We start from the raw sequence: 144,179 nt of genomic DNA, 5'->3' as shown, positions 1-144,179 counted from the left end.
TAAAAATAAAAAAGTAATAAAAAAAAGAAAGAAAGAATAGTGCAACCAAACCTAAAAACAAATCCACCAATGATAAGGAGTGCTAAAAACTTTACAAAAAAAAAATACAGACAGAATCCTCGGACAAATGGTAAAAGCAAAGCTATACAGACAAAATCACACAAAGAAGCATATACATACACACTCACAAAAAGAAAAAGGAAAAAAAATATATATATATATAAAAGGAAGAGCGCAACCAAATCAATAAACAAATCTACCAATGATAATAAACTCTAAATACTAAGCTAAGATAAACATAAAACCAGAAACAAGTGAGATGCATAAATCAAACCCCAAGTCTACATTTTCTCCCAACATCCACTGCCTGAATTTTGGGATGATTCGCTGTCTTTTCAGGTATTCCACAGATGCAGGTACATCAAGTTGATTGTGGAGATTTAATCCACTCCTCCTGAGGCTGCTGGGAGAGATTTCCTTTCTCTTCTTTGTTCGCACAGCTCCTGGGGTTCAGCTTTGGAGTTGGCCCCGCCTCTGCGTGTAGGTCGCCTGAGGGTGTCTGTTCCTGCCCAGACAGGACGGGGTTAAAGGAGCAGCTGATTAGGGCTCTCTGGCTCACTCAGGCAGAGGGGAGGGAGGGGTACGGATGCAGGGCGAGCCTGTGGCGGCAGAGGCCGTCATGATCTTGCACCAGTCTGTGATGCGCCGTGCGTTGTCCCGGGGAAGTTGTCCCTGGATCATGGGAACCTGGCAGTGGCGGGCTGCACAGGCTCCCAGGAGGGGCGGTGTGGAGAGTGACCTGTGCCCGCACACAGGCTTCTTGGTGGCGGCAGCAGCAGCCTTAGCGTCTCATGCCCGTCTCTGGTGTCTGCACTTTTAGCCGTGGCTCACGCCTGTCTCTGGAGCTCGTTTAGTCCGCGCTCTTAATCCCCTCTCCTTGCGCACCCCGAAACAATGGTCTCTTGCCTCTTCGGCAGCTCCAGACCTTTTCCCAGACTACCTCCCGGCTAGCTGTGGCGCGCTAGCCCCCTTCAGGATGTGTTCATGCAGCCAACCCCAGTCCTCTCCCTGGAATCTGACCTCCGAAGCCCGAGCCTCAGCTCCCAGCCCCTGCCCGCCCCGGCGGGTGAGCAGATAAGCCCCTCGGGCTGGTGAGTGCTGGTCGGCACCGATCTTCTGTATGGGAATCTCTCCGCTTTGCCCTCTGCACCCCTGTTGCTGCTCTCTCCTCCGTGGCTCCGAAGCTTCCCCCCTCCGCCACCCGCAGTCTCCGCCCATGAAGGGGCTTCCTAGTGTGTGGAAACCTTTCCTCCTTCACGGCTCCCTCCCACTGGTGCAGGTCCCATCCCTATTCTTTTGTCTCTGTTTTTTCTTTTTTCTTTTGCCCTATCCAGGTACGTGGGGAGTTTCTTGCCTTCTGGGAAGTCTGAGGTCTTCTGCCAGCATTCAGTAGGTGTTTTGTAAGAGTTGTTCCACATGTAGATGTATTTCTGTTGTATTTGTGGGGAGGAAGGTGATCTCCACATCTTATTCCTCAGCCATCTTGAAGGTCCCTCTCTCTATATTATTCTTTATCTTTCGGACTCTCTTCACTTCAATGTAGATAGTGTGTTCTATGCACACTGTTTTAGGTACATGTTATTCATCAAAAAACAATACAGAATAAAATTTTCTGTCTTCATTGGTTTTATAGTTTTATAGGGAGAATCAGATAAGAAAAAATGAGTGCAGTAAGTAAATTGTCTAAATAAAATAAAGTGATAAGCATTATGGAAAAAGTGAAAAAGTAATTCTGGAATGGAAGGGGGTATCAGTTTAAACAGGCATGGTCTGAGCAAACACACTGAAAAGGTAATGTTTAAGAATTGAAGGAGATTAGAAAGTTTACTATGGTTCTCCAGGGAAAGAGTAATTGGCCAGTGCAAAGACTAGGAGGCCGATGTATGCCTGGCAAGATCAAAGAAAAAGCAAGGAAACCAGTGTGGCTGTCTCAAAGTGAGTTAGAGCTATATTAGTGGGAACTGAGGTCATTGAGTTAATGAGGGACAGATTATGTGGGGTTCCAGCCCATTATAAGGTCTTTGGGAAGCCATTGCATCGTCTTGAAGAATCAGGTTTATGTTTCGTAGGATCCTACTGGCTGGGGTAAGAAGTGAATCAGGGAGATTAATTAGGAGGATATTGTACAAGTACACATTACATATGATTATAGTGTGAACCAGATGGTTCCAATGGAGGTAGACAAATAAGGTCAAGTGCTGCATATTTTAAAAGTAGAGCCAACAAAATATACGAATAGATTGGTATGTTTACAAAAGAAAAGGGTGAGTAAGAGTGAGTCTGGGTTGGGTTTTGGGGGGGATAATTAGAAATCTAATACTATTGAGTTTGAGTTGTTCATTGGGCTTCCAACTGGAAATACTGAAAAAACGCAGAGATGTGAGTCTGTAGTTCCAAAGAGATGTCTAAATTTCAAATACAAATTCTCTTCAATTTTTCATTCTCTGAGGCACATCTACACGTTCTTAAGTACCTGGCTTTATAAGTATAGTAAGACTAGATATGTGAAAAGGCAGTCCTCCCATGCTATTCTTCTTCTCTAAGAATGTCTTAACTATTCTTTGTCCTTTGCACTTTCATAAAAATTGTGAAATAAGTTTATCAAGTTTTATTAAAAAGCAAAAGCAAAAATAAGCAAAAACTACTAATACTTTCAATGTAATTTCTTTGAATCTATAACATATTTTTGGAGAAATTAAGAACTTAATAGTTATGAGACTTCCAATGTGAATATGGTTTATATATCAATTTATATAGATCTTAATTTCTCTTAATGATGTTTTATAATTTTTTTCTATAGAAGTCTTGCACATATTACTTTAAAAATTTTGCTGCTATTGTAAAAGTTGTAGTTATTGCCCCTTTAGCATTTGCTGATATGCAGAAATACAGTGGATTTTTGCTTATTAATTTCTTTTCCAGCAAACTTACTAAAATTAATAATTTCTAATTGTAGATTTAATATTTAAATAATTCTAAGATCTAATATTTAAATATTAGATTTAATATTTAAATAATTTAATATTTAAATATTATTTAATATTATTAATATAATATTTATATATTTTATATATTTATAATATTTATAATATATTTATAATATGATATATTATAATATAATCATATATAATTATATATATATAATTATATATATATTTATATATATATAAAATTATTTATATAATATATATTATAATATATAAATAATATTTATAATATATATAAATATTTTAATAATGTTTATATATAATTATTAATATAATATTTGATATTATTTAATATTTAATAATTTAATATTTAAACATTATTATTTAATAATAATATTTAAATATAAGATTTAATATTTAAATAATTCTAAGATCTAAGTAAATTATAATTTACTAATATTAGCAATAATTCCTCTGTGGATTTTGTTACACATTTTTGCTCTTTTTCCTTTTTCTTTGTTTTTCCTTTTTGCTTGGAGGAGGCAAGGAACTATTGCACTAGGTGAGACCTATATAAAATATTGAACTGAAATGGTGGCATTACACATCTTTATTTTGCTTTTCGTCCCCAAAATGAACACTGCCAGTGTTTTACCAGTAGGTATGATGTCAGTTGTAAGGTTTTTGTAGATATGCTTTATAGGAAGTAGTTACTTTCAATTATTTGTTTGCTATGAGGTTCTGGCTTTTGGTTTCACAATGGATGGATTTTGAATTTTATCAGAAACTTCTGTATATATTGAGATAATTTATTGATTTTTACTTTAAACATTCCATGATAAATGTATCTACTAATATTCTGATATGAAAAAAATTTTACATTCCTGGGGTAAACCTGGCTTGGTCATGGTATATTATCCTTTTTTTCACTCTGTTTTTAAGTCTGCTTTCCTTTCATTTGCTTTTTTGCCTCTATTGTCATGAATGACATGAAATTGTAATTTCCTTTCCCTTATGCCCTTCTTGCATTTTACTTTCTAGGTTTATGTTAGCCTCAGAAAATGAGCCACCAACTATTTCCTCTTTATCTTTTCTCTAGCCTGTGTTAGATTTTATTCACTTCTGCTTTCATTGTTCATAAAAACTCTCTGATGAAGTCGTCTAGACCTAGAGTTTTTTCTGAGGGAAGGTTTTTGCTTTTTTTTTTTTTTTAAATATTTATTTATTTATTTAGGCTGCACCAGGTCTTAGTTGAGGCATGAAGGATCTAGTGCCCCGACCAGGGATTAAACCCGGGCCCCCTGCGTCAGGAGCGCGCAGTCTTACCCACTGGACCACCAGGGACATCCCTGAGGGAAGGTTTTTGAATAATGAGTCAAACTTCTTAATGATTTTTGGACTAATCAGGTTTTCTGTTTTTTCTTAGGTCAATTTTGCTAAGTTGTGTGTGTGTGTGTGTGTGTTTTTTTAAAGAACATTTTCATTTCATTGAAATTGTAAAATGTTGGCATAAAGCTTTTTATGGTGTCTTTTCATTACCTCTTCAGTGCCTTCAATATTTGTTGAGTGTTCCTTCATAAATTTCTGAAATAGGCTATTTTGCCTGCACTTGTCTTCCTTGAATAATATTGTTAGAGGTATTTCAATTTTATCAGCCTTTTCAAAACACCATCTTTTTACTTTGTTGATTTTACCGATTAATTGTACAAATTCTAGTTTATTGCTTTCTGTCCTTACCTTTGATATTCCCTTTCCTCTCCTTTCATCAAGTTTATTTTGCTTTTCTTTCTATTCTTCTTCTAATTTCTTGAGATACATGTTTCTTTAGTTTTTCATTATATTTTCTTTTCATATATGCACTACCAAGCCCATAATTTTGGTTGCAACCCATAAATTTAGATATGCATTTTATTTATTGTTCAGTTCAAAATATTGTCATTTCTATTATTGGGATCAATAAGTTTTTTAGAACTCTGTTTCTTAATCTTCAATCATGTGGGAAGTTTTCTAGTTTTTGTAATTGATTTTCATCTTAATGAAATTGTATTCTTAGACTATAGAATATGTCCTATATTATTTCAATTTGAAATTTCTTGAGAGTTGATTTATGTTCCAAGAAATGGTCAGTTTTTATAATTCTGCGACGTATGTTCAAAAAGAATGTTCTTGGATGAAGAATTCTGTTCCATACTGTGTTTAGGCAATGTTTGTTAATTGTGGTCTCCAAATTTCTTTTACTAATGTTTGTTCTCAAAACTGCTGATGGAAATATGCTAAAATCTTTTAGTTTGGTTGTTTTATTTTATATCAGTTTTTTATTTATACATTTTGATGCTCTGTTTTGAGGTACATTAGATTTTATCTTTAATAAGTTCCTCATTTTATTTCTAAAAATATTTATTTGTGTTTTGTTTAAAGTCTGTTTTGTCTTCTATTAATAAAAGTTCACCAGATTTTTATGGTTATTATTTTAGTGCTGCTATTTCCTTTAATATCCTTTCTTTTTCAGTGTTTGTGTTTCATTATGTTTTAAATAAGACAGAAGATGGTGGAATCTTTAAAAAAAAAGCCCTAACTAATAATGTTTGTCCTTTACCTAGAGGATTGGATCTGGTGATATTTGCTATTATTGATACAATTGGTTTAATTCATCATTTTTGTGCTTTCTATTTATCAGAGCTGTTCAATTTTCCTTTCCTCTCTTTTAATGTTTCTTTTAGAATTAGCTGTTTTCAATCATTCTACTTTTTAAAAATTAGTATCTGTAAATTTGACTCTGTTTTTTATATATTACTACAACCTTTATTATTAAAATTTAATTTTAATACTTTCACCATCCTCCAAAACCAACACATGAATTTTAGAACACTTTAAACCTTTTAATCTCTTCTCAACATTCTTTTATGTTTGTCATTTATTTTACTTCTGTCTTGTTTGCTCTTATAATCTCACAGACCTTTACCATTATTGGTATGGCCAGTACTTTAGATTTACCCACATATTTGCCAGTTTCTTTCTCTGTATTCATTACAGGGTCTGAGACTTTTCATCTGGGAGCCTTTCTCTTCTGCAAGAAATACAGACTTTAGACATTTCTTGGGCTTGTTGCAATTAGTTAGTCCCTGAGACCCCTTTGATAGAGGGTGAGATTTTAGGTTCCCCCTGTACTGAGGGTGGATCCTGGGTGAGCCAGCACAGCATTACAACAGTCTCCTTTGTGACTCCCCACTTAGACAGACTCTCTACTTCATTTCTGTTTGTCTTACCATTAAAACTGTTAGTACAAGTTTTTCTTGGTAAACAGATGCCCTCAGGGAAAATCAGCTTCAGTGTTCCCTGCTTTCTCCCCTGAATTCCCCTTTCCCTTAGATTTTAAAAACATGGGGAGAAATGGCTCATTAGCAGAGAACATTTCATCTCTTAAAAGGATAATCTCCTCCAACTACAACCTTGTCTATATCCCTCCTGTCTCAGAGGAATAACTGTTTCTATTTTTATCCAATAAGAGATCCTCTTCTGAGGCTCCAGCTGTCACCTCTTCTTACTTCTTTGCTCTATTAATTATCCCATATTTCTCCTCTGAAGAAACTCCCAGTTTCTTTTCCCATCATTCTCAAATATCTTAAAGTCTCCTCCATTTATTAAAAACAAACAAAAGAACCTCTTAGACTTACTTCTACAATAAGCTATTGTCCAATCTCATTATCTATAAAAGTTATCATTTTTTTCAAGAGTCTATATTTGTTGCTCCTGGTTTCTCCTTCTTAACCCACTTAAATGAGGCAAAAGAAAAGAAAAAGAAGAAAAGAAAGAAAGGAAATTACCTCGATCACATTTGGAGAATCTCTCTCTTCTTCTATCTACAGATGGTAAAATATCTCTACTTCTTTTGAGTCTTTTATAATAGAGACATTATCACGAAATAAAAGCTGAATGAATACTCCTGTCACATAAGGCCTACCTTCATTCAGTAATAACAACATGGAAATGACTCGTTCTTGAGGCTGGGACAAACTGGCTCTTATTTAGAAGGGTGAATCTTAACCAGCTCTTGACTGGTAGTACTCAGAACTGTCACTGGTACTGTCAGAACTCAGTAAGTACTTGCTAAAAAATAACTAAAATCTTATGGCAATTTCCAAGGAAAATCATTCTGAACATCAGTGGTTTTTAACACATATTGTACTATGTGGAAAACCTTCAAGGATTACCTCTTATATTATTAATAAATATATTTTTATATTATCCTAAAGAATGTAAGTTTTACACATATAGATCATAATGTTTCTCCTTTGTAAAAATGAAAAGATATCTGAATTTAATAAGGTAAAGAAATTTACAGTGTGTCCTGTGCTACCTGTGTGATTCAGATTAAATGTTACTATATATAAAGTTAGTGAGTAGCTCTGGAAGCATTTATCATTCTGATTTAATAAGAAAATGAACAAGTCTTTGATCATAGGCCTTATATAAAGAGTTACAGAAGGGATTTGTGCCTTTTCTTATTTTATAGCACTGTATTTAATGCTTTACACCCTCTTTTTAATATTGTATCTCGGCACCAGCAGTTCCTAGCTGTGTGATCTTGGTCAAGTTACTTAACCTCTCTGTGCTCTATAAAATAGCAAATGATAATAATTATTCCTACTTCATAGGAAGGAACAACACATCAAAAATAATGGCTATAGGGGCTTCCCTGGTGGTGCAGTGGTTGAGAGTCCGCCTGCCGATGCAGGGGACGTGGGTTCGTGCCCCGGTCCGGGAAGATCCCACATGCCGCGGAGCGGCTGGGCCCGTGAGCCATAGCCGCTGAGCCTGCGCGTCCGGAGCTTGTGCTCCGCAACGGGAGAGGCTACAACAGTGAGAGGCCCAAGTACAGCAAAAAAAAAAAAAAATGGCTATATATGCAAGCACTTGATTAATTACAAATAGTTAATTAATACAAATGCATTTTAAAAATGTTATTTGTGTGGTACTTCACTGAAATATATATATGAATATTATAGCTCCAAACTAAACATCACACATTGATTTGCAATGGAGAACACTTAATGACTCCATATATAAATGCTTATTACATTTATAATACTTTTTTGGTGGAAAGTTTTTATTTAATAAAATCCCTTTTTATTAATTATATATACATATATCACATATATATATTTGTGGGTCTTAAATTTACATTTCTGAAATATTCTCTTTAATGCTTAAATCAATCATTCATGATCCAGATTCTTCAGTAAGGCTGAAATAATAACAAAAATAACCAGATATTTTTTAAAGTATTCAGTAATATTTAGTACGCATAGTATGAGTTTCAAATGTCCTTTATATTCTGTTTCTGAGAAATCATAGCCTGTATTTTACATAGAATTCCTTTTATTGTGTCATATAAACAATATGTTTTAAAGAATAGCTTTTCCCCTGTATGATCCATCATCATATATTATACAATGGAAATGAGAGATTAACTTGCCCTGGACAAAAATAATATGGTAATATTGATGACAAAACATAGAAATGATAATACTGACAGATTTATTATATATGTGTGTGTGTGGTGTTTGTGTGTGTATATGTATATTTTGTTAAATGTAAAACATATCTTGTTAAAGAACCCGTTTTTGTTTCTAAATTCAAAATTTCCCTCTTGTTTTTAATGTGGCATCAAAACATGCCACAAGGGTTAGCAACTAGAGAGAAACATTACAAAGGTGTGATGAAAGTGTTTCTTATTAATTCATGAATTCATGAATTCATATGAATCTCTGATGTTGCAGATACTTGTAAATTTTCACCCTCATTTCTTTAGATTGATATAATTGACATTATTGTGCTTTAGTATGTTAGTCCTTTCTTTGGCATCAGAATGCGTCATAGCTTTGGACATGTTGGATAATAGTATTTTTTTCTTTTATGGAAATAGATGATCATACACAGAACTCTTGTAAATGATTTCTGAGAAAGGAATAGTAAGATAAATATTGAAGGACAAGTGGATTCAAAGATTGAATTCATTTGTTTTTTCTAATAACAAAGCATTAAATTTTAATGTTGCATTTGTTCATGACACTTAAAAGCTGTTGAGTGGAATGCAGAGCAGGGCTAGTTTGTTTCGTTGGTTTATTTTGTAGAATTAAATCAAGCTTCAGGCTTCCCAAGTGTGACTTGAAATTATGCTTCCATGTTTGTCGTGTGGTTCTTTGTGTGATCCTCTGGTCTGAGGCAGATTCTTTCATGCCTTCCCATCCACTTTCCCATTAAGAGGTAGGGTCTGTTTCTCTGCCTGTCCCCACCCTCACCCCAGGGCTGGCCTGGGACAGCTTTGACCATTAGAGCATGGCAGAAGTAACACTGTGACAGTTCTGGGCTTTAAGAAGATTGGCCTCTTTTGCCTTGGAATTTTGGAGCCCTGAACCACCTTGTAAATGTTTACTGCCCTGCTGGAGAGACCCATGGCAAGGCCCTAAGAATACATGAAGGGATCCAGCACATCCATGCTTCCAGATGCTTCTGGAAGCAGGCATGTGCACAGAAACCTCTTGAGCTCTCCAGATGAGTCTGGCCACCCAGTGACTCAAGGTGGTGCCACCTGAGAGGGAAGAATCAACAGGTAAGACCTGATTGAATTCCTGACACACAACATTGTGAGGTTTAATAAAATGGTGGTAATTTTTAACCCCTTGTTTTTAGGTAGTTGGGCAACAATAGATAACCAGAACAAAATTACCAAGGAAATGGTTAGTGTCACCAAAGCAGCCAAAAATAATATTAATGATATTAATTTTCAAAAACAATAAAAGCTAAAATTTAAATCCTGAGTTTCTAGTTCTGTACATATGCCTTCACAATGTCTTGGTGACCCCAAAACCAATACAATCAAAATTTAAAATAAATAAATAAATAAAATATATAGTTTATTCTTTATCAGTGGTTTCTACACAAAGAAATTTTGTTATTGACAATATTTTCGCTTTTCATCCATATTGTAGGTCAGAGGAAGGTGTGTTTAATAATCTGTGGCCTTAAGAATTATAGTATTTTAAAAGTGTTTTGAGTAGAAGAAACAAATTAATAAAAGAAGAGAATGCATGAACTTGTGGGAAGTGATGGTCCAAGTTGCCAGATGAGATGCAGGGCAACTGATGGAGAAAGTGTGGCTCATAAACCCGGTCGCTCAGCTAGACCTCCCACCACTTCTTTGTCTCTTTATTGCCTTGGGGGCTTCTGCTTGGAGCCCCTTCATTCTTCTCCTTGGTTGATCCTTCTCATGTAGCTTCATGACTTGTTTAATGTCACTCAGTCAATGACATTTTCCTTTTGAGCATTATAGATAAGTGTGTCCCCCAAATTCATATTTGAATTTACCTTGGAGGAAATCCCAATCTCCAAGGTAATGGTATTAGGAGGTGGGGCCTTTGGTAGATGATTAGGTGATGAGGGTGGAGCCCCCATAAATGGGATTCGTGCCCTTATAAAAGAGGGCTGGGGAAGCTTCCTTGCCCCTCCACCATGTGAGGACACAGCAAAAAGATGGCAGTCTGTGAACCAGGAAGTGGGTTCTCACCAGACACCAAACCTGCTGGCACTTTGATCTTGGACTCCCAGCCTCCAGAACTGTGAGAAATAAATGTTTGTTGTTTATAAGCCACCTAGTCTATGATGTTCTGTTGTAACAGCCTGAATGGACTAAGACATCAGCCAATGACAGATGTTTAATTCCTTCATCTTTGCAGCCCCATAGACCTGGGGAAGAGCTAAATGAGTCTCTGGATGTGCATTTTTACATAGAGAACCTGTCCATTGTAAGCCTGGTGGTTGTCCAAGGCAGCTGTGCTTCAGTGAGCGATACAGAGGTCCAGGCTTTTCCAATCCATGGTTCCATTGTCACAATGCAGGCGTTTTATAGTGCAGGGAAAGAATAGGCTTCTTACCACCTCAAACTATGTGTAAGAGGGCTGGAAGGGCTAGTCCCCCATGTGTGCAGGAGGGATAGGATAACCAGACATAGGGGGGCAATGTCTACACCATACTTAACCTGTAAGATATCAGACAAAGCCAGGAAGTGAAGAAGGTGCTATGAGCAATTCAGTTCCTTTATAGACATTACCCTATTAACCTTTATAAATTGTCTTTATTGGAGGTAAAGCCATTTCAGTAGATAAGCCCATGTTCACAATGCAGGAGAAGTGAGCACCCCAGATTCATCAAGCTCTAGAAATTGAGAGACTGTGTTATTCAAACTCCTAATGTGGTATGTAACCAAGGGGACACATCCAGTGAGTGGCCAAGATGGCAGGGGGGATCTCTGTCTTTGAGCTACAGTGGTAACACAGTTTCAATCACATTGTAGATGATAAAGAAACTGGAGAGAAGGGAGCTTTGGAATTGAAAGTATTTCACCATCTTCCCTTGGTTCCCACTTTCTCCACCTTCTTTCTGGCCCGATGTTTCTCGTTGAAAAGTGGACCAAATCCTGGCCTTTGTGTTTGGAAACACACAAACGCATCAAACACACACTGTGGATTTATTTACAAGGGTTGAAAGCATGAACTCTGACTTTAAAGGTGTTTTGTTGTTGTTATTTTTTACTAAGTAGAGCATGGGATTTGTTCTTGCTTGCCAAACAGTTCAAATAAATAGTTTGCTTAATGAAAAGAGGCTTGAGAAAGAGTCTTACTTTGAAAAAGAGATTATGATTAAAATTCTTAGAATTGCAGCCCATAGGAACAAATATTTTATGGACAAGGTGATTTGAAGAAATAATTCATTTTAAAAATCAACTCTACTAATTAAGTTTCCAAATGCATGCATGCAGAGTTGGCTTAATTAGTAATTCCATATGTATGCAGTAGATGCAATAATATGGAATGTATGTATGCAGTAGAATGAACAGCTTCCTTAGCACCTGAGGTATGAGTCATTTTTGCCCAAAGCAAGCAGGATAGTGAGCTATACTACAGGATAATGAAGATTTAAGGGGGGAAGAAAGAGTTCTGGCATAATTTTAAAAGGATATTTTAGCTATTGAAGTAGGTATCTGTCAACTAATGCTTTTTAAGTACGTTTTTTAAATAGGTAAGAAATGAGTTTTATGTTGCTCAATTTCTTGAATTAAAATAGATTAAAACTACAGATTAAATAAAATCTTTATTCCCAGAGCTACTCCTGGGTACGATGTTAGGCACTTAAGCAGCTCTTAAATTCTTTGGGTCCATTAGAATTCCATTTATTCTGTCATTATTTCAGCTGAAAAAGCTGCTTTCATTTGTGGATACATAATTTACAGTTATAAATATTTAAAGTGGGTTTTTCATCTTCTCTCTCTCTTTTTTTTTTTTTTACCATCTCTTTTCCCCAGACTTCTCTCTTCTGCCCCAGGATCACAGTACATGTGACATTGTTTCTGTCTTGGTTCCTACTCCAAGTTTCTGTTTTACTAAATTGCTTATTCCTCTGCAACCCTTGAGCTTTTATTAGTGTCCCTCCCTGAAGACCAGAGCTTTTTTGTAAGTTTCAGGAAAGAACTGAGTTTGGCTACTTTTAAATTGATCTCTTTATTTTTGTTATCAGCTTTTTTTGTTCCATTTACTATTTGAGTTCTCTATGTTTCCTTTTTTACCCAAGTCATGACTAGAAGTTGGCTTATCCTTTAGTTATTTTGTTTCACACACCCAAATTCACCGCTAAGGTGAGCAAGTTGCATCTTCCATTGCTTGTTTTACTGCAAAGGGTCTTAGTTCCTCTGTCTACCTCTCTGCTGGCCACGCCTCATGGAGCCCCCTGAAGCACGACTGTCACCAAATTACCTTTGCCCTGAAAACAACAAACATGGTTCCATTATTATTTTGATATTTAGAATATCACAAGTGTCAATATCAATTCCTGTATTTAATCCATTACCCAAATCAAAAGGAAACTGGGATGCAAGGAGAAGTTAAAAGGAAACAACGCAAGTGTATCAGCTATGTAAATGTATGTATGAAAGCATTTCAATCTCCATTCAGGGATTTTGCTTCACAGAATACAGCCTTAGCTTACTCAGTTTCTACTCCCTCTTCCCACACATATTGGCTGTGAGAGACCAGAACCCATCCTTCTGATCCATCCTTCATGTGAGCACTAATACCACACAGTATAAGAATTCTATCAGAAAATAAAATTGTGTAATGTATTATATGTAGAAACGAAATGCTAACTGTCTGATCAGCTGTCTCTTATCAGTCTCACGCTAGTTACTGCACAGTGTCTACGCTCTCACTGGTGTGCACGCTCCCATGGCCCACCTGGGCTCTCCCTTCCTGAAGCCTCACCTCCAATATTTTCAGAGCCCATGGACTTCTGTCATTTTACCATTTAATTTGAATTCTCTATGTTAATTTCATCTTGTCATGTGTCGTGGAATTTACATTGTGCTTGTTCACCATTGTATCCTCAATTACTTAGTCTCAGTTGCAGATTTTAATGCATTAAATGTTTACTACCAATCCTGTAGCTACAGTTTTCTCCATTCAATTATGCATTTTGATTTGTCTCTTTCTAAGATGGACACTACATTTTATCATTTCTTTCACAGTTGGAATTATCTGCTTATTTTTCTTGGTGCTTGAATGAGCTAGTAGACAGTGATGTTCCTGGATATAACTTTATTCCCCCAGAGATTTATGAATATTTCTTTGTGTTATTTATATCATTTTCTTATCAATTTTTGCTGGTATATGTTATTTTCCTTCTACCTACAAGTTTAATACATTTATATTTCAGAAAATATTGCTGTACTGTCTTCTAGAACATATTCTCTTCATTATATTGAGCTGTCTATTCCAAGGAACTTTTCCTTTTATTGAATTTTCGTCATGTATTCTCAATATTTTTCATCTTCTCACTAATTCCTTCCACCTTGTATCCTGGCAGCATTTATCACTGCTCTACAAGCCTTGCATCCATGCCAGAATTTTCACTTTGCACATGGTGTATTCTTTTCCTTTACCTTTTAACTGATTTATTTGATTTTCGATGGCATCACTTGACCCGCAATTTATGTTCTTATGTCTGCAGTCTCTCTGGATAGCCTTATAATCCAGTCTTTGAGATATGCTTAATAATTATCCCATAATATAGAATATTTCTAGAGAATCTGCGTCTATTCCTTCAAAAAACAAATCTGTATCTTGCAGAATGGGTTCTTCATTTTTCTTTTATTCTGCTATGTTCCTTTTTTGTTTGAGGAGGTGAGGATGGGAAGACTACACTCTTATTGGCATGGTTACCATGCCATTCATTTCATCTTGCTTATGTTAAGGTAACATATCTGTTCAGATTTTCTATTTACAGTAGCAAATTGTGAGTGAATACTCCTGGGCAATTTGTTTACCCTCCTTGAAGATTTAGTTTTAGAATTTCATGTAACTTCTGTTTGTTAACTTTGTGTCTTGAGCATATGCTATTGGACTATTTTTTTATATACTAATTTGTGGAAGTGAGAAAGAAAAAGCGCGTGGTTGGGTTGAAGGCAGACCTTGCTAGGGAGTCTAAGTTGTCTATAGAGATCTCTTCACTTGCCCTTGCCAAGGGAATATCACACTCCAGTGATCTTTGGCTTGTTCTCCAGTTACCACCATATCCTGGAGCTCTGAATATGGCCAATCGGCAGTCAACATCCATCTCTGACTCTTCTTACGTGCCTTATGGTATTGTAGAAGCTGAAAAACTAACACCCATTTCCCAGATTCCTTTGTAAGTGGGTTTAAGTAGGCAAATTGGATGTATTCATGCTACATCTGGATTCATCTTTGAGGTGAAATCTATCATTCTGCTGCTATTTCTTCTGGCAGGCAAGATCCCAGGGATGTGAACATTAAGGTGAACTGTGGGGACCAGCCTCAGTGATCCGCCTCCTGTTCACCGGCACCGTGAGGAGGTTCCAGGTGGTCTGGGGAGTGGATGTACTAGTGGTAGTGACTTCCAGATCCTTAGATCGCAGCTATGGCAGTGACTGCTAAACAAAATAGACCCACTCTTACTCCCAGCTCCTATTATATTAGTCCTTACAAGAATATTCTATTCCTTGTATTAAATCCCTCTCTGCTTAAAATACCCAAGTCGATGTGTTGCACTGAACGTCTGATATGCCTAGAATATGGCAAGACCTGACATGCCTTCCTGCTAATGCTGTAGCCATCAGGTGACAGGTAGGATTTCTTACTCTTTAGGGTTTATCCTTGATTTTACCCAAGCTGCCCACTTAGTACTTAAGTTTGTTTGTTTGATACAGGTTTTGTTTTCTCCAGGTGGTGGTGGTTTATTTTACTAGGTTTGGAGGGAGACAGAGTTTGAAATCCTGCTTTACACTATCATCTTTCCGTCATAGTGAAGAGAATCATTTAAAAACTCATCAAGAAAAAATGTATATTGTGTTTTCTTTGACAAATTTAATTTAAGTCTTCCCCAGAGGCCTTATAAATTCAGAGTGAAAATACAATTAATTGTATTTTCAATTAATTTGTGTAAGGTCTATTTTATAATACCGTATTTATGTTATACATTTACTTGATGATACAAGGTCAGTTTTTCACAAACATATTTTGACCATTTTAAACAATTGCTCTTTGGATCACTGACTATTTATTGCCTGTCTCTTATGCACCAAGCACTTTCTAGGCCCTAGGGAAAAAAGATAAGTAAGACAAATTCTTAGCTTTGTGTCTCCAGTGAATATTACTGTTTCAGAAACTACCATTCTATGTCTCTAAAATGGCAATGCCCTAAAGTAGAGTAACTTATCTTTCATATACTTTATAGTAACTGAAATAAAAGAATGAAGACATGTATTGGTTCTGCTACTTACCTTGTTCATTAATCTTCATATAAATCTACATAAGCAAATATCATAAACTTTTACATATGGGGAAACAAAGATCAGAAATAGGAAATGACTTGAAAATCATATTTCAGGTCATTGAATAGTGGTGTTGAATTTTAAAATCCATATTCTTTTCTCTTCCTTGTGCATTTTCTCAAGAGATACAGTGATAAAAAGGTAATTTTTTGAAAAATTTGATACCCATGCTATTTTACACCTAAATGCTGTTAACCTTCTCAAACCAATTTTTAGGTTCATTATTTAATTTAGTAGCTAAACATTACCAGGATCTTGGCAGGAGTGGAATTGTCCCCATTTTATAAATGTGGGCAATGGAGGTACCACATCTAAGTTTTTACATTTTACTAACTACATCAAGTTATTTTGTTAATTTCCAGACATCACGGGATTGCTGGATGAAACATCCAAAACTTTAAAAAGGACAACTGCTTTTACTCACCTAAATTTTGCCCAGTAAATACATTGAACAAAATTTAAAAAAATGATCAGGGAAACTCATACCCTCTGATAAGATTTCTGAGTAATATTCATTTCCATTTTACCTAATTGGTAATATTTTAAAATTTGCCTTAAAAATGAATATCAGGAAAGATTACATGAATGCATCCATAAAATTTTAAAATGAATTTTACTACAGAATGGAACCAACCTGTAAATTAGGACTATTATAGAAACGTAATGCTGTTTTGGCTCAAAAACAGACATGTTTTCTCATGCCCCTATACCTTTGCTTTGGCTTTATCAACCTCAGAATCTTTTCAAACATCTAACTATGGACTAGCGAGCAAATCAAGCAACACGTCAGCTCTACAGGGGCATCATTTCCTCCATAGTGGAGCCATGTCAGACAAAGAAAAGAGCCAAGGAGGTAGATGGAGGGTGTGTCTTACAGCCATGGCCTTCAAAATGTATGTTGTGCCGTTGAAAGAAGAAAATCGGAGTGATCAAACAGGAAGGTTTAAAGAGACGTTGGAAATCAATGCCACTGTTCCTTTTACCAGGCAAAATGATAGAAAACCACCTGGGATTGTTTCAAACTAAGCTATTTGTCTTTGGTTGTTTTTCTGTTTTACACTAGTCAGAATTTGTTCATTTTTAATCTCAAAGTTATTTTATACTTCAACTATTGTTTAGAACTGTCAAAAGTCTTGTATATTGAGTTGTATAATATACCTTGTCCCCATTCAATCCTTTGCGCCCCTCAAATGTACATATTTCGATTGTCCCTTATATTACCGTGATAAATTGATGATTACCTCCTTAAATGTCATGTGCAATGTGAACGTATGACGGATTGCAGATTGTTGTTCAGACACCTTTCGCGTTAATTTTAAGATAGCTTCTTAAAGATGACAGGCAAAGGGGGAAATAAAAGAACAATCCCATGGATCTCATAAGAGCTATTCAGAACATAAATTCTTTTCAAACTATGGTCGCTAAAAATTCAACTGAGATAACAGAGAACTCCCTTCTTAAAAAGACACAGAAGCAATTCAGAGCTTACTATTTTCACACAAAGAATATCAGAATCTAATTCCTAACAATGTAAAATGTTGCCAAGGCTCCCAGCTATAACTCGTCAAAGCTTTCAGGGATTTCCAATTTGCGCTTTCATCTTCCTGCCAACCCTGTGTATATACATAGTGACTTGAACAGCTCCATGTTGTTCTCCTTCCAAAGACACATTTTAATAACATAGGTGCTGCTAATTTTAGGATTTAGGGGTGGGGGTGGGACGTTTAACTACTGGCAAACATGTTGGTGTCATACTTTGGAAATCATTAGCCATTAACGTACAGTGAATTTTGTAACACACAGAGAACTTCAAGTAACAGACCCTGCCATCGTAATGCTACTAGAATTAGAAATCATTTCTATAAACAGCAGAATGAAGTCCTGATGAAGAGGGCCATGAGTAGGATGAACATGTTGAAATACAAAACATTTGTATGTATGGCCGAAATAGGAGGTGGCGAGACGCACGTACCACACACATTTACTGAGAGACGGCTTTCCTATTCAGGCTGGGCTTGGACAATCTGCAGAGGTCAACTGCCATTGCAAACAGAGAGGGCACTAACTAAGCAGCTGCATTATCTATCAGTAAGACAGGATCTGAATGACTGGCTGATATTTAAAAAAATGATCCTCAATATTTTCATATTTTAAAAGGAGTATTAAAGTGACATCAGCAAGATGGCAGAGTACAAAGACCCAGACCATCCTCCACCCCACGAATTAATCAACAGTTCATGGACAAGTTTCGTTTCAGAGAAATCCAGAAACCAAATGAAAGACTCCTGCACTCCAGGTAACCATGAAACCAGACCCACATAAGCAGGTAAGGAGAGGTGGAATAGCCTCCCACAGGAATGCCTGACCCGAGCACAGTGTCGTGCAATCAAATTCCTGGCTTTTACCATGGAAAGGACGGGTTGGTTTGCACATCCAGTGAACCGACTTTCCCAAGGGGGCTCACCAGAGAACTGACCTCAGTTCTGCCAGTCTTGGAGCTCAGATGGGTCCACCTCAGTCTAGTAGCCTGGAGCAGAATGGAGACAGAAGTTTGTGATCACAGATGCCATACCTCCCCTCCTTTCCAGTACAGAGCGAGGAGGTGAAAAAGCCCAGCTCTCAGCTTCCCCCAGGGAAAGAAACAGGAGAGCTTACACACTGTACACCACCTTCCTCAAGGGTGTCCCCAGAGGACTGACCTAAGTTCTGCTAGTCTTGAATTTCAAATGGGTCCCCCATAGTGAAGTAGCCTGGAGGAGAAGAGATGGAAGCTTGGGCTGCTGGATGCCATAGCTCACCCTCCTGGGTCACCACAGGGTGTCCTGACCAAAAACACAGTTGCTTGATTGTCCCTGGGGAGGAAAGAAGTGATAAAGCACCCAGACTAGGACTAATGTGCGGACATCAATGCAGATAGTCAAGGAAAATGAAGAAATAAGCAACCGTGTTCCAAAAAAGATACAATCTACTAGTAGGGGGTTAAGGTTTTATTATGATTGCAATAGTCACTGAGCCAAGACACCCAGTTATTACAATTATCTGTTATTTTCTAGTATTTCTTTTCTAATTTTCCCGCCCTACCATGTTTAAGACCCTAATCAACTGTGCCATGGAACTGTCTTGTTGCCAAGGGCATCCTGTCTCTGCAGTCTACTGGGAAGCTTTCAGAGTACATGATTTACCACATAATTAAAACATGATGGTCTGCTTTGACATCTATTTGTAAATTGCCTCAATTTGGAAGAGAAACCAAATGGCTTCAACCCTCAACTGTAGGGCCTCTGTTTTCTAACCTGGAATATGTTCACAATTTGTTTTTTACATTAAGGAATATTACATAGACTACAAGCAAAAAATATAATGAGAAATTCTATATTTAGACATAAATATTTCTATATTTTATGTTTCTATATTTATATTTAGATATAGTAGCATGGTCTTGAATTAATTTATTAACAATGGTATTTGTGCAAACGTAAAGTGGATAGCTAGTGGGAAGCAGCTGCATAGCACAGGGAGATCAGCTCGGTGCTTTGTGACTGCCTGGAGGGGTGGGATTGGGGAGGGTGGGAGGGAGGGAGACGCAAGAGGGAAGAGATATGGGAACTTCCATATGTGTAGGTATAGCTGATTCACTTTGTTATAAAGCAGAAACTAACACACCATTGTAAAGCAATTATACTCCAATAAAGATGTAAAAGAAAAAGTAAAATAAAAAAATATATATACTTGTTAGTAGTAAAGTATTTTGAAAAAGAAAGAAAGAAATAAAGTCTGTTTTGTCTGAAAAAAATGGTATTTGTGATGGTACATTTTAGTACAGCAACAATTGTTTTTCTTTGTAGCAATGACATATATCTGCTGGAAAAGAAATAAGACTCGCATCTTGACTGATTCATTTGGGAAGAAAAAAGGAATTCATAAGCCAAAGATTAGTTTGACCCAACACAACCCATTCATCAATTTTTAATGTGTTTTATGCCAACACATTTTGAGAAATGGATCTTTAACTTTGTGTTCTTCTCAGAAATGTCCGTTGACCTACAGCTGGCACTCTATGAGATGCATGTGCCAGAGACTGCAACAGTGGGAAGATCATGTGACTTCAGCCAAGGTCACAAACCGATGCATGAACCTGTTGGGAAATATAGTTTTATCACTCCATCTGCATGAGTCAGTCAAGATGAGAACGGCAATTTTAGCAGATGTATGTTTTCTATTTTTGTAATATGATATGAATGTGAATGATGATTTTCACAAATGAATCTCATTGTCAGTCTAATCTGAGCTTCCTTAATGCTGAAAATATTTTACTGCCTGCAGAATTGACATTGCTTACGAGATGACTGCCTCTCACTGTTGTGGCCTCTCCCGTTGCGGAGCACAGGCTCCGGACGCGCAGGCTCAGCGGCCATGGCTCACGGGCCCAGCCGCTCCGCGGTATGTGGGATCCTCCCGGACCGGGGCACGGACCCGTGTCCCCTGTATCGGCAGGCGGACTCTCAACCACTGCGCCACGAGGGAAGCCCCGAGATGACTTTTATAGCATCCAAGATCAGAGTGAAGTAGGCCATTTTGGTAAGTTGAATAACTTACGGTAAATTAGTAAATTATATTAAATGATTATTAAGGTGTTTTATATTTTAAAATTCTTTACAAATCAATGTAGTAAAGAAATCATGTTAATAGTAAACATTTTCTCTTTACATTATTATAAATTCTAAAATTAAAAATATTAAATAGGGAGGGATAAAAAGATCTAGGAATGGAGAGTGAGATACAAAAGAGTTTTATGTGAAACAACTAGAGATCATATAGATCGATACAAATAAATCATCATTCAGGATCAGAAAAAGATCATGTGGTCTGCAGACCACCTGAGAAACCTTCCTGGAGAAGTTAAATCTTGATCAGGTTTTGAAAAACATAAGAATTTGAATAAAACCGAAGTAATAAGTAAAGTGATGTTGAACAAATAGATTTTGCTGTATGAGAAGGTGATGTAAGAAAATAGGAAGGCATAATGCTTTTGTAAGGGAGGGTCTCCTGACATTTAAGAGGACTTTAAGGAGATTAATTTAGCACCAGTGACCAGGCTGGTTTGGAAGAGGAGGCTGGAAAACTTGAGAGATTCATTGGAAAGCTCTGTCAAGAATCCAAATGTGAGGAGAACAGCTTAAGTAGAGAGAAAATATTGAATCCAAGCAGACTTCGTAAGAAGTATCAGCAGAATATCATGTATTGATTGTCTGTAATAGTTTGAAGAGGAAATAGTCAATAGGCAATTCTCAAGTCAGTTTAGTGGACGGCATAGGGAATGGAGATTTTAGTGAATATAGGGAAATGACCAGTTACTTTTTGATACAAGCTGCTTTTGAGGAGAAAGTTGCTTATTAAAGTAAGTATATCATGTATCTGGTCTTTGTAACCCTCCTTGAAAGTGTAAGCTCCTAGAAGCCAAAGCATATGTTTTATGGTTCTTCTCTAACTTCCACAATTATAGCATATGTTCAGTAAATATTTAATGATGTTGTATGAGCTGGAAATATTGGAGGAAAACTGAAAGTTCAAGAACGAAAATGTAAACTGTTTATCATAATAATTGAAGAGATAGATAAAGGCGTAAAACTGGATCTTCAAAAGGAGAGTGTGTCTAGGGAAGACAGAAAAGGATTGAGGCCATAACTTTGGAAGAATAGGCTGTAGGGAATGCAGCTGAGGTGGAAAGAGAAGGCTCAGTCTTCAAGGTGGGAGGGAAGAGGGGAAATAAAGAATCACTGATGCCAAGAGACTTTTGAAAGGGCTGCATATAGAGGTTCAAAAAGATCTTTGACGTTGATGAATGACAGACGACTATTCATTTTGGCCAGATTAAGTGAGGGCAAGTCATAGTTTTGAGAAGTTCGACCAGAGACAGATCAAGAATTGTCTATGGAAGGTACAGGCGGGTCTTAGACTGCACTGGTTGAACTGCATTAGTTCTAAGCTGGCCTTTCACTTAGAATTTTCACCACCAAGACAAGTCAATGGACCTAATTGCAGGGTTTGCATAAAACGTGTGTCAGCTGCTCAGAGCTTTTGCTATTTTGAGATTAAAGCCAGAATGGAGACCAAATATTAACGGTTGAGCTAGGATTCCAGCAAGGGGCTTGCAGCATAAAAACTCTCTCCTCTCGCTTCTGGAAAATAAAAGGCACACTTGAATTTACGACTATGCCAACCCTTCTTCCCTGCTTTTAGTTCTTGTCACTTAAAAACAACTTGATATTAAATAAAATAATTCACTTAAAGAAATAAATTATAAAGTGCCGTACAATGTTTGGATAGTATCAGTGGTGATGAAAACGTTAGTGGTGGCAGCAGTCATAGGAGTCATGTGAGTAGTAGTGCGTTGTGGTATTAACAGCGTCCGCATTTCTGCTTCTTCCATGTGGTTCGGAGCATTCTTCATGTCAATCCACACCCAGAGAACTCCTTAACATAATGTGACTGACTTTCGGTTTTCCAACTTTTTGTAAATTGTATTTACCCTTACACAGAAATACTGACTGGATAATATTTCTTCCTATTACTGAATGATGCTGACATACGTATCTTACCTCCTGCTGACAGTGGAGAGTGAGAAGAGGTGGTGAATGCAAATATCAGAATGTCCATTTCGTAAAGACATCTCTGTCTAGAAAGGTCAATATTTATTTGGGTTAACAAATTCTTCTTGAAGATTACAGAATCCTATAGGATTAACCTGCCTGTAATCACACCTTAATGTCATAGGAGATTGATAGCTTCTTTGACTCCAAATTTGGATTTGATGGGGAGAAAGAAGTAGGAAGAGAGGGGAAGAGCACAAAAAGAAAAGTCTAGAAGGTAATGAACTGCTAATGAAGGTCTGACCTGATTTCCCTGATGCCACCACCAAAAGCTCACTTTTAATCTTAGGAACTTCCAGGAAAGTGTTTTACAATGAACTTTTTTGATATGCATAACAAACTCAAATACCCAGGATTTTGTGCAATTTCCCTTTGAGTGGGAGGGGAGATCAGTCATACTCCTTTCCAATCAAATTCTCACCAGCCCAAGTGACTTTTTATAACTTTACATTTTATGAAAGTAACAGGTTGAGGAAAAATTTATGAACGTCTAAATTTGGGGGGATGGCTTTTCTAGTTAGATGAAACTGGAAAAAAAGTAAAGAGAAATATAACCTGGCAGAATTAAGGTGATAATGGTAGACAAGGGGAAACATCTGGAAAATGTATGCTGGGCAATCCCAGGCCCACCCCTTCTGAGAACTGGGCTTGACTCTTTCTTGCTACTGAGATTTACAGTCTTGAAGCAGTACAAGTTCAACATCTGCTCATGTATTCCCAAGTGGTGTGTATATATGTAAGAGCAGTGCTTATGGCACTGATTTCCCTACAAACTAGGTATTCCTTAGAATATACGTATATTTGATGCCTGGTGGAACTGCTCATGAAGTTGTCTTATGTGGGAACCTCCAAGTCCGTTTGAGAACTATACTTATGCCAACAGCCAATCTGGTTACATGTAGAAGCTTCACCCACTAAAAGATTAAATAAAAGGGGTAGAATTATCAAAAAATTTCCTTTGTGTCTATGTTTTTGTGGTTATTGAAAAAAATCTTTAGAATGATCATGCTTGAATCCATTCTCTAGGAAGTTAAGATACTTTAATAAAGGTAATATTGTACAACAGTATAAAATTTGTATGTTATGTGAAATACTAGTTCTTGAGACTTTATTTCCGTATTACACATATTCAATTTTTTAAACATATATTAAGAAAAATACCTCGCTAGTCAGTTGATAATTGGGCAGAAATTTCCGTGTACATTTACTCTAATTTTTTAAATTTAATGCATATAAACTATAAAAAGATGGCTATCATCAACTCTCATTTTCTTAATGCAACATAAACTATGTAGGATTGTTGGCACTTCGTTAAGCTTACCTGTCCATCTGCTTCTTTTATATGATATTTAGTGGCCAAATGTGATAGATTTAAGTTTAAAAATTACTTGGGGCAGAATGATAAATCGACTAGAGTACACTTGCCTGTTGTTCCTTCCAGCTGTTAAGTGTGATCAGTAACTGACTCATGTAAATTGTTTGGAGAGAGTTCATTTTGCCTAACTGACCTTATCTGATCATGAGATGTGCTCTCTGGTCACTTTTAGATCTGACAAGGGTCAAAGTTAGCTAACTGTATATCTCTCTGTATATACTATGTTGGAAATCTTAATTCTGTATTCCTCTATCTTTCGGAAATGGACCAACTGCTCTAGGAGTTGTGTTTGTAGAAAAATATTCTTTTTAAATTTAAAGTTTAAAGTGCTGGAAAATACTCTCTTCTTATTCTTGACTAAGTCTGGGATGGCAGTGACTCATTAGGATATATATATATATACATATATATATATATATACACACATATATATATATGTATATGTATATGTATATATATATATGTATATATATTGCCAAACAGTTAAATTAAATGTTAAATTGAGTTTGGTCACAATTCAAGGCAACAGATGCATGATCTTAAACTGAGTTGTTTCACCTAAAATAATAATCATCTTTATTTTATTTCTTCTTACGTAGTAACCCATTGAGATCCTATATTTTTACTTTATGAAATAGGCTAATTTATACTATGTTAACAAAGTAACCCCCAAATCTCAGTGACCTATTAACAAAATTTCTTATCCATTCAACAAAAATGTGTGCAGATCAAAGAGCTCTCCGGAGTGGCCGCCTTCCAAGCAGTGGTCCAATCTGTTTCCATCTTGAGAGTCCACAACAGCAACCCAATCACCTTGGCAGAGGTTAAAAGAGAGAAAGACGACCCATGTTTCAAATTCAAAGTTATATCAATCACTTCTGTCCAATTGGCCAGAACTATCACCTGGCCCAAAAATAACTGCAAGGAAGGTTGGGAAAGAATGACTTTCTGTCTGACCAGAAAGAGGAAAATGAAATGAGATTTAGAGAATCAGCAAAAATCCTCAACAAAACCCTAGCAAATCAGGTCCAGCAACATATAAAAGGATAATACATAATTCCAAGTAGGGCTTATCCAGGAATGAAAGACCGGTTCAACATTAAAAATTTAATGTAATTCACCTTGTCAACCTAGCGAATAAGAAAAAATGTATGAAAAATTCAGAGATGCAGAAAAAAATTTTGACAAAGTTCAGCATGATAAAAACTCTCAACAAACTAGGAATAGAAGGATACTTCTTCAACTGGAGAAAAGGAATCTACAAAAAACCTGTAGCTAACATCATACTTAATGGTGAAAGACTGAATTCTTTCCCCTTAAGACTGGGAAAAAAACAAAGCTGTCTACTCTTATTACTCCCATTAACATCATATTGTAGGTCCAAGACAGCACAATAAAGAAAGAATATAATGATAATAAAATGAATATGGAAGGAAGAAAGAAAGAAAACTGTCTATTTGCACATGATATAATTATCCCCTTGGAACATTCTGAAGTATTTACAAGCAAGCTATGAAAAGTAATGTCTGAGGTTACAAGCTCACAGGATACGGGGTCAATATGCAAATCTCAATCATATTTATGTATACTAGCAATGAACAATTGAAAATTGAAATTTTTAAAGTACCCCAAATATGAAACTCAGGTATAAATCTAACAAATTATGTTGAAGGACATATATGGTGACAAAATAAAACACTGATGAAAGAAATCAATAAAGACCCTCCCCCCCAAAGAGAGAGAGATACAATGTTTATAGTTGGAAAAACTCAAAATTGCTGAGATGCCAGTTGCTTCTAAGCTGATTTATAAATTCAACACAATTCCAGTCAAAATTCCAATAGGATATGTCGTAGAAATTGACCAGCTGTTTCCAAAATGTATGCGGAAAGGCAAATAGTCAAGCAATTTTTAAAATAAAGTTGAAGTAGAGGATTCACTCTACCTAATTTCAAGACTTACTACGAAGCTATGTTAATCAAGTCAGCATTATATCAGCATAAAAATAGCCGCGCAGATAAATGGAATAGAATACAGTCCCCAGGACAAATTTAGGCCTCATCTGTTCTGCAGCATATGTTGAAGTAATATGAAGTAATATGACATCAAAGCACTGCATGGAGTCTTTTGGGTACAGATGTGGCCGCAAGGATGTTATATCCCCCAAGGATACTGCAGTCTAGTTGAAGAGGTGAATGTGAGCACAGATCACAAATCACTAGTGTACCCAAAAATGAAAGTGCAGTAAGAGAAGTGAAATCTAAATGCTGGAGGATTTGGAAGAGAAAGATAAGGAAAAAAGATATTTTCTTTGCAAGATTGTATAAGTTTGTGTCAAAATGGTCTAGATAAACAAAATAAGAGGAAAAAGAAAATTGTGATTAAGGACAGCAAATTGCTGGAGAAATTCTCCTGAACCAGTTGGAGCTGGACTCAGTTTAAAAGAGATTAAACTATTACAGCTAGTTTAGAAAAAAGGAGGACAAAATTGTGAATAATTTGCAGTAGAAAAGAACTTATTGAACAAGAAAGAGCACTCGGAAATGTGGTATGTTGCTATGTCTCTGTGGTATCCTGTGGTTACAGGATATTTTACCACATTTTTGCTTCCATTGTTTTGAAAACAGAAGGGCTCAAAAGCAATTTAAAGGATGTTCTGACTCTCCTCCCGGCACCAGAATTCTAGAAGCATCTGCTTCAGAATAGTGTCGGGGTCCCTGTGTTGCTCGTCACTGCGTCTTGTGCAATAGTTTCTCACATGCTTTTCTTGCAAGTAATTCAGTATTTCTTCCCACTGATGCATGCAGCTCCCTTTGGCTCACTGAGCTGAGGCCACAAGGCCAGACGCAAACAGCTTCCATACCGCCTGACATTCTGGTCACCTCCCACACTGTCTCAGAGGCGCCTTGTCCAGTGAGCAGAAAACAGATTGGAATCTGCATCATTCCAGAAAGTATGCCTAGCCCACAGAGCAGGGAATTCTAATACTAAACACAGTTGACTGGGGCGGGGTGGGGGGCTCTGGGGGACAGCTGTGCAATGGGACATCTATGTATTTAAAAGGACGTCCTGTGTGGACTTGCACGTGGGAACAACTGTTAGTTGGCTACTGAAAGTAGAAATAGAATTGGGCTTATACATTGCAGCTAAAGAGATGTGAATGCAAATACAAAAGCATTTGTGCTCTCAGAGGAGCAGGTTGTTTTTATTCTTAGGATGAGGATGATTTTATTTTTGGTTTCACTCTCCAGCAAAGGAGGTGTGGGGATTTGGGCAAATGATTTCACTTCTCTGGGCCCCTTGAATACAACAGAAGAATTGTGTTGGACTGCAGTTACGTTTCTTCCTAGCTCCGGGTTTCCCGAGTCTGGACGCTCCAGGGCAGGGAGATCACGAGACTTGGTGTAACAATCTGGGCCCTTCTCAGGTCTTGGCTCAGCAAATGGTAGTGCCTTTTTCCCAAGGTAGCCCCTCAGATGCCCTTTCTGGCCTTCTAAACGCACCATCCTGCAAAAGGGTCATGGGAGGTAGGAGGAAAACATTGACAAGGCACACAACTAACTCCAGAAAGTGGAAGAATTTTTACAGTAGGAAAGGGGCACTGCACATAGCCCCTCAGTGCCAACTGGGATTGGAAAGAAAGGACATGGAAAAAAATACAGACGTTCATTGTGCAAAAGTTTAGGAGAAAAGTGCATGTGAGCTGGGAAAGCCGTCTCCCGAGTCCTGAGGACTGAAGAGGGCTGGGAGACCCGTGTCCTCTCTTGGTTGTGTCATCACAGTCCTGCAGGTGCCCCCATGCCCGCGTCCAGGTTGGTCCCCACTGAGAAAGCTCCCGCCAGGTATTCAGGATCACACCTAAGTACCTGAGGTTGCAATATATCTGATATCCATTTGCACATAATTAGATACACATACTTCTATTCTGAACACTGCTGAGGCATTTTCAACTAAATGGCCCAACAAGCTCACTGTGTGCATAGGGAAATAACAAGTCCCCCCGCAGACGCTAGCAATATGCTATTACCCACTTCCTCTGAGTGCATCGTATGCAGATGACAACACTGTGACCACAGGTGCCGCTAGGTTTACCAAGACAAAAGTTAAGCCATCAGAACAAGGTTACTGACCACACAGGTGAAATTGCCATTTGGAAGTTCTGAGGGAGATAACCTTTATCTGAGTCCTGGAAGAGAAGCGACCTTTATCTGAGTCCTGGAAGAGAAGCGACCAAGTAGGATTTCACTCTTCGGTGAAAACAAAAGTCACTCTTGCCCTCAAAGATCTCTTATTTATTGAAGGAAAAAGCAAAAACAACCCCAAAATTCAAGTTGTTTCTGAAAACACAATTAAAAGCGTGAAATTCAAAATAATTTCACTCCAAAGGGATTAAACGTCTGGATCTGCACATTGTTAATGTGACCTGTGGATTGCTATCAACTGACAGAAAGAACATTGTCCCTGAAACAGAGACTTTGAACTCGAAAGGGGAACGTGTTTTTCACAAGTCAACAAAAGGGGAAACTGTGGCAGGATTAATTCTACTGAAGAGAAAATACAACTTAAATAAGAAAAAATTTTAAAAATCAAACTGGTTGCTCATCCCCAAACTTCCAGACCAGCATGTGGATTTTTAAGACTTTTAGGTTCAAGGAAACAATGACTTTGCACCAAGCATATATTTTTTGTTCTCTATTTTCTTAGGAAAGAAATCCAAGGAGAGCGGGAGGAAAAACAAACTTAATATTTTAAAGTCAAGTTCTTTTCAGAGTCTCTCATGGAAATAAACCGTTACTATGTCAGCCAAGAGAGAGGCCAGGAAAGGGAAAAGGAAAAGTTGCTGGAAAGCATTCCTTTCCAGAACTCGAGGCCCTGGGACCCCTCATTAAGATTATAAATTCTAGGATTTAATAGTGGATATGGGAGCTACATGAGGAAGAAAAGCAGGGCATGGCATTTGTTTTATTTTGTCTTGACATGTGTTGCGATGCCTCCTGGTCCCGTCCCCTCCAAAGCAGGATGAGAAGGATCTATCTGCGCACCGTGAACGTGAGCCCAGGAGATCACTGCCAAGAGTGCAGGCAGCACTGCCTGCCGGCCTCCGGACACTTGCCAGGTGAGGCCTTTCAGCGCCTGAGCACATGAACACAAATGGCATACTCGCGTCTGCAGGCCGCGGTTCCTATCCAAAATAACTTCGATTCTTCAACTGTTATGGGGGTAAACATTCACTGCTTTACATGCATTGGTTATGTTCCTTTGGCTGCTTCGTTTCTCCTTTAAAAAAGTGGTCACAGCCCCAGTGTTTTCTCACCAGTATTGTATTGCCCTGTTGCAGCCAAATTTTACGGTTGCAGAAAGCATTAGCCTACCAGGCCAAAAAATACTCTGACTTTGATTTCTTATGAAATTGCCCATTGCATTTCCAGCGATCGCCATCATTACAATAATTATTTGGCTTCTTGCTGTTTTCATGATGACTTAAAAAGTTTCCATTTTTCAGAAAAGCAGGAGCGTTTGATAATAAACATCACTAAGATCCAAATAAACAGATTGGTACAGTGCGTCCACATGCGGCACTCTGCTGAGACCCGACATTATTATTTTACCCATGGAATTTCCTCTGGTGTTTAATGAAGTCACACAAATAGTTTGGATTTTCTGGTTTTCAAATTTCCCTCATCCTTGAAGTGAAACCATCATTTTCTCTTTGTCTGTGTAGATGATATTATCTATAATCATATGTTTTACATACAATATATAAAATCATGTAACCTGAATCAATAAATATCATGAACAAAATTGGTATTAAAATATTTTTACTTGGATGGATATTTCCAGGTAAGTAATTGCTGATATCCTCTGTTTTATCTTCATCCTGGTATTCTTAAAATGAATTGTAGATATAACCATAGATATAACCCCTTGGTTACAAAGGAAATCGTTTTTACAAATTGTAATCGCATGATAAAACACTTATCCACATTTGAGATAGTCACGGTGATATTTTATGAAAACATGAAATAATTCAAAATAGTGTTATCAAAAAGCACTCCATTTTATGAGGTTAACGTTTGCCGATTTTTCTGAGGCACGTATTTTTCTCTTTTCGATAGTCCCTTGTTCCATCACAGTTTTGCTGTGCTCTAGGTGTCAAAGCAATATCCTTAAACAGAAATGAAACTGCAAGTACGTGGAGTGGATAAGTATTCTATCTTTCCCAGCAAAAAGAAGTAAAATCAGGTTATCTCTGAAGCTACCGTCGGGCCAGAGAAGTGACATACAAAGACAGAGACCTCCAGAGACCTGGGATCCCACGGTCCACCTGACAGACAGCAAGGAGGTACACCATGACCTACTTTGTCCACACTACAGTTGGATGCCATGGAGCACAGTCTATTTTGGGGATAAAATTATTGCTAAATCAGAGTACTTTTCATGACCCATTCTGGAAATTGGAATTGCTCAATTTTCAGCCGTCATTAGAAATAAACTTTCTGCCTATGTTTAAATATATAATGATAATTGCAGGCAGGAAGTTCCAACTTCTTATTTATGGCAAAGACCTAGATAAAACTACTATTCATGCTGTATTGTTAGGCCAGTATACTACACCTCATTAATTTGGCCAAAACTTATTGCTTGGGACAATTTTGCTAGCAATTATCCAGCTGAAGTTTAAATGAAATGATGTGAATGTTAATGTTATGATACCAAATCATTTTTCTAAAAAAAGAGATATTAGTAGAACTATAGAACTGTGAGTAATTATTAGAGAAAGAGAACATACAGAAGGTTGTCTTAATATTAGAGCTGTGTAAAGACAGAAACGGCCGTCCTGGGAGATAAATGAACAGTTGTCATTGGAGAGGATGAAGTCTTCTGTCTGAAATGCTCGGTGGATTTCGCAGGACCATCTGGCCCTGACACTGTAGCAGGTGGTCACACCAGATGATCGTGAGATCCTGGGAATCTTAATGTTTCAATGAAGACCTAGAATAGCATTTCACAGCGTGCATTCCCGTGTCCCATGATCAATTAAGTATCAAAATGATACGTACATTTTCCCTGGTTGGAGATTTAATAGTGTGTACTTGAAAATTAAGGGCTCTGAGAAGTTCTGCAGTAAAGAAACCTGCCCAACTTTTTCTAACCCAGTGTGCCCAAATTATTTTATTTTTCACAAAATGTGTTATTATAATGGCATTGAGCATTAATTTTCTAGCATTCCCAGTAGGGCAATGTCAAACTAGAAGGTTTTCCTTTTTAAATCTAGCTTGCAAGTTTTGGTAAGATTCTCTCCTCAAATAAGTTCAATTTGTCTCTCCGTTTGAACAAATCCAAAGTTTTAGACTGTCATTCAAGTCCTAACACATTTTTTTTCTTTCTAAACTTATTACTCCAGTCCTTAAAAAGATCATATTTCAGTGTATCCCAAATGTGTTTTTTTTTTCCCCTTCCATCTCTGTTACATATATTTTCTTCCACTTTGGAATGCCATCCACTAAATAGTTCATTTTCAAGTCTCCACTCACATCCCAACTTATTTTTTGAAATTCCCCCTCCCATGTAGAATCTGTACTATACATCTTAGTCTTTAAATTTCATTTCTTGGAATCCGCCATCTCTCCTCCTTCCCGTTCTGTCTTCCTTCCTTCTTTTTCTTTCTCTTCTCTCTCTTTCCTTCCTTCCTTCCTCCCTCTGTCCCTCCCACCCTCTCTCTTTCTTTTTCTCTTTCATTCTTTCTTTTTTCTCTTTCTTTCTTTCTTTTGTATTTGTGCTAATCTTATCTATCCAAATTGATTTCACACTACTTTAAAAAGTCATATCTTATATTTATATATTCCCTAGAATAGCAGCATTTTGAGGTATATAAAGTATACTTTCTTTCCTCATGGAATTTACAATCATGTAAACATGAACTGCACAAAGGAAACCATTCCTTCAATAAAAAATAACAGTTAAGCAGTCTTTACTATTAGAATTCATGTTAGGTGCTACATTAATAATATCAAGTGCCAGGTACATAGTGTATATTCAATAACTATCTTTGAATAAGTGAATGAGTGAAGGAATAAATTAATCTGTTTCATTCTGTTTCATTTTCCTCTTTTTATATTTTACTCACATTTTAGGTCATGCATTTTCTTCTTTGGAGGGAGATGTAGTGAAGAATACATTTTTTTCCTAAGATATACAAATATCTTATAAAATCTGGATGGTCATGGAATTATGTCTTCATGAAATCCTTTCATTTGTGGGTGTATATGTATTCTTTTGTAATTTCATGTTTCTTTTATTTGGTTTTGTTTTCAACAAAAACACAAACTGTCTTTATATTGATAAGGATGCACCTGGTAATGCTGCTGAAATTTTTCTCAATATTTCCAAAGTCATACAAAAATAAAAACTGTATAGACCCACGTACGTGTGTGTGTGTGTTTGTTTTTAATCTTGGCATTTAGTTATACCATTTAATTCCTGATCACGGAGAATTTTTTCTTGTACTTGTTCTCAGTGAGACATTTAGTTCTCTTTTCGGACTCTACAGTAACTTTCTAAAATATTCTTAAGACAAAGATTTTTAAATCATTTACCTAAGTGATTATTTGCATATAAATTTCTATCTATGGCTCACTAACCCAACATTTTTAATTTCAGTAATACTGACCCAAGATTTAGGACTATAGCAAAACAAGGTGAGCCTATCAGATTTATCTGACCTTTTATAAAGTTATGATTGTCACCAACTGCCTACCGAATCAATGTCTTACAATGTCATTTTCATACAAAATGGTCTTCACAGTTCTAAAGGAAAATTTGCCTGTATTTTCTGAATTAACTTGCTGATTACTCTCACCAAGGTTATCTTCCATAATGTATTAACTGCCAACAGTAAGTGTGTGTGGGGGGGGGGGGGGAGGGGTTGTTGTAAAAAGAGAAGGAGAAAGAGAAATTTATATTTACATTATATTAATGTAATTATATTTACACCACAATATACAATATGTCTTCATTTTTTATTGGGGGGTGAGTGAATTCTACCAGGTCTTAAAGCAGTAAAAAGTTTAAACTTCCATCGTATACAATATTGAGGGTCTAATGTTTCCCCCCAAAGATTGGGCTAAAAACCCAGGGCTAAAGACCCTGTTATTTTTTTTTAAATTCCTTTTTAAGTACAAAACTTAGGGTATAATCTAAAGACAGAGGTAAGTTTACAATTAAGGATAGAGATGAAGGGGGTCTCAAGATATTAATATCCCAATTGTTTGCTAGAGGTTACTTTTCTGAGTCCTCCCTATATTTTCTATTAATGTTTTCATTCGTAACAAGACAATTGAGGATATGATTTGGAATAAAAAAAATTATCTTGTATGAATCAAGACTCATGCAATTGCTGAGCCCTTATCAGCTCCCTGTGGAACCGAAGGCAGGTGAGCCCTTTAGTTCCTATTCCTATTGTTCTTTGGAATCTTGCAATCAAATGATCAGAGGGCCATGGTGCATTTGTGAGTGAGTGCCTGTAGGTGCGTGTTTACATGACTAGTCCATGTCCTCTCCCAGACACAGATAAACTTGTCAGCCACTTGTGGGATGTGATTTATGGGGTACTGAAAATTGTACCAGCCCCAAAATATCACCCATATCAGCATGCCACTCAGAAATTCTCTAGAGGCCAGTCACTCCTTATCTACCCAAAGTACTGTTGAATACCAACAGTTTTTACTTGTGGAGAAGTAACATATTAACCCATTATTATGTTTCGGCTCCTTTACAGCCAGCAAGACTTTAAAGGAAAGATACAGGTGGCAGAATGCATGATTCCAGATTCACGCAAATCACGGGGCTCTGAATGTGGTGTGAGACTTGAGTGAAGTGCTTTATAGAAAGGACTGGAGTAATTGTGATGAAAATGACTGTTCGACACAGTGGTCAAGGTAAGCACCATGCAATCATGAGGGATGTCAAGATAAACACCACCCTTGAGAGGCAAGACCTGCAATAACTATAGTGCAAAATCCACTATGATAAAGGCTATAATATCAACACTAAAAGATGAGTAAAACCTAGTACAAACCTTCAAAGAGCCAAGAAAAGGCCAACACAAGTACAACACAAATGCAATACAAGTACAATATAAGGAATAAAAGCACAGAAATTTATACGAAGTAAGCATCAATAAATATGTGTTCAAATGAGCGAGTATCACTTCAGACAGGCCCTTAATGGAATAATGAATTTCAGAGAAGGGTGACAGTCTACCCATCTGTACATCTACCCATCTAAAAATGAGGCATTTTTAGAGGTTATGTAAGCAGGTTGATATGAAGGAAGAAGGAAGGGGAGGACATGTCTGGTAAACAGAACGGCATTAACCACAGAACAGCGATGGGAAAGTTGGGGGGAAAATTAGGCACCTGCCTATAGTCCACATTGTTTATGACACAGGACATATATAACAATGGAGGGTAAGGAAAAGAGGCTGTTTTAAGGAAGAATCCTGGAAATCATTGAGTGCCAGATTCAGGGTCTTGGACTTAGCTATGGAAACACACTGAAGTTTTTAATTTTTTAAGCAGAAAATAACATCATTAAGTACTCACGTCAAGAAATTTATGACAAAATGGAAGCCACATATAGGTATAGTGACATAGACACCAGAACCCCTTAGATGCAATAGAAGCCTAGAACAATGTTTTAGTCCAAAGTCAGGAAGGAAATGAACATCACTGGGGAGGATGGATACCCAAGGACGTTTGGCAGAGACTCTAGAGGAATTGGAAAGTGACTAGAATGTGAGAGCAGAGAGGAAGAAAAGGGGTCAGCATAATTCTGGAGCTCCAGTCCTACAAAGCTGACCTCAGTTAGTTCATAGAATGGGAAAGAAGGGCAAAAGAAAAAAACAATACATTGTTTCTCCTTGGTTTTTGACTTGACACATACAAGAAATATTTCTCCTTGGAAACCAAGTAAAAGAGTTTAGTAAGTAGCAGAAAATGTGACTTTGGGATTCAGGAGATAGTTCAGGCATAAAAGACAATTGCTGTGTGGAATTTACAAGAAAGTTGACAAGAGTTGATGGAAGAAGCAGAAGTAAGGGCCCAGGTAAGTTACAGCACCTAATGAGTGGGCTCCACCTACAAGGGTTTGTTGTCTTAGGAAAAAAGGAAGAGAAAAGAGGCCTTAGGAGTTACACAGGTATGAACATTAACAAGTAGCAAGTGTTCAGGAAGGTCAAGGAGAGAATCACAGGACAAGAGAAGAAATGTCTAAATAATTCAGTTGAGTGGAACGATTTAAAATCACTAGGGCAATTGCTTCATAACAGTTCAGTGATTTTCTAGAAGTTATGTAATATGAAACTGTGATACTTTCTTTTAGCTTCTTATCTATTGATAAGATCAAGAATTTTAAAAAGAGAAAATGAAGTAGGTTTTCTAGCTTAAAGGGAAATCTCTATGCTCACATGCAACAGATTTTTGATTGGGTGCGTATCACACGGAACATGGGTGTTCTCTTGTGTTGGCCTTTCTTCTTCAGGGTTTCCTTGACCGCTGAGCTCTCACAGTCCTCAGTAATGTTGACTTTGCCTGTGTGACTGGGAAAAATGATTCCAGTTGGACTTTAGCAGCTGTAAAGAATAACAGTCTGCGGAGCAACCCAAAGATGAAAAGAAATGTTCCAGTTGGCACCTGATAAACACTCACACTACCAAATAGTCGTCAGTGATTGTTTTCTCTGAGTTCCTTAGTTCTTCGTATGCTTTCTGATTATAATAGAAGATTTTGATCAGGAGGGGGCAGAAGGGACAGTTAGAAACTCAGGTATCCGCACGATTGTTGCAGAATATAAAAGGACTGATGAGTCAAAGAAAACTGGTGTGTGTAATGCATTTTAAGGTCTTTAAAATTATCCCTAAAATTCCTGTGATGTTTTATTTCATTCATTTCTATTACTCATTCAAAATATTTACTGATTGAATATAATAAAATTAAATAACTAACATAGTATATAGGCTGTGTACAGTGCTCTGGAGGATAAACAAAGATGAGTAATGCATAGAATCTGCCCTTCGGATGCTCTCAGTCTCACAAGAGAGCTGAGACATATATTGATACAAGAATACCTACAATGCAAAGTAAAATCTGATCAAGAACAACCTCTCCTTCTAACCATGACTGAGCAACTCATCAGAATAACACTGCCACCATAAAAATCTATAAAAATGAGACAAAGGCAGTGCAGTACTGTGATCCTTCAGAGAATGAAAACAAGTGAAGTGTGCCCCACGGTTGCTGCAGTCTTTTACCTGGAGATACGTTCTGGAAACAAAATGTGATGTCCAAGCAGGGAAGAGCAATCTCACTGAGATGGCAAAAATCAGATTTCAGGGCTGCTGGGGAGGCTGGGATTTGTAGGAAAGGGAAAACTACAGGAGGGAACTGTGCTGAGAAGAAACCATAGAAATCTACATAAAAATCTTTTAAGTTGTTGGACAAAAACAAGCAGCACACAGAGATTGCACTGAAAAATCCAGGCATTTATCTGAGATCTCAGAGCCTCAATTTAGAAGTTAGACTATTCTAGACTTATAAGAGCTACTTTATATGCATCTACCTTTAAAAGTCATTGAAAAATGAAGCAGAACTATTAGTAAATTAACTCTCTGCCAGAACAAAACCAATACTCGTGTGAAAAAAAAAAAAACCAACTCTTGGCATTTAACAAAAGTAGCATTCACAATATCCACTAAAATTTTATTTTTAATTACTAGACATACAAAGAAGAAACAAAATGTGACCCATAATCACAGTTTATTCCAAAAAGTCATTAAAATAGATCCAGAGATGACAGAGGTGTTGTAATTAGCAAACAAAGACAAAAGAAATGATGAGCATAATGAGGAAACAGATAGGACAAGCACAGTAGAGAAATGGAAACTGTGGAAAATAGTTAACAGAAATTCTATTAAAAATAAAATACCTGAAATTAAATCATCATTTGATGTGCTTTGCAGTAAACTGGATACTGTAGAAAAGAATATCAGAAAACCTGAAGATATGGCAGTAGGAAATATCTAAAGTGAAGCACACGGAATAAAAATACTGAAAAATTAAATGAACACAGTCTCACTGACAAGTGGGAAAATGGCAGTGCTCGGATATATGTACATGGAGTCCTAGGAGGAAAAGAGAGAGAAATTGGGGTAGAAAACATCCTTGAAGAAATAATAACTTCAAATGATATTGACTCACAGATCCAAAAAACTCAATAATAGATTAAACACACACAAGCCACTTATAGAACTACCATGGTCATATTGCTGAAAAATAATGATAAAAAGAAAATCTTAAACAGCAGTAGGAAAAAATAAGTATATCAAAAATAGAGGGAAAAAAAAACAAGTGAAAGGATTATATTTCTCATCAGAAACAATGCAAGCCAGAAGACATTGGACTGACATCTTAAAAACACTAAAAGAAAACATGTCAAATTAGAATTCTATAACCAGTGAACATTCTTCAAAAATGAAGTTGAAATAAAGACATGTTAAAATAAACAAAAGCTAGAGGAATTCATCACCACAGACCTGCTCTAAAAGAAATGTCAAATAAGGTTCTTCAGGCTTAAGCAGAATAATGCCAGATGGAAATTTGGATTACACATAGAAATGAAAGCAATGGAAGTGGGAAATATGTGGGTAAACAGAAAAGACATTTTCCCTTTTAAAAATTTGCTTAAAAAAACTGAATACAGGGCTTCCCTGGTGGTGCAGTGGATAAGAATCTGCCTACCAATGCAAGGGACACGGGTTCGAGCCCTGGTCCAGGAAGATCCCACATACCGTGGAGCAACTAAGCCAGTGCACCACGGTGCACCACAATTACTGAGCCTGCGCTCTAGAGCTCACAAACCACAACTACTGAGCCCACGTGCCACAACTACTGAAGCCCGCATGCCTAGAGCCCCTGCTCTGCAACAAGAGAAGCCACCGCAATGAGAAGCCCACGCACCGCAACAAAGAGTAGCCCCCGCTCGCCTCAACTAGAGAAAGCCCGCACACAGCAACAAAGACCCAGTGCAGCCAAAAATAAATAAATAAATAAATAAATAAACAAACTGAATACAGTAGTTCCCCCTTGTCTGTGGAGGATATGTTTCAAGACACCCCCGCCCGGTGGGTGCCTGAAATGGCAGCTAGACCCCTTGGTATACTATGTTTTTTCCTATGCATACATACCTATTATAAAGCTTAATTTATAAACTAGGCACAGTACGAGATTAACAATAACTAACAATAAAATAGAACAGTTATAACAACATACTGTAATAAAAGTTATGTGAATATGCTCTTTCTCAACATATATTATACAAATTTAATGCCTTTTGCATCTCAACTAAACACTTACCATGCGCTGTAAGCAACAGTTTGAGATACAAAAGCAAAACTAGCTCAAATTTCTTTTTCCTTCTGTACAATTTCAGGGATAGCAGATTCATTCTGACCACAGATCTTAGTGGCCTCAGCCTATGATTTTTTTTTCTTTCTTAATAAGTTGAGAACTTTCATCTTCTCACTTAAGGAAGCACTTTACAGCTTCTCTTTGACACATCCACATTGCCAGAATCACCCTTCTTGTGCTTTGAGGCCAATATTAAGTAAAATAAAAGTCACCTGAATGCAAGCTCTCCACAGTAGTGCAACAGTCCATCTGATAACCCAGAGGACTACTAAGTGATTAACAGGCTGGTAGCACATCCGGTGTGGACACAGGGACGATTCCTCTGCCAGGCAGGAGAGAGAGCAGGACTGCATGAGATTTCATGATGCTACTCAGAACAGCTACATATCAATTTAGATTTTATGTATTGTTTATTTCTGGAATTTTCCCAGTTACCCATGGTTGACCTTGGGTAACTGAAAACATGTAAAGTGAAACTGCAGATAAGGTGGGGGGACTGCTGTATTTTAAAAAAATAATAGCAATGTATTATGGAGTTTATAACAGGTGAAGAAGGAAAATATATAACAACAATGACAAGAATGAGAGGAGTCCTAAAAGTATGTTGCTGTGAATGTATCACCTTATACGTGAAGTGGTATGTAATATTCATACAGTCATACAAGGTAGACTTCAATAAGTTAATTGCATATTGCAAACCATAGAGCAACTCCTAAAACTAAAGCAAGGGGGTACAGCTAATGAGACAATAGTCAAGATAAAGTGGAATCCAAACAAAAGATAACAAAAGGGACATTTATTAATCTAAAAGAAGCAATGAAAAAAAGAAAAGGAAACAAAGATAGATGGGACAAGTAGGGGAAAAACGACAAGATAATGGAAGTAAACCCAACTTCATTAATAATTATTTTAAATGTAAACGGATGAAAAACTCCGATTTACGGTAGAGATTGTCGGATTGGAGAAAACAAAAGCAAGACCCCACTATATGCTTTTAACAAGAGTTTTGTTTTGAATATAAGGACATGGCTAGGTTAAAAGTACAATGATGAATAATGATGTACCATGTAAACATTAAACATAAGAAAGCTGGAGTGGCTAGAAAACATGTTTCCAAGCATGGAGTATTACCCAAAATAAAGAAGGACATTTCATAATGATAGAAATGTCAGTTCCACAGAGAGGCATGTGTGTGCACCTTGTAAAAGAAAATCAAGATACATAAAGCAAAAACAGAGAGAATTAAAGGACAAATAGACAAGTCTTCTAATGATACTTGGAGATATTAACTCTTGTTTCAATTATTAATGAAAAAAGTAAACCAAAAGTAAAAGAAAAAGCAGTAACAGATACACATCTGATCGACACTCTCAGTAAATTGAGACCTGATTGACATTTCATTGAAGCAGTAGAGCACACATTCTTTTTAAGTGCACGTGCAATATTCAACAAATGGACCATATGATGGGACATAAAAGAAATCTTATTAAGTTCATATTATTGAAATGATACAGACTTCATTTTCTGACCACAATGGAATTAAAGTAGGAATCGAAAACAAAAAGATATCTGTAGAATGCCTCAAACATGTGAAAGTTAAAAATCACAGTTTTAAAAAACCCAGGGACAAAAATGAGATTACATGGGAAATTAGATATGTATTTAAACTGAAGGAAAAGAAAAAGACAACATATTAAAATGGGGGGACTCGGCAACAGTGATATTTATAACGAGATATGTATCAAGTGCACACTTTAGACAGGAAGAAAAGTCTTAAAGAGCTGTCTCAGTTTACATCTTAAGGTAGAAAAAGTAGAAAAATATACACTAAAGCAATTAGAAGGAATGAAACAGTAGAGTGAAAATCAGTAAAACAGAAAATGAACTACACCTAAGGGTGTGGATTCCACAGTTGCAAGCATTTATTTGAACAGATTGAAGTATCTTCTTAAGAACTGTGCATTTTACTGTATGTAAAACATTTCTCAGCAAAAAATGTATATTAAAAAGCTAAACAATGGTCAAGAATTAAACAAAAACAAAGCGTTAGGATAGCTACAAGGAGAAAGATGATGGGTATCTTAGAGAAGTGGCATTTCTGCTAGCCCTTGAAAATTATAAGGAACTTTGGCCCTCAGAGATTGCAGGGCAGGATAGTTCATTGAAACGGATGCATAGTAGTGAGCAAATACATAGCAGCAGAAGTGAGTGGGCTAATTAGTGAGTAGCAATGAAATCCTTAAAAGGAAAGATGCAGCCAAATTGTGGCACAACTTGAATGATGCCAGGGAAGAAGACTGCATTTTATTCTGAGGCAATTGAGGGACACAAATGCTTTTGCACAAGTGAGTGAAAGGATAGATTTATTGTTTCAAAAGGATAATGTTGATGACAACGTTCATGGATCAGAGGAAGATAAGAAATTGTGAGGCTACTGAAAAGTTTCATCCAGATAAAGTGAAAACTGTTGCAATGGGAATACAAAGGAGGGATCAAAGCAAAACCCAAAAAACTCTGGGTATAAATCAGAAAACTTCAGTACCACTTGGACCTAAGTAGCAAAGAAAAAGTAGGGCTGAATACTGATGACTTTAAGTTTTCAAGTTATAATTGCCTAGGACGGTGCTGTCAACAGAAACAGGATTTCTTGTATCTATTTCTAAACTAGTCTTCAGTAACAGACATTTTTTTAAATAATATTTTTTCAAAGTATATGAATGGTTTAATTTTTATCATGCTTAAAACAGATTAAAACAGGGTCTAGAGCTTTAACTAAGACCAGTTTCTATGTTTGGGCAGAGTTCTTGTAGTCTCCTTATGAGAAAGGCACATAGCCACAAAGCCAAATATGTCTCTGACACTATTTTCATTCCTTTTCATGCATATTTTACTTCCTTTAAAAATAAAAATACTACCTAGAAGTGTCACATATAAACCCATCACTCTTGTAGTCTGAATGAGTGTGTAAAGAATTCCTTGGTGGTCCTCTGCAGGATATTTACCTTCAAAATGCATTCTCTCCCCATCTGTGTGAAAATCCAAATGGGCCTATAATTTCCTAACTGTATCACCCCTTTTGAAAACACAGCTACCAGAGTAAGAAGTGGGCAGATCCCTTCCAGTCCGCAACTGCTAGTCTACACCAAGTGTGACATGTCATGGAATCCCATGGAATCTGTGGTACCACGGGGAGGGCCTGACAGGGAGAAAAAGAACATTGCAAAGTATAACAACAACCATCTAATTTGCTGTACCATTTTAATTTTTTAAAAGGAGGAATACAAACACATAACAATAACAACATTAGTAAATGTCGGTGGAGAACCAACATTTGAAATTTACATACTCAACGAGTTTGGTGAGAGCAGAGCCTAAAAGTTAGATGGTCCTATACAGGGAAAGATCATAAACAATTTCTTAAGAGACATTTTCAACTACATTTCTGGAAGGTTTTAAGTTTTCCTTATATGCAGTCATGCCAGAAATGTGTGGGTTTTTTCCCCTAAGCCAATTCCCATTCTCTTTGGCCTCCAAGCCCCTGAGGTGCATACTAGGTTGGGAAGGAGACTTCAATGGGCCAAAGATTTTATGAATACATAAAACTGAATGTAGGTCATTTCTAAATATAATGTATTCTTTTTGTTTTCCAGTAATAAAAGAACTTATTTTTTAAATAATTTGAAGTCATAAAAACTGAGTTGTCGAGTCATTTGCAAAACGTTATGTAAAAATATATAGTTACCATAAAAATCTCTTCAGATATTTTTTCAGACCCTTTCTTTTTCTCTTCTTCTTCTGGGAACCCTATAATTCAAATATTGGTGCGTTTAATGTTGTCCCAGAGGTCTCTGAGACTGTCCTGAGTTCTTTTCATTCTGTTTTTTCTTTATTCTGTTTAAATTAATTATCTTAAATATGCTCAAAGAACTAAAGGAAAACATGGGCATAGAACTAAAACCAATCAGGAGAATGATGCATAAACAACTAGTGAATATCAATAAAGAGATAGAAAGGGCATTATACTAAGTAAAATAAGTCAGACAGAGAAAGACAAATACCACATGATCTCTCTTATATGTGGAATCTGAATATATATATATGTATTAAAATAAAACAAGCTCATAGAAAAAATATATATATATGATTAGAGGGCAGGTTCAAATATCATTCACTTGAGCCAATTTTGCCAATTAAAGCTAAAAGCATGAGCGTAAGTAAATAATTCAGGTCTTTTTTTATTCTCCTTTGCAACAAAAGCCCTGTGGTACTTTCCCTGTCCTAGGAGAGAATGCTTATTTCACGATAACTCCATGTTTCTGGGTTTACCTTTTTAACTAATAAGGAAGATATTTTATTTCTTCCGTTACTCATTCCCTCTTACATAAGGCAGTTCTGCAATTTAAATGCTAATTGGCCATTTTGGCTGAGGAATTCCTAGTTAAAAGGTTTGCCATTTAATCCCAAAGTGTCTTTTGATTTCTTGAGAATGATTAAATGGAAATTCAGCCCTGGTTCAGTATCATAGAAGCCCATGTGGGCTCTCCCGTTGAATTCCCATGGTTTGAGCATCCTGCTGGGAGACTCAGGCTGAGATTTTATTGAATCAGGCCCTCCGTAGTCAGACTCAAAATAACCTCCGGCACACTGATAAAAATAATGACCCTTTTGCAGTTGTAAAACTTGAAACTATTCCTTGAATGTTAACTAACACCAAAAAGCCGTTTCTGCAAATGAAATGGGGGAATTGGAGCCAAGAAATCACTCTGGATGAAGACCTAGAAATGGCATTCCACTTTTTCTCTCAGTAATTACAAAATTGTGAACTTGCCCTCAAAGCTTGTGGAGGCGTCACTCTAGATTCCATCAAGAGAACAACACACAAAGATGGAGATGGTCCTGAGCAGCCTCTCGGGCATCTCTGCCTCCTTAATTGATCAAGAACGACTTTCCAGTCCCCAGGGATAATGGCTTCTTCAATAATAATATTAGAACTGATGGAAAAATAAAAGGTATAAGCTCAAAGTATGAGTTAGGAAATGCTGAGAATTGGCGGCATTTGACATCTACGTCCCAAAGCCCTCGAGATGATAAATACTTTCAGGTAAATCAGTTCAGTCCTCTCATCTTGCTGATACTTTTCACAAGCCAGGAAGCCTTTTGCTTACAGCCAGTCTAATAGGCAACGAGACACAGCCCTATTAGCTAAGTTTATTTATGCTGACACAAAGAAAACCATGAAAAATCCAAATTCTAAACTGTAATTTATTCCTAAGTAGTAAATCAGCAGGATTCCACTGCCCAAGTAGGGGCTTGCCGTTAAACAAGAGCTGAAACATAATAAGCCTCATAAATGTCTCCAGCATCACGGAGCTGTTATGTATACATGAGCTCATGCAACAAACTCTCCTGCTGGTCTGGTCATGATAACCTGCTGTCCCCAAGACACTGTAAGATATATGAGACTAGGGGTGACCAAATTCTAGAGTTAAAATTCAAGAAAAGCTTTTTTTTCAATTACAGTGTCCTCGTTCTTCCAGGTTAATCTAGTTCCACAGCTTTTCTGAACATCTGACGAATTTCTCAATTCCAAATTGGGTTCCTGTTGTTGTTGTTAATGTTTTTGGTAAAGGTAATAACTGTTTAGATCATATGAGACCCAGTTAGACAAACTTCTGACAACTTTTCTCCAACTAGAACAGAAAGTGTTTTACTCTGTAAAGATGATGTAGAACATTTATAGAATAAGATCACACTTTTCTTATTGCCAAATTATGGCCCAATACAGGGCATACAACAAAAATGGGATTGGAAACAGTTACATATTCACGTAGACGTGAGAAAAGAGCTCTTCAGAATTACATGGAAATGATCAAAAAGAAGCCTGCTGGATTAAGAGAAAGAAGGCCTGAAAAAAAAAAAGGTTCTGAAGAACCTAGGGGCAGGACAGGAATAAAGACGCAGACGTAGAGAATGGACTTGAGGACACGGGGAGAGGGAAGGGTAAACTGTGACAAAGTGAGAGAGTGGCATGGACATCAAATGTAAAACAGATAGCTAGTGGGAAGCAGCCGCATAGCACAGGGAGATCAGCTCGGTGCTTTGTGACCACCTAGAGGGGTGGGATAGGGAGGGTGGGAGGGAGATGCAAGAGGCAGGAGATGTGGGGATATATGTATATGTATAGCTGATTCACTTTGTTGCAAAGCAGAAACTAACACACCATTGTAAAGCAATTATACTCCAATAAAGATATTAGAAAAAATAAATAAAATAAAAACCAGCCAAAAAAAGAAGGCCTGAATTTTAGTCCCAGATTCTCTATTTTCCAAACCTGTGAACTACATTAACTCAGTCATATTTCTTATCATAAGAGAAGGGACACAAATAAATGAATATTGAAGGAATCGGGGTGGAGGGGTGTAGAGAATATTCTGGAGCATGGAAGCGCTTTTAATTTAGGGTAGAGATAAAGGGGGTATATAGCGGAGGTGGGCAGGTGACCGGGAGGGAGCAGTTCGCAAACTACAAGCAAGACAGGGGTGCCGCATACAGGCCTCCATGTCGTGTTTTTCCCAAGAGCTGAGCTTGGAGAGGCTGTGACATTTCACAGAGGCTGTGGTCCCAGACCCATGCTTAGTGTGTAAGATACTGGCCTCTTCTACCAAACATGAAGGAGTTGGGACACGGTTTTCCTGCTCAGTTGCAAGCCCGGCTACTGAGAAATATTAAAAATATTAAAGCCAAAGGAAGGCACCAAATTATAAGAACAGCTGAGCTTCACAGACAAACCCTCACACTGGCCTGGCACACAAGATCGATTCTTGTGGTTCTGAATGAGACTCGGGAGGCAAAGTCAGAGAGTGTGGGGAGAATGAAAGGGGGAAAAGATCAGAGGAAGGACCCCAGGGCATATCTTATTACACCCGAATGTACCTGATACCTGTTGCAAAAAGGCAGGTCCTATAAATCAAACCCTGGGAACAGGGGCAGGTGCTTAATTCAGATACACAAGAAAGGGCTCATCTGAGCTCTCAGAATCTCTCTCCTTAAATAAGAAAGTAGATCAGATCACTCTGGAAAAAATGTCCATGAATTACCTGAGGGTGGTAGCCTATTTGTACCTCATTTTGTTTTCTGTCTGTGCTGAAGTTTGTTGTTTAAAAGCGGGATTCCAGTACCTTAAGTCTGTATGGAGACATACTCATGTGAAAAAGAATCCTCAACAAGGGAGGGATTTTAAGGACTAGAAGAAACAGAATCCAAAACAAAGGGGAGACTCCCTATGAATAAGCCAGCTTTGGCTGCCCTTCTGGAGCGTCAAACATTATTTCCAAAATATCCCCAGCTCCCCAGCTGGAGGACTGTCAGTGAATCTTCCTGTGCTGATTTGCGTGTCTAAATAGGAACAAGTCAATCATTATCACTTAATTAAAAGCCTTTATTTCTTTTACCCCAAGCCTGCATGCAAGGCGTTTCTCAAACAAATATTAAAGCTGAAGGATGGCACCAAATTATAAGAACAGATTATATAAGCAATTTCTTGAAATATATTTGCCACCCCGGGAAGGAGTTGAAAATATAGCCATTTCCAGAACGCTCTCCTTCTCACACTTTCCCTCTTCCCTTTGCCCTAGAATATAACTAATTTGGGATTGCACATTCACACCTATGCAAAATTCGAAGAATACTTTGAAAGCTATAGTCCAAATTCTATGGAAATTGCATAGACTTTATTTCTACACTAGGGAGAATCACCCGTTTAAGTCTTTGTTGAATGTAGTTTTTGCAGACAGAGAATTAAAACAGACATCTGTTAAACCTGTCTTTGTCCTCTAGGATGGATAAAGTCTTTGAAGCAATAAAACACATACACATATACATACATATGTGTGTGAAACAGAATAAATATTTTATCCAACACAAACCAGACAAAAACTAACATAAATAGAAAAATTGTATGTTTAAATGGGAGTGGTTCCTTCCATAAAAGCAGAAACTAACAATTTCACGTAATAAGATAGCCAAAAACCAGAAAGAAACTCAAGGATGCTAGAATCTGTACTGTAGGAAAGATTCTGACTGCCCAGAAGCCCATACCCCCATGTGTGTGTGCACACACACACATACACCCACACACCTGCACGTGCACACCCAACATTCTGGATTTGGAAAGAGGAGAGCCAGTCTAATAAGATGGGAAAGCAGGGAAAAGCTGATAGGAGAGAAATAATCAAAGATGGGAGACAAACAGATTTCTGTTAGTGAATGGCAGGAGGAACTTAAAATATAATGCTCAAGATTTTTTTAGAGGATTTACAAATAGATTTCAGGTATTAAAGCAGGAAAGAATAATTCCTCTTGCTAACTTAAAGTCATGTGGTGTAGGCAAAAGGCTGAAATCCTGAAAAAGGACCAGATCTTTTTCGGACAGCCAAATATGGACTCAGACAACCTGGTAAGTTGTAACACATGCTGTATAGAACTTACACGTTTAAGCAAAACTGACCGTCTGTCCAGAAAGTCATACAGAGAATGTGTAGGATGCTTTGACAGTGAGTCTTCAGTTTGACTTTCCTTTACTGGAGAATATTCCTGAACACCCTGCGAGGGTGCAGGAGAGGAACCCAGAAATAAACTCAGATGTAAGGATTTAGTGAAAACAGGATTAATCTAATCAGGAAAATAGATATATTTTTTTTTGTACATTATGTACTTAAGTTAATATTGTAAACAGATTTTTAAAATGAAAACATTCATACAATAAAGTGCAAAACCCTTAAGTGTACAGCTTAACAGCTTAGCACAGAGATGAATCACCATTAAACCACCATTCAGGTCAAAAAAAAACTATTATTTTTTATACCCCAGGGACACCCTTTGTGTTCTCTTCCATTATCTACTGTTTCTTTCCTTCCCAAGATAACTGCTCTTCTGACTCACAGCACTATGTATTTGAATTTTGTATACATGGAATGATATGATTTAAATTATTTGCTATTGGCTTCTTTCATGTGCCATTATGTTTGTGTGATTTATTTAGGTTATTATGCATGGTATTAATCATTCATTCCCCTTGTTAATGACAATCATTCATTGAATTTACCAAAATTGATTTCCTGCTTCTGCTAGAGATGGGCATTCTCAGTTATATGCTGTCTTTGTCTTTTACAACTCATGCAGCTATAATATTTCTTGATGAAGATATGCGTTTCTGTTGGCTATATCCTGGGAGTAAAACTCTCTGGGCCATGGAGTATGTGTATATTCAAATTTAATGAATGATACCAAAGAGTTTTTCAAAGTGATGGCTGCAGTCTTCTCTCCAACCAACAGCACAAGTGAATTCCATCCTCGCCAACACGTATTACTGTCTGTCTTTTTAAATTAAGCTGTTGGGTGTGTAGGCTTTTACGTTGTGGTTTTAAATTTCAATTTCTGGTGACTAATGAGGTTGAATATGTATGTTTTGATGTTTACTTGTTTTATTAGTTACTGAGAGAAGTGTATTAATGTCCCCAACTATGACTGTGGGTTTGTCTGTTTATTTCTGAAAATCTGAGGTTTACATATTGTGAGGCTACATTGTTAGGAGCATTCAAATGTAGAATTACATGTCTTCCTGATAGTTGATGCTTTAGCTTCATAAAGTATCCTTCTTGTCAATACTAATGTGCATTCCTTGAAATCTACCTTGTATGCTATGTGTGTAGCTATGCCAGCTTTCTTTGAGGGGCTCTTGCATGACATATCTTTTTCTGTCATTTCGTTTTCTAATTTCAGCTAAAGTCGACCCTTTACTATTGGTCTTCTACTTGACCACCTTTTCAAGTTCCTTTCTCTCTCCATTGTTGCCTTCTTTTAGATTAATTTATATGTTTTATTAATCACATTTTTCCTGTGCTAGCTTGTTAGTTATGCATTCTTCTATCATTTCAGTGACTTTCTTGGCATTAGAGTTTGCATTGTTGAATTATTATTAGGCTTACTATAAATCAATACTTTGCATCCCAAACAATAAAAAAAAACCCTTTTAACTCTAACTGTATTTTCCCTCTCAGGATTCTTGTGCTGTTGTTTCTCAATTATTTGTATTCTCTCCACATTTTAAATGATATGAAACATAATTATTTTTATACAAATGATATTCATTTAGATTATCCCATATATTCTCTTAATTGATTCCTTCTTGCATCCCTTGTCTCCGTCTAGAAGCACACTTCTGAATAACACTTCTAGTATTTGAGGGATGTGCAGGGAGGTTAATACTTGTTCTTTTAGTCCCTTAACACATTTTCTGGCTTCCATTGTTTTTGTTAAGAAGTCAGCTACTGATTTCTCAGCAGAAATTCTACAAGCCAGAAGGCAGTGGCATGATATACTTAAAGTGATGAAAGGGAAGAACCTACAACCAAGATTACTCTACCCTGCAAGAATCTCATTCAGATTCAACGGAGAAATCAAAAGCTTTACAGACAAGCAAAAGCTAAGAGAATTCAGCACCACCAAACCAGCTCTACAACAAATGCTAAAGGAAGTTCTCTAAGTGGGAAACGCAAGAGAAGAAAAAGACCTACAAAAACAAACCCAAAACAATTAAGAAAATGCTCATAGGAACATACATATCGATAATCACCTTAAACATGAATGGAATAAATGCTCCAACCAAAAGACACAGGCTTGCTGAATGGATACAAAATCAAGACCCATCTATATGCTGTGTACAAGAGACCCACTTCACACCTAGGGACACATACGGAATGAAAGTGAGGGGATGGAAAAAGATATTCCATGCAAGTGGAAATCAAAAGAAAGCTGGAGTAGCAATACTCATATCAGATAAAGTAGACTTTAAAATAAAGAATGTTACAAGAGACAAGGAAGGACACTACATAATGATCAATCCAAGAAGAAGATATAACAAATATAATTATATATGCACCCAACATAGGAGCACCTCGATACATAAGGCAACTGCTAACAGCTATAAAAGAGGAAATCTACAGTAACACAATAATAGTGGGGGACTTTAACACCTCACTTATACCAATGGACAGATCATCCAATGATTAATAAGGAGACACAAGCTTTAAATAACACAGTAGACCAATTGGATTTAATTGATATTTATAGGACATTCTATCCAAAAACAGCAGATTACACTTCTTTCTCAAGTGCACAAAGAACATTCTCCAGGATACATCATATCGTGGGTCACAAATCAAGCTTCAGTAAATTTAAGAAAATTGGAATCATATCAAGCATCATTTCTGACCACAACACTATGAGATTAGAAATGAATTACAGGGAAACAAATGTAAAAAACACAAACACGTGGAGGCTCAAAATACATTACTAAATAACCAAGAGATCACTTAAGAAATCAATGAGGAAATCAAAAAATACCTAGAGATAAATGACAATGAAAACACAACGATCCAAAACCTATGGGATGAAACAAAAGCAGTTCTAAGAGGGAAGTTTGTAGCTATACAAGCCTACCTCAAGTAACAAGAAAAATCTCAAAGAAACAATCTAACATTACACCTAAAGGAACTAGAGGAAGAAGAACAAACAAAACCCAAAGTTAGCAGAAAGAAAGAAATCAAAGATCAGAGCAAAGATAAATGAAATAGAAACAAAGAATACAATAGCAAAGATCAATAAAACTAAACGCTGGTTCTTTGAGAAGTTAAACAAAATTGATAAACCATTAGCCAGACTCCTCAAGAAAAAGAGGGAGAGGACTCAAACCAATAAAATTAGAAATGAAAAAGGAGAAGTTACAGCAGACACCACAGAAATACAAAGCATCCTAAGAGACTACTACTATGCCCAAAAAATGGACAACCTAAAAGAAATGGACAAATTCTTAGAAAAGCGCAACCTTCCAAGACTGAACCAGGAAGAAATAGAAAATATGAACAGACAAGTCACAAGTAATGAAACTGAAACTGATTAAAAATCTTCCGACAAACAAAAGTCCCGGACCAGATGGCTTCCCAGGTGAATTCTATCAAACATTTAGAGAAGAGCTAACACCCATCCTTCTCAAGCTCTTCCAAAAAATTGCAGAGGAAGGAACACGCCCAAACTCATTCTATGAGGACACCATCACCCTGATACCAAAACCAGACAAAGATACTACAAGAAAAGAAAATTACAGACCAATATCACTGATGAATATAGATTCAAAAATCCTCAACAAACTACTAGCAAACAGAATCCAACAACACATTAAAGGGATCATACACCATGATCAAGTGGGATTTATCTCAGGGATTCTTCAATATATGCAAATCAGTCAATGTGATACACCATATTAAGAAATTGAAGAATAAAAACTATATGATCATTTAATAGATGCAGAAAAAACTTTTGACAAAATTCAACACCCATTTATGATAAAAACTCTCCAGAAAGTGGGCATAGAGGAAACCTACCTCAACATAATAAAGGCCATATACGACAAACCCACAGCAAACATCATTCTCAATGGTGGAAAACTGAAAGCATTTCCTCTAAGATCAGGAACAAGACAAGGATGTCCACTCTCACCACTGTTATTCAAGATAGTTTTGTAAGTCCAAGCCGTTGCAATCAGAGAAGAAAAAGAAATAAAAGGAATACAAATTGGAAAAGAAGAAGTAAAACTGTCACTGTTTGCAGACGACATGATATTATACATGGAGAATCCTAAAGATGCCACCAGAAAACTACTAGAGCTAATCAATGAATTTGTTAAAGTTGCAGGATACAAAATTAATGCACAGAAATCTCTCACATTCCTATATACCAATGATGAAAAATCTGAAAGAGAAATTAAGAAACACTTCCATTTAGCATTGCAACAAAAAGAATAAAATACCTAGGAATAAACCTACCTAGGGAGACAAAAGACCTGTATGCAGAAAACTATAAGACACTGATGAAAGAAATTAAAGATGATACCAACAGATGGGAGATATACCATGTTCTTGGATTGGAAGAATCAATATTGTGAAAATGACTCTACTACCCGAAGCAATCTACAGATTCAATGCAATCCCTATCAAATTACCAATGGCATTTTTTACAGAACTAGAACAAAAAATCTTAAAATTTGTATGGAGACACAAAAGACCCTGAATAACCAAAACAGTCTTGAGGGAAAAAAACAGAGCTGGAGGAATCAGACTCCCTGACTTCAGACTATGCTACAAAGCTACAGGAGTCAAGACAATATGGTACTGGCACAAAAACATAAATATAGATTAATGGAACAGGATAGAAAGCCCAGATATAAACCCACGCACCTATGGTCAACTAATGTATGACAAAGGAGGCAAGGATATACAACGGAGAAAAGACAGTCTCTTCAATAAGTGATGCTGTGAAAACTGGACAGCTACATGTAAAAGAATGAAATTAGAACACTCCCTAACACCATACACAAAAATAAACTCAAAATGGATTCGAGACCTAAATGTAAGACCGGACACTATAAAACTCTTAGAGGAAAACATAGGAAGAACACTCTTTGACGTAAATCACAGCAAGATCTTTTTTGATCCACCTCCTAGAGTAATGGAAATAAAAACAAAAATAAACAAATGGGACCTAATGAAACTTCAAAGCTTTTGCACAGCAAAGGAAACCATAAGCAAGACGAAAAGACAGCCCTCAGAATGGGAAAAAATATTTGCAAATGAATCAACTGACAAAGGATTAATCTCAAAAATATATAAACAGCTCATGCAGCTCAATATTAAAAAAACAAACAACACAATCCACAAATGGGCAGAAAACCTAAGTAGACATTTCTCCAAAGAAGACATACACATGGCGAGGAAGCACATGAAAAGCTGCTCAACATCACTAATTATTAGAGAAATGCAAATCAAAACTACAAGGAGGTATCACCTCACACCAGTTAGAATGGGCATCATCAGAAAGTCTACAAACAACAAATGCTGGAGAGGACATTGAGAAAAGGCACCCTCTTGCACTCTTGGTGGGAATGTATATTGATACAGCCACTATGGAGAACAGTATGGAGGTTCCTTAAGAAACTAAAAATAGAATTACCATATGACCCAGCAATCCCACTACTGGGCATATACCCAGAGGAAACCATAATTCAAAAAGACACATGCACCCCAATGTTCACTGCAGCACTATTTACAATAGCCAGGTCATGGAAGCAACCTAAATGCCCATCGACAGACAAATGGATAAAGAAGAAGTGGTACATATATACAATGGAATATTACTCAGCCATAAAAAGGAACAAAATTGGGTCATTTGTTGCGACGTGGATGGCTCTAGAGACTGTCATACAAAGTGAAGTAAGTCAGAAAGAGAAAAACAAATATCGTATATTAACGCATATATGTGGAACCTAGAAAAATGGTACAGATGAACCGGTTTGCAAGGCAGAAATAGAGACACAGATGTAGAGAACAAACGTATGGACACCAAGGGAGGAAAACCTTGGTGGGGTGGGGATGGTGGTGTGCTGAATTGGGTGATTGGGATTGACATGTATACACTGATGTGTATAAAATTGATGACTAATAAGAACCTGCTGTGTAAAAAAATTTTTTTTTAATTTATGATTTTCATTTCAAAAAAAAAGTCAGCTACCATACATATTATTGCCCTTTAGAAGTTAAATTATCTTGTTCCTCTTGCTACTTTAAGAAATTCTTTTTCTTTGCTGCTTAAGTTTTACATTCTTTGCCTAGCTATGACTTTTTCTGTATGTATCTTGCTTAAAATTCTCTGTGCTTCTTCAGTATGTGACAATGTCTTCCATGAATTAAAAAAAAATTCTCTCTTCACATATTACTGCTGCTCCTTTCTCTCTCTTCTCCTCAGACTCTAATTACATGTATGTTGGATCTTGAACAATGTTTTGGACATTCCTTATGCTTTTCTCCATATTTTTCCATCCATTTGCTGCTCAGTGCTAGAGACTCAGAAAGTTTTTCTGAGCTATATTTAAACTTAAAAGTTCCCTTTTCAGTTATCTAATCTGATATTAATATCACTTATTGGATAATTTTTCTACTATGTTTGTTAGTTCCAAAATTTCTATTGGATTCATTTTTATAATTTACAGTTCTATGATGAAGTTCTTATACTTGTTCTTGTCATTAATTTCTTGACCTATTAGTCACAGATAATTTTTTTAAAAAAACTGAATTTTCTGTAGATCTGTTTGTACTGTTTTTTTAAAAAGATGTGCTCATTTATCATTTTTCTCTGATTGAATTAAACATTACATATGAAACATGTTAGAGAAAATTTCAATAATCTACTTTATGTTGCCAAAAATACATTATTTCTTTTTGAACTTACAGTAAAGTATGCTCCTTATATAAAGGCCTTGTATGAATATCTGTGCTTGTGGTGTGAGTGTGTGTGTGTGAAAATCAAGGAAAAAGATTCAGTTCTATATATTACAGTTGATGTAGTATTGAAAAGGGACACATGGTTTGGTCTGGTGTGGTGTGTTAGGGATGAATATATATGTATGTTATACATATATATATATATATATATATATATATATATATATATATATACCACAGATATGTACTTGAAAAGAATTCAAATAAAATTTTAATGATTTCAGTTCAATAGAACTGAAAATGTAGTGTCATTATAGGGCATTTTCTGCTAAATTTCAAATTACAGGTTGTGGGCTATTTCTACGCAGGAGCATCACATCCTACTGAGTATTCAGCTTATTAGCTCAGGTGATTGACAGTATCATGGCGGGATGCAGGGAAGAACAACGCATGTGTGCGAGGGGGAGGGAGAGGGAGAGGTCTTCAGGAACCGGCTTTGGGTCATGAAATTGTAGGGGCTGGTCAGTGTACAGTCTGCAGGAGGTAAGCAGTCTGCAGACCTGGGACAGGAGAAATGTTGCCTCTGGAGCCTGAAGGCCGTCTGGAGGCAAAATCCCCTCTTCCTCAGAGGACATTCATGTTTCTCTTTTAAGTTCTTCAACCCGTTAGATGAGGCCTAGCCATACTGTGGAGGATGATTTACTTTACTCAGAGTCTACTGGTTTATATGTTAATCTCGTCTAAAAAAGTACCTTCACGGCAACATCTAGACTGGTGTTCAACCAATTATCTGAGTGCTGTGGACTAAACAAGTTGACACATAAAATTAACCCTTACGTATGGCACGGTGAGATGGCTCAGAAGTCGGATCAGAGCCGTAACTAACCAAGGGAACACGCTCCTCTCCTTCCCAAGAAACATTGTTGAGATCACTGGATTTTTTTCTCAAGTACTACAATGGGGCGCTTGCGAATATTTACAGATCTTAAGGGCAGAGAAACTGATACTGAGTTATAATCTTTGATCATTTATTTACATTTTCATATTTCGTTAGCTAATATAGAAATATTAAAATGCACACATTCACACACCATAGTGAATATTGTGGTACTCTTCCCAAATCCCCTTTGATGCCAGTGGCCTCATCCCCAAGCTCCTAGGAGCTTCTAGAGATACGTGTCTCTGATGGCCCACAGCTGTGTCCCTCATTGGAAAGTGTTCCCAAATGCAGGAACGGCCTCAGTCAAGTTTGTGACCTCTCCTAGGGGACAGACCATGGCCAGTGACTGGCCTCACTCCTTTACAACAGTTTAGGGCCATTCCAGCTCTTTCAAGGTTCCCCATAGGCGTGCCTGAAGCTACCTTTGAGGATGCACTATAGGTCAACTTCTCTTTTGTCCAGTCCTGCCTTCCTCATCCCCTTATGGCTCTATTTCTTCAGAGTATTTCCCCACAAAGTTAACACACATGTCTTAGGTCTGTATCGATGGGATGCAGATATTTGAGTACAGGAGCTATATTGGTTAAGTGTTCTGAGCAGCAATATCTTTTTTGAAAAAAATAAATGTAGTTATTTTATTTATTTTTGGCTGTGTTGGGTCTTGGTTGCTGCATGCAGGCTTTCTCTAGTTGCGGTGAGCGGGGGCTACTTTCATTGCGGTGCGTGGGCTTCTCATTGTGGTGGCTTCTCTTGTTGTGGAGCATGGGCTCTAGGCACACGGGCTTCAGTAGGTGTGGCACGCGGGCTCAGTAGTTGTGGCTCTTGGGCTCTAGAGTGCAGGCTCAGTAGTTGTGGCGCACAGGCTTAGTTGCTCCACAACATGTGGGATCTTCCCGGACCAGGGCTCAAACCCGTGTCCCCTGCACTGGCAAGCGGATTCTTAACCACTGCACCACCAGGGAAGGCCTGAGCAGCAGTATCTTTAAGGGAGTAAGAGTGACAGAAAGAGCTGAACTGTGATGCAGCTGCCCCTGAAGATTTACCCAATCCCCCAGGGAGTTCAGAGCAGAGGTAGCCTTTCATAGTTGACCTCAACTGAAGCAAGGGATCTGGGCCTTTGTCCCTGGGTCCACATGGAATTGTCATCATTGAACGCAGGCTGCTGCTGACAAGGGCCCAGAAATTTGGGTGAGGCATACCTTTTTTTCCTTTCCCAGAAAGGGAGCATCCTTGGAAGGGACTCCCTTTGGAACCACCAGCAGGCACTGATCTCGGCAACTGAGGGAATGAGCGTGTCTCAGTCCTGAAGAGAGGACCAGGGAGCACACCGCAGCCTCCACAGAACAGCTGACCTGTTCGTCTCATATTCTGTTCCCTGATGCCAGGAGCGCTCTTAGGAAACAGACTCTAAAATGTGATTTTGCACCTGCCTGCCTGGCCATGGGGTCCTTGTCACTTGAAGTACGTGGTGCATGGATAATTATTGCTGGGCTGTAGCAGTCTAACGCTTTAAATTTTCAAAATGTAAACCAAGGGGGAACATGAGTGCAAGGAGATCTGCTGGCTGATGCGATGTAGCCAGTGTAAAGGGAAATGGTAACTGTAAGGCTTGGGGAATTCGGTAGCTGTTGCTAAGCACCAATGATTTGTCAAAAGAGATAATATCAGACCTAAGGGGGTTAATTACTAATTCAGGCAAAATACGAAAGCCAATGGATCTTCTTAATGTGATTGTCCTATAGCTAGAGGGCAAATAGAACAGAGAACCAGGCTCAAGATTTAATTTTAAAAGTAATAAAGCTTCAGAGAAAGTTTCCAGTCCTGCCAGGTTTCATATGCCAGTGTGAGGGTCCAAATAAGGAATCAGTGAAATTCTGAGACTTGAGATTGAAGTTATCTGAGTAGACACAATTCATAACCTTGAACACCCACATTCCCTTAAACCTGCTGGGTCTGCAAAAGTGGCCACTCACTTTTAATAAAAGTTAGTCTCTTATTCTAGAAATGACTAAGCTTAGTGAGGAAGGCATGTCGAAAGCGAAGATAGGCCAAAAAAAAAGCTAAAAGCTAGGCTTCTTGAGCCAAACCGTTAGCCAAGTTGTGAAAGCAAAGGAAAAGTTCTCGAAGGAAATCAAAAGTGCTATTCCAGTGAACACACGAGTAATAGGAAAATGAAACAGCCTTATTGCTGATGTGGAGAAAGTTTCAGTGGTCTGGATAGAAGATCAAACCAGCAAAACATTTCCATAAGCCAAAGCCTAATCCAGAGCAAGTCCCTAACTCTGTTCAGTTCTGTGGAGGCCGAGAGAGATGAGGAAGCTGCAGAAAAAGAGTTTGAAGCTAGCAGAGGTTGGTTCACAAGGTTTAAAGAAAGGAGCCGTCTCCATAACTTAAAAGTACACGGTATGGCAGCAAGTCCTGATGTAGAAGCTGCAGCAAATTATTCAGAAGATCATTCATGAAAGGGGCTGCACTAAACAACAGATTTTCAATGTAGACGAAACATCCTTCTATTGGAAGAAGTTGCCATCTAGGTCTTTCATAGTTAGAGAGGAGAAGTCAATGCCTGCCTTTAAAGCTTCAAACCTCCAACCTAGGAAATGTAAATGGTATATGTTTCAATCACTGATCAAAAAGGCTGCTTCATGGGAAGAGAGTTATCATGTTGAAGAAAAGTTCCTAGAAGGCTTCCTGTCTTTCACTTCTCACATCCAACAGAATAAAAACTCAAATTCATAGTATTCAGTTGAGCTCCTTCCGACTCCTTATCATTAAAATGGGACAACACTCGCTTGACGTCAGACTGCAACTACCATGGCCAAGGCAGCCTCCCCACTGAGGCCCTGCCCCAGAACTGGGTGCTCTTTCTTTTACTGACCAGGGTGACACAACACAAGGAAAACAACAAATATTCCTTTAATCTCTCCCTCCTGAAGGTCAGATCAAAGCTACTGCACTTCCTCACTTTGAAATCTGCTCTGATTCAATTTCTCTCTCTAGTGTCAAAGGAGCCCATAATAGTCCAAATGCACCCTGGCCCTGGGTGCATCTCTGCAAACCATGAAGAGAAGCGTGAGGACGATTTGTATTCCTTTCACTTTTCCATGAGACTCCTACTCACCAGATCTTGGCAATGGTTTCCCCTGGAGATGAGAAATTGTGAGGTAGTGAAAGGGTGTCCTCACTTTCTCTAAGTAGAGAGTGAGACTTGTTCCAGACACTTTCATCCTACAGTGACTCTTCATGACTCCCCTCCATAGGGAGGCATTGCAAGACCTTCCTTGGTATTAAAAAAGAAGATAATGTGAAATTCCAAGTAATACTCCAGATCAGAATTTGGGGATAAGAGACACTATTGGTCTCATAAGCTGCAAGATAATGACACACCAACATTCAATTGGGTTACTTTAGGTTGAAGGGGAAGGGATATTTCAATGACAGTTTGTAACTAATAAGCTCCTGGTCTTTGGTCCTAATATGGACCAAGTTCTGAAAATATTTGTGACAGATGATCTCCTAGCAAATATCCATCAGGGACCATCACACTGACATGCCTCATTCTAACAGTTCTTCTCTTACCATTTGGAGCTCTGAGCCTGTTTTTAAAACTCCAGCAGCAAAATTAAAACTTCCTCTGGAAAACAGGTTAACAGAAATACGTATCTACGCACAAGACATGTATTCTAAAATATTCTAAACAATACTGTGACAGTGATGAAGACCATTATATTAGCATTTTCTGTCCTTTGTCTTCACAAGTATGTGAGAGCAAAATGTATCTACAATTGCTCTTCAAATTTTGTTATTCTGGTTTGAGACTTTCCGTAATTATTCTGGAAAGTATTCAAGTAAATATTTAAGTTGATTATTCTTATCTCATTTGTACATTAGTTTTAAAAAGCAGCTGGCTGCCAAGTCAATAGTCCTGGTGGGTTCATCTTGAGGAACAGGGCATTCCAGGCAGCATATTATAAACACGAATGAAGTAACTTCAAACAATAAGCTGTAATAGAAACAATCTGAATTATCCAGTAATAGAAGACCTTACAGTAACCAACCTCCTTTGGAAAATTAACCTGTTTGTGAGAAATCATTGCTTTAATAACATAAAAATTATATTTATAGACTATCTCTTTTAAGATACAGAATACTAAGGGGGGAAAATGACCCAGCATCCTTCTTTCAAAGAGTTTATAGCACAGTAATAGAATAAATAATCTAGTAGCACTTAAATATGTGGTGAGAACTTCAGTCAAGGGACAATTTTAGGTACTAAGAAAGTTAGGTTTTGAAATCATGTTGATTTTAAGTGTTAAAGCTGTTTTTATTCCAGAATAACACAGTTACCACGAACTATCAATCACTTGGAGAAAGAAAAAAAAAAAGAGGTGCTTTTCCTTATTTTAAGGCCCCCATTTGCATTACCAGTACTTAGATTAGCCAATCATATTAATGACGTACAAATTCCTTGAAATACTACTTTTCACGTGACAGATGTCACACATTAGCTAATAGAAATGAACTACTTCAAGAACTCACCAGTTTCTTTAGGTGACGCTTCTTCTCAGCCGTGCCTCCTAAAGCCTGGGGCTCCAAAGGCTTTTCTACTCTGGGCCCTTGCCTCACCTACAATAATGACTTCAGTTACCACCTACGTGGTCCTTTTTCCCAAATTTACTATCTCCAGGCCAGACATTGGTCTTGGGCTTCAGTGCTATGCATTTATCTCCTTCTCAAACTTGCCGTGTCCCAAAATGAGCTAGCCATCTTCCTTAATGAACCTTCTCCTTTTTCCCGTGTTCCTTGTCACTCTCTTCTACCACAGTGACTGATCAAAAAGCCTTTTTTCTCCTCCTCCCTTATTCTTACTTCACATTGCAAAAAATAATCAAGATTCATTAATTTGCTTTCTAAATCTTTTTTCGCATAATAGCTTTATCTATATATAATTCACATGCCATACAATTCACCCACTTGAAGTGTGCAGCTCACATTTTTTTAGTATATTCACAAAATTGTGCCACCGTCACCACGATCAATTTTAGGATGTTTTCATCAATCCGAAAAGAAGCCTCTTACCCATTAGCAGTCCATCCCTATTTCTCCCCAACTCCCCAGCACTAGGCAACCACTATTCCACTTGCTGGTTCTATAAATTTTCCTTTTCTGGACGTTTTATTTTTAAAATTTTATTTATTTTTTGGCTGCGTTGGGTCTTCGTTGCTGCATGAGGGCTTTCTCTAGTTGTAGTTCACAGGCTTCTCACTGCAGTGGCTTCTCTTGTTGTGGAGCACGGGCTCTAGGCACGCAGCCTTCAGTAGTTGTGGCACACGGGCTTCAGTAGTTGTGGCTCACGGGCTCTAGAGCGCTGGCTCAGTAGTTGCGGCGCACGAGCTTAGTCGCTCCGCAGCACGTGGGATCTTCCTGGACCAGGGCTCGAACCTGTGTCCCCTGCATTGGCAGGCGGATTCTTAACCACTGCACCACCAGGGAAGTCCTGGATATTTTATATAAATGGAATAACACAATATGCATAGCCTGATGTTTTCCAAGTTCATCCATGTTGTAGCGTGCATCAATACTTCATCCTTTTTACTGCCAAATAATAGCCAGTTATGTGGATATTTCTCCACATAAGTTGCTGAACATTTGGACTGTTTCCACTTTTTGACTATTATAAATAAAGCCCTAATAAACATGCTTGTATCAATATAAGTTTTTGAACATATGTTTTAATTTCTCTTGGGTATATACCTAGGAGTGAAATTGCTGGGTCATAAAAAATTTCTATATTTAACCTTTTGAGGAACTGCCAGACTGTTTTCCAAGTAGCTTCATCATGATTTGCTTCCGACAGTCGTGGATGAGGGCTTATTTTCTCTACATTCTCACCAACACTGGTGATTATCTGTCTTTGTTCTTACAGCCATCCTAGAAGGTGCAAAGTGGTAGCTCATTGTGGTTTTGATTTGCCTTTTTCTGATGGTTAATGATGTTGAGCATGTTTTCATGGGCTTATTGGTCACTTGTACATCTCCCCTAGAGAAATGTATATTCAGATACTTTGACCATTTTTAAACTGAGTTATTTGAATGTTTATTATTAATTTGTAAGAATCCTCTATATATTCTAGTTATAAGTTTCTTATAACGTATATGATTTGCAAATATCGTCTCCCATTCTGAGTTGAATTTTCACTTTCTTTTTTTTTAAATTTATTTATTTTATTTATTTTTGGCTGCATTGGGTCTTCGTTGCTGTGTGCAGGCTTTCTCAAGTTGCGGCGAGCGGGGACTACTCTCCATTGCGGTGTGCGGGCTTCTCATTTTGGTGGCTTCTCTTGTTGCGGAGCACGGGCTGTAGGCTATCGGGCTTCAGTAGTTGTGGCTCGCCAGCTCTGGAGCGCAGGCTCAGTAGTTGTGGCGCACGGGCTTAGTTGTTCCGCGGCATGTGGGATCTTCCCGGACCAGGTCTTTAACCCATGTCCTCTGCATTGGCAGGCAGATTCTTAACCACTGTGCCACCAGGGAAGCCCTTCACTTTCTTGATGGTAGTCTTTGAAGCACAAAAGTTTTTAATTGTGATAAATTTTAATTTATCTATTTTATTCTTTTGTTGCCTGTGCTCTTGGTAGCATAGCTAAGAAAACTTTGCCTAACCCAAAGTCACAAAGATATACTATATTTCTTTTCTAGGATTTTTATAGTCTTCTGTCTTACATTCAAGTCTTTAATCTATTTTGAGTTAATTTTTGTATATGGTGTGACTTCTAAATAATATTTAAATTTGTCTCCTCCTCTCCAAGCAAATGGCCACTCCCATGGTCTAAGCCAACGACATACCTTGCATCGATGGCCACCTGAATCCTTTCATGTTGCCCTCTATTTCCAATCTGAGTCATCTCCATTCAACATTCTGAAATAAGGAGTCTTTCTAAAATACACACCTAACCATGTCACTCTCATTTGAGGAATACATTTTTAATGATGCAGAATATATCTCATGCTTTAGCCTTAGAGACACAAAGTTGAAAAGAGAAGAATTCTGTAATCAAATAGTCTCATTTATCTGATGGTTTGTTGTGTGCCTATCCAACCAATTTATTTTAAATCTGGATGTGTGAATGTCCTACAAGATTTTAGAGTAACAAAGTGAAATTCCTACCCCAAACTATAAGAAAGTTGAAAAGAGTGTATTTTTCCTCGTGTGTTGTGTTATTGTTGTTGTTTGTACGGAAGAATCCTTTTCAGAAAATTCATAGCTATATACATACCACACAATATACACACAGATACGTCTGAGTACAAAATATAACAAACTTAGGAATTTTTTTCTTTATTTAATAATGAGAGACACTTTTTGCCTTTAGAATCAAACAACAACTCTGAGTCCATGTGTCAAGTATTCGGTCTTGTACATAATGGACCATAAATTCATTTCTAAATGAATTAAACAAATATGAGCCTGGTAAAATAATATAATAAAGTAGAACAAAATAAGTTATTGGAAGTGCTAAATTTTGTGGAATAATTAAAATGTTCAATTAAAGAATGAGTACAAATTGAGCCAATATGTACATATTCAATATTATCTGGTTAAAACTTTGAAAGATAAATTTGTGAAGTCAAAAAAAATTATTGACCTATAGGTATTATAACTTCTTTTGTGTGTCTTTAGCCATGGACTAAAATACAATTTTAGACTGTAGTTTTATCCTATGAAAGATTATATTACCTAATCCATTAATAAACTGAAATATTCTATTTTCGTAGCACTTATATCTTGGTTCTTATCCAAGAAATGCTGGCAGGATTTACATGATGACCTGATACAGAGCACATTCTTACGGTATTCATAGAGATGCTTAAGAAGCTAGGAAAGGGAAGAGAGAGAAAGATCTTAAAAACCTACTGGAACAAACATTGCATTATGAACAATATGCAGTTTCTCCTGGGAACTTACCTGTGAGACAGAAGCCTGTTCATCATGGCCTGAAAGCGACAATGAAAATGTACAGGTTGTGGGACCAATGACACATGCATGAATGGCCAGAGTGTTAGTGAGATCTGACCCAGAATGATCTTGTATATGGGTCTCCCTTTTTCCGAAGAAAACCCTGGGGGCTTACAGCTGACATGTTACTAAATTCATGTTTACGTGCATATTGACCATTTATTACACATGAGTTATGTCGCGAAATAACAGACGTGGCACGACTCTCTTGACTAGTGCTTACAGCCAGGGAATCGAAAGTCAGAAGTTCGTGCTCACGTCTGACAACGGCTTTTTGTATAATAGTAGGCAATGTTCTTGACTTCTGCATCTAGGCTTAACATACTTTGACTGTGTGCTCTATTGGCTTTCATGGTTTCTAATTTCAGAAAAATAAAGTTCATTCATTTAAGCAATCAACATTTATTAAGCACTAGCTATGTAGAAGACCCAGACCCCCCATTCTGGGGCATACAGTCTAGAAAGTACATCTTAAGATTTTAATAGTCAGGCATTTTGAGGGAAACTTTGGAATGTTAGTAATTCAAATTTGGGAAAGCCCATGAATGGATGACGGGTTGGCAAGAGCATCTCTCTAGCTGTTTCTATGAGGTTCCTGAATTCCACTAATGTTTGTATGAGATTATGCAAAGCTGAGTTTGCAGCACTTGAGACTTGAAGATTTATATCAGGGTGTGGCAAATAACTCAGTCCCATCCTTCCTAACTCTGACAATCCCAACATGCTCAATAAAATCTCTGGCATTGCCTCCAATGATTGTGGGGTCAGTGACACAGGACATGGAATGGGTCTAATTCCGTCCTTACCATTCAAACACCGCACAATCTCAGACAAGTCAGTTTGTCTCATGGTTTCTCATCTGTAGAACAGACATCATCATAATTATCTCACATGTCATGGTAAGAATTACATAAAATAACCACTGACATTTAGAAGGTTCAATAAACATTAGCTCCCTTGAAACTCTCTGTAACCAGAAACCGTCCAAGATGCAAATGCTGCAAATAATTCACTTACATGGAAATTACATTTTGTGAGGTCAGCTCAGATATCTTATAGTTGAAAAAATGGTAGAGTTCTAAATGGTAGAAGGGTCTGAGCTGGGAATCCTTGACTCTTCTCCGGGTGAACTGGTGACTTTAGTGAACTAATTCAGCATCCTTGGGCCTCATTGAAGGCCTTGGGAATAAGGACATCAACACTGTTCTTGTGCCTTTTATATGGTTACTGAGTGAGCCAAATGAATTGTGGACATGGTTCTGAAAAAAATGTGTTATTCATCTGTCAGGTTTTCTTATACTCTCTTGATCTCAGCAAAAATTAGGAAAGGCAGAGAGTGAAGCATTGAATTGAATGCATTCTTTTCCCCAAGAACACATTTTCAAATTCACATTATGGAGAAATGAGTTCAATATGTCCACCTCCAACTGATACAGAAACAATAATCACTTTGGACATAAAATACCAGACTAGTCCTGCATGTGACATCAGCCAGAACCTTCAGACTGAAAGCTTCCTGTAAGAGTGACCAAATGCTGCATCTTATTTTAAAGCTAGATAATGATGATTATGAGAAGAAGGAGGAGGAGGGGGAGGGCGAGGGGGGAGGGGGGAGGAAAGGGTAGGAGGGGACAAGGGAGGAGGAAGTTATGTGACTTATGAAGTATTAATTAATAATAGTAAAATAAGAATCTGATGAGGTAATTGGAAGAAGTCAGTCACATATATTTCCACCACACCCATGACATTTCAACTGAGGTGTTTAACCTTCTGAAACCTCCCCTTGTTAATCTGGGGTTTCCTTGCATGCAATTCAGAATTTTTAAAGTCAGCTAGAGCAGTGTTTTCCACAGTCAACTACTAAGAGTATGTTCTGTTCTCCTTTTCCAGAAAAAACACCCCAGAGGATTTTACTCTACAGCTATTTCTGCAAGAATGAAAAGGAAGCAGGCTTTGAGCTGGAGCTCCTCTGCGGGCAGCCTCGGGCCTTGGCGGGAGAGGAAGCTGCAGGCCCAGAGGGATGCCAACAGCTGCTGTGGAAGCAGGTTCTCTCCCAATTTAAAGGAATGCAAGTACACTACATAATATTGAGGGGAAACTAACAGACAGAAAGAAGAAGTTAAAAATCCCTCCAATCCCGTGGAAAAAATCAAATTTAAAATTATATTCTAACATTATGCATGTACATTCGTAAGGAAAAAAGTTTTCTAAAATTCCTTTTTGAAGTATAGTTAACTTACAATATTATATTAGTTTCAGGTATACAACAGTGATTCCATATTTTTATCGATTATACTCAACAGAAGGTTACTCTAAAATGTTGGCTGTATTCCTGGTGCTGGTACAGAACATCCTTGTAACTTTCTTTATTTTATACCTAGTACTTCATACCTCTTAATCCCCTTCACCTGTGGTAACCACCAGTTTGTTCCCTGTATCTGTGAGTCTGTTTCTGTTTTGTTACCTTCATTCATTTTACTTTCTAGAACCACATATAAGTGAAAACATACAATATTTATTTTTCTCTGTCTGACTTATTTCACTAAGTATAAAACCCTCCAGTTCCATCCATGGTGTCAGAAATGGCAAAATTTCATTCTTTTTATGGCTGAGTAGTATTCCACAGACAACCAGGGATCTTCTTTCTCAAAGTGTAGATTTGTTTTTCTAAAATTTGGTGTATATGGAATCATATGGGATGTCATCCTTTGTGTTTGGCTCATTTCACTCAGCATAATTATTCTGAGATCTGTTCAACTTGTCACATGAGAATTCTCTTTGGCACTGACAGTGTCCCATTGCACAGACACCATTCACTTGTTGATGGACACTTGGGTTGTTTCCAGTTTGGGGCTATTAGAAATAAAGCCTCTCTCAACTTTCCGGCACAAGTTTCTAAAAAGTTTATGTTTAGACATAAACCTTTGTGTTTTGGCCACTGCCTGTTTCTTCCCATCTTTTCTTCTTCTCTCCCCAGTACACTACAGATGTGCAAATGCAAAACTTCTCTCCCTGACCCTTAGCCCAGCCAAAACCCTCTTCATTTGTCAAACTCAGGCACCCTTTCACCCTAGAAGCCTGTTGTTGCATCTTAACTTCTACTCTGCACTTTCTATGGCATAAAACGCTTCACTTCTCTGAAGACTTAACTTCAGACCCCGATTCCCCCACCATATTTATTGAAATTTTCTACCACTATGTTCACTTGCCACATGAGACTATAAACTCTTATATGTCAGGGTCAAGGTCTATTTCACCCTAACTCTCTAAGTCCTAGAAAATAAATGTTCAGTTGACTGGGTATTATACATGCAATGATAAGTACAATGATATACTTAAAGTATTTATACACCCAGAATCACTTTTATAGATGGTTCCTTTGTAAAAATACAATCTTTAATATTTTAAAACACTCACCACTGCCTGCTGGTTTCCAAACTGATTTATTCATGTTTCACACTCACAAGTGAAAATTGCATCTTAAAATACGTCATAGTCCACAATTCTGCAGGAATGTTTATGTTCCTGTTTGTTCTAAGTGTTAGCATTAGACACAACTTGTATAACTCCTGTGTGTCTCCTGAAAGATGAGACTCCATAAGCTAGCAGGCCCCCTGGCTGCCTGTCTCTGCAATTCTGGATCAGGCATTTTACCTTCTTTTATTTTTGAAGCTGTCTTCCTCCAAAGGAATATCAAGAAATTAAATTTCTGAGAAGTAGTCAAAGTAAAGTCCCTATTTGGTGATGGGTGTTTTCTGAAACACTTTGTAGCTAGGCTGTGCTGACAACTCTATGTGAATTTTTCCCACCTGCTCCTAAAAAGCGCTCCAAGTCCCGGCCCCATCCAACCACTGAACTACTCAAGCTCGTGGTTGTCTGCTGATGCACATAAAGTATGGTCTTTAACCAAGTGTGCGTTATTTGCGCCATAGAACTGGGCTAAATTAATATTCTTGTACTTTAATTTATATTCAATATATTTACTCCAGATAAACAGATGTATTATAGCATATTTTGTCTTATCATGTTTAAATCTTTCCATCACAACTTCATAACTTACCTCTTAAAACAAGTTTTAAGAGATTATAGAGTGTGTCCAGGCCTACACATTCTGGACTCAGATACTGATTTTCTGGCTCTAAACTCTATGTCCTAGTGCTGTCCCAGCTCTCCTCCTGCCAATGCAGCCTTAGCAAACCATTAAAGATGTTGCAGTACAGTTTTCTTTAGAGATTTTGCAACTTTTAAAAATTTCCTTGGTTCATTTGCCATTATTTGGATAATGTCTCATGGGTGAAATTGATTTTTGGTTCCTTTGTGAAAAAGATGACGGCATTGAAGAGATGATGGTTGTTTAGCCCCCAGATCCTGGGATTCAGACTGATTTTGCCTAAGCGAGGGGCAGGTTGCAGAGGTGGAATGTAAGAGCGACAAGCAGCAAATCAACAAACCCATGATACGGCTCCAGCTCCGGCTCGTACAGCATGCAGGATGTGACCTCGAAAGGCAAAGAGGAAATCCAGTGAATCATATTGTTCAAACGGTATGAGGTTTTTTGTAAATCAAAAAACTAAGTTGCTTGCTTTCTTAACTTCCATCAATTGTAAATGTTTCACTGAGAGTTTCCAGGACGCTTGGAAAGGAAATTGGACCTGAACAATGGGTGGCCAGGGCATTATCTCTCATACCCAACATACTGATAAAAAGGAGTAAACCAAACATTTTCTCTGTCCACTCACTCCTTCTTCAGTTTGCCCCTCACACTGTTATTTCCTTCTCAGCTAAATATCCAAGTTAAAAAGGCTCTTCCTCCCTAAATCACATTATATGACACATATAGACTATTCTCCCCCAGAAGTATAAGCTTGCTTTCAGAGGTTTCTTATCCTTAAATTATGAGTCATCTTCAAGATGGTTTTAAGCTGTGTGGAAGCTTGTACTGATTTTTTTCAATTTCCATAAGTAATTTCAGTCAGTATTAATAAGAACAGGAAAGATGCCTTGAGCGTCTACCCAGCTAAGTTGTCTCTGTGCATAAAAATTTCAGAAATCCATTCAATTTACTCCAGTTAAATACCCTGGCCTGGACTTGTACTTGCAGGGATGGTAGAGTTTCCAGACCAGACCAGTGCTGAAAATCCCCAGGTGTCTCCGGGGTTGTTAGCTGACTCTGGGTGTGGGCCCGGAGGACACAGACACCAGCACAGCTTTTGGTAATCCTGCGGATCTAGGCGACAAAGTCAGAGACTTGAGGAAAGAAGAAGTTAAGAAGAAGGTCTCAGACACGTGTTTGGCTTCTGCCTTGAAACACTGAAGGTTGAAGCAGAAATGGTGACTGAACAGCAAAGGCCTAATAGCTCTAAGATGTACGTCTCACCATGCTTAGGAGACAAAGGCCTTCGGGGAGCCCTCTACCAACAGTGAGTGAGAGATGGGACCCCTTGCTAAAGGCATGAATCCCAAGCGAACATCTCCAGTTGCTTTTTCCTGGGGGTTTGCCAGGGACACTGTTTGGGGGAGTTAAAAATTAGCAGAGCCTTGGTGCTTGTGCAGAGCTGGAATGACACAATTAGAGGTTTGTGGAGCTTTAAAATCATAGCAAATCTCCCCTTGAAGAGATTTGCTACATTCTGAAGCTGTTCAGGGAAGCAGCCTAGAGACCTAAGAAGAAAACCTCCGAGAAACAAAGCAGAAACTCTTGCAGTTTCTAGGTACTGAAGAGACAAAGGCAAATAAAAGTCCTCCAAATCCATGCTCTTGGTGACAGGGAAGACCAGAGATAAATGCACTTTTACTAAAACTTAAACCCAGCCTTGAGTCAGCTAAGTTCATGACTGGATTAAGATAATGAACCTTCAATCTCTGACTATTAGAGTCAAGTGTTGACCCCCTCTGGTGGAGGATAACATAATCTGAGGCTTCTAGAATGTTTTGTACACAATGGCTAGCATACAATTAAAGTTCACTGGGTCTAATAAATGTATCAGTTCTCCATTGACACAATAATGCTATATAACAAATGGCTGTTCAACTTTACATCCATACAACGTTTACCTAGTCCACAATTCTAGTGTCAGTGAGTTAGACTGACCTCAAATGAGCAGGTCTTGGAGTCTCTCCTGACTGGAAGTTGACCAGGTGTTGTCTGATTTGGCTGGAGTAATTTCGACGGTTTGGTCAAAATTACTGATCGAATAATTTCAATCCATGAAGCTCATCTTCCTCATGGCAAAGGCAAATGAGCAAAAGGGGGCCAGAAGAAACATCCAGACGCTTCTTCAGGCCTCCGTTGTGCCATTTTGCTAACGTGGCCAGGGCAGCACTGCAAACTCAAAAACTCAAAGTAAATCAATGGCCACCAAAACCGAAAAAGAAAATACATATTCGCAACTCATTAAGAACCCACTGGGACCTAGAGATTACCATACTAAGTGAAGTAAGGTAGACAGAGAAGGACAAATATCATATGATATTGCTTATATGTGGAATCTAAAGAACTTATATACAAACCAGAAATAGACCCACAGACATAGAAAACAAACTTGTTAGCAAAGGGGAAAGGGATGGGGGAGGGATAAATTAGGAGTTTGGGATTAGCGGTTACACACTACTAATATAAAATAGATTAAAAAACAAGGACCTACTGTATAGCATGGGAAACTATACTCAATATTTTGCGATAACCTATAAGGGAAAAGAATCTGAAAAAAATAGCTATATATGTATGTATAACTGAGTCACTTTGCTGTACACCTGAAACTAACACAACACTGTGAATCAACTATGCTAGCTCATTGTAGCTAGTAAGTCCCCTCTTGGGCCTCAGCAGACCTGGCTTGGGGCACGGGCCAATGAAGGCAAAAGGAAGGTGTTCTCCTTCTCTTCTTGTGAGGTTATTCTTAGGTTTTAAAAAAGATTTTCCCATTGTGTTGCTGAAGTTTCTTAAATGGCCTAGAGAGCTTTCCCAGGCTGTTTCCAGTCGTTGGTAGCTGTCTGATTGTTGATCTTTGTAAGAGGACAGAGGCTGGGGTCTCCTATGTTGCCATTTCAGTGATGTCACCCTGGTCAAAGACATTTTTGAATTTCACAACTGGCATGGAAGGCGTGCCACTGATATCTAGTAGGTAGATACCAAGAATTTTGCTAAACATCCTACAGTGCCTAGGGCAGTCCCCACAACAAGTAATGAACCAGCTTGAAACATCGATATCACCAAAGCTGACAAACCCTGATCTAAGCCCTTTCTTCCCTCTTCCTTTGTTGCCACCTGCCAGTCAATGTACTCGTCTCTCTCATAAAGCCCCGCCAGGTGTACACATGTGTGTGTTCAAAAGAGAGGACGGGCACATGCATGTCTATCAGTCAGTTTGTGAGTGTATCTATTTTGAGAGCTTATTCTAGAAAGATCAAATTTAATCAAGTTTATTTCAGCATTTCATCATATATATTTTTGCATAAAGAGAGTAGTAACTGGAAAAGTTTATTATTTAATGTTTGGATTGCTTCTAGAAATCATATAAATCCTATCGCCCGTCACCAAAGCTCACTAAACTATCTGGCCATGGCCCTGTCGTTTTTCTCATTTGTTTGTCATGAATTTTTTCAGAGCTTTACATCACTCATTGGTACATATATGTTTTTCTAGGTCAATGTGTTCATTCAAGCCAACGTGAAAAGGAAGACATTGCTGCTCCAGTGAGAAAGATACTGTCATTTGCATTCCCTTCTGAGGTCAGGTGCCTCTGTGTCAAGTCAGTTACCTATAATTTTGACAAATGTATTTTTCATAAATGGTAGCTACAAAGCATCCTCTAGTATTGTCTATAGAGAGGTTCGTCCATTTGAAAACTGTCACCTAGCTCTTAAACATATCTTCATCTGAGAGAAGAAAATGATGCTAAAATTACAATACCCCACGTCAGTTAGAAAGTAAGGCAAAAGGAAGAGGCGCTTAAGGATTCTATCAGCACCTCCACAGTAAATTTTCCTAAAGCAGAAACTAGCTCTGCCTTTAGTTACATTTTGCAACTGGCAACCTCCCTGACCTTCATCTCTTTTCTCGCCCTCAGGATCTAGCCTCTTCCGAGGAGCCCGGTGACAGTGCCAGGGATGCTTAAGGGGCCAGCTTTTCTCTGGGCCGTGACCAAGAGCTGTCAGTCTCCAGCTCCGGGCTACACCCAGCCCCAGAGAGGACCACTCTGCTGCAGGCTTCCCTTTGGCATGCAAATCATGGTGACATCAGAAAGAGGTAGGGCTGGAACCAACTGAGAGCTTTTCACTTGGGTTTTTTTTCACGGAAGGAAAGAATCTATGGTGCTGTTTTTATCTTGAGAAGCTCTTGGGTTGAAAAATGAATGCAGGAGGGCAGATTTGGATTATAACATATATGAGACTTATTTTACTCTCTCTTCCGTTTTGGGAATAAAAATCGACCTTTCCCAAAGAGGGAAGGCCTTGTCAATGACCAGAATAACATTTTCCCAGAATATCTATCCAGTGCCTAGAATGATAGATTTTATCAAATCACTAACAAGAATACATTGTATACTTATATTCAAGAAAACAAGTATCCTGACGTGATTCCTGCCTTCAGTGACTTTTGAGTCTGCTAGAAAGATGAAGACTAACTCTTAAAACAGCAAGCAGTGCAAGAAAGTGTATAATAAATTACTCAATTGGAAGGCAGAGCTTAAAAGGCTATAAGAAGTACAGAGACGAATGACTGAAGAAAACACTAAGTTTAATTTGTAAACTTTACAGTTCCTTAGAATTGAGGAACTGATTTAAATTCTGCTTTCTTAACCAAGAGAAAATGTGCTGTTTATGTTTCTCCTAAACGATGTCAAAACATTCATGTGAAGAGGTACAATGATTTCGTATATTATCTAGGTTTTGCTAAATATCGTTTTTGTCCGGAGTCACAAACAGCAATGTGTATAGGGGCTAGGAATGTAGTGTATGTTAGTGAAATGAGCTGGTAAGGTATCATCAAGCTGGTTAGGGACCATCCCTGCTGCAATCTATAAACCCCTTGTCCTTCCAAGGAGGTACTGGGAATGCAAACACAATGTTAGCATGCTGTTTCCTATCTGAGGGAAATCTGAAAACCCAGATATCTTTTACTGTAAAATCTCCCAATTTGTAAACATTAGCAACAAATAAAAAGATTTTTTAAATGTATTGCTACTATGGGCCAAGTAAAACACATCTATATATGTGATTATACATAAATCTGTTTATTCATCGTTTACCTTTTTATCTGTTTATCTATCTTATCTATCTAACTTCCTTTGGCAAGATCATTGTAAGGTAGGGACCAAAACATCTTCTGCTGCCCCAGATTCGTGTAAGGTAAGAACTGAAAATTTTTGGTTTCCTTTTAATAACTTTTTTTCTGATAACAAGGGAATTAGCCAAGGTAAAATATAGAACATTTAAAAAAATCACATTGAAAGTAACTACAATGACCTGTAACGCCACCTCCATCATTACTAAGTGTTTAAACTCTGCATCATTGAATTCATCTAAAGTCAGGAACAGGATGGAGAGCTGATGCTGACAGCAGCTTGGGACATAACCTTTGGTACCCGGGTCGGGGCAGGGACAAGTGAAGGAACCTAACTTCCTGTATTCCCCTTACAGTTTGGAGGTATGTGCTGCAGTCATTCAGATATGATTGGAAAGGGCACACTATGCACACACAGGTGAGCCACGGCACCTATGGACTATAGAAACAGCCATGGTTATTTCTTTAGTATGTAGTACTTGGAAACCTTGAATTAGTTTGTCAAGGGATAGATACATTTTAAGTCTTCTGTTAAGTACAGCAGGTGACCAGACTGATAGCACGAAACTGTAATTACGGTTGGCCCTGCTTATCCCCAGATTCTGCATTTATGGATTCAACCAGTGGCAGATCAAAACTATTCAGAAAAAAAATTTCCAGAGTGCTCGAAAAGGCATAACTTGACTTTGCCACTCACCAGTACCTGTTCACATAGCATTTACGTTGTATTAGGTATTATAAGAAACCTAGGAATGATTTAAAGTATACAAGAGGGTGTGTGTAGGTTATATGCAAATACTGTGCCATTTTATATAAGGGACTTGAGCATCCCCAGATTTTGGTATGGGGTGTCCTGGAATCAATCCCCCATGGTATTCAGGGACCACTATGCTCTCATTTTCCTAAATCCTCAAAAAACTTGGTGACTAGTGTGTGTGGCCAATTGCATTTTCCAAAAATGTTTGCAAAATCTCTCCTATCACCCATAATCTTCTGACAATGTGACTTTGACACTTGTCCGCATCAAGAAGTAAAGTCTTTGTTCCTTCTCTGCATATGGGTGGAATCTTGATTGGCAAAAGTGATGCAATGTGATTTCCAAGGCCAGGTCATCAAAAAAGAGAACTTCCATCTGACTTCTCTTAGACACTTGCTTTTGGAAATTAGCTGCCTTTCTGTGAGGAAATCAGACACATGAAGAGGTCATCTCTAGATATTTGCTTGACATTTAATCTGAGGTCAACCAGTGAACTATGAGTCTTCCCAGCTGAGCTCCCAGACTCTGTGGGGCAGAAACAAGTTGTGTCTGTTGTTGCTTTTTCTGAATTTCTGACCCACAGAACGCATGAACGTAATAAAATGATGGTTCCTTTATGCCACTCAATTTGGGCTGGATTTTTATAAGCAGTAGCGGCCTAGAACATTGTGTGTGCGCTTAAGTTCTTCAGCAGTTTGAAAGGTAGAACATGGTATGTTATTATTGCTTAAATTGCATTTTCTTTTTTTTTTTTTTTTTGTGGTACGCGGGCCTCTCACCATTGTGGCCTCTCCCATTGCGGAGCACAGGCTCCGGACGCGCAGGCTCAGCGGCCATGGCTCATGGGCCCAGCCGCTCTGCGGCATGTGGGATCTTCCCGGACCGGGGCACGAACCCGTGTCCCCTGCATCGGCAGGCGGACTCTCAACCACTGCGCCACCAGGGAAGCCCAAGTTGCATTTTCTTAATTGCCTATTAGGCTAGTTTTCTTTCCTCCTTCCTTCCTTCCTTTTTCTTTCTTTCTTTCCATTTGTATTGCTTTTGAGAATTACTTTGTCACTAAGAACTGAAATTTCGGAAAGAATTACATTCTACGTCTCCACTGATTCACCAAGGCCACACATGCACTTCTACTAATAACATCATCAGTGGAATAACACATAACAAGAGAGTGGATGATACCTACATGCAGTGCAAAGAAACAACTTAGATTTATCCTGTCTCTCACTTTGCTCCACAATGAATGACGTCAAGCACTTTCCTTATGACTTATACACTTTCTGAGTTTACTCAGAGAAGCCATGGCAGAGGGTACATTCTCTACCACCAGTGAGTATCCCTTGAGCAGGATGGAGGCTGGCATAAGACAACAGATTGTGTTGTTAATAATAATTAACATTATTAATAATGTTATCATTAATAATGTTATCCTGATATTTCAGATGTTGGAATCTTCCCTTAGTAGCTGATCTTAGTCTTAAAATGGATGCTTTGCTACCTCAGTTTTCCTACTAGATCTTTCAGAGAAGAATGATAAGGTGGGAGAGATACGGGGTCTGAGTCTCATTCATTTTTGAATCATAGGGATAAAACTGAAATTTTGTATAAGATCTGACATATCTTCAGCAGAGCACCGTGAATCCACGAGCAACTTCAAAGGTGGTAAGGATCCTGGGAGGCAGTCAGGTGGAGCAAAGGTATAAATTCACAGGATGACATCCTTCACTGACCCAGGCAAGATTCTGTGTTTGGTATACTGATCCTGATGACCGAATGTGTGTATTTTCATTTGAATATTTTTCAAGTGTGGCTTTGTGCTGCTTGTATGAACGGCCATCTGAGGATGTTTTAGGTAGGTTGTGTTTGAGGATCGTTGGGTGCGCAGAGCCAGGATCCTGTCCCTAATCCCCATGTAAGGCATCCTACTCTTCCACGGAGTATAAGCTCCAGGGCAGAAGACACCTTGTGTGATTGTTCACTGGGGCATCACCAGCCTCTAGGACAATGTTTATACATAATAGACAAATAATAATTATTTAAATGAATAAATATTATTGCAGACCATTCCTGCAATGTCTGGACCAATAGAGAGCCTATTCAGATAGATAAACCAAGAAAAAGTTAATAAGATTAAATAAAGTCTTCTCTAAACGGTTTAACGCTTAGATGGATCTGTTGAGTATTTGCTGTGTAGACCTTCGCCCCACATATTTGGATCCCCTTCTTCATCTTCACCTATGGTGTCACTCTGGAATATCCCTACATCCCAGAAATCTCACTGAAAAACATTGAGTCACACAGGATTATCATATTTTATTAGGTAACCAGGGAATTATTTTTTGTATGCTTAAAAAGAGTTCACATTGAAAGAATTTCTTCTCGATTCTCCTTGGGACTAGTCAGTTAAAGAAACTCCATTATGTCACTAAGCAATATTTTGAAAGGAAAAGGAGAAAGAGATCCAAAAGTTAATGATAATCCTGTGTCGTGAGCTATAAAACATATGCACATAAGTACATGTTGGTCCTCCCAGCAAATGTATTTTTAATCCTACCAACCTGAAGCTACTACAGATTTGGGGGCTCTTTTTAAAAAACACAGAATTAAGACTACAAAAGTAGGTATAAAGTCAATACTTATTTAAAATGTAAAAAAAAAATCACAAGTTATTTATGAAAGCTTATGAACATAAAATCTAGAAAAGCAGCATGTTTCTATTTTCTAATTGAAACATTTTCATTGAAACAATTTTCCCCCATATGTTTCTGGCTGTGTACCCTTTGATTGCTGATTTCTGTTATTTCCATAGCATTTTCTATCAGAGTGTAGAAAGATAAATTAGTCTGCCTCCTGGCACAGTTGATCAAAACGTGTTTCTTGTTTCTCACTGTTTAGAAAAGATTTATTTCAGCTTTGCAACTTGTTAATGGTAATGTAAAGTGAATTTTTAGGATTGCTGTCAAGTTTAGGAAAAACTCTACTAAGTTTATTTAATTTATGAGCTGCAAGGTTTGGAAGACAAGCTTCTGTCTATGTACATTTCAAATCTGTTTCTTGTACGTGTGACCTACTTTCGGGCTGTGTACACAGGGCACTGGTGGGCCTGTTCTAGTGCACGCTGACCTACATTCTTTGTGTAACAGTGACAAGTGAATTGGCAGAGTGGACAGTAAGGTTATTACTAGGACTCATTTCTAAACCAGGAGAGCTAGTAGACACTTACGTATACCCAACAGTAACTGTGAACTGTGTAAACATATCACTAAACCTAAAATTAAATCTCCAATTCAACTTCTCCTTAGATCCCCGAAATGTCTAGGGTGACCTTAGGGCAAATGTAATAGAAAGCATGGTGAAGTGGAAAGATGCAATGGACTTTACCAATAGCACTTAAAATATGTTTTTTGGGGAGGAAAAATAACAAACTTCCTATCTCTATTGGATCGCCTATGTTCTAATTCTGACTCTACCGTTTATTAGGTGTGTAACCTAAGGTAAGTTATCTTTTTGTGCCTTGGTTTAATATTGCTGCCCACCTCATAAATTATGATAATTAAGTGATTTAATGGATATAAAACAGTGGCTGGCATAGAGGAGTAGTCACAAAATGTTCTGTGTTTTTGTTGTACTAAACATTGTATCTGACTGCCAGGGATATTAAAATAGCCAATAGACTTTCTTCTATAAACTGTTTTACATGTAACTATGAACGCAAAGATAAAATAACAACTCAGAGGCTAAGTCTCAGAAAAATAAAAGGGATACTGGATATAATTACTGGTCTGTATTACTTGACTTAAAATACTTTGTTCTTGGTTCACAAGTCATATAAGAAAGATGTTTGAAAAAATAAGGCAAGCAAATGGGAAAGGAGGTGATGTTCACCACCGAGACGACCTGCTCTGGTGTGACTGTTTGGACTTGCATCTTATACTTTATTCATCGTTTGCTGTTGACAAGGACAAGCAGCAGGGAAAAGGGCAAGATGTGAGTTAATGATGCCTCTTTCCAATAAAACTTACCCTAAGTGTATCCAACATAGAGAATTGAAGCAAAAGTGTTAATGAGATTTTGCCAGATGTTGAGTCTCTTGGGATCCCATGTATATAAGCAGTGCTTAACTTCTCCCCCAAAGACCATTATTGCAGACACACAGAAAAGATGGCTTTGAAACAGTAGAGGAAAAAAAATCAAGAAACCGTTTCTACCCAAGGAATGGGACCTACATTTCTACCCAAGGAATGGGACCTACATGTCCAATTTAGATATGACTTGTTTCCCCGGTATTGAAGACCAAACCCCAAAAGTTTCTTCCCTCCCTCCTTCCTCCCTCCCTCCCTACTTCCTTCCTTTCTTCCACCCCCCTTCCTTCCTTCTTTCTAATCCACCTCCCCAGGAGAGGAAGGTGTACGGAAAGAGGCATCACTGAGAGAGAGTACAGAAAAGATAAGGAAAAATGAAAGAGGAAGAGTGGGAGCTTTTGCCAAGAAAATTACTCCTTTTTCAGAGAAAATAGTCAGAAAAGCAAACTTTAAGATGCCATGTTTGCTAGACTTCGTGCCTCATAAGATGTTTCCAAATGGCATAAAATTATTCAAGAGCCATTTGAATCGCAGGGGTCCATACAGAGTAGCCCTGCATGTCTTCACATGTGTTTATACTTTGAACTTTCAGTAGCTTGTATTTATTCAATAGATGGCCAAGCTGTGAGAGGATGAAACAGCCTCCTGACAAGAGAGCTGCTCATTTTGTGCAGGGAAACCATCAAGGAGTCCTCTCTGCTGGTAAATACATGATGTGCCAGCACTGTCCCCAGGGAATTGAACTTCAAGAAGCCGAAGAGGGGAACGAGAGGGACCAGAAGATGCAGCAGAACCCCAAAAGTCTTAGTGACAGAAAAAGGTATAACAAATTTTGACTAAGAGCTCAAAAATGACAATTAAAATTGTCTCCTAATCATGTGTATTTTTCTTAAAGAATACTTCATATCTGGAACACAAGATGGGAAATCATAAATAATACACCGTGAATGTTTCTTTTAAGTAAAAGCTAGCATTTCCAAAACGACATTTCTATTCTCTTTTATTAAATCTCCCTTAAAAAAGAAATACACATAGTGACCAATGACAGCATGATGGGACCCCTGCCTTCATTTGGAAGGGCCATCAGCTCAGAGTCTGGTCTAAGCTGGCTGGGCCTCCATGGTGGGCCAGCTTCTTCGGCCCATCCTGCAAAAAATAAACAACTGAGTCTGTATCAAACTGAAAAGCTTCTGCACAGCAAAGGAAACCATCAACAAAATGAAAAGGGAACCTATGAAATGGAAGAAAATACTTACAAACCACATACCTGTTAAGAGGCCAATATCCAAAATATACAAGGAACTCATACAACTCAATTACAATAAACAAATAACTCAATTAAAGATAAACAAGGGACCTGAACAGGCAGCTTTCCAAAGAAGACATACAGGTGGCCAACATGTACATGAAAGGGTGCTCAACATCACTAATTATTAGGGAAATGAAAATCAAGACCACAATGAGACATCACCTCACGCCTATTAGGCTACCTATTATCAAAAGAACAAGAGATAACAAATGCTGGTGAGGATAAATGGAGAAAAGGGAACCCTTGTACAATGTTGGTGGGAAAGTAAAATAGTACAACCACTATGGAAAACAGTATAGAGATTCTTCAAGAAATTAAAAATAGAACTACCATATGATCCAGCAATTCCACTTTGGACATATTTTTGATGGAAATGAAATCACTGTCTCAAGAGGTATCTCTACTCCCATGTTCGTTGCAGCATTACTCACAATAGCTGAGGTATGGAAACAACTAAGTGTTGATGGACGACAGGATAAAGAAAATGTGATATATACATACAAGTAAATACCTTCAACCTTAAAAAAGAAGGAAGTTCTACAATTTACTGAATTCATTTAGGAGATTCTTTTACCATGAGATTGAACTTCCCTTGCCATCTGACATGTTTCAGATTTATCACCGTAAGTTGTTCTTTTTTCTTTTTTTTACATGTACGTGAAATATTTTTATTGTTGTTAGTTTTACAAAAACAGGGTCATATTATTCATACTTTTCTGCATCTTGCTTTTCTTCTTTTTTTTCGAATTTTATTTTTTTTTTAAACAGGAGGTTCTTATTAGTCATCCATTTTATACACATCAGTGTATACATGTCAATCCCAATCTCCCAATTCATCACACCACCACCACACCCCCCACTACTTTCCTCGCTTGGTGTATACACGTTTGTTCTCTACATCTGCATCTGTATTTCTGCCCTGCAAACCGGTTCATCTGTACCATTTTTCTAGGTTCCACATATACGTGTTAATATATGATATTTGTTTCTCTCTTTCTGACTTACTTCACTCTGTATGACAGTCTCTAGATTCATCCACATCTCTACAAATGACCCAATTTTGTTCCTTTCTATGGCTGAGTAATATTCCATTGTATATATGTACCACTTCTTATCCAGTCGTCTGTCGATGGGCATTTAGGTTGCTTCCATGACCTGGCTATTGTAAATAGTGCTACAATGAACATTGGGGTGCATGTGTCTTTTTGAATTATGGTTTTCTCTGGGTATATGCCCAGTAGTGGGATTGCTGGATCATATGGTAATTCTATTTTTAGTTTTTAAAGGAACCTCCATACTGTTCTCCATAGTGGCTGTATCAATTTACATTTCCACCAACAGTGCAGGAGGGTTCCCTTTTCTCCACACCCTCTCCAGCATTTGTTGTTTGTAGATTTTCTGATGATGCCCATTCTAACTGGGGGAGGTGAAACCTCATTGTAGTTTTGATTTGCATTTCTCTAATAATTAGTGATGTCGAGCAGCTTTTCATGTGTTTCTTGGTCATCTGTATGTCTTCTTTGGAGAAATGTCTATTTAGATCTTCTGCCCATTTTTGGATTGGGTTGTTTGTTTTTTTAATATTGAGCTGCATAAGCTGTTTGTATATTTTGGAGATTAATCCTTTGTCCATTGATTCGTTTGCAAATATTTTCTCCCATTCTGAGGGTTGTCTTTTCGTCTTGTTTATGGTTTCCTTTGCTGTGCAAAAGCTTTTACGTTTCATTAGGTCCCATTTGTTTATTTTTGTTTTTATTTCCATTACTCTAGGAGGTGGGTCAAAAAAGATCTTGCTGTGATTTTTGTCAAAGAGTGTTCTTCCTATATTTTCCTCTAAGAGTTTTATAGTGTTTGGTCTTACATTTATGTCTCTAATCCATTTTGAGTTTATTTTTATATATGGTGTTAGGGAGTGTTCTAATTTCATTCTTTCACATGTAGCTGTCCAGTTTTCCCAGCACCATTATTTTTTAAATAGTTATGTATTCAGTATTTTATTTATTTATTTTTGGCTGTGTTGGGTCTTCGTTTCTGTGCGAGGGCTTTCTCTAGCTGCGGCAAGCGGGGGCCACTCTTCATCGCAGTGCACAGGCCTCTCATTATCGTGGCCTCTCTTGTTGCGAAGCACAGGCTCCAGAAGCGCAGGCTCAGTAGTTGTGGCTCACGGGCCTTGTTGCTCCGCGGCATGCGTGATCCTCCCAGACCAGGGCTCGAACCCATCTCTCCTGCATTGGCAGGCAGACTCTCAACCACTGCACCACCAGGGAAGCCCTCCCAGCACCATTTACTGAGGAGACAGTCTTTTCCCCGTTGTATATCCTTGCCTCCTTTGTCACAGATTAGTTGACCATAGGTGTGTGGGTTTATATCTGGGCTTTCTATCCTGTTCCATTGATCTACATTTCTGTTTTTGTGCCAGTACCGTATTGTCTTGATTCCTGTAGCTTTGTAGTATAGTCTGAAGTCAGGGAGTCTGATTCCTCCAGCTCCATTTTTTTCCCTCAAGACTGTTTTGGCTATTTGGGGTCTTTTGTGTCTCCATACAAATTTTAAGATTTTTTGTTCTAGTTCTGTAAAAAATGCCATTGGTAATTTGATAGGGATTGCATTGAACCTGTAGATTGCTTTGGGTAGTATAGTCATTTTCACAATATTGATTCTCCCAATCAAAGAACATGGTATATCTCCCCATCTGTTGGTATCATCTTTAATTTCTTTCATCAGTGTCTTATAGTTTTCTGCATACAGGTCTTTTGTCTCCCTAGGTAGGTTTATTCCTAGGTATTTTATTCTTTTTGTTGCAATGCTAAATGGGAGTGTTTCTTAATTTCTCTTTCAGATTTTTCATCATTGGTATATAGGAATGCAAGAGATTTCTGTGCATTAATTTTGTATCCTGCAACTTTACCAAATTCATTGATTAGCTCTAGTAGTTTTCTGCTGGCATCTTTAGGATTCTCTATGTATAGTGTCATGTCATCTGCAAACAGTGACAGTTTTACTTTTTCTTTTCCAATTTGTATTCCTTTTATTTCTTTTTCTTTGCTGATTGCCATGGCTAAGACCTCCAAAACTATGTTGAGTAATAGTGGCGAGAATGGACATCCTTGTCTTTTTCCTGATCTTAGAGGAAATGCTTTCAGTTTTTCACCATTGAGAATGATGTTTGCTGTGGGTTTGTCATATATGGCCTTTATTATGTTGAGGTAGATTCCCTCTATGCCCACTTTCTGGAGAGTTTTTATTATAACTGGGTGATGAATTTCGTCAACAGCTTTTTCTGCATCTATTGAGATGATCATATGGTTTTTATTCTTCAATGTCTTAATATGGTGTATCACATTGACTGATTTGCATATTTTGAAGAATGCCTGGGATAAATCCCGCTTGATCATGGTGTATGATCCATTTAATGTGTTCTTGGATTCTGTTTGCTAGTATTTTGTTGAGGGTTTTTACATCTATATTCATCAGTGATATTGGTCTGTAATTTTCTTTTTTTGTAGTATCTTTGTCTGGTTTTGGTATCAGGGTGATGGTGGCCTCATAGAATGAGTTTGGGAATGTTCCTTCCTCCACAATTTTTTGGAAGAGTTTGAGAAGGGTGGGTGTTAGCTCTTCTCTAAGTATTTGATAGAATTCAGCTGTGAAGCCATCCGGTCCTGGACTTTTGTTTGTTGGAAGACTTTTAATCACAGTTTCAATTTCATTACCTGTGATTGGTCTGTTCATATTTTCTGTTTCTTCCTGGTTCAGTCTTGGAAGGTTATACCTTTCTAAGAATTTGTCCATTTCTTCCCGGTTGTCCATTTTATTGGCATAGAGTTGCTTGTAATAGTCTCTTAGGATGCTTTGTATTTCTGTGGTGTCTGTTGTAACTTCTCCTTTTTCATTTCTAATTTTATTGGTTTGAGTCCTCTCCCTCTTTTTCTTGTTGAGTCTGACTAATTGTTTGTCAATTTTGTTTATCTTCTCAAAGAACCAGTTTTTAGTTTTATTTATCTTTGCTATTGTTTTCTTTGTTTCTCTTTCATTTATTTGTGCTCTGATCTTTATGATTTCTTTCTTTCTGTTAACTTTGGGTTTTGTTTGTTCTTCTTTCTCTAGTTCCCTTAAGTGTAAGGTTAGATTGTTTATTTGCGATTTTTCTTGTTTCTTGAGGTAGACTTGTATAGCTAAACTTCTGTGTTAGAACTGCTTTTGCTTCATCCCATAGGTTTTGGATTGTCGTGTTTTCATTGTCATTTGTCTCTAGGTATTTTTTGATTTACTCTTTGATTTCTTCAGTGATCTCTTGGTTATTTAGTAACGTATTGTTTAGCCTCCATGTGTTTGTGTTTTTTACGGTTTTTTCCTGGTAATTGATTTCTAATCTCATAGCATTGTGGTCAGAAAAGATGCTTAATATGATTTCTATTTTCTTAAATTTACTGAGGCTTGATTTGTGACCCAAGATGTGATCTATCCTGGAGAATGTTCCATGAGCACTTGAGAGGAAAGTGTAATCTGCTGTTTTTGGATGGAATGTCCTACAAATATCAATTAAACCTATCTGGTCTATTGTGTCATTTAAAGTTTGTGTTTCCTTGCTAATTTTCTATTTGGATGATCTGTCCATTGGTGTAAGTGAGGTGTTAAGGTCCCCCACTATTATTGCGTTACTATCGATTTCCTCTTTTATAGCCATTAGCAGTTGCCTTATGTATTGAGGTGCTCCTATGTTGGGTGCATATATATTTTTAATTGTTATATCTTCTTCTTGGATTGATCCCTTGATCATTATGTAGTGTCCCTCCTTGTCTCTTGTAACATTCTTTATTTTAAAGTCTACTTTATCTGATATGAGTATTGCTACTCCAGCTTTCTTTTGATTTCCATTTGCATGGAATATCTTTTTCCATCCCCCACTTTCAGTCTGAATGTGTCCCTAGGTGTGAAGTGGGTCTCTTGTACACAGCATATATATGGGTCTTGTTTTTGTATCCATTCAGCAAGCCTGTGTCTTTTGGTTGGAGCATTTAATCCATTCACGTTTAAGGTGATTATAGATATGTATGTTCCTATGAGCATTTTCTTAATTGTTTTGGGTTTGTTTTTGTAGGTCCTTTTCTTCTCTTGTGTCTCCCACTTACAGAAGTTCCTTTAGCATTTGTTGTAGAGCTGGTTTGGTGGTGCTGAATTCTCTTAGCTTTTGCTTGTCTGTAAAGCTTTTGATTTCTCCATCGAATCTGAATGAGATCCTTGCCGGGTAGAGTAACCTTGGTTGTAGGTTCTTCCCTTTCATCACTGTAAGTATATCATGCCACTCCCTTCTGCCTTGTAGAGTTTCTGCCGAGAAATCAGCTGTTAACTTTATGGGAGTTCCCTTGTATGTTATTTGTCGTTTTTCCCTTGCTACTTTCAATAATTTTTCTTTGTCTTTAATTTTTGCCAATTTGATTACTATGTGTCTCGGAGTGTTTCTCCTTGGGTTTATCCTGTATGGGACTCTCCGCACTTCCTGAACTTGGGTGGCTATTTCCTTTCCCATGTTAGGGAAGTTTTCGACTATAGTCTCTTCAAATATTTTCTCGGGTCCTTTCTCTCTCTCTTCTCCTCCGGGACCCCTATAATGCAAATGTTGTTGCATTTAATGTTGTCCCAGAGGTCTCTTAGGCTGTCTTCATATCTTCATTCTTTTTTCTTTATTCTGCTCCACAGCAGTGAATTCCACCATTCTGTCTTCCAGGTCACTTATTCGTTCTTCTGCCTCAGTTATTCTGCTATTGATTCCTTCTAGTGTATTTTTCATTTCAGTTATTGTGTTGTTCATCTCTGTTTGTTCTTTAATTCTTCTAGATCTTTGTTAAACATTTCTTTCATCTTCTCCATCTTTGCCTCCATTCTTTTCCTGAGGTCCTGGATCATCTTCACTCTCATTATTCTGAATTCTTTTTCTGGAAGGTTGCCTATGTCCACTTTATTTAGTTGTTTTTCTGGGGTTTTATCTTGTTCCTTCATCTGGTGCATAGCCCTCTGCCTTTTCATCTTTTCTGTCTTTTTGTGATTGTGGTTTTTGTTCCACAGGCTGCAGGATTGTAGTTCTTCTTGCTTCTGCTGTGTGCCCTCTGGTGGATGAGGCTATCTCAGAGGCTTGTGCAAGTTTCCTGGTGGGTGGGACTGGTGGTGGGTAGAGCTGGCTGTTGCTTTGGTGGGCAGAACTCAGTAAGACTTTAATCCACTTGTCTGCTGATGGGTGGGGCTGGGTTCCCTCCCTGTTTGTTGTTTGGCCTGAGGTGACCCAACACTGGAGCCTACCCGCCCTCTTTGGTGGGGCTAATGGCAGACTCTGGGAGGGCTCACGCCAAGGAGTACTTCCCAGAACTTCTGCTACCAGTGTCCTTGTTCTCACGGTGACACACAGCCATGCCTCCACCTCTGCAGGAGACCCTCCAACACTAGCAGGTAGGTCTGGTTCAGTCTCCTTTGGGGTCACTGCTCCTTCCCCTGGGTCCTGATGCGCACGCTACTTTGTGTGTGCCCTCCAAGAGTGGAGTCTCTGTTTCCCCCAGTCCTGTTGAAGTCCTGCAATCAAATCCCGCTAGCCTTCAAAGTCTGATTCTCTGGGAATTCCTCCTCCTTTTGCTCAACCCCCAGGTTGGGAAGCCTGATGTGGGGCTGAGAACCTTCACTCCAGAGGGTGGACTTCTGTGGTATAAGTGTTCTGCAGTTTGTGAGTCACCCACCCAGCAGTTGTGGGATTTGATTGTATTGTGATTGTGCCCCTCCTACCATCTCTTTGTGGCTTCTCCTTTGTCTTTGGATGTGGGGTATCTTTTTTGGTGAGTTCCAGTGTCTGCTTGTCAATGATTGTTCAGCAGTTAGCTGTGATTCTGGTGTTCTTGCAAGAGGGAGTGAGAGCACGTCCTTCTACTCCTCCATTTTGAACAATCTCCCATAAGTTGTTCTTGCTTAAGGCAAGCAAACTGCTATCCCTCTGAATATAAAATTAGAAATGTAAATGGAGTTCAAATATATATTTCTATATTTGTGAATGTGGGTGCAGGTGTGAGTGTGCATCATGTGTGAGAACATGCATATCCCTGTGGGATCATCTGGCACACCCCTTCTTTTCATTCAGTGAAAAACTTGAGACCATTAGCCCAAGTCCCTGGACCCACAGATGGTCCTTCATGCTCCAGAAGGAAGCAAATACCTGTAGCACAGTAATCCTAGGGCTGCCATTAAACAAGGTGTTGGATCAAGTGATGTTAACAAAAGGATATGCTTTCCTCATGGAAGAATGCATGAGGCTTCCTTCAGAAAAAGTAGTTCAACGGAGTAGCAAGAGATGACAAGTAAAACCAGGGACTGTCTACTCAATACTGTGGCCCGTATGGGAAAAGAATCTTAAAAACGGTGGCTATGTGTATATGTATACCTGATTCACTTTGCTGTACGCTGAAACTAACAACAGCATTGTACATCAACTATACTCCAATAAAAATTAAAAACAACACCACCACCACCAACAAAAACAAACCAGTGATGGGCTTTTCCGACCTCATTGTAGCGCCACCAAAATATGAACGGAAGAAACTTTATATCAGCATAGGACTCAGGCCTGAAAAGGCAGAAGTTACAAGTCCCAGGAAGGGTCAGAAACCCTAGACCCCTTTCTCCTATGATACACAGATCAGCTCCAGTGGGGAACAGTGGGGCTCCCAGGACTGGTTGGGATCAGTGTGCACAGAGGAAAGGGTATTGGTAGGGACTGTAGAACACATCAGTGCAGGGCTCCCTGCAAAGGTGTAAACAGTACTTCTCACTCTCATCCCCACGTTCATCAAATAGTTGTGTAAACTTCCAACTCTGTGTTCTTTCACTCTGTCCTGCTTCAGGGTGCTTTCCTAAATGCCCCTGGACCACTGCCAGTAACGGTGCTGTCCTCATCTGTGGGTCAGCTTTCTAAAGGCAAACTCTCCACCAGTAGGGAGGTGTGAAGGGTTGACCAAAGGATAATTATCCGTTTGGTGGGAGCAATTGGAACTCCAGTGGGCAGTTAGGGTGCAGAAGAGAGGCAGAGGTGAAAAAAAGAAAAGGTGTGAGGTGGCAGCATCTCTACTTGCAAATATTAGGATCACACCTGTACTCAAGAAGGAGAAAACATCCATTCCTTTTCATGAAGCAGAGCGTCAGCAGATAGAAGCAAGAAGTAGAGGGAACTCTGTGTTATCGAATAACCCCTACATGCCACCCCGGTATATTACAAGATCAATTTGTCAAATCTTCCCACCATGGGGTACGAAAAAAATCACACACACCCCCTGTGGTTCAGAAAGAAGAGCCTGCCACAAAGAGATAGGGTAGGAGAAGGGGAAGGAAAGACAAAGAGGGGAGATAGGTCTTAAGAAAAGGTAAATAGCCTGCAGTGATTTTCCATAGTCTGTCATCTCGCGTTTCCTAAGGATGACTTTATGTTCACAACAGCAAATCCCTCTTCACTCTTAAAGGGGGTCAGTTTCAGTAGAGCGTGAAGCAAAAGGAGCAGGAGATCTGCCATGAGTGATGTTAACGTTCTTAGGATTACGGTGACCATGGGTATTTAAGTTCCTAGGAATCAAAAAAATTCTGGAAGGGGCACTGGAAATAAGTGATTCAAAAAATAGAAACTCTAAGATAACCTTTGTTCCATGATATATGTAATGGGGGGGGGGGCGGTGCCAAGCCAGGTTTTGTTTAATATTAACAGAGATCTTAAGGACAGGGCCACAGACTGAAGACATCGGAGATATATTAAATATATATGCATACATATATGCATATATACATGTACACACACACAGGTGTGTTTGTGTGTGTGTGTGTGGTGATGGTGGTCGTGGTGGTTAAGAACATGGATTTTGGAGTCCAGCTGCCTGGATTCAAAACTGGAGCCTGTCTCTTCCTGGCTGTGTAGCTTAGGCAAGTTCCCTAACCCTCTGCTCCAGATTTTCCATGGGTAATAATAATGTTATTGACCTCATATCAAGAGAATTAAATAAGCTAATATATGCAATGTGCTTATAGCAGTGTCTGTGACACAGTCAGTGCTCAAGAAGTTTTAGTTGTAGCTCTTACATTATTGTTATTACTACTACTATTATTGCACTGCATCTTCTTTTTCTCATCTCTAAAATAAAGAGATTAGAGAATCAATGCATTACATTTTGCTTCTATTATATACTCTATTATAGAATCCATTATATGATTCTATAATATAGATAGAGTAGAATTTTGTGTTATTATCTTTCTGAATTACCCATAGCCAGAGATGATATTTCTTTTAAACATTTTCTTCATTTTAGGAGGGATTTTTCAGTCATGCCCTTTGCAGTTTAAATCCTGCATACACAATACCACTTGCTTTTTCCATCTAGAGCGATTACCTGCCCTCATGATTTTAACTGCATATTACACTCAGATTACACCCTCAAATATGATGACCTCACCCACACCACTCTTTCCTGGTGCTCCATAGATTGAGAAAATCAGCTCACACTGAAATCATACCCTTTTCAAAAAAGAAAGAGTTATTTCTGAAATTGATACAGTTCTTTCCATTTGAAAGTGATGGATTTAATTCCTTACTGATAAGAAAAGACATGGAATTTCAGCTCAATGGAGGGCAGAGGCAGTTGGAGAGGTGTGGACATGTTGGATTGTCCAAAGAACTGTCAAGGAGGCATTAATGTCAACATACAGTGAATTCAAGTTTGAAGAAATATTCCATTAAAACAATGCCCCATGGAATAAACTAATTTGACACAGGTTGGACAATATTCAAAACAAACAGTTATATATCATAATACTGAATCACACCCACTCTAACACCAAATTCTCAGACACCTTAGGCTGAACAAGGCAGCCCAGGGCTGAGCATGTACTTGGGCTTGTGGAAAAGCTGTGCACGTCCAACGGGCGTTCTGTTCTCTAGATGCTCAATGAACGCCAGCCCACTGACAGGGCATGCTCTCTGTGTGACCAGTTCGGCCTGCAGGGGATTCAGAATAAGCCATCGTTCATCTATTTCTAATGCTGTTCAATCCCGCAAGGCCTCAAAAAGAGGCTTGGCCATCCCCTGGGCAGATGGGTTAAGCACCTCATTAGTGGTTCCTTCCTGGGTTACACATTGGCTTCATCAGAAAACAGATTTGAAGTGACTAATTTATTACCCAGAGATGATTTGCTCACCTTCCTCATGACCACGGTCAAGACAGCTGCTCACAAACCACACACACACACACACACACACACCCTTGTTCACCATGCAGTTTGGTAAAGTTTTAAAATTTGATTATGCCAGGACTTAACAAGAAAATAGTAAAGCATAAACTGTTGTTAGGAGTACAAGCGGGAAGGGAGAGACACAAGTATGAGACGACGTATGCATCAAAGTGGCCTGTGCAGCTTGTTTGAAATGTCAGTAAAACTTAAAGCAAATGAAGTAGAGAAATGCTTCCATAACTGATAGTATATTCTAGAATATTCTGTCAGTAGACAACTGTGATGCATGTTTTTAAAAGAACAAAGAAGGTACACACACACACACACACACACACACACACACGCACACACACACACCCCTTGGAGATACAGTAGGTGGGGGAAGAGCAGGTTGTTGAACATATTTAGTAAAGCTTGGGCTCCTCTGTGACATGTACCATGTCGGGGGACGTGGCGGGAGGGTGGACACTCATCCCGGCTTACAGAATTTCTGGCTGACAGCGCATACCTCCTGGGAAGGAAACTGAGCGTGAAGGCTTTTAATTTTCATCTTGTCTTCATCTGCACTTTTCTAATATTTCTACATACATGGATATTACTGTGACAAATTGGGCTCCGTCTGGTATAAGATACACCTGCGTTTTCACTGGGCTTTCTTGCTAAATATGCAGCTTAGGGAAAGTAAGTTAAACGATCTATGCTTCCAATTTTTCATCCATACAATGGAGTCAGTTAGAACGTCTGTCTCATAAGATTGTTGTGAGTCTTAAATGAAAGAAGGTATGTGGAATGTTTAGCAGAGTGTATACTATACACTCAATGATAGAAACTAATGTGTGATTTTTATCAAAAGATGATGTCACAAGGGAATTCCCTGGCAGTCCAATGGTTAGGAATCCACGCTCTCCCTGCCTAGGGCCCGGGTTCGATCCCTGGTCGGGCAACTAGGATCCCACAGGCCGCATGGCATGGCCAAAAAAAAAAATGGCATCACGAAAATGAGTGAGTACAGACAAAGCACCCATCACCTTGAATAGAGTTGAAGTTATGTTTGCTAACCAACGTGAAGAAATAAAGTATTTGTTGGACAGTTTCATGTTAGTGGAGATCTTTCACACATCACAAGGAGTTAATGAAGAGGCTTTTGTGGGAAAGGATGAGCAGGCTGCTCGAGGTGACAAAGGAGACCCAGGGGGTCGCATCTGGGTAAACACGCTTTCTTCAAGTAATTTAAAAGGGAGAACGAAAACCACGCTTTTAGGATGAGTATTTTCTTTTCATGCAACAAGAAAATATAACTTGGCTTACTGTCAGAATTTATCACCACTTTGCCTTGTCCATTATTCCTGCAAAATAGGAAACTGAACGGGGCAGAATGTCTCCACTGAGGCTAGGAAAGAAAAATCTGACTCCATCAAATCAGTCCAAAGATATACTGTCCACCACAGCAGTTTGTAGGACAGGATTGTACCAGCGGGGTTGTCGTAGGTGGGAGTGGTGCAGAGATCACCCATAGCAGAACAGCAACACGTATCCAAGTGGAACGCTGTGGGAATTTATCAGAGATTTCTCCAATTAGAGCTGGAGCCTTGGAGCTTAGCTCTGAATCCACCCGCCAGGGAGCAGTATTAGTACTGGCTAAATAAATGATTGAGCTGTCCTAAACACCCCTGACGTGCAGAGCTTAAGATGTGTTCAGACTTTAACCCAAGGCAGCTGATGCTGAATAAGCAAACTGTGTAATTGTCATCACACACATCCACACACACGACTGTACCAGGTGCCCAGAGCAGACGGAAGGTTCCACGATGTTCCAGAACTCGAGGTATCACCAGTTGTGTACTGAACATAAAGTGATGCAAGTGTTAAACTAGCATACAGGATTATCATTTTTATAATTTTAGCCTTTCTACTATGAATACATGAGACATTTATCCATGTATATCCCCAGATGGTTTTCTGCAGTTAATTCAATATCAGAAATTCTGAATTATATTCATCTTCCAAGGGAGCTATTTTAGACCATTGGGAATTGATATTGAGATCTATATCTCCATAATGCAAAAACATATAAATTCATCAAATATTCATGATCATAGAAAACTTAGAACTGTATATGTGGGATTAGACACTGAAATAGTCAAATTCCAAGGGTTTGTAGCGTTAACACTTCCATTTAAGAGGAAATACGAGATTAAATTTTAAATAAATTAAGAATTTGCAATGCTTCTCTTCAGGATGAGATAGCATTATCTTTCATCAAAAGTGTCTTATTCTAAGTGGATACTTTATGAAAGAGAAAATATTAAAATATTTAATATATTCTACTGGACAGAATTTTGGTTAAGATTGAATTTAAGCTCTGGGGAAAATAGACTGATAAATTTGATCACATAAAAACTCAAGGCAAGTGCATACACAAAATACAACAAAACACAAAACAAAGCAAAAGAAACCAAAAAACCCACACTTCAAAACAAATACTGTAAGTAAATAAAAAGAAAAAATTTGCAACTCCTATTATAAAGGGTTAATTTCTCTAATAAATAATGAGCTCTAAAAATTGAGAAGAGGAAGAACCTAATAGAAAAATTGGCAGAGATCAGAACAAATAATTTTCCAGAGAAACAACACAACATCTGTGAACATGTAAAACAGATGTTCAATCTCTTTTAAAAGTTTAATGCAAACTGAAACTACAATGAGATATAATTTCTCACCTATCAAAATCACAAGCTTAAATGTTTGATAACAAAGAATGTTGGTATGACTGAAGGAAAGCATACGCTTCCATTGCCGGTAGTATTACAGAATATTAAAATCCTTATGAAAGATAATATCTTTCAAAATTACCAAAGAATTTACTCCGTGATCCAGCAATCCTACTCAGGGAATTTATCCTAAACGTATAGCTGCAAAAGTGAAATAGCATTGGCACAAGATTATCATGGCAGCATGGTTTGTAACCACAAAATACTGTAAAGAATTGTCCTTCTCTAGGAATCACTTAAACTATAGGACTTCCACACACAGGAATGGAAGTTCTGAATATCTGAACATATATTCCACTGAAGTTCTCTATATACTTTTATGGAAATTTCTACAGGAACTGCAAGGTGTCTAAAATCAATATAGCAGGCTACTGTTAATGAAAAGCAGGTAGAAAATAAGTAGACACAATCGTGTATTTATAGAAAGAAAAAACTGAAAAAGTATATGCAGAACTAGTAAAGGTCATTTCTTGTTAGGGCAGGAGGTATAATGGATGGGCAGAGATAAAAATGGAAGGAAAGGTTTTCAAAATATACCTTTCCCTGTAGTTTTCTCTATGGGGAACATGCAAATACGACCTCTTCAAAAACAAAATTCACATCAAAAGCTAAAGTAGAATATACATTTTGTTTGTTTGCTTTTTGTTTTTTGTTTTTGTGTTTTTAAAAGGAGTTTTATTGAGCTATGATTGACGTATGATAAATTACACTTAAAGTGTACACTTTAATAAGTTCTACTACATGTATACACTTGAGAAACCATCATCATACTCAAGATAATGGATAAAGTGTCCTTAGGCTCCGGATGCTTCCTCCACCTGCTGGAAACCAACCATCTGCCTCTGTTACATAGATCAGTCTGCTTTTTCTAGAGTTTTTTTTTTTTTTTAACATCTTTATTGGAGTATAATTGCTTTACAATGGTATGTTAGTTTCTGCTTTATAACAAAGTGAATCAGTTATACATATACATATGTCCCCATATCTCTTCCCTCTTGCATCTCCCTCCCTCCCACCCTCCCTATCTCACCCCTGTAGGTGGTCACAAAGCACTGAGCTGATCTCCCTGTGCTATGCAGCTGCTTCCCACTAGCTATCTATTTTACGTTTGGTAGTGTATATATGTCCATGCCACTCTCTCACTTTGTCCCAGCTTACCCTTCCCCCTCCCCATGTCCTCAAGCCCATTCTCTAGTAGGTCTGCGTCTTTATTCCCGTCTTGCCCCTAGGTTCTTCATGACCATTTCTTTTTTTTAGATTTCATATATATGTGTTAGCATATGGTATTTGTTTTTCTCTTTCTGACTTACCTCACTCTGTATGACAGATTCTAGGTCCATCACATGAAAGGATGCTCAACATCATTAATCATTAGAGAAATGCAAATCAAAACTACAATGAGATATCATCTCATACAGGTCAGAATGGCCATCATCAAAAAACCTACAAACAATAAATGCTGGAGAGGGTGTGGAGAAAAGGGAACCCTCTTGCACTGTTGGTGGGAATGTAAATTGATACAACCACTATGGAGAACAGTATGGAGGTTCCTTAAAAAACTGAAAATAGAATTACCATATGACCCAGCAATCCCACTACTGGGCATATACCCAGAGAAAACCATAATTCAAAAAGAGTCATGTACCACAATGTTCATTGCAGCTCTATTTACAGTAGCCAGGGCATGGAAGAGTATACATTTTAAAGGAAAAACAGAAAGCACCAACTTTCTGTAAGTTAATTCCACATGTTGGTCCATCGCCAAATCAAGACTTTCCATGATGGTATCTCTGGGATGAATCTGTTCGCCGTATATCACACTATCCACCTATATAGATACAGAGAGAATGTGAATGGTTCTTCTGGTTAAATTGTGAATGCTGTGAAGCAAATAGGCGTTGTGTCATTTTATAACTATTCCTATGATCCTGAATCAAACCACATAGAGTGTATGACCATTACTTCTAGTTGGAGAATTGTACGCGTTTGTGTGTTCATTGTTGTGTCTTTGGCTGGTGAGACGGTGATTTGGTTTTCTACTTGATTCTTGAGGGGACTTTTAAGTTGTCTACTGTAGGGGTGTATTAAATGTATAATCGGAAAAAATCAATAGCAGTTGCCGTCAAGATTTTATTTCACTGCCAACAAACCCAGTTCAGAGAAAGACCACTAATAGATGGTAAGGGCAATTAAAATGAGAGTCAGTGATACTTGGGTGGGGATGTATTGAGGAGCCTGTGAACCCCGGCTCTCACGTGGTGCAGGAGGGTGGCATGCTTCCCTAACAACCTCCAGAGGCCAGCACACCCCTACCAGCACAGTTAAAATGCAGGACTGTTTCTAAAATCAGAGTGATTTCCCAGAAACAACAAATGCTCTGGACCCACCAGTTAAGGCTGAATTCTGAGTCCACTATTGTACTCTTTGCTAATGACATAGGCTGCCCATTTCCTTAACAAGCTGGGTTTGTTCATTGGAAAATGTAACAAATAATTTCAAGGTTATGTCACTCTTGGCAAGCGCAGTAACTCTGGTGGAAAAAGGAAGTTTTCAGAGCGAGGCAAAGACTAAAATCTTGTTTGGAGCCACCAGCCTACAAAGCCTGCAGCAGATCCGTAGTGCTCAAATTCACAGGGGTCTCTGATGCTCGCAGATATGGAATGCCAACTGGCTCTTAAAAGGATGTAAGTTAGAAGAGGTTCATTTATTCAAATTCAGCCTCTATAAGTAAGGAAATAGCATTGCAATATACATTTTATTTAGTATGTCTTTCCTTTAAATGTTTGCTTGGTAAAGGCTACATTGTCCTTGCTTCTAACTACAGACAACTTTCTGATTATTCAGATGGTTATTTGTACGGACTTGAGTTCTGTATTTCCTTCCCCTTGTCCACTTTTGTAATTTTACTGTTTATTAGCCCTTGCTCCATTATATAAGCAAAGAAAGGGAAATTGAAATAATTAGCTCGTTATAAGCTAATTTTATGTTAAATGTTCTATTCCCTGGCCATGGAGGATTATACTACTGCTTTTAGGTCAAATTTTATTATTAAATCTACTGAAACACTTTTTTTTGTGGGTAAGAGAAAGCAGAACAGTCTTGTGCTCTGACCTCAGTGATCCGATTCTACCCTCACTTTTGTCTGCAGTTCACTTGGTGACCCTGGATGAGTCATTTGTCTCACTGTCCCTTTGTGTTTCAGGGGGAGGGATGCCCTGCTGACTCTGTAAAAACACTCTGAGAAGACAATCAGGGAAGAGAATTTAAAATGCCCGTGAAATACACAAACTCCCCAAAGGAAGTTTAATATGAATTCAAGGGCACGTGCAAGCAGATATGTCTCTAACTCTGGTCCTTGTGCATAACTACACCCAATTAGCCATGCATGTAAATCTTGACTTGTTCCGTAGCATAGACATTTCATTTTTCTAAGGTTCTGTTGGGATGTATTACTCTGAGAGAGAAAATCACATTAAAATCAACTCTAGTCACATCCAAGATATGATCGTATATGCTTTAGATTACAAGCAGAGCTAGGGAATTATATTTTTGGGAGAATTTTTTTCTGTTCATACCATATTCTATAATTGCTTAATTATGATGGTACCTGCCAATAACATTTAGCTAGAGAGATGTCCTAAATCTATCCTGAATACATGACTTCCATTGGCTAAGAAGAGCCAACAAATACATGATTTTTTTTTTACTTTTTATTTTATATTGGACTATAGCCAATTGACAATGTTGTGATAGTTTCAGGTGCACAGCAAAGTGACTCATGATTTTGAGAAAAGAAATATTTTCATTTAAAAGCTTCGTTTTAGCAGAAAGGGAAGGGATGTTAATTACCTTTTTCTAGTCTTGGCAGGAAATAGAGAAGGTATATGTACACAGAAAGTGAACATGCTTTGCTCCCCTGGCCTCTATAAATTTACTCTTCCCTGTGCAATAAGGCATCCTGACCATATCAGCGAGGATGGTGACAACCAGTGTAGAAGATGCCTGGGGTTTCATCCCAGTGTTGAAGCCTTAGCCATACTGTCCCCAAAGAAAGGAGGCTATCAAAAGAGGCTCAAGAAAACTTGACAATCTGCTTTTGGTTTTCGGCTTGTGTTTTTACACTCACGGGCCGTATATGTATGAAGCAGTTTGAGGGAACTAAACAATAAATCCTGTCTCTTCACGATATGTGTATTGACTAATACCTCTCACCTCCTGGTTGAGTATTTTAGTGGACATTTAGCTGTGTCGATCTGGTTAGACTTCTTAATGGAATACATTAGTTAAGAATTTGCTTAAGAAATCAACTAGTTTGGTAATTGATTAATGGCTTTCATTGGTAATACATGAATTTTTAGAAATATTTTATAGTTTCTAGAGGAAGAGTTTGGAGGAAAAATGGAAATCAAGAGTGGAGATAATTTTTTAAAAGTTCTATCTGTATAACTGCCTAATCTTATTTTAATAGAAAGTATTAAAATTGGAAACAATACGAAACCTCAAAGGCAAGTAAGACAACTAATGCAAAATGGGCTGGAGGATTATGGAGGAAACCCTGTTAAACATATACTTGACTTCTGGCCTATAAAATACTTGATATACTTCTATTATAATCTCATGGTTCATATTAAAATTCTGATAAACTGACACATAGTTCACATATTAGGTAAAACTTACAACCTGAATAATCTCTCTAAGCCTCCTCATTTCCTAGGCTACAAAGTGGAGATACTGAAGTATACTTTTGTTAAAATTAGGAAAAGGTGTGATAATATATTCTTATCACATCAAAAAGTAGCATCAAAAACAGTATTTCACATGTTCACTCTCTTATCATGAATTATAAAGTAATACAAGCTCCATTAAGTGGGGATTTTTCATCAGAGTGATTTCATATTTTCTAGTTCATTTGTCTTTTCCTCTTTTCTGTTATTATTACTTGAGGATTGTATATTTAGGCTAGGCAAAGGACATTTTAATCAGGCGGGACATTTTTCAAAACTACTCTTCAGCCTATATCATGAAAATGAGTCAACACGCATGACACAGATCCCAGATATTTTAAAAAACAGGTTACCAGACATGCATCCCATGAGTTAAGTTGTGATGTATAAAAGGAGGAAAACACTGAGGCTACAACAAATGTAATGGCTGTTGATAAATATGATTTAATTTTTATGACCCATGAAGAAGAAAAGTTGAGCCCCTTGGAAACAGACTATACAAGGATGTATTTATATGTATATACACATATGTGTAGAGCTCCACGCAGCTTATAGATATGCATATACATACATGTACATAGAAAGGGAGGTCCTTTCAGGATGAAAACTTGGGAGAAGGGCACATTACAGAAATCCAGGTGATAACTCATTAAGCTAAGTTGTTGACCAGGCACTTTACAAGGTTAAGTCCAGAAGCATTTTTGGGGATTTTTTCCTTCCAGGGAAGGAAACTGTGTCAATGACATCACTGGACATGAACTCCCATCTCTACACGAAAACCTCTTCAAACCTTATTGCCTGGGTCAAGTCATTTTAATCGAACGAACTCTATCGACAAGGATCCTCATCGAAACAGCTATACTGTAGGGTGTGAATGATGGCAGCAGGGCAGGCAAAACTAGCAACTTTTAAAATTAGTTTTAAAGATGTTGGCAATTGCCTGGAAATTCAGACACAGAGCATGACAGCCAGGCTTCCAACTGAACAGATATTTGAAATCAGATCTTTTCAAGAAAAGGAAGCATCTGTCGCTGCTAGAGTTTTGGTTTGCTCTCTGTGTGATATACATTTGCTACTTCTCTCTTTCCCATCATCTCACACTGAGCCTGAGCCCAGGCTATATGTCTGTAGCCAAGTCACTCACCTGTTTGCCTGATGTTCTTGTACTGAAAGGAGAACCTTAAAATAGATCATCTTAAGAGATTTTCAAATCTAGAATGCATTGACTCTAAGCCATAGAAACTCAGGGCAAAAGAAGTACAGATATAAAAATAAGACAAGTTTGTTGATGAATACATCAAAACCTATAAATTTGAATAAGTACCATTTTTAAAGTAATACTAATGCTCATAATAATAAAATGGCCAGGCTCACGGAGTACTAACCATATACCAGATACAGCCCTTCTATATACATACATATTAATCCGCATAAAAAACCCATGAGGTTGACAAACAGAACACAGAGAGGTCAAGTCACCTGCAGAGAGTTAAACAGCAATTGGCAGAGCAGAGAGGCAAATCTGCGGTCAGACGGTAGAGCATGTGCGTTACAGTCACGTTCTCCCACCTCTCTCAACAGGCATCCTCTGTCCTTCCAAGATGAATTAAACCCGTGCTTCTGGTGCACCTGCTTTCCTACTTTGCCGTTAGCTGTACCAGAATCCGCTTTCCCCAATTCAGTTTATGCAGACTCTAATGACCCGTTAGGACTATATTTCAATTCGAATCTTGCCTTAAAACCTCCTCAGTGCAGCCATGATGGTTAAGGGTTGGTGCTTTTTCTGGAGTCAGACATATCTGGATCTCTTTCACATCTACATCTTTGAAATGAGAAAAATAATAGTAATTACTCCTAAGTGTTTTGTTACGATTTCATGCAGATAAGCCTTACGGGAGGGCCTAGTGTATGAACAGGACTAGAAGCTCTTTAGCTATCTTGTCTGATTCTGCCTGTTCAGAAGAAACTTTTCCACCTTTGTAGGGGTGCAGAAATTTATTAGAACCCAAGGCATGTCCTTCGGGGTTTATACATGTCATAATCACTTTTTCAGTCAACAAACTTTCTTAAGGATCTTGTCTCTGATAAAAGGAACCATAAGACCCATCTCTGGTGTCTGTTCACAGTCTAAGGCCACAAACATATGAAAAGTCGATCATAGTAAGTGCTTTAAATGCTCTGAGAGATGTAAGAACAAAAGTAAGGAGGAATAGAGAGTAGCTTGCTTCCTGAGGTGTAGAAAGAGCATCCTTCTGGAGATGCTTACAAAAACTATTTCATGGGGCTAGGACTCAGTACAAAGGAAGCCTTCTGGGATGCTGGGGATGTTTATATATTGATCTGGATGGCAATTACAAGGGTGTTTACAGGAGTTCTGCATCAAATTCCTGCCCCACCAATTTCTAACTGACTTTGAGCAATTTACTCTCACTGAGATCTCAGTATCTTCATTAATAAAAGTATGTTGTTTGGGTTTTATTTTTTGAGTTTTTCAATACAAGTATGTTTTGATGAAGATAATGATTTTTCTTTGCATATTGACAGGCAACTTGCTGTCAGGATTGGCATTTGATGGGTATTTTTGTCCTTCCTGGGGCCTGTCAATGTCTAAGCCACCGTGGGTCCAGCGTTCTTGTGTCGGTTTACCTGCTTATCTGTGTTTATAGCCTTCTCTGCTGAAGAGGAATCATTTTGTTCTAAGTTTAGTGTCACAAATAGAATTTATCCTTGGAAACCATGGCTTCCATTTGTTTTATATTTTTTGTAAATTCTGCTGAGTGAGGGAAAGTGGGAATATGAAGGAGTTTAAAAGTCATCAATCTCTCCTATTGGAAGAAGCTCTGATATCTATCATCGAAAATCTGTGAGTGACTTATAACAAGAGGGGGCTTGAAGGAAGAGAGATGAAAAAGAAGTTAATAAAAAGCTATGTGTTTATCTGTGACTAGCCTTTCTGTTGGGCTCTTCTAGAAGCTATTTCTTACTGTCCACAATTAGACTGCTCAGTCAATAGAGGGCAGAGGCTCAGAACATTGAGACCCGGAATTCTGGGAAAATCTAAGGGCTATGTTCGTCCATCAGTCAGTTGGTGACATGGACCATTGTAACCAATGGGGTCAGTCAATTAAAAAAATATGTGATCAGCAGTGAAACCAGTGATGCTACTAAGGGAACCCCGAATGAGAAGCTAACCCTTGGAACGTGAGAGGACTCACCAGCCCTGGGCTCTGCAGTCTTGTAGTAGAGTTCCTTGGAAGACTGGGAAGTTTGGCAAGTGGCCACAAAAGTCACATGACCCAGAGAGTAGTGACAAATCAAGCAGGAGGGAAATATGGGAAAGAGCAAGAGAAACACAGACCTGAGGAAAAAATGCAACAGCAGCAGACATAGCAGCAGTGCCAAGAGGAGAGAAAATGTAGGATGAAACATCAAATTCTAGCTCTGCAACAGTTGAATACTGAGCTTTTACAAATCACGGAGCCAGAAGACCCAGTGGGAAAATGGGAAAAGGAGTTAAGCAGGCACTTCATGGAAGAGGAGAGCGGGCACGAAGATAGATTCTCAACACCACCAGTCATCCGAAAAGGAGAAGTTACTTGCAAAACAGAAACAGACCCACAGACGTAGAAAACAGACTTATGGTTACCAAAGGGGAAAGGGGGCAGGGGAGGGATAAGTTAGGAGTTTGGGATTAACATATACACACACTACTGTATATAAAATAGATAAACAACAAGGACCAACTGTATGGCACAGGGAACTCTACTCAATATTTTGTAGCAACCTATAAGGGAAAAGAATCTGAAAAAGAATATATATATGTATAATTGAATCACTGTGCTGTACACCTAACATGACGTGAAGCTAACATGACATTGCAAATTGACTCTACTTCAATAAAAAGTAGATAAAAATTAATTAATTAATTAAAAAATAAAAATACAATACCAAAGTGAGATACACGGCACACCCAACAGAATGAGTGAAGATAAAACAAAATCAAACCTGACAAGACATTCATAATAGCTGAAAACTTGATCCCACTCAAATTATTTATCTATAGCAGAATGGATGAACAATTTACAGTATATTCATGTATAGAATTACTATACAGGAGCAAGAAAGAATGAACAACAGTCACACCCAAGGATGGATCTCACAGAAATCATATGAGTGAAAGTATTCAGACAAATTAAAACTGCCTATTTTATGAGTCCATTGATATAAATTTTAACAAGAAGCAAAACTATTTCATGGGGCTAGGACTCAGTACAAAGGAAGCCTTCTGCGATGCTGGCGATGTTTATGTATTGATCTGGATGGCAATTACAAGGGTGTTTACAGGTGTTCCACAGGGGTAAAAATATATTGAGATGTACATTTAAAATTTGTGTACTTTACCTTAGGTGTGTTATCCCTTACATAATTTAAACAAACAAACAAACAAAAAAGAAAATAATTTTAATGAAGAAGTTACTGCTGCCAATCAGCAGGAAAATACAAGAATCTCAAGGAAAGGACAACTCACAAGAGAACTGAGCTGTGTTGAAATTTACTTCTAGACACATGCGGTTAAGAAGTTTTCCCATTGCCTAGTGAGAAGATATTAAACAAAACCACATTTATCTCATACTTATAATAATGAATTACACTTGTATCTAAGAGAAATAGTTTCATCTATAAGAGTTTGGGTTCATCTAACCTAATTTATTTCCTCTTTTTAAAGTTCTAAGTTAAAGGATCCTATCCAGGTCATTCACACCTGGTATTAAGCCCTGATGGTTAATTTGATGGTTCTCTACATAGAAGCACTGCCTTTCTAATTGCTCACATTTCCAATTTTTGCGTTAATTCTCTCAATTAAAAATTACAAATACTGTTGAAATTCTTTAAGTCAGTAAATTTGTTAAAGCCCCTTCCGTAAATGAAAAACAAATGACCAAATTCTGCCCACAGACGGCTAGGTGGCAGTGATTACGATTAGGCATCTTTGGGTGACCCAACAAGGCTAGGCCCACAGGACACATTGTGAGGTTTATAACTCCATCACTTCACCCGCATCATGTAGCACTTACTAGAGGTTTTCTTCCATGAGACTTGCCTTGCTTTGTGAATGGAAAGCATCTCCTCAGTTTCTAGAGCAGATCTACCTTGCGTTTGCTTTATTGGGCTTCATTCCCATAGGATGTAAGACAGCTTACATTGAGATAGTCACAAACATAGGTATAGAGGACGTTGTTCATTTCTTAAAGAAAACTAAGAATTAAAAACGAGTGAATGCTTTGATGATATTAAACCGCATGAGCTGTTTGTAAATTTTGGAGACTAATCCCTTGTCAGTCACATCATTAGCAGATATTTTCTCCCATTCTGTGGTTGTCTTTTCATTTTGTTTATGGTTTCCTTTGCTGTGGAAAAGCTTTTGAGTTTAATTAGGTCCCATTTGTTTACTTATTTATTTTTATTTCCATGACTCTGCTTAATATTATGTAACAACCTAATTGGGAAAAGATTTTGAAAAAGAATAGATACGTGTATATGTATAACTGAATCACTTTGCTGTACACCTGAAACTAACAGGATATTGGTTATCAACTATATGCCAATATAAAATAAAAAGTTAAAAGAAACAACAACAACAAAAAAGGGTGAAAGCACACAGTTGAGTCAACGTGAGATTTAAAAGTCAAATCCTAAAGCACTGTGTACTTTCTAGGGGCTGCACATAAATGTGGCCTCATTTTCTAGAAGCCAGCTCTGATGCTGGGCGTATGGTTGGTGCTCAGTGCGTGGTGACTATTGCTGAATGAAGATTGGGATGGAGAAAACATAGGGCCAACTGGAAACCTACACCTAGACTCTTTTTCCTTTCTGAGGGACCTTTGATTTCTCTTTTCATAGCTTATTTTGATTTGTGAGTTTCAACTGTCCTGGTTCCTAAGCCCACCTGCTTCTGATCTCCTGGCTTCCTGCTTCCAATTATCCAGAGCTCACATTTCCATTTCTGGCTTATTTTTATTCTTTGTATTTAATAACTTGGCTTTGGAATTCGTGACCCTATACTGGTGAATAAATATCGACAACACTTGTCCCTTAGCAAATGAACTGTGATTGAACACAGCAAACATACAATTGAATATCAGTGTCTTACGACACACTACAGTGTCTCTTAAAAAAATGGCAACGAAAAGAAAACACCACTAAAATAATTCATAGCCTGGTCTCTGTTACCTTACACAACATTCTGTAGGGATTGGACGTGATATTCAGCATCATTTTCAATCCAAGTCACGTGGATTAGTTCTATATGGGGAGACAAAAGAGACAGAGTGAATGAATGGCAGGCTACGCATAATAAATTTTTTGTTGTTGTTGTTGCGGTACGCGGGCCTCTCACTGTTATGGCCTCTCCCGTTGCAGAGCACAGGCTCCGGATGCGCAGGCCCAGCGGCCATGGCCCACGGGCCCAGCCGCTCCGCGGCACGTGGGATCCTCCCGGACCGGGGCACGAACCCGTGTCCCCTGCACCGGCAGGTGGACTCTCAACCACTGCGCCACCAGGGAAGCCCCCCGCATAATAAAATTTTAACAACTTTGTCCTTATCTGTTAAGTAGGAGTAGGGGCAATTAGTATTTTCTTTCTGTTCATGTGTTTTCAAAAAGTTTTGCAAAGAATTGGAATTTCTTTGGTAATCAGAAAACATGTATTAAAGAACTAACACCTATTGATGGGTATAGCTAACCAAAAAGAAATATCTTTAGCAAATAAATCTTCAACTTTTATAAATTGTCTAGGAACCCAACTTTATTTTTTTATTTTATTAAAAAATTTTTTATTGAAGTAGAGTTGATTTATAATGTTGTGTTAATTTCTAGTGTACAGCAAAGTGACTCAGTTGTATACATATATACTTTCTTTTTTCATATTCTTTTCCATTATGGTTTATCCCAGGAGATTGGATATATTTCCCTGTGCTATACAATAGGACCTTGTTGTTTATCCATTCTAAATATACTAGTTTGCATCTACCAACCCCAAACTCTCAGTCCATCCCTCTCCCTCCCCTCCCCAGCCCTTGGCAACCACAAGTCTGTGTCTATATCTATGAGTCTGTTTCTGTTTTGTTGGTAGGTTCATTTGTGACATATTTTGTTGTTATTATTTTATAATAGGCTAGAAAGGATAACTGAAAACACCAAAGTTGGTGAGTGGACCAGCCAGCATCTCTCCGTTTGCTTTCAACCCACTTTACCCAGCTGCCCAGTCCACACGTACCTGTGTTCCCTTGCACCTCACCGCCTCACTCACTCTGTTTATGTAGATAGACAGTAAGATCTTAGTCTACGTTTAGCTGATTACAGCTAGTGCTCAGGTGCAGCAGTGCCCAATGCAGCTGCCATGAATGTTTTATTCTAGACAACTCAGCTAAGATTTAAAAAGAAAAGAAAAAAAGGAATGAAGTAAGAAAGAAAAGAAAAAACCCAAAGAACCCTATTCTTCCATTGACAGAACACAACTTAGAGGTCAGATTCGCACTGGTATGAATGGTACTTCCACGCCTGAGTTTCCCACACGTTCACCCAGGCTAAATGGGAAAATTGGAGACCTTTTTCCCCGGAACACACACAGCAGCAAAAATCTGTCTTTTCAGATTTTTCTATATGTATCCTCCCCCAAATCCTGCATTTAATGTGTCACACTCATTAAAATTGATTAGAGCAAAGTTGAATGATTTTTAAAAACTCTCAGCTAATTGTTTCTTCATTAAGTTGGGTAATTTGTGATTCAAAAAGGATGTTAGATTTCTAGTCAGGTAGGACTCAGCTCACAGTTCCTGATGGAAAAAAAGTAAGCTACAGAATGGAGTTTCAGAAATCAATGCAAAATAATAAAAAATTAAAACGGAGAAGCAGTCTATCAATAATACGGCTGTAACAAAAGGGAGGCTTGTTTTATATTGATTAGCTACTGTTAAATAATGTATCACTGCTTTCCAACAGTGCCAGGGTTGTTTATTGCAAGGGGTAGTTGGATGGAATCGAGCAATCAATACTGGAGCTGTAAACACACTTGAAAATGCAGTTCAGCAACCCACGTCAGAGTAGTTTGGGGGCCATTAAGCTGTAGTGGCCTGGAAAAAGGTGAGCAGACCACTCACTACCTGCACGTAATGCTTCTCAGCCCCCCATAGAGAACCCTAAGATGTGACTAACTCAAGATGTTATATCTGAATGCTCGTCTACTCTAATTCACTCATTACATCTACAGATTCCACAGCTTACATGAGTTATGCAGAATTGATCAGCCCTTTGGAAGATACTAATCAGCTCCACTTTCTCACTAGGCAGTTATCAAATATGTTGGCAGTCATTTCCTTGCAAAATCATCCTGCAATAGGACGCTTAGCTCTATGATTCTCCTCTGATTAACTATTTTATCATTTAAAAGCAACAATATAGATTGTAATTGAAAAACATCATTATTATCTTCAGGACTCCTGGTCCTAGCAATGCTTAAAACTTAACAGCAGTACAAGTTTTCACTTCCTGTGAAAAATAACCAACCCAAAAAAGCATCTAGGGCACCCCAATCTCCTAGGAGAAAGTGCTAGGCATTGTGATTTGTTCTTTGGGGTCTTGATGACCCAAAAGCAGGGTTGGAGCTTCTGCTACTTAAAAGTTCTATGATTCTAGGTAAAGTCTTTAGAGTTTTGAAGTATGTTCATCCACAAAATGAAGACAGTAGTGTCTTCTCTTGCTTCTCTCGAGAAATAAGTTAATGCACATAGTAGGCTATGAACCAGGTTCATATTCTTTTTTGAAGAAGGAGCTGAAGAAAAGGACTAGAGAATCCTTCATGGGAATTAATAGTTATTGCTACTGCTTCCAGTGGTTATTGCTAACAAACCAAAGTGAAATTTAGATTTGGACCAGTATCACAAAAGTTGTGTATTACTGAATCTTCCTGCTAATTAGTTAATGTCTTTTGGTGTTTGTTTTATTGTATTATATTTGAGAAAGAATTTCAGGTGGTTTAAACATATATAAACCATCCAAAGTTAGATGTGATAAAAATATGGTGAACAAAAATCAAACAAATAAAAAAACAAGGGTAGAAAAAGTGAGGCCAGGAAAATACAAGAAACACATATGATTAGGGCATCACTCTGGTGGGTGGGTTTGGCAATGCACTGAAGCTGGTTCATATCTCTTTACACAAATCCAACTGTGCACTTTCCTTCCCAGCTCCACCTGTTATGACAATATCGTGGTAGCTCAAAATCAGTTTTGGTGGAAGAATTTACACCTGAAAAATTGGCAAATACCACAAATCAGAACTTTTCCCCAGAAATCCAGTTGTGAAACATTTACCAGCACCGTGGATGGGCTGAATATCTGGCTGTAACCTTGAGAGAACCAAAGAAAAGGGGAATGCTGTTTGTTATACAGTTCAAAGTCAATAGGAGAATTTTTATCTAATTTGTAAGCAGAATTTGTAACTATTCTTGTTACTAAGCATAAGTATTTCTTGCTTGGGGTTCTCACACAGAAAAGGACTATATGAGGTCATAGGAAATCCTCTCCAATGTCCTGGTCTCCCACCAAATTCAACAAAAACAGTAATCTACGAGTAGGGGGATTTTAACATCACACTTTTAAATCACCATGGTACCACAAATTATAAAGTTAACTAGGCAAGATATTTTTTTTCATGAAAGAGCACAAATTATTATTTTTTTACATCATGCTATTCATTCAAGACTATTAAAAATGAAATCTAATAACCATGAGAAATTAAATAATCTGTATGTAGAGAGGAATAACTAGGGAAGAGGAGAAGATATAAAGTATTACTGTTATAAGACCACCATCTCTCACAGCTGGGGCCCATTTCTTAACCAAATGGTTGACCCTTGGTTATTAACTTAATGGGTATTATTTCTGGTGAACAGTATCCTCTGTTATTGCCAGAAAACTCAAAGCAGTTTACAACTTGCTCTGAATATATTTATATTGATATACAGGACATGATCTTTAAAGCACAAACTTTATTCTTACTAGAGATAATAGTCTGTGTTTAAAAAAAAACTTCATTATAACGGGGTGTGTGTGTGTGTGTGTGTGTGTGTGTGTGTGTGTGTGTGTGTGTGTGTTTTCAGATTTACCTGGCCCTGTAGCGCAATATTTTATGTCCTTTTCATTAAACTAATTTTTCTAAAAGTGTAGAGAGAGAAGGAATAAGAAGCTCCATGATATTGACAGATCTCCACCCGATCCTGTAAGCTGATTTATCTTAGCCAAACAAATTTGGTCTATTCTTCAGTTCCGTTTTCTGTTTTGGTTTTTTTTTTTAAATTAAATTAATTAATTAATTTTTATTTTTGGCTGCATTGGGTCTTCGTTGCTGCACGTGGGCTTTCTCTAGTTGTGGTGAGCAGGGGCTACTCTTCGTTGTGGTGCACGGGCTTCTCACTGCGGTGGCTTCTCTTGTTGCGGAGCACGGGCTTCTCACTGCGGTGGCTTCTCTTGTTTTGGAGCACGGGCTATAGGCATGCGGGCTTCAGTAGTTATGGTGCACGGGCTTAGTTGCTCTGCGGCATGTGGGATCTTCCCAGACCAGGGCTTGAACCTGTGTCCCCTGCATTGGCAGGTGGATCCTTAACCACTGAGCCACCAGGGAAGCCCTCTTTTCTGTTTTTAATACAAGTGTTATTTGCTCAGACAAGGGTGTCACTATCATTGGAATTTCAGAAAAGGAAAAACACTTGTCAACACTTTTACTTTCTTTCATTCTCACTCTTTTATGCATTACAAATGCACCCATCCCATCGGAAGGCAAACACAGACACACCTATCTTTCCTGCTCCTCACATGAAACACTCAATTTCCAGCTTCATCCTTTACTCTGCTAACTGTTAAACGACCATCCATTCACACTCCTGATGAAAGGACACTGCTTAAAATATTGGACCATCATCAAGTTTGCCTCTTTTACATTATAAAGAGTAATGGGCAAAAGAAGAGATCTTTCAGGAGTTTGGCAAGTACGTTACTGATTAGAGGGATACAATATGTATTTTTAAAGCATTATTAGTTGCAGAAAAACAATATGTACTTGTTATAAGAAATTTTTTAAATAAAGAAATGTATCCCCTCCCTGGGCATATACCCAGAGAAAACCATAATTCCAAAAGACACGTGCACCCCAATGTTCACTGCAGCACTATTTACAATAGCCAGGTCATGGAAGCAACCTAAATGCTCATCAACAGATGATTGGATAAAGAAGATGTGATACATATATACAATGGAATACTACTCAGCCATAAAAAAGAATTGGGTTATTTGTAGGGACATGGATGGACCTAGGGTCTGTCATACAGAATGAAGTAAGTCAGAAAGAGAAAAACAAATATCATATATTAATGCATAAATGTGGAATCTAGAAAAATGGTACAGATGAACCAGTTTGCAAGGCAGAAATAGAGACACAGATGTAGAGAACAAACGTATGGACACCAAAGGGGGAAAACGGGGAAAACGGGGATGGTGGTGGTGGGATGAATTGGGAGATTGGGATTGACATATATACACTAATATGTATAAAATAGATAACTAATAAAAACCTCCTGTATTAAAAAAGAAGTATCCCTTCCCAAAAGCTATAAAATAAAATTATACAACAGAGATAACCACTGCCAATACTTCAAGATCAGTCACCCAAATAGCTCTCTCTACATACCCAGGAATATGCCTTCAATTTTACAAGATATGATTATAATATGGATGTTATTTTGTACAAGTTTTTAGTTGACAATATCATAGGTGTTTCTTTATAGTAATGGTAGTATTGGGTTTTGGGTTTTTTTTTTAATTTTTTGGCCGTGCCATGTGGCATGCAGGATCTTAGTTCCCCCACCAGGGATTGAACCCATGCCCCCTGCAGTGGAAGTGCAGAGTCTTAACCACTGGACTGCCAGGGAAATCCCCAGTAGTTGTTTTAAAATTTGATTTTGGGGTTTTATTGATGATGGAATCTCAGAGCTTATTGCTTCATAAATAAGAAAAAATTCTTATGTGTTTAATAAAGAATAAACCTCATAATCTGTGATTAGGAGATTCCAAATTCCTTTATCATACAAAACACTAATAGACTGCCTACTTTGTGGTAGGAACAAGGTCGAGTCAGAAGGGCTCCCCTTGTATGGTTCATGTCCCATAAAAGAGAAAAATTTGTAACTGATGAATCACCTAGAAAGCGTGAGTGCTGCCAAGTCCTCCCTTGATGTTTCTGTGGAGCCTCCCTACGACTGTTGATCAAGTTTACTCCAGTATGAGGGGTGGATCTGAGCGCCCGGTGGTCCTGCCTTAAAAGAGCTTACAGGGGCTTCCCTGGTGGCGCAGTGGTTTAGAGTCCACCTGCCGATGCAGGGGACACGGGTTCGTGCCCCGGTCCGGGAGGATCCCACGTGCCGTGGAGTGGCTGCGCCCGTGAGCCATGGCCGCTGAGCCTGCGCGTCCGGAGCCTGTGCTCCACAGCGCGAGAGGCCACAACAGTGAGAGGCCCGCGTACCGCAGAAACAAAAACAAAAACAAAAACCTTAAGGTGACCAGGGAGACACATGCAAAATAGGAAAATTTAAAAGCATGTGAAGAAAAAATGGATTCAAGACTCTTATGGGTAGAATTGAGGGAATTTGATGGTTGATTGGGTGAAGATGAGTTTATCAAAACTAGATTTGAAGTTTCCAGCTTTAGAGACTCGCGGCATAAATGAATAATGCAGATAGAAATAGAGCGGCTCTGGTGGGAAAATAAAGACCTGAGCTTCGGACTACGTAAATTTAAGATGCCTCAGGTATTTAAGACTTTAAGAGAAGGAAGCGCATGCTAAATATATTTACCACAATTTAAAGCAACAACAAAAAGATGCCTGTGAGAATTCCAGGGGGAAATATCCAGTGGGTATTTTAAAATATAGTCCTAGATTTCAGGGCCATTCCGACCTGGAACCAAAAGATCAGTTTAACTGGGGCATAATGATCAGGAGGCAGAGTCTAGATATAAGGCAGGAATCGGATCATGATTGGCTGGACTTGATCAGAGAGGGAAGGAGACCACCCTGAACAAATGCTGGGGAAGCCGTTCTGACCTCGGCCTGGAGAATCAGGAAGTTATGAAGAGGCTGCCATGTTAGTCTGGGGAAAAGGTTACTATGGCTGGGAAGTGGGAACAGTGAGAATGGGAGGAGATGGACTCATTCAAAAGGTACTAACCGTTGGCCGGGAATAGACATGGACTTCTCCAATCCCATGCCTTTAATCAGGTGAAACATTGGGCCTCCATACAATTTTTTTCTAAATAGAAATCTGATTCTCTTTCCAATGTATTGCCTATAGGCCCAACAGGTTAACTCTTGCAGCTGTCACTGCCGTCCCCAGTTATGCAGCTCAGCTCTCAGGGTCCAGAGAGTGTGAGGACAAATGAGTGAGAGGCCTGGTTCCAGGACATCCCTCAACCAGGAACCAGAGATGCTTGTTCAGGACATTTAAATTCAGGATATTTAAAGAGTGCCACATAATTATGGTCATGTCTTTTTTTTTTTTTTTTTTTTTTTGACCAGTAGAAGTATAATTTATTTACAGTAAAATTCACCAATTTTAAGACCACATGATGAATTTTGACATACGTCTTTAGTAGTGCAACCACTACCAAAAATATGATTTAGAAGATTGTAGTCAGTCCCCATCCCCAATCCCCGAACCCCTAGCAACGGCTGATCTGCTATCATCACTTTAAGTTTTACTTTTCTAGAACTTCATATAACTGCATATAGTATGTAGTCTTTGGTACCTGAATTATTGTTATTATTATTATTATTATTGTTGCGGTACGCGGGCCTCTCACTGCTGTGGCCTCTCCCGTTGCGGAGCACAGGCTCCAGACGCGCAGGCCCAGCGGCCATGGCTCACGGGCCCAGCCGCTCCGCAGCATGTGGGATCTTCCCAGACCGGGACACGAACCCGTGTCCCCTGCATCGGCAGGTGGACTCTCAACCACTGCGCCACCAGGGAAGCCGTGGTACCTGAATTATTGTCATGTCTTTTGTGCTCGGGTGCCTGAAGAAAGCTGCACAGAGGACCCTGGCTGCCTTCTGCAGTCATCCGTGTAACCACAGGGAGAGGAGGCGGGACCAGAGGAATCACATCCTCTCCGCATACTTCTGGTCAGGGATATGCAAGCCTGTGGACACATGCTTCACCCCACATGGCATAAGGCCAACAAAATGCTAAGCAAGTTTGTAACAACAGATTTCAGGAACCCCTGGAAATTGATTCCAAGCATTGCATTGTAGAATGAATTTCCATTATCACGTGTGTGAGAGGCAGACATGTGTGGGTGTGTTTTGACAGCTCTCTATTGGCTGGGCTCTAGCAATGTAAGCGTGGACTTTCTACATGCCATTCAAACTTGCCAATTTACCTTCCGGCCCCGCCTCGCCCCGTATCCACTTCGTTTCTAACCTGCATCCTCATGTGCCACCTCCTCCTCACAATGATCCACTCTTGTTGCTCACCTTGACTTTCCCACTTCTGTCTCCTCTGCTGTCTAGTTGCATTTTCTACTTGGAGGGAAATGGCTGTGGAAACTCGTTGGGGTCTTTACACTGGTTTTAGGGCACCTTATTCTCTGAAACGAACACTGGAATAAAACATCTAGTGGGGAGTTTATGAAAAAGACAGACTAGTTGAACACAGAGCTCTCCTTGAAAATCAGAATATGTGATTCCCACAGTACTTTATCATACAGCTAAGTTGCAAGGTTTGGACATAATACACAGTTACTCGATCTTTAAAAATAGCTTACTTATTGGGAATTTCCTGGCGGTCCAGTGGTTAGGACTCTGGGCTTTCACTGCCGAGGGCCCAGGGTTCGATCCCTGATCAGGGAACTAAGATCCCACAAGCCCCGTGGCATGGCCAAAAAATTTAAAAATAAGATAAAAATAGCAGACTTATTAACTCGAAGGAATTAATGATTTAATAGAGGGTTTCAGACTGTCTGGAAGGGGATCTTCTCCCAAGATCCAGATAGTCACTTTTGTACCTGTAATTTATATGCACATAAGGTCATCCCTGATTTACACACACACACACACACACACACTCACACACACCAGTCTTACAGGCCTTCCAGGATTGTGGCACTGTACATGTGTGTGAGCAAGCTGTGGCATACAGATACCACTCTTTAGAACAGTGGACTAGTTGCTACATGTTAGGGGAAAGCTAATGTTTGGTAAAGACAAGACCCAGTTTTCAAGAATACAAAGTAGATAAACATCTAGTTACACAGACAGACCTAAATAGAGACAATCATTAGCGTAGGGATGTCTGGAGACTGCGACCATTTTTGCGCTTTGATTATAGATGTGGGAAGTGTCTAGCTTAGAGCCTAATCACTGATGTGTCAAGAAATTAGAAATATAACAACATGTCTAGTATAGCAATACATTTGGAAAGGAGAAACAGAGATGGCACGTATTTACACAAGTTACTTAGTGTTGTTGTGGGGGAAGGGAAGGAGAGGTCTGGCTAGAAATTTTTTTCTTCTCTTTCTTTTTTTTTTTTTTGGCCATGCTGTGTGGCATGTGGGATCTCAGTTCCCTGACCAGGGATCGAGCCCGTGCCCTCTGCAGTGGAAGCGTGGAGTCCTAACCACTGGACCGCCGGGGAAGTCCTGGCTAGGAATTTTATTTTATTTTATTTTTGGCTAGGAATTTTAAACGCACATTTGCTCTTTAGACATAAATTTTCCTAACGCATATGTATTTATGCGTATTCTTTTAGGTCATGGAAAATATTGTCGTATGTCAGATAATGAAGAAGGAATAAAACCAGAGACTCTGGTAGCAACATTTTCATCAACCCATCAACAGGGAACCTTGTTTTATGTGTGTTTCTTTTTCAAGGTACTTTATTTCACGTATATTGTTGATTCATTAACCTTGAACTCATGACCAAAGCAGTACAACCCATGCCTGAATGAAGCTTATCTAATACACATATTTTCTCCTTAAGACACATCACAGCCTTCCTGTTTTTAGGACCACTGGATAAGGTTTCAGCACTATGCTTGAGAGCCATTCTAAACAGTGAAATCATTGCCAGCCAACCAAAAAAAAAAGTCCACAAAAGGCAAAAAACAGGACACTAAATAGACTGGCAAAAGAACACTTGTTTATGGTATGAGGATTAAAAGGAGACAGAGTGTCCACTCACTGGGCCTCAGCTGGGAAAGCGTGGCTACAAACGATGGGAAAGCACTGCTCCTACCGATGTTGTGGCTACAGATGTGTTTTGCAAGTAATTGACTTAGCAGGATGGACTTGGTGAATAAGGAAGTTCAGCTGTATATGGAAAAGCTCTGGTCAGACGTGAAGTATCGTGCAGCACAGGAGGAAAGAGGAAGGGAACAAGCTTACTTCCAAGCTTTCAGGTTGCCAGGCAGAGAGGAGAACCCAGACAGAGCTGGGATGTCTTGCTGAGTTCAGGAGACAGACACAGTTCAGTGAAGCTGACACTGCCAGAAGTTAGGAGACATATACTGTGGTATGTCCATACAGTGGAATACTATGTAGCCATAAGAGGAATGGCCTTATTAGAAGACAACTCTCCATGGGGTTTCTATACTTCTTGTGACGGCCATTTAAAGGCTGCTGTATGAAGAGCAGCCTGGGAAGACAGAGATGGAGGACAGAGTCTGTACTGTAGCGCTCTGTTTCCTGACTACCGTGATCAGCGTCATGTCTTCCTCCAGGGTGAAGCTAGGCAGGTTTGCTAGCAGGGTCACTGGCAGAGTCATAAGCTCGGGCTTCGTCCCCTGTGACACGCACCCAGTGCACTGGGAGGGAAAGGAGAGCATGACGAAGATTGTGCTTCCTGCTGTGTCCCGAGGAAGTCCTTCATCCATGACCCTAGTGTCTAGTGTCTTCTGTCAGAACCTGTGCCACTGTCTCACCTGTGAGCATGCAAGCAGTGCGGACATTCAAACCCTTCATGGTTCTTTATCGACCTGCTGGTAGATGAATCTCGAAAGCATTATGCTAAGTAAGAGAAGACACATAAATGACTATCTACGGCAAATTTTAGAAAAGGGAAAACCGTAGTAATGGGGAGCAGATCGGTGGTTCCCTAGGGCTAGGATTAGGCAGAGGGATTGTCTACAAAAAGGGCAGGAAGGCATTTGGGGCTGATGACAATGTTATAGACCTTGACCGTGGTGGTGGCGTAGCTGTATTCTTCATTAAAACTTAAACTCTACACTTAACAAGGTGAATTTCATGATATGCAGTTTATACTTTAATAAATATGATAAAAATTAACAAAAATAAAGCTAGACATACTTATATTTTCAACATTCTGAATTAACTTTTAACACACTTTATAGTTTTTTGCTTAATTTTCTGGAAAACAGTAACTATTCAAACTCAACAAAACTGGAAGATAAATTAAATTGGGTAAAACATATGTTTTATGTATGTGTATTTTTGGAGTCATCCATTTTTGCAGATATCTGTCTCCTTCTATAGATGATCTCTATTTTTTTTAATGTATTTGGCTGCACTCGGTCTTAGTTGCAGCACGTGGGATCTTAATTGCTGCATGCAGGATCTGCGTTGCATTGCGGCATGTGGGATGCAGGCTTTTTTAGTTGTGCATGTGGGATCTAGTTCCCTGACCAGGATTCGAACCCGGGTCCCCTGCATTGGGAGTGTGGAGTCTTACCCACTGGGCCACCAGGGAAGTCCCTAGATGATCTCTCTTTAAATCAGATTTTCCCCTGGGAATTTCATTCCAGGCCCCCCTTAGATTAGCAGGAATTTCAACCTGTCATTTTGGGGTTCCCTGTCTACCTTCACAGTTTTTTAAAACTCCTTCACAGTTGTTTTTTTTTTTTTTTTTAATCCAGGTGGGCAAAGTAGCGCAAAACATATAAAAGGGACCCTCTGATCTCTGGGCCATACTGATCACTCCTACTGTGTCCCTTGCCCAAGCCTGTGGGGCCAGCACTTCTGCTGCTCCTGGGTGATAATGGCCACTGGAATTCTTGCTGAGGCTCAGTCCTTGTGCCTTGGGCTCACCCTTCTGAGATGCTTCACCCAGCCGTCCCTCTGAGGACCTGACTGTGAATGTGGAATAGCATGGGGAACAGTCTCCAACATGGTAGGGACCTGCAGACATCTGCCCTCATCCTTGTCTTGAGAAATGTCACTTCTTGCTCCTGTTTTCACCTCCCATCCCTCTTTTCCGTGCCCACACACGCTACATCACCTTTCTATGCTTTCACAGAAAGATGAGCGATTGTCTCCAAAAATCCCTGTTTACGTTCTACAAGAGGCAAAGAAAAGAGCTTGAAAGATTTCTTGGAATGGAAAAATCAAAATATAGAAAAACAAAGGGGACTTCCCTGGCGGTCCAGTAGTTAAGACTCTGTTCTTCCACTGCAGTGGGGACGGGTTCGATCCCTGGTCGGGGAACTAAGATCCTGCATGCCATGTGACACAGCCAAGGGAAAAAAAAAAAAACCCAAAACAGAGAGCTTTTATTCTTAATTCTATGGGGATGAAAAGAAAGTAAATATTAACATTTCAATATATTTTCCTTCCACATTCTCATAGTTTCAATTAGTCTTAACTTATTAGATCTGTATTTTCCATCTTAAACCCCAATACATTTCTCTGGAATCTTTTCAACACAGAATTCCTAAACTAAGTATTCCAATGGGGAAAAAAAGTCTTCTTTTTTCCCCCATGAAGTATATATTTTAGTTGAATAAAGTATTTTGATTTTGTAACTTTGCAAAGCCAAGTATGCAGAGATTAGTAGGTTCTTGAAAAATTAAAAGTATTTTAAGATGTATTTGGTTAACAGAATACCTCGGTTTCTCTCCCAGTTTTGGCATTTGCTTCATTCTTCACAAACCACTGCCCTTAAATTATATGCCGTCCATAACGGACACGGGTATAATGGACAGTTGGTCACAGCAGACGAAAACAGACTTCCCCAGCAACTTATTACATTCAAGACATTCTTCTGTGTTTATGACAAACAGAAACTTTGGCTGCATTTGACAAGTTCTGAGTTCTTCCATATAGTGACATTGGTTTTAAAAAAATAAGAATGTTTTTAAGGATAGCTACAGCAAGAGTAATGTAATATAATTTGATTTTACATAGTACACTTAGGAACTAAATTATAGTAACTCTACTCTAATTTGTGGGAGACCAGAAAGTTTTGTGCAACTTTCCAAATTAAACCAAAAGACCAAATCCTGCCACAAGATCTTGGCTTCCCTCAATGGACTGCAAACTCTCCAGCACATGACTCCTCTGTGGGGTAGCACTTATAATGAAACATGTCAAATTCTACCACCGGAGTACCATCAGAAGAAAACCTACGCTATGACTTGATGACAGTGGTCTGCATCTCTGCCCTTGAATTTTTATAGCTCAGAGAAAAAATGGCCATATGGTATCCCAGAAATGCGGATGAGTGGAGCGTTGGAAAAGCTGAGTGCCAGCCGGTCCACCCACCAGCTAGCTGTCAACTTTGTGCAAATCTTTGCATTTTTCGTGACCTCGTTTTTCTCATCGGTGGAAGTACAGGGTCAGACTCCCTCTCAGTGCCAAAACTCCAGGGTAAAAAAATGATTATATAAGCCAGCCATCATACATCACCCATGAACTCCATCCTCAGAACCTTCCTATGAAGTAGGAATTATCTCATCACCATTTTACAGATTAAAGTATTACCATAAAACTTCCAGTTAAAAAGTAAACCTGCCAAACATATGAATGCTTTATCAGTATAACCTTGGTATCATCCCACCCCACTCCTGCCCACCCCTAGCTCAGCCTTATCTCACTTTCTCACTCTTCCATGCAGCTCTAAGGATTACATCTTGGATCGCTAAAACTTGGATGGAAGTGCACTTGGACAAAGTGAAATTCAGAGGAGAGATGAAAATTGGAGGTAGACGTTTTGGACTCATCAGCTTCCAGGAGGATTTCAATCCCTGGCTGAGGATAAACTCTACGATAAGGATCATTACACTTAAGAAAAGAGGAGATCCACAGCAGGAAACAGCAACAATAAGCCAGGGGACAAAAAGAGAGCAAGGAGGTGGTAGGATCCGTCACCGATATCTGTTTTCCGTCCATTCTCAGGAAGAGAATTGTATTTCCCGGCCCCGTGGGAGTCACGCTCAGTCACGTGACTCACTTTGGCCAATGAAATGTGACAGCAATGAAGTGGCAGAAGTTCTAGTGGCCGGTCTGTTCTTTTCTGGGCTCACTTTTCCCTCTGCCACTGCGACCTGCACACTTCAGAGAGGCTGGCCCAGCTGCCCAGCTACCAGAAGAGAATGAGACAACACAACGACGACACAGCCTCACTGAGAAATCAACCTTTGTTCTCTTCGGCACTGAGATATGAAGGCATTGAGGAGAATAAGAAGGAGGACCCAGAAGGGTAAATGCTGAACAAAGGAGAATTGTGTCACCAAAGTCCGCATGAGAGAGCCTGGGGAGAGAAGTCAAGAGTGCAGGAGGCTGAAAGCCATCTAGCCGAAGAAGGCAATGGGAGCGCTTCTGATCTTATTGTGAGCACATTCAGCGGAGGTAGGGGTTAAAGTCAGACAGCAGGGGTTGGTGTCAGTGCAAATGCATGGAAATGAAAACATCGATGCAGAGAACTATTTAAAAAACATTCAGGGCATCAGAGAGCTAAGGTTACACAGGGAGAGTTGGCCAATACTGGAGCACCGTGCACACGTGGGAAGTGGCAGGGCATCTCGTATTTATTGGGCAAACATCCTACAGAGCTGGGATTTTATCATGACATTCAGTGATTGAAGAGGATGATACACAAACATAAAGATGGTGGGGCTACTTGGGACCATGCATAGTACACAACGCACCATTTATTTTTCTCAGCACACACATCACCTCTGTTGAGTTAAGCGTGTTCCCAAGTGGCTCCCTCACCAAGGTCCCATCTCATAATTTTTGGTGGGCTTACCTAGAGATACACTGTGCACAGACACATGAGGCTACAAGGTAATACATATGTTATGGTAACAAAGTACTTGCTTTTCTTTTGATATCTGAATAAAAATTGGGTCCAAGAGGATCTTAAATAAGTTATAGGCCAATACCCAGCCTGGAGTTTGAATCCATGCTCTACTGCTAAGTATCCATGTGCCACAAGTGAAGTTACTTGACCTCTATTTACTTCTGTTTATTTATTACCTAGTCCCAACCAATCAACACACACACACACACACACACATTATATTTATATAATCCAATTAAGAAATGTAAAGCTTATTAACATATGCCCCCATTTTTTTCCATTAGGAAACGTACATTTCTTTAAAACTGATTGTTCATTGGTAGAAGGTAGAGAAAGGACAGAAAAGAAGCTTGCTGAAAATGCAGCTCATACAGGACAAAGGCGGCCATCAGTGCTGGAGACCCCAGCCTTACTCACACCTGGAGGGAATTGCATGCATCAGGTTTTTAGACTCCCAAATAGAAAGCTGGGTTGGAACATGATGGAAAATTATATCCTTTTATAATAATCATGCTAACATTTTGGTAAACAGTAATAGAGTTCATCCCGCTAACAAAAATTCCTAAATTTTATAACATACTTCTTCCTTTTCCTAAAATATACTATATGACTAATTTTAAAAATACATGAATTTAAGGTGGGACTTGGCACTTCCCCTGCCATGGGCCTGGGTTCAATCCCTGGTCAGGGAACTAAGATCCTGCCAGCCTCAAGGTGTGGCAAAAAAAAATTTTTTTTTAAATGCATGAATTTAAGGTAATTTTAGCTTGAGCGTCTCAACTCTTAAAACATGTGGACGCAGAGATGAGAGGGCGACAGCTTTTTAAACGGGATAATTGTATTTGGTACTAAGGAAAGAATTACCTGGGTTTATCTTAACATTTGAGAAGAGAAACTGACTCAAATTATTTTGTTGCATTGTCCCCACGTTTATGATTAAATCTTGACTTTAATAAAACTCCAACATTATAGGAATATTTTGGACCCCGCATACATCATAGAACCATCACAAAAATTTTAATAGAAAGGTGCTTTAGAAACCGTTCTGTCCCTTCCATACAAAGGCCTAGAAAGAAAAAATGACTTAGTCATACTTAGAAAAAAATCCGTTGTTAGTGCTAAGTGTGCTGTAAACGACTACAAGTAGTTTTAATATTACAGCCTCATTATTGGTTAATTATCTCACAAATGAGGTTATATTTCTAGCCCAGCTTTAGTTTCCAGTCATAGCTTTTTCAGTTCTATTCTTGCCTCATATAGAAAGAGCCCCTTCAATTTACAGGTTGATTAAGACTCACATAAATGACGGCGCCTTTTTTTGTTGTGACTTTACCTCCTTTCTTCAGACAAAAGTCTCTCACGGATGCCATGGGATGCTGTGCACGCAGATGCAGTGAGAAGCGAACTCCTGTTTTACCCAATAATTATGAGCTCATTAAGGACGGGGGCTTATTTCAAGGAAATAAACGGAGCATGCATTATGGAACGATAACCACACACACAGGTAAGTAACCTTCCCTGATTGTGCACAAAACATAGAAGAAACAAACAGGGGGTGAGTGGGTTGGGAGCCACCGTCAGTGAGTCCCAAGTTGTCCATAATGTCAGAAAGGTCACCAGGCTCGGGGAGGGGGTGGTCATGCCTGCATGCATTCTTTCTGTAAGCAAACATTTGATTAATAAAACACATTTGACATATTCTCTCTCCTACAAATCCTTCCAGAGAGTGAAATTCAAAGAATTATTTTTTTTTTTCCTTAAATATTATAAAGAGTTGCCACTATAGAAATGGGAGGTGACAAGATGGCGTTTGATCTATAAGTCCATCCACTGAAAAGAAAAATGTCCAGGTAGGAGGCATTGAAGGTGTACGGGCCCTTTGTTACTTAGGGTATGTTTCACTCCAAACGAAACAAAGTGCTCAGGCCCGTACACTGCTTGAGTGGCCCTCGCAGACGGCCAATTAGCATCAGTGCCCAGTGGCAGCCCAGCTCCAGCACAGCCTGGAGATGCTCACCCATTACACTCAGCAGGAAGTTGTGTTGCTCTAAAACCACAAGCCACTGCTTTGATGGTTCAGGAGACCTTGGCCTTTTAAACGTATAAACAACCTTTCTTTTCTAATCTGGGCCATTAGAGGGAAATGCTGTGAGAGCCTGTATTCTGAAATAACCAGGTTTGCTCAGAGTCAGGACAGTTTTCAATCTTGCTGCCTGTGACAGAAGAATAGCCTTCAACTAAAAATAACGTGGGTGAGACTGTGCCTTGGGTGCCTACTGAGGCCCAAAGTGTTGCAGATTAATTTGAAAGCAACCAAAGGTGGATTTTCTCTCTGCTTTGGCCCTTTGGTGGGTGTTGTAATCACGGGGAAAATTAATCTGGCTAATGAGCTGTCGGCACAGAAAGAACAGCTCTGCTGTATATAAAAAATAAATAAAATTCAAAAATTCAAAAAAAAAAAAAGAAAAGAAACTGTTCAAGACTCACACAGTCATCAGGAACCCTGTGGCTTTTGTTCTCCAGGCTGTAATCATTTCTCTATTGATTCTGTGCAGGTCCTTAGTAAGAGTTCTCTCCTGTCTGCAAAGTATTTATTTGCAATCAAACCCCATAATTAAAATAAATTAATAAATGCAGATTAGGTTTCCGTTCTTTGGAAGGTGTTCATAAAAGTAAAGACAGCTAATAAGAGTTATATTCTGATACCTTCTGACACAGATTTCTCACAGTGAATGAAGTTGCAATTCTCAGACTCATTTGATTGCTTTGGGGGCCATGGGTTGAACTGATAGACAATCGTCCAAATATTCAAACAATTCTCTGAATGTTCTGAAACCCTCTGAAACTTAAGATGTTAAAAACTATATTTCCAAAATTAGAGCTCTTTTATAACTCTCCTGTCACTCCCAGGAGTTCCACTTTCTCATGTTTGCATTTGCCAGACCTCTGCTTTGTGTATGTTAAAAAATGAAAAGAAAAAAAAACGCTACGTTGTGTCCTTCTAAAAACAAAATAAAGCATAACCCCAAACCTGACTTTTAAGCTTTAAAGAGGGAAAGACGGAACAAGAGTCTGCAAAAGAATATCTTCTCCTTTGGGCTAAATATGAGATTTCAGTTCCACAATTCAAAGCAAAATCTTTCCTGGCAGAACAGAGGTAGAAGGAGCGCGTGGCCCTGTGTTTTAGGGCCAGGGAACCATTGTGAATGAATCTACAGCAAAAAGCACCCCTCTGTCCAGGGCCAAAATTGACTAGGTGCAAACAAAGAAGTTTTCTAGCTTTACTGTTGTTGGTCACTTAGTACTGTTTATTTCATTGGTTAGTTTCCTGTGTAGGAGCTATTTATTTCTCTCCAAGAAATATGTCAAAAGAATCTGGGATTTCAGAGGGGACATAATTTGTTTTATGACACAAAATATACAATTTCAGATGGTTAGAAATGTAAAGATGCTCAATGAGGCTCTGAGGACTCATCAACTTATGATGCAGGAAGTGTTACCCAAAGACTTAGAAATAAAATTGCTTAAGTAACTAAGGGCTGAATATAGACCTTTATATTGCTTAAACCATCGTTGAAAATCTTTCATAAATAAGAGCAATATAATGAATATATGTCTTCATCATCTGTGTATATGTGGAGTTTAATACAGTACTGGCAAATAGTAGGAGCTAATCAGTTACATAATGAAATTTTTCTGATGATCAACATTTGTGAAATGTCTCAACATACATCATATTGACTTAAATTTGCATTTTCATGTGCAACAAAAGATTGTATATCTAATATTTCATTTTTTCTATGTCATCGTTTATTCTTATAACGACCCCTGTAAGTAGGAAGGAAAGTTTTGCTTTCCTATATTGGATCAGAGTTGATCACATATAATCATATACATAGCGATTTATGCTGACTTTATATTGAGACGACATTCAACATTGGTTTGTTTTATTATTTCCATTTTCCTCTTAAATTTGATCTAAGGAAACACAGGCCAGTTAATAGACAATCTTCACACCTTCCTCTAGTTAATTGAGAGTTTACTGTGCAACACACACACCCTCTGCACCTGTCTACAATAGTAATCCTCAAGCTTTTTTATCTCAGATCCCCTTACCACCCTTAAGGATTCTTGAAGACCACGACCAGCTTGAGTTTATGAGGGTTATACCAAACAATATTTACAAAATTAGAAATTAACTCTGAGAAATTTAAAAAATTATATTAATGCATTTAAAATAAGATGATAAATGCATGAACATACTTTTTATGAAAAATAATTATTTTTCAAAACAAAAAAGAATTAGGGAGAAGAGTGACAGTGTTTTATATTTTTGCAATGTCTGGCTTAATAGAAGACATCATAGCTTTCATACCTACTTCTTCATTCAATCTGTTGTCATATGTTGTTTTGTTTAAAGCATATGAAAAATCCAGTCTCACCTATATATATGTAATTTCAAAAAGGAGGCACATTTAATGACCTACTAAAACTCTTTATGGAAATTTTTCTTAGATATTGCATTAAAACTTGACAAATGGTAGTTTCTTAAATGTTAATTGCAAAGTAGATCTGAAACCCAGATCTACTGCCCTCACTTACATTAAAATCCAGTGTTCTGTCTCACACTTTGAAGGAACCTTTAAACTCACACATGATTTTGCAACATCAAGCATTGGTAATTTGGAAAATATTTGATTGCTAAGTTATGCAGATCTTCCAAATGTTGACATAGTTCACTATTTAATATTTTGACATTACAGTTGCTAAATTTGCCACTGATCTCATCAGAATGGTCTTTAAATATTGGGAAGCTGTCAAGCCCACAGTGGCAGACACACATTTTTCAAAATTCTAATTTTCACTTGGAAGCTTTTGTCATTGGCCGCAAATCCTGTCAGCTGTTTTCTTGAAGCAACAGCCTCACTTCTTTTTTCTCTCCCCCAAAATGTCAGCCAAATATCCAAATTAAATGTGAGGCAATTGATGTGTTAATCAACTTGATGGGGGAAACCTTTCACAACGTATACATATATCAAATCATCACATCTTACACTTTAAATATCTTACAATTTTATATGTCAGTTATACTTCAATAAAGCAGAAAAGAATTCTGTCTCAAAAAAAAAGAACACCATAGTTTGTCAGTCATTCTTTCAAGTAAGATGGTGTTTCATGAAAAAAATTGCTAGTTCAGCTCCCAACTCAATCACTCAAGTGCTTTTCCTGGAAAAAGAAGTCATTCTGTGTCAGGCAGCATATGTGCTTTATGAGTACTTTCCATTTGGTCATATGCAATGTTGCAAAGACATGTACTCAAAGGTTGAGATTTAATAAAATGTATAGTTTTCACTACTTCATCAAGGGCATTCTTAGAGGAAACTGGCTTTTTACATCCCTGTGAGTCTGTGCTGGTGGAAATGCAATGAATACTAGTACAGTTTGGTGCTGCTGCCCTGATTTATGCTTCGGTGCCAGCAGGGTCATAACTCCCTTCCCCTGCATTGCTTTTGCATCATCATTGCAAATGTCAACACAGTGAAAAAGACAAAGAGGTTGTATTATTATGAGGATAGTTTTGACCTCATGAAACCACTGAAAGAGTTCCACAGACCACACTCTAAGAACCACTGGTCTACAAAAACAAAAAGGTCTTTATGAAGGAAACATAATGTAGTTGAAAGAATTTGGAATCATAATGACCCGAATTTGAGTCCTAGCAGCATTTCTGACTAGTTAGGTTATTTAGGGAATGTTTCTTCACTGTTCTGGGACTTAGTTATTTCATCTGTCAAATGAAATCACAAATGTAACCGATAGAAGTGTTGGCAAACTATTGCCCATGGGCCAAACCTCCTCTGCTACTTTTTAAAATTTAGTCTCAGAGGCACTGATTTAATCTGGATTTATTGTGAGCTCTCATGATTGTCAGTACAATGTAATTTACAAACGTAAGTGCATAAACCCATGCTAGACAATTGAAAGAGAAATAAGGAAAGAGAAAGAAAGAAAGAAAGAAAGAAAGAAAGGAAGGAAGGAAGGAAGGAAGGAAGGAAGGAAGGAAGGAAGAAAAGAAAAGAAAGGAGGGAGGGAAGAAGGAAGGGAGAAAAAGAAAAAGGAAGGAAGGAATAAATTAGACATTCTAACCTCTAGAGTTATGCAGTACAGCATGGTATATGGTAGTCACTAGTCACTTGTAGCTATTGAACAATTGAAATGTGGCTAGTCCAAAGTGACACGCACTCTACCAGAGAATCTTACATTTCCATACAGGTCTGTGTTGCTGTTTACCACAACTGCATTTCAACTTGAAGGATTCTCTTTAGTATTTCTTGTAGAACAGGTCTAGTGATAATGGACTCGCTCAGCTTTTGTTTATCTTGGAAAGTCTTAACTTCTCCTTTATTTTTTATTTTATTTATTATTATTTTTTTTTTGCGGTACGCGGGCCTCTCACTGCTGTGGCCTCTCCTGTCGCAGAGCACAGGCTCTGGACGCGCAGGCTCAGCGGCCATGGCTCACGGGCCCAACCGCTCCGCGGCATGTGGGATCTTCCCGAACCGGGGCACGAACCCGTGTCCCCTGCATCGGCAAGCGGACTCTCAACCACTGCGCCACCAGGGAAGCCCTCTCCTTTATTTTTAAGGACAATTTTGCCAGATACAGTTTTCTTAGTTGACAGCATTTTTTTTTCTTTCAGCACTTTGAATATATTATTCCGTTCCCTTCTGGCCTGCAAGGTTTCTGCTGATAAATCCCTTGATAGTCTTATGGGGGCTCCCTTGTACGTGATGAACCACTTTTCTCTTGCGGCTTTCAAGATTCTTTCTTTGACTTTGACTTTACACAGTTTGATTATACTGTCTCAGTGTGACCCTCTTTGGATTTTTCCTTGTCTATTTCTTTGAGCTTTATTGAATCTCTATGTCCATTTCATTCCCCAGATTTGGGAAGTCTGGGGCCATTATTTCTTCAAATAAGCTCTCTGCCCCTTTCTCTTCCTCTTCTTCTGGAATCCTCCTAATGTATGTTAGGCCCACTTGATAACGTCACATAAGTCTCATAGGTCTTTTTACTTTTAGTTTTCTTCTTTTTGCTCCTCTCTCTGGATGATTTCAAATAACCTATCTTCAAGTTCACTGATTCTTTCTTCTTCCTACCAAGTTTGTGGCTGAACCTCTAATGAGTTTTTCATTCAGTTATTGTACTAACTACCGCAGGATTTCTGTTTAGTTCTTTTATACGGTTTCCATCTCTTTGTTGATACCCTCATTGTATTCGTCCATTGTTTCCTGATTTTGTTTCCTTGTCTGTCTGTTGCTCTCGTTTAGCTCATTGAACATCTTTACTTTAAATTCTTTGTCAGGTATGTCATGGATCTGATATTTTAGAGTCAGTTTCTGGAGTTTTATTTTGTTCCTTTCATTAGGCCAGGCTAACCTATTTCTTTCTATGCCTTGTGATCTTTTGTTGGGATTTGGGAATTTAAAAAAAATTCTTTGTGCAGGGAAAAATAACTTTTCACTTATCAACCCAGCTGGAGGTTCTAGGACCTCTCAAGCCTCTTCTCACATCTTGCTCCCCCTGGTATCTGCTTGAGGAACAGCAATTCTAATGTGCTGCATGCTTACCTCTGCTTTCAGCAGCTCCCAAACTCTGGCACTGGTTCCGTCAGTGTTCTGAGTCAGGTGAGACAGAAACCAGTCCCTCAGGCAGCCCCCAGACGAGCATAATGTTGGATACGAGGTCCATTATTTTGTCTCCATCCCAAGGAAGGAGCCCCCTACAAGGGGTTTCCTCTAAGCTGCCCTGCATTAGGCTGCTAGGGGGAGGGGAACACACATATAACAAATGATGCAAATTTTCCTATCCCTTTCACTGGAATCCCCTCTTGATTTTATAATGGCCTGGGTGCTGTAGCTTCTCAACTTGTCTCTACAGTTCTCACAAAGGTATTCTAGCTTATATATTGTCATTAATTGAGGTCCTGTAGCTTCATATTCTGCCATCTTGCTGATGTCATCCCATCTTCTACTTAATTTTGTAAATAAATTTTTATTGTAATATAACCATATTCGTTCATTTTTGTATTATCTCTGGCTGTTTTTGGTATTACAAATGAAGAGTTGGGAGTTGTGACAAAGAGTGTCTGTCCCCCTAAATATCTAGCTCTTCACAGAAGAGGTTTGCAATACTTGAAGAATGATGTAGACTTCCCATTCCTTCCAAAGTCAAAGCCAAAGACTTTTCTATTCACCACCAGCCCTCTGAAGCCTGGTTTATGTCATGTTTCTGCTAGTATCCCTTATTGTCCTCTGATTGACTCTGACCACACCTGACCACACAGGTGTTCTTGTTGTTCTTCAAACTCCAAGCACACTTCTACCTCAGGCCCTTGGCACATGCTGTCCTACTGCCTGGAATGCCCTACCAACAAATATCCACGTGGCTAGCTCCAGTGCCTCCAGATCTTTACTCAAAAGTTATCTTCGCAGTGACTAGCTATCAAATCCAGAATTCTAACTCCCACTATTAACATTTCATGCCCTCCCCCTGCTTTATTTTCCCCTTTAACATTATTTATTAATTACTTACCATCCCCCTTTTAAAACCTTCTATCCCCTTTAAAGAATGTAATCAAGACATTCACATGTTTTATTTACTACAGTATCCCTAACACCTAAAGCAGTGTTTGGTATACAATAGGTGCTACAAAAATGTTGATTTAATAAACGAATGAATTTGAGACTACTCATGTTATTAAAGGGACTGAGAAAATTAGGTTACTTATTACTATATTGTTGAATTCAGTATGCCTTAACTGTAAACAGGTTCTAGTATATGTTGGAGCAGTTAAGAGCCCAGGAGAAACACAAACTCAAATTTAAGCTCCAGCTGGTTTAGAACTAAAAGTACTCACAATTTCACGAAAGTTCCAAATCAGGTCATCACAGCCCTATACAAAAAGGGAAAATTTATTTGGGTTTCTCTTTCCATTCACCCCAAAAATAAGAGTTTAACATGCTAGACTATAATAAACACCAAAGCAAGGGCTGTAATTTAATTATATTATATATTTTGGATATTACATCTATTTTGTATTCTGCACTTCTTAATGCCATCTTTGGCATCTGAAATGGTCAGGTTTGTTAGGATTTCTGAGAGACGTTCAAAAAAGCCATGTGCATTCAATCCTTTTTTCTCAAAATATCACAGTGTTCACAGCTGAGCTCCAACCATACATCCTGCAATCCATTTACCTCAGACCTCATAGGGCCCACTATGTTGTGTAAGGCTTCTCTTACAATCCAGCCATTAAACTTCAATAGGTTTTTCCTTTCTTTTTTAATTATATTTCACAAGTTCAATTTCGCTTTAATTTTTTATGCATGTTGCATTCTGTAGGAGCACACTCATTTCTAAGATGTGTCTATCTTCTCTTTTTATGAAGAGAGCATATTTTTATCAAGGAGAAAAAGTATTCAAAATTGCACTTGGCATTTGGAGCACAGCAAAAGGTAGCAGTAGTGCTGTTTTATTGTACAACAATCATGTAAACTCCAGCTGTCAAGTCGTCTGATCAGTTCTTCAATAGGAAAAAGGGGCTCAGCTAAATCCTGCCCACATGCTGATGTACACCCGCCTCATAACTGTGTTTTTCCCTCTTTATGAATTTCATTTACAATTATTCTGGGACTTTCAAGGAATTTCTCGAAAGAAAGACGTGCCTAGAATTGCTAAGTAATACTATTTTCTGTTGGGGGTGTGGAGAAAACACAATCTGTTTTAGACCGAAGCAAAGTGATGAAACTGATCTGCTGTCCTTGCGGTAGTTTCCCAACTTAGTCCACAAATGTCTTCTGTTTCTTTGAATCCTTGCAGTGTAGATCTGTTAGAGACTGACCCTCAGACATCAACAGACTACTTAAAAATAAACATTTTAAAGCACTGAGAAAAAAAAAAAGACATCAACAGAATATTGCTGGCAAACAGACTTAGAGGACAAGACCTGTGGGAATTAATTATTAAAGAAATCCTCATTAAGTAAAAAACAGAGACATGGAACTCAAGTAACTGGCTCAGGATCCCCCAGAATTTGCTGTGTATTGTTCCAGACCTTGAGAATTACATTTCAAGTCCAGTTCCTTGGATTACACACACACATACACACACACACACACACACACACGCCTGTGTGCACACACATGCACTCACACATGACAGAAATATCTTTGTTACTGAGAAATGAAAGCTGAACTGAAATAAAAGTATTATTGTTACTGCTGCCGTTCCTATTGCTCTTGCTGTTAATGTTATCATGATGAAGGGGTAACTGTTCTGGAAAAGAAGAATCCTCATGACCCCCAAAGATTTACAGCATCTTGAGAGCAAAGACTCAGTCTTCCTTACTTTTGTATACAGAGACCACCAGATACGACACAGAGTAGGTTGTGAATAATGTGAGTGAGCGGTGGGTCTTAGCCATTAAAAACTTTTAACTTAGAAGAAAAGGCTGATTTAGTTGACATAATTGGAATTCAGTAGAGATATTTTACTTTTTACCCTATCATGGATTTGTATTCAGTGAACCGAGTAACGTACTAATAGTTTGGGAGATTTTTATTAATTTATCACCAACAAAATCAGGACATTTTCTGTGGATTTTGTAGTTTCTAACCTTTGGCAGCCAACTAAGCCGTTGCCTTGCCTCCAATTATGAGTGGTTTTATAAGTAAAGTAGTTATGTGATTATTTTACCAATATCCATTAAACGAGGCTCAGCAAGACAGTCAAGCAGTCTTTCTACTTTTCATTTTTCTCCCTAAAGGAAACAGTGATAATTTTGTATGAGCCAAAATCATGCAAACGTAACCTGTCGATAAAGAAATCCATGTCGATGCAAGAGGGGACATTAGGTAGTGATGAATCAGCAAAGGAAAGGTACTGAATATATTACTTGGACCCCTCCTTTCAAAGAATTCTTCAGACTAACCACACATTTAAAAACCAGTGTGACTTAGTTTCATTTGGTTGAAAGAGTTTTACATTTTGGAATCTGATTAAAGCAGTAAGACGGACTCCACAAAAATCTGTCATGTTTTCATTTAGATACATAAGTTTGTATGTAATATTCCTATCCCCAGATATGCTATGCTGGTTTCCAGAGTTACTTATGAAATTGCCTTTTTCGATTCCTAGAAGTTCTACAGTCCACATGATCTAAGTATAAAAGGTTGTCTAAATAACTAATTACTGACAGCAAAGAATCTCAAAATTTTGGCACTAATTTTCATAGTTCAAATTGTATTTTATCGATAGCCATCTGAACTATGAGATTTTCAAGTAATACTCTCTGAGATACCCCTAGGATATAGGAACTATAAAATCATCGCATGTTACTTACTTAACTCTTGTATGATGTCCAGTTTTTTGTCATAATTGCATACTTATCACAGGTACCTTTGTTTCATAATTTATAGAGTTTACCACTGTATGAAACATGTTTCATCATATAAAAGTAGCCATAAGGTAGGTTGTGCTATAGCTAGATTATCTTTGCTCTTTTAACATATTGTTTTCAGGAAGGCTTCCGTTTTCTTCTCCCGGCTTCTTCTCCAAAATAAAATTGACTTGGAGTTTATTCATGGCGTTCTGTCCTGAATATATCGTGGCCATGGCCTACAGAAAGCTACGGCTGTGTGGCAGCTATCCAACAAAGCCCTAAGAAACTCTGGGTGTCTTAAAGCACGCACCAACCCACACCAGCTTCCCATTCCATCCAGGTGTAGTCAGTGGGCAGGTAGGCAAATCAGGTTTGGGGTTGTGAAGGGCATTAAAGGTCCCCGTGCTTGAGGCAGAGCTGTCTTCCTGCCATTTTTTCCTTAGTATCTTTTTAATCTCAAATCCATCAGTGCCTAGGGCCTCCCTCCGTGGGGGACACTTGTGGAGCATGGTAGATTTCCACTGCTGCAGAAGACCATTGGGGAAGATACACACGACCCAGAGAAAAGGCTCACAGAGGCAGGGCTGCTGACCAACCCCCCACCCCACCCCCAGGAAGAGGAAGCCACGTTCATCACGCACATCTTTGATAGTCACATTGTAACGGTTCTGGCTGGAGCAGCAGACGCAACCAAACCAGCCACTAGAACAATTTCTTATTCAACGCCGCACACAAACACGGTCTGAAAGAGCCTCGGGTCACGCAGAAGGGCAAGGAAGGATGCAGAGGCCCATGAGAGCAGGAGCCTTCCTAGTTTCTGCAAGCTTCTAGAATTATCTGCCTCCATCCAGGCAAGCCAGATACATTTTTATGACTCCTTCGTCATTATGGAGCTGTTTTAAGAGCTGGAAGGACTCTGGGGTTTGGATTCGATTGAAATGCAGGCTCAAGTCAGCTGATGGTTTTCTCAGGGACAAGATGAGGATGATGAAAACGAGTCTGTGGCACCTCCCTGAGATTATTAGTAATTCACGTTTAGCTCCCGGCGCAGAGTCTGGCGTCTGGTAGGTAGTGCCTGCCACTTCTCCCCCTCCTCTGTCCTTACTGCCGAGACTGTCACTTCCACTACTGATCATAGTAACAAAATGACACAGGTCACACAGGTTACACTTGAAAAAACACATTTGACCCTAAATATTTAAAAGCTGTAGCAGCAACTCAGAAAGGATCAGCAAAGGTACACTCGGCATGTTTCAGTTTGCAGATGGGGTCTGAGGTCAGCACTGAGCTAAGTGACAGAATGGAAGAGCCTACTTAGATGTCTGGGCGGGAGGGATGGATGCCCCTGTCTCAACTTGTGTAATCACTTGGTGTGAGGTCTGCAAACTAAAGCTCTCCTCTCTGAACCTTACCAATGGAACATTCCCGAATAAAGAGGTTTGGTTTCATTCCAGCAGGAACGACCGAGAAACAGCCTCGGTAGAAAGTCACTGAGATGAATGCACACAGATCAGTTTGGATTAATTTCTGGGCAAATGGAGGGAACTGGATCTAGTCATCGTCCAGAAGGTTAAAGGTTGCTTCTCTGTTAGAGGTTGTCCTAGGTAAAGATCAGTCTGATTTATATCCAGCCTCAAATTTATCTATCTTATCAGTCAGTGGTCCTGCTGCCCCAGGGTACATGGAATGCAGATGTTGTATATAAACCAAAGGGGAAAACCAGGATGTAACAAAACAGAAATTCCAGCGTAAACGAGTTTGTAAGACCTGTGAGCAATTATACGTGGTCACATTGTGGAAAATATATAAGAATTATAGTATTTTACTGAAAAGTACATCATTTTGTGCTCCAAGTCAGCAAAAATAAACCTATTTTAAAATATTCTTATGGGTCTAAATCATAGACCTAACAATATATTTCCGTTTATATCCATCTCATTATAAATCAGTTTAATCTATAAAATATTCTGTTTTTTGTATTTTTAAAATATTCAGGATGATTCCATTATGTTTAGTACATAATCTATTCTTTAAATTCCTGTAGCTTTAATACTTGCAAATTCATTTCTATCTGGTTATCTATTTCCTTTGAAAGGAGAGTCCTTTGAAATTTGTAGGACAGGTAGTTACTTTCTCTGTTTGCAGAAGAAGAAATAGCCTCTTGGAGATTGGGTCAGTCGCTAAAGCTCGCTAGCAACCTGGGCCGGCAGGGTCTAAGCACAGCTGTTAGGACTCCCCACTCAGCAGACTTCCCACTCTACCCTTTGCCTTCCCAGACCCTCTAGACAACCCAAGGTAAGTTCTGGAAACAGATTGTTAATATGCACTGAGGGCAGGGTAGTCATTTACCACACCTTTGGATCTGATACTCCAACGTGGCGGCAATCCAAAAGAGACGTCTTTAACGGCCCCATCTCCGTGAGAGCAGTGCAAACCTCTCCTCTTCAAACACAGAAACACATACACGTTGGACATCAGTAAGTGAACAACTGACCTAGACCCAGCCTGACTCTACTTTCAGAAGCAGAGCCTGGGCTGCCTCTGCAGAGAACCCAGTGAATAGACTCTAAGTCTGAGCTCAGGAACCAGGGGCCAGCCCTGTCCTGATGCATGTGGCGGTCAGCAGGGACCCAGCAAGCCACTAAACGAGGGGGGGACCAAGGACACTATGCCTCACAGCCTCACTAGCAACCACCGGCTGAGGCATTTACCAAACATTCTGTCCCAGGGAAGACTGGGTCTGAAAGTACAGGCGTGAGCCAGGGTGTCCTCTCCTGTCCTTTAGGGTACACAGAGACCAGAACTTAGCTGCCATTCCCAAATGGAAAGATCCCTGATTTGGATCTGTTCTTCTGCATTCAAAATACCTCCCCTGAAGTACCAAGGCCGCATTCCAACACCTCAGCGCCTTCGGTTACATTCCTGGGGGCGGGGCTTGGGCTTCACCAGCCACTTGACTCCTACCAGAGTTCTGTGTTTTCATTATCTGAAGCTGAACAGATTAATATACATTTATGAAGTGCATTTGTTTTTTGGAAAATTCTGCTCAAGAGAATTTTAATAATCCCTCTGGATAGTGGCCTAAATAACCAACCCCTGCATCTGTGCCTTGGTGAATATCGGCAAACAGAGCTGTCTCTATTTTGGGGGCTTTCGAGGGACAGCGGCTCAGTGTCATGTTTTTAACTAAACAAGTGACCTTCCCATGCTTTCTTGTGAGGAACATGAATTGCTATACTCCAAGCAGACAGAATGCACTAAAAAGTGGAAATGAATCTTAATGTCAGAACTTGCTCATTTCCAATTGTTTAATAGATGCAGCGAGGTAATGAGATATTTTTACAGGCTTCTACAGAGAACAGGCTTTGTAGGAAATCTGCACTGGAGTGGGGTGGGAGGTGAGGATGAGAAGGAGGAAAAGGAGAAAATACAAGCAAGGAATCCTTCAAACCTCATTCTGAAATTTCTATATTACTTCTTTGACAAATTGAAGCTGGGTGAAGTAGAAGAAACAGCATACTGATGTAAACAGATTCTTGCTAATTGGAAGAAAATATCACGAAACCTAATATTTAATATGTGTCATGAGGATAACCACTAAATTTGAATTAGGCATATGGTTTGATAAATCATTTTTTTTTCTGATTTGTGGGATGTGTTACAAGTTTGTGTAAAGGTAAATCACCTTTAGTTATATGCTATATAAATCAGCTTTACTGAAAAGATGATATTACATTAAGTTGAGACTGTTCCCAAAATTCACGAACTTTGAATATGAGAAGATTATAAAAGACACATGTCACATTAACTTCAAGCAAAATTACAAAGTTTGGATTTTACTGACTATATTGAGCTTCATTACAATTCCTGAATTTGATGTGTCATCTCTTCTCAGGGGTTGAAAGATAAGGCTTGGTGGTGAGGATGGAGAGTGGAGAGCATGTGATCCTCTGCTGTGAGACAGGAGTGAGGTTGTCTAGATGCTGGAGCGGCACATCCAGCCCCCTGGACCACCAGGTTCACATCTTCCCCCGCCTCAGTTTTTTCACTTGTGAATGAGAGGACCGGCTTTGCCCATCGTCAGTTTCTCTTCCACTCTACTGTCTATGACTGTGGCTGAACCCACACTGTAGGGGTTGGAAATCCCAATCTTTGGCAGCTCGTCTCATTTGTATCACTTAACAGATTTGATTCTGATTCTCCTCATTTGGACCCCTGAGCAGGAAATCAAAAAATATAGGTCAAGATGAAAGATATCACGCCCTACATTATTCTTCTGAGTTATTTTTATTATCCAGATAAAAGTGTGGGAAAAATAGGTAATGCAAACTATTTGAACTGTCACTAAAGAGAGGATTATTCATAAAATTTTATTAAATTTTAGTGGAAAACATCATTTATTATCTCACTCAAAAATCCTTCTATAAGGCTAGACAGAAAATTTCTATTGGTGTTTAAGTTAAGGAAAAATGTTGCTTCTGCAGACAAATGTGCATGCTTTCATCTGTCAGGAAGTAGAATCTGTCCAATATGACATGTTTTCCCTTTCACTTAGCAGCCAGGAAACTGAAAGCTGGCTTCAGAAGTGAACTGTATTCATGGGACCATCTTGAGTATCTAGTCGTATATTTCCTCTCTGCTTCCTTCAAATTGCATTAATATATTTTTGTTCCTAATTGTCCCATTTTTTCTTTATCTTTAATTTCATTTATTTCAAATACATTTGGAAGAAGACAAACTCTAGTTGTAATTATCATAAAAATAATATAATTAGTTGAACAAAGTATATAGTCAAAATTTCCAGTAAACTCAAATGATAATATTGATTGATATTTTGAATTCAAAATATCATGTAATTGGAAAACATAACCTGAAAAACATAAATCATCTTTATAAAGATATTTTGCTGCATTTGTCTAAGCCATAATGACCAGAAAGTAGGAACAACAGTGATTCCTAGATTTAAGTCTAAGGCACAAGGCACCTTAGGTCACTTTGGAACAACTGAACTCATGGGAGAGTCAGGAACCCTGAAAGACTGTCCCTCAGTTCCAGCCAGGAAAGGCGAAGGGCAAGAGAAACATAGATACTCAGGAACAAATCAGCCCAGGGTCTTGTTGGAAATACAAAAAATGAAAAAATCCTTTTTTTTTTTTTTTGTTTTTTGAGTTTTCCAGACATCATTGGCCTCACTCAGGATGTGATGTGATTCAGGTTTAGGGAGGTGGGTACCAGAAGTGACAGCAGACCCACAGAATAACATGCTGGCATCACAGATCTGGCAGTAGTAACAGGGCTGCAGTGACTCTTTGTAGGAAAAATATCTTGTGACTGAATAACAGTATAAAGACTAATTTAAGAAAAACTAGAGCTTACAAGATGAGGAACAATGATTGAAACCTAGGGGGAAAAGAATATGAACAAAAAGCCTATACCAGCTTGGGCCCCATCTTCTGAGAACAAACGATTTCCTGAACAATTTGCTGTTCTCTGAACTGAAATACAAATCTGACCTAGAAATATTTTAAGGAAGTGCAAGTAGTATATAGAGTATACAGTAGTCTCTAAAAATTGTCTCCCTGGATCCATGTACACAGCTCTTGTAAATGAATCTTTCTAAAATTCAATTCCAATGAACATTAGAACACTTTGAAGCATTTTATTAGATATTATAGGAAGAAAGAAAGCTTCTGAGCCCCAATACATAATCCAATTTCTAGTCATTGCTTCATGCCTGTCCAAACTCCTGGACCAGTCACAAGGGCTTCCTTTCTTTCTCTTCTTTTCTTTCTCTTTTTTCCTTATTCTCTCTCTCCTTCCTTCCTTCCTTCCTCCCCTGCCTCCCTCCCCCTCCTTGCTTCTTTCCTCTTTTTCTTAATTTGCTTAGGTTTTACTCCTTCCAGTTTAAGGCTTGCCTTAAATGCCTGGTGCTTTGGGCTGGCATTTCATATTTAAGGGTGAGGCAGTAAGAGCTGGTCAGAAGCCCTGAGCCTGCAACTGGAAATTGTTGGATGAGAGCTACTGTAGGGGAGCCCAGCAGGACATCGGCCTTTTCCCTGAGGGGAACCCCGGATACCTACATTGAGAACTCATCTGTTTGTTTGCTTAACCACACAGTTTCTCCAGGGTGGGCTTTTCCAGGTTTCTGTGGGGGAGAGGTTTTAAGTCTGGGGGAGGAAAGGGAGTAACTCTTACTAATGCCTCTTGAAATGATGACTCTTCCAGAGGTTCTGTGGAACAGATTGACTCAAATTATAATGTTTGAGAAATTAATGTATAATTTCTGCTGCTTTGCTAAATCATGCATCTCTCCTCCAACTCTGTCCAAAATTAGGGTAAAGGTGTTGCTTGCTGAAATCTCCCCATTGTCTTTATGGGTGAATAGATTTTTGGAAAAATTCCTTTTCTGTCATTTTATTTACGCTTTGGTAGGAAGACAAGATTGGCGCACGTCAATACCCCACGTTTAACCAGAACTCTGTTTAAATTTGACCTGGTTTAGAGTCTAGCAATATTATGGTGTTAATATAGTCAACCTCTCAAGAGAATGCAGCATTCCTGGATATTAGCGTTGTGGGTAATAAAGATGAACCTTAAAGAAGAGACGTGTGTAAATTGAATATCTATCTTCATGAATGTTGAGCATAAAATGTTTTCTTTATGTAAATTCAGAGTATAAAATATGTGCTCTCTTTTCATCCATTTCTGATTTCAAATGTTATTATCTCGATTATCCAGAGGTTGAACGGAGGGAGAGAGGTGTGTATGTTGTGTATCTCACTGCCGCTGAGATTTTTTTAAACGTGGGAGAGTTATTCCTAAAGGACATCAATAAAAATGTAGAGAGGTGAAGACATGCTTGTCATGGCTGTCAGTTCCTGATTGGTAGATGAGAAATATAGCCTAAAATTACGTTGTTTGGAAACTCACTTCTCTCTCCCAGCTAAGCTGAAAATGGTGGGCTGAAATAGAATAGAAATAGTAGATGGTGCCAAAGATGAACTTGGAACTGCAAAGCTTCCCCAAGTGGATTGTGCAACTGTTTCTTTCCAAACCCCAAATACAGAGAGCCCTGCGTCTATAACTGTGTACACAGAGAACACTGGATATGTCATTCTGTACATGAAGAATAACTGGGTATGTCATCGTGGACACAGAGAGCCCAGGGTAGATAACTACGTACACAGAGAACACTGGTGTGTAATTATGTTTGCAATTGGCTCCTTTTCTCTTTGTTCTTTTTCTTGGCTTCAGACTGTTTGAGAGTTAGGATGTCTTCAGTCTTTTATTTACTTATGATGTTCAAAATTGGCAGAGTTTGTAGATTCAGGACTATAGAACAAACCCTAGATTAACTGAGCTGTTGAACGACCTTTTGTGAGAATATAAAGGGTTCTATTCCGCCCATCAAAACAGATATTAAGTACCTTCCACGCATTAAAGTATGCCAACATCTTTCTGTAAGGAAGCACATTTAGGAATCAAATCCACTGATCCTCTTGTTACAAAAGCCGTGTTCACCCCCTGACAAGATATTTTGATGTCGGTAATATTTAAATCAGTTTTTAAAAAGCAGGTTCGGGCTTCCCTGGTGGCGCAGTGGTTGAGAGTCCGCCTGCCGATGCAGGGGACACGGGTTCGTGCCCCGGTCCGGGAAGATCCCACATGCCGCGGAGCGGCTGGGCGCGTGAGCCATGGCCGCTGAGCCTGCGCGTCCTGAGCCTGTGCTCCGCAACGGGAGAGGCCACAACAGTGAGATGCCTGCGTACCGCAAAATAAAATAAAATAAAATAAATAAAAATAAAAAAGCAGGTTCTTTTTCTCAAAAAAGAATCCAATGAAAGTGCAGGGTGAATTTAAAGATAAATAAACATCCAAGATACATCTCTATAATAATGGGGCTGTCCTCTCAGGACTAAATAACCATCAGTTCAGATAACTGAAAATTATGTACAAACCAGAGTAAGTGGAGAAAATTGTTATTCTCCCAGACTGTGGTCTTAGAGCTTGTGGCAAGATAAAACCTGAAGTTTAATTTTTAAATAGACATTTTTTTTTAGTCCATATAAACAGAAAATGTTTCGTTTTAATGTTGAAACATATCACACAAGCTGTCCTGAAAGGCTAGTTTCCTTTCAGGCCAGAACATTCTGAGGCTGTTTTGCAAATGATACCAGTCCCTACAGTTCAAGTGGCCCTGCAATGTAAGAGATTGGAAATTTTTCTTCAAGTCTTTCAGGAAGCTGATCCTTAAATTCCATATAATCTAGGAGCTATGTTCTTGCAGTTAAAGGAGAAGGTTGCCTTTTCTGAAAAATTTCCATAGGCATTCATAAAGTTCAGGCTTACATGACATTTTTTCTTTTGTACTACTGTCATAGAATTTTTTTTTTTAAATCAAACAGCCTAGGTCAGTGAAAAGAAACAAAAATCTGAAAACCCTGATCCGATGTTTGTACCTTCTGCCTTGAAATATTTTCATCATAAATTCAGCTACATTTTGATCAAATAACTGTGGGAAAATGTGGGAAAATATCAGGGGATATATAAGAAAAATATTTAAATGGAAAATACCTTTTAAAACAAATATAAATGTGAAAGTCATTTAAGTAGCTAACATCCGACTTTCACCGGCTGGGAAAACACATGAAAATGTTCTTACTTTATCCAAATTAGTTTCCAGAAACCTAGTGATGTAAATTTAAGAACCTGGCACTATTATTCTACAGTTTCAGCTAGCAAATGCCCAAGAGACTTTGGGAACGCTAAGCGTCCACAGGGTTAATTTTATGCTCCAAAGTGTCTTATCCTAGGCCTGAAATGGGCTGTTCTATCAAAGCTCACCCTGGTTATTTTCACTTGTGATTAGACAACTTAAAGGGATAAAAGTAATGGCATTTTATATATATGTCTTTTCAAACCCTTTTGAAAGGGTTTCTGAGTGAGTCCAGGGCCTCTTCCAGTTTGTAAACTAAGAAACCTGGGCAAAGTCATAAATCGTCCACTGTAGCCAATGTTCCTTTGAATATATTTGAATTCTGTTTAGCTCAACCAAGTGAAGTGGGCAAAACTCTGTGAAAGAGATGACTATTTAAAACAAGTGTCATCAGTAACAGAGACGTTCGCTGTTTATTTAATTGTGTTGAATAAATGTTACCAAGGCTGCCGGGTAATTGGAGAGAGTGGGAGAGTCAGCTCCGTGGAGGACAGCAAAAGTTACCTGCTCTGGACACTCCATCAGGCTCGAGGTCAAATCTCAGCTCTGCTCCTGACAAACTGCATTATCTGGGCGTGTTTCTTAACGTCTCTGCAAGTCCCTTTCCTAGAAAATGGGAGATAAACCTAGTACCTCTGGATGGGGTTACGGATGGAACCAAATGCAATGGTATAGTTGATGGCGTAGCCCGGACACAGCCAGCATCCTACAGATGTTGGTGTTTAATTATTAATATCACTTTTACATAAACTGAGTATTTATGAATTCATATGGGAGATATGAATTGAACAAGATCCCCTGTCTCAGATCCCCTAAATGCTACCCCTTCCTCCTTAGAGGCCATTGATTGAAACAGGTGTGAAGCTGAATTCTGAACTTGACACCAACAGGGGAACTCCTAAGTGGATAACAAAAAGAGAAGCTCGACAAGGATCAGGTTAATCTTGTCGCAATTCAGGAATCGGCTCCGGCTCGGGCCAACACTACGAGTAACTTGCAGAACAAGACAAGAGTTTCTTCCCAGTAGCCCGTCTCCTTTCAGGAACTCCCAGATCCTTCTTCTCCAACCAGGACCACCCCCAAATCAAAACGTACCCTTTCTTCTTTCCAAATCATGCAGACCTGAGTGATTCAGCTAGATTATCAATGAAGGGTCTGTGAGGTTGGAATGGGGCTCCGTCCTTCCGGGATTAAGCTATTTCTAACTCCCCCAATTCACCATCTGTTTATTTATTTTTTAATTTTAATAACACTTTATTATATACCGTGTCTAAACTATTTTAAGGGTTTTTTGGTAGTAAGTCTTCAAAATCTGGTTGCAGTTTACCGTTACAGCATATCCAATTCAGATTCTCAATTTTCATGGAAAATAGTTTTTTATTTATTTATTTTTTAGACTGTCACATTCAGTGCTTGCCACTCTCTCAGCCTGTCCTCTTCATTTACCTGCTCTGCAAATTCCTCTTCATCCTTTCAAGACACAATTCGAACTTGACTTTCCCCAGAAGGTATTCCAGGGTGACCCCAGCATAGTCAGTCAGGTCTTCCTCCGTGTTTTCATAACCCAGTGCTTTGTATTTTAAAATCACACTATTTCTCACCACATCAGTTAACCTATGGATTTTCCCATTTGACAGAAGGTCAGGGGCTACTTGAGTCCTTCTTGTAGCTTTCTATGTATGGAGCCCAGGCCTGCAGGACAGCAAGTTCCCAACATGTGCTATGTGGATGAGTGATACTGACGATTCTCTTCTATAATCAATGGAGTTGGCTTTGGACAGAGTGCAACATTCACCCAGCAGCATCTTGTTTTCCCACCATTGCAAGAATGGGCACAACGAACTTGAGATCACCTCGCATCTGGAGCGGAGGTGCCTTTGGTTTCGTCCTGTGGAGGTGCTGGGGAAAGGGTAACGAGAAGAGGGTGTGACGTCCCAGCTCTACCTCCTGGCAGCCCTGAGCTTTGCACACGTTACCTTCTTCACTAATCCTAGTTTCTGTTTCTATAAAAATAGAGATTTGTGAGCTTTTACTGCAATGAAGCCTGAGCAGAGCTGAGCAGAAGTATGGCCCATGATGCACCTGATGGGAACACTGATGGCCCTTCTGGGAGCTTGGTGATGGGGCTGGGGGCCTGGCCGGGGTGGGGGGGACGGGGGGCATCATTGTGCACCAGATACAGCATGTGAGACCAAGCTGCACTTGGACTCTGATTAAGGAGAGGCTATTCCCAAGCTCCTGATTTGGGGAAATCAAAGTTGAATACTTCATTTTACTTAGCAGACACATGGAGGGTATCCGGGCTCTGTTATATGTGTGTTTGGTTTGGTTTTATTTTATTTAATATCAAAAAGAGGAATCTTTACTTTTTTCTCTGTAAATATATGAATGGGTCTTGGCTAACCAGTTTCGGAAAAGACATAGCACAATAACATCCTTATTTGATCTGATTCTCACCACAGCCTATATTTTTAAACAAGGCAATTAGTATAAGGTTAAATACGATTAGTAGGATAAAGAAAAATTATGGAAAAGCTTTCACCGTGCAAAAGCAGCCTTGATATTAGTTGTCACAGAATCAAGCAATATTCTTAACGACAAGCATCTTTTCAGGCTGTGTGCCACACGCAGCTTGGTGGGTTTGTGATTTCTCCTTGAGCTTCTCTGACTGACCCTGAGGTAGGAGAGAGATAGGCCCCAGGCTGCGCCGCAGCAACTGGTCTCCTGGGGATGCTTCGAGATGGGATACCAGTAGGAGCCCTGGGACCTGGCTGGGTGCGTTCTTGTGGATTTCCCTCCTGACACATGTGCAGAGAAGCCCCTCAGTCTAGGGGAAGGATAAAAGGAGGGAGAAGACGCCAGCTGAAATCCATCTTGGCGGAGAGATGCACGCGCACATCAGTACCAAATATGGAGATGATTGGCCAGAGACAGCCCAGAAAACTGCCCCCATATAAGCAGCTTAAGCTGCCCTCTAGTAAATACTTTCATCTTTTTCACAATCTTGGTCTCTTTGCTGAATTCTTTCTCCGAAGAAGATAAGGCCCGAGGTCCTTTTTCCAGCTTTTCACTGCCGGAACCAACTCTACTGTCTTCAGACACAGACCAACCCTAAAGGATGAAGGTGCTCACAGCAGAGTGTGAAGGTGTGTGTACTGGGCCACATCCTTCGTTTGCACACTGGTCTCTGCCACTGGAGAGTTAATCCTCTTTTGGGCCACACAACAGCCGGGGGGCAAAGCTCCTTGGAGTCCTGTACCTAAGAGGCCTGGGCCCTGGCTTCAACCCCTGATGGCCAGCTGGCTCTGTGCTGGTCCACAGCCAGGCAGCACCCCGAGTTCGGTTATGTATCATAAGAAAGTAGCTGGGGGAGGAGACCTGCCTGGTGCAGATGGGTTCTCCCCAGGGGAGGAGCTGCTCCAAGTCTGCGCGCTACTGAAGAAGGTCTGGGAAGGTCATTTTCAAATTACAGGCGAACACTCTATGTTCATCTTCATTTACTGCACTAATCGTGATTAAATTATCTGTGGTCAGAATTTATGACCACCCCTGGCAGGAAAAAGCATGCTAAAAATGTGGCAGGGTGTCAGTCATCCATCTGTAAAGGTGAAAGTTCCACTTGAAGGTGTCTCTGAAAGCCCATCCCGGGGTCCTTCCTTCTTTCCTCCCAGTTACTAGAAAATGATGATTTTCCATCTCACGTGGTATGAAAGAACTCCTGCTTCATTCAGCATGAGATTGCTTTAAATACTGTCCTTGGAAATTATTGCCATTGAACTTCCTTAAATTGCCTCAGGCTAAAATACCAAATTTTACGCACTGATTAGAATTTTTCATGGAAGTATGTTACTGTTATTTTTTTCTTTTTTTTTGCCTCAAGCTCTTTTAATGGCCAGTTTCCTGCGAAATTATTTATTCATGTGGCCAACTGATCAGCACCTTTACGGAGCCCCTGTCATGAACTGGCCACTGTCCGGGCGCTAGTTACCTAGAGTAGCTCTTCTCAGACTTCCTTGGGGATCTTGTGAGAACAGATTCTGATTCAGAAAATCAGGTGGTGGCCCAGAATCCCACGCTTCTAAGAGGTGATGCTACCAGTGCAGCCCCACAGACCACCTAACCTGCTCCATGAACTTAAGGGAAGATAGCTCCAAAGAGACCCAGTTTCAATTGAGTGTTTATAAGAGAGCAAACTCTAAACTGGGTCAGGTTTTCCAATGAAAGTTTGCATTTTCTATGGATATTTAGCTAATTTAATGTAATTATTGGAAAGAAAGCTTGACTACATGAGTGGGCAAGTCTGAAAGGAGTTCTGTTTTCAGGCCGCGTAGAATCATTATCTAACTATTAACAAAGGGCAGCCAGGAAAGCCTTCTCTTGGACCCCATGAAGTGGTAAGATTTATGTTTTTCATGCATATGCAGTTGCATTTATTCAACTTCAGTTGCAAACAGACTAAAATTTGAATGGTGCTTAAATCACTGAAATCGTGTTTGCTTTCTAAAAATTGCATACCATTGCTAAAGGATTTTTTTTTCTATTGGCATATTAGAAAAAAAATTATTGTATCTCCAGAACTGCTCTTTGAAAGCACAGATCCACTTACCAGAAGTTTCACAAGAAGGGTTTTCCATTTGGAAGGTGACGTTTGTTAAGCAAAACCCCAGAGAAGATAGCATGGAAGGATTCGGTATATTTCTAATTCATCATCTGAATGTTCATGCCTGGAGACAACTTTGTTGGAAATTTTACAATCCTGAAGTGAATGCTGAGTACAGCACCTTTATTTCCAGTGTTTTGGTGGTGCTGCAAAATCACGCAGCTAATCAAGATAGAGCCCTGTGTCACAAAGGCCAATTTCATCTTAGTTTGATGAATTCTGCCTTTTTTTTTTTTTTACAACAAATACTCTGTGTTCTAGCTCACTAAAATCAGTGTTTTTCACAGCTCTTATGGGGGAATGTAGAAACTCAAGGAGACACTAGCTTATTTGTCCCTGAGATTAAAAACAGAATGATATCTCCAAGTTTAGATTTTCTCTAAAGTGGTACAATGCTATACTTTTACGTATATACTATAGAATTTTTTCAGTGTAACTTTACGTGATTCTCTACACTTGTAACATATACAAGCACATCAAATACGCTCAGATTTCCAATTTTTTTCAGTACACTTCTTTCAAACGCTATCTAAAATTAAATAGCAACCCCCAATTTGGAACTGTATTTTTAACTATTAAGCCTATAGATTATTACTAAATTTAAAAATTATGCTTCCTCTTCCTTAAATTCTGCCTTGGGGCATCTAGCTGTAGTGTTGAAGCACGCACCCTACAAACGTGTTCTTATTTATCAAGGCGCACCTTTCATCAGCTATCTTCATCTTCGAAGGGATAGAATAAAGGCTGCTTGTTCCCAGGTATCAGGCTTTTGTGAAACCCAACACAATGTAAAGTCATGCTTGCCATTCCCCTACCAAATGCTTATCAAAATTGGCTACTGTCTGAGAGCAATTTTAAAATATGCTAAAAATGATATGTCCACATTTTCCTGTATTCATTCTTGTGAGGGAAAAGTAGCTGTACATTCTTTGCCAGCTTCTTCAATTTTACTGTGTGAATTCTCTTGTGCTGTGGGTTCATTCAAAGCCAGGAGTATCACTTTACACAGTTTCTCATTGTACTCAAGGGAAGTTTATGGAAATGTTACAGAAATAAGCTACGAATGGAAACCTGGCCTTCTGCCAAACTGCATCTCTCCCTCCTGCTCTAACAATATTTCTTTTCCTCTTCAGCTCTTAATGTGTTCTACAGCATGGAGAGCATTTATCTAGGGCTAATTTTAGAAGTACAAGATATAGCAATTACATCCCAAACACTATTAATAACCGATACTTACATGGTATAGCTGTGTGCCAGGCGTCTTTCTAAATGCCTTACCTTTATTAAGTGTAAATGATTTTTTAAATGCCTTACATGGACTAATGCATTGAATCCTCACAATAACCCATGAGGTGGGTACTCTTAGCATACCCATTTTACAGGTGAGGACACTGAAACACCAAGAGGGAAAAGATTCTCCCAGGGTCGCTTAGCCTGTTGGCAACAGACATACAATTGGAGCCCATGTGGTAGCGCACCAGAGTCTAGGCTGCCTCAGTCCCCACCATTACCATCCTTGGCAACTTCCCTCTGTCCCCAATGAACTTGAATAAATCAGAAGAACTATGGGAACAAAAGGGGGTGGGTGGATCTATTTTACATTTGAGTTGACTTATTTAGATCTTACACTAAATTTTTAAGCAATTACGATGGAAGTTTTCTTTCCAAGATGGATAAGTGGTTTTTTAAAAAATATTTTTGATTTGTGCCATGTGACCAAAATAGCACCTACTACAAAATGGCTTTAGAAATAAAAGAAAGGTGTGACATTTATTTAGATAGCCTTCATTTTAAAATCACAATGATTTTCTTTCAAGGGTTGGGTTTCATGGGTTGAAATAGACTTTTAAGGAACAAAAATAAAGTAAAATAATATAATATAGAGAAAAAAGGAGTAGAAAGTAAAAATATTTTTCAAAATTCTGATTCACATGAATGTATGACATTGGAGATTCCTGTGTGATACTTACTGTGGTTCACTTCCTTATAAAACTGAGATTGGAAACAGAAATTCTCATGAGATTATTGGGCCTTCCAGGTTTGATAGGAAACACAAAAACAGGAAAATACCCCCAACATGCTTTTCTCTTATGAGTTTCGTTTAGTTGAACAGAAGATTCACAGCCGAAAATTCCCAAGTAGCACTCCCGGTCCTGACGTCGACTTGCACCTTGGCACTCTGCCAGGCCACTGGAATTTCATTTCCTTCTCCGCAAAATTAGCAGAACACTTACCTACATCCCAGATGTTAGAAGACTTAATTAATGTCAACGTTTGTGTAAAAATGAAATGCTGTTTACCCAATAAATGCCAAGTAATCCAGATTTTTTCCTCCTGCTCTTGGCAGGCGCCAGGGAGTAGAGAAGAAAAAACATTAACTTACTAAAAT

The 144,179-nt window shown here is 38.7% G+C and overlaps 1 protein-coding gene across 1 annotated transcript; it reads left to right on the top strand.

Moving 5' to 3' along the window:
* Positions 1 to 74,331: 74,331 nt before the first annotated feature.
* On the top strand, positions 74,332 to 138,072 carry LOC141277811 (uncharacterized). The gene is made up of 5 exons (XM_073799914.1): positions 74,332 to 76,690; positions 77,399 to 77,605; positions 118,318 to 118,475; positions 135,481 to 135,614; positions 137,968 to 138,072. Exons 1-5 carry the CDS (start codon positions 76,566 to 76,568, stop codon positions 138,070 to 138,072), a joined length of 729 nt encoding a protein of 242 aa, XP_073656015.1. The 5' UTR covers positions 74,332 to 76,565.
* Positions 138,073 to 144,179: the final 6,107 nt, after the last annotated feature.

The sequence above is a fragment of the Tursiops truncatus genome, chromosome 2 (genome assembly GCF_011762595.2).
Source record: "Tursiops truncatus isolate mTurTru1 chromosome 2, mTurTru1.mat.Y, whole genome shotgun sequence".
Lineage (NCBI taxonomy): Eukaryota > Metazoa > Chordata > Mammalia > Artiodactyla > Delphinidae > Tursiops > Tursiops truncatus.
The sequence above is the reverse complement of the archived record's forward strand: the minus strand, read 5'-3'. Positions and strand labels throughout refer to the sequence as shown.

What these genes read in the sequence shown, in the direction of transcription:
- LOC141277811 (XM_073799914.1), top strand. Translation starts at nt 76,566, where the DNA reads ATGGGAAAGGAGGTGATGTTCACCACCGAGACGACCTGCTCTGGTGTG. An exon ending in AGCAGGGAAAAGGGCAAGAT is followed by an intron (nt 76,691 to 77,398) that starts GTGAGTTAATGA and finishes TTTATTCAATAG; the next exon opens with ATGGCCAAGCTGTGAGAGGA. An exon ending in AGTCTTAGTGACAGAAAAAG is followed by an intron (nt 77,606 to 118,317) that starts GTATAACAAATT and finishes TCCTTTCTTCAG; the next exon opens with ACAAAAGTCTCTCACGGATG.